The sequence below is a fragment of the Protopterus annectens genome, chromosome 8.part0 (assembly GCF_019279795.1).
Source record: "Protopterus annectens isolate FY-2018-M chromosome 8.part0, PAN1.0, whole genome shotgun sequence".
NCBI lineage: Eukaryota > Metazoa > Chordata > Ceratodontiformes > Protopteridae > Protopterus > Protopterus annectens.
The window spans coordinates 339,377,007-339,521,185 of NC_056741.1; the positions used below are offsets into that span (position 1 = coordinate 339,377,007).

At 40.2% G+C, this 144,179-nt stretch overlaps 1 protein-coding gene across 1 annotated transcript; it reads right to left on the bottom strand.

The window, feature by feature from the left end:
* Window positions 1–29,808: 29,808 nt before the first annotated feature.
* On the bottom strand, window positions 29,809–107,147 carry LOC122808229 (vomeronasal type-2 receptor 26-like). Its single transcript, XM_044079192.1, has 4 exons — window positions 107,121–107,147; window positions 69,470–69,691; window positions 46,499–46,622; window positions 29,809–30,731 (listed from the first exon to the last, which is right to left on the bottom strand). The coding sequence occupies exons 1-4, from the start codon at window positions 107,145–107,147 to the stop codon at window positions 29,809–29,811; spliced, it is 1,296 nt and encodes a 431-aa protein (XP_043935127.1).
* Between the last annotated feature and the right edge of the window lie 37,032 nt (window positions 107,148–144,179).

Sequence of the window (144,179 nt, forward strand, 5' to 3'; positions counted from 1 at the left end):
GTTGTGGTGTGGTGTAGACTGCGCCCTCCCTGCAGTGCTGGTGCTGGTACTGCCACTACAGGAGTGGCTCTGTGTTCTGGCACATCCAAGTCGACCTCCAGCTTTTGGTGTTGCTGGCCTACATCCAAGTGGCTGTCGCACCACTCCCATCATATACTTGAGCACAGACATTCCACGGTCGAGGATTCCCACCATCTCACCCAACCTTCTATCTATGACCCCTGAAAAATAATGGAGGGCACCTGCAAGATCACGAATGTTGTCAGAAACAGCTGAATGAGTAGCCCTCTGCAGCCTCAGACCCTGTCTGGTGTACTGTTCCATACATGCCTGCACCTCCATGATGGCCTGAAACATGTGTCTGGTGGCACCAGATGTGGCACATCTGCCAGGGGCACAATGACCAGTAGCCCTCCAGTGAGCACCCCCTGTACATCTGCCTATGTGGTACCCCGCTGGACATATGGCTATGGCTGCTGTGTCCAGACATATGTGCCATAGATACGACACTGTCCTGTCCCATGCCACCAACCACCAACTTTCCTTCAGCTATGGCCACTGGTGATGGGGTATGTATACTGTGACTGTGTGCAGGGATGGGGTGAATAGCAGTGTGATGTCAAATGATGGTGCAGCTTCAGCCCTGACATTCAGCATGTGTACTGACAGACATATTAGAAAAAACAACAACTGTATTCACAGCTGTGATGGCTTAGTGGTTAACTGTTGTAACTATAGTGTACAGGGTCCTGGGTTCAAGACCTGCAACAGCTTGTTATTTTATTGCTGGGCAGAACAAGGGCTATTGGATACAGAGTGGTTAAAGCAGTTTTGAGCAGCTTTAAATGGGTTTGTGTGGGTTTACATGATGATAAGTGCTGCTAACGTATGGTTAAACATACAGGCACTTACACAATGTAGTCTTCGCTTGCCAGTGTGCAAATCTGCTTAGCATTTATATTGCAGCAATAGGGAAACCTGCTAAGCATGGCTCAGCCCTGGTAACCAGTGCTCACATTCCAGTCTGATAAAATAGCAGTGTAATGACATCTTTAATATGTCTGTTTAATGCCATGTACATAACATGCATCTATGTGATGTCATTATAGTAGCAAGGGGTGTGAGTCTACTGGCTGGGACACTTGAGTATATATGGCTTCTACAACACTCTTTTCCATTTGAATGTGTTACATACATGGGTAGTATCCCAGGTTATATGCAGTCACATTGGCATGTAGTGTATCATTATGGTTGGGAGGGTGGCCTAATGGTTAAGGTGTTTGCCTTACAAACACAAGGTACAAGGTTTGAATCTCACAGGCGATAATTGGCTAGGCGTAAAATGGCTCATAAGGGCAGTTAGCCTAGTATAACCTATGAACCTACTGTTGACAGTGCTTTCCCATGTAAGAGTAGATTGCAGAATGTAGTACTGGAACCAAACACCCCTGCATGCAAAAATGGACTCTGAGTCCTCAGTGTCATGTTCCCTGGGGTGTGAGCTATCTCTCATTAAATATTTCCTACTGTATATTGATCTGACTTGTGGAAAATAACTGTAAACTACTGTGTGCATAGCACATATTGGTGAGGGCTGCTGTCATATAGTAATGTCATACCTGACAGTGTCAGACATCTATCTGTCAACACATTCATCCTAATGCATAGCTAGTTGGATAGCTGATGTCTGTCTGTCCTCTGTACAGATGTGCAGATGTCAGGTATCCATCTTGGGTACTTACAGGCAATCTATGCTTGACTGACATTGACATGTCCACCCAGCTGTGTTATGAATGCCACAGTTAGGAATCTACACCCTGTACGCACCACACACCATGGATACCTCAACTACACTACCACAGTCAACAGAACATGCTTGGGTACAGGTCTCCAAAACAGACACTGACCATGTTATGTAATACATGTTGCATGCATGTCAACTGGAGCACCTCACTGTCCCTCTGCAAGAGGCAACCAGATGATTGTCTGTTGCATGTAACTCTCACCGTGAGGATCACCCCTGTGGTATCTGTTGATGGATGGCCTGCTAGCACATGGCAGGTGGCATGATACCACTGTACACACATCCCCTACACTTTCTGTCTCTCCATGGACAATAGCCTGGTACACACCTATGAACACCTGCACCAATGGACCCCAGTACTGACAAATATGTACATGTGCATTACTGAGAATATCAGTGTCTGTGTGTTTATAGATCTGTAGGTGAGAATACCCCGAGGCCCTTCACACCCCTATTCCCAAAGTTAGATGTTGCTGCTGCTGTACCGGACATTATATGTACCTTGTTACATTCTTCACCCTAAAGGCTACCTGGGGCTTGCAGTACCAGCACTACACTGCTGTACAAATGGGTTGATAGGCATGGGATACCCAGTGAGTTTTAGCAAGTGTATGTATGTGTGCATGTGCATATATTTGTAGGGTACAGCATTCTGAGGCCACATTCACCTAACACAATACGCCTTGCCACACAGTATTGGAGATAGTGATGTTGCTTACCATAGGAGAGCCATGACAATGCATCACCCTAATATTCCTGTGGCATGTGCATTAGATGCATATCCCTGTAGTAGCACTCTTGGGATAGACAAAGGGTTGTATTGCAGTCCTGGTCAATGTGTGATGGAGGGTATGTCAGAGTGTTATCATGGGTGTCAGTGCATACAATATCCATTGTGGGGTATGCTAACATTTCACAGGTATCATCTTGTGGAAATACATTCCATCACAACTAGTGGTAGATGGGTAAATGCCCTCTTCCCCACTGTATAGGTGCACAGCGATACTGTGGTTGGTATATATAGCTGGGTGTGTCTCTTGTGGACACAGCCACCATCATTGCAGTTACTGTTGAGTGTATCCCCCCACTTAGCTGGCTGTAATACTGTACAATTCATGTTAACAGGTTAAGTAATTGTCTATCACACTACCTGCAGTTCTACAGCACCTCTCATCCTCTAAAGGGTAGGGCTGTACCACCCAGACCAGCACACCTATGTTTACTGAGTTGAGGATTGTACTACATTGGGGACGGGGACATATACCCTGCCAGTACCATCATCAATGACATTAAACTAGTGGACTGCTTATTTGCCAATGTGTTATTGTGCCTATTCTGGCTTGGTGGAATTACATAGGCTACAATGGGTTCCTTGCACAGGTACATACAACCATGTGTACAGTATTCTCTGTGTATTGCATCAACACCAAAGCCTCTGTGTGTGTTATACACAAACATGTGTTGTGTACCCCCCAGTGCACTTACCATTGTCCACTGTAGAAGGGCTGGTGACATCAGTCACCATGCACTGACCTGTATACACCACCCCCCAGACCTAGCAGCCATGTGGCACATGCAGTAACTGTTATAAGACCTGAGACATGTGTTAACCTGTACCCAGGATATGGCACAGCTAAGGTGTCAGAATAGTGCCATACCCCTTGTAGGATACAACAGCAAACTATCCTCCTGCTGACACATAGACACCTACAACACAAACAGAATACATTATGGAGACCACAATCACTCAGTGTTAATAACAGCTATAATGCATCATAGCTGGACAGCTACACTTCCTGACATGTAAGCATTAAACTTTACTGCTGACAACATGTTGCACATCATTACATTGGTACACCTTAGTGCAGTCACCCTGTGCATCAGAGCCATATTAGCCTGTCCCTGAATTGATGTTATGGATGACAGGGATGGGGCACAGGTATCATCATATGCACAGAGCATGTTATTGGTTTGCCAGTGATCTAGACTGAGCCATACATTTGATACCATGTCTGTGAGTGAAGGGGTTTAATTATTAATTTGGCCGTGTTGATGTGGTGTGTGTAGGTATGGGGTTGTCCTAGCTGTGTTTGTATTGTGTGTGAGTATGCATGCACACAGTACTGCCATGTGGCTGCCCTATACAGGTGTTTGTTGGACAGCTGCAGACCGTACCTGACAGTTTGTGCAGTTCACCATCTCTGACCAGGGGCACAAGAACTGTGTCTGCCAGGGGTTCCACGGGCACCACCAGGTACAAGCCATGATATGGTACTCTCCCCTGATGATGACATATGTCCACTGGATCTAGGTCCCTCCTGGGACTAGCCAGGGCCACATGCACATGACCTGTTGTGGTGTGGTGTAGACTGCGCCTTCCCTGCAGTGCTGGGGCTGGTACTGCCACTACTGAAGTGGCTCTGTGTTCTGGCACATCCACGTCGACCTCCAGCTGTTGGTGTTGCTGGCCTACATCCACGTGGCTGTCGCACCACTCCCACCATATACTTGAGCACGGACATTCCACAGTAGAGGATTCCCACCATCTCACCCAACCTTCTATCTATGACCCCTGAAAAATAATGGAGGGCACCTGCAAGATCACGGATGTTGTCAGAAACAGTTGAATGAGTAGCCCTCTGCAGCCTCAGACCCTGTCTGGTGTACTGTTCCATACATGCCTGGACCTCCATGATGGCCTGAAACATGTGTCTGGTGGCACCAGATGTGGCACATCTACCAGGGGCACAAGGACCAGTAGCCCTCCAGTGAGCACCCCCTGTACATGTGCTTATGTGGTACCCTGCTGGACATCTGGCTATGGCTGCTGTGTCCAGACACACATGCCATAGATACCACACTGTCCTGTCCCATGCCACCAACCACCAACTGTCCCTCAGCTATGGCCACTGGTGATGGGGTATGTATAAGCATTGTGACTGTGTGCAGGGATGGGGTGAATAGCAGTGTGATGTCAAATGATGGTGCAGCTTCAGCCCCTGACAACCTTACCTGTGCCTCAACACACCTATCATAATTTTCAGTGTCTGTATGGACACCATCAGATTACCTGCAGGAGGAACACTGACCCACCTCACCACCTGTGAGGGGAAAACAAGAAACACACTTTAAGACCTGTGCATCATTGCTTAACAGTACACACACACACACACACACACACACACACACACACACACACACACACACACACACACACACACACACACACACACACACACACACATGTCCTGACATTCCACCATACTACTTACCTGTCCCTGAGTTTACAGAATGTCCCTAGTTTTTTCTCTTAAGTTCCCCATCCTGGATCAGTCTTGAATAATTACAGTCAATAATACCAATCATTAACGTATTATTCTTCTAATTGCTTAGACAAGTGATCACAAAACATGACCTATTACTCCATTACCTCTTTAACTTGATTGGAGTTGTTTTTTCAAAGACTCCCTGATGTCATCTACTGTTCACCCTGGTTTTGTCCAGATTTATTGAGCATGGCCCCTATATGTTATGGGCTACTACAGTCACTCAATAAGGTCATGCACTGGAGTGTCATAGGTAAGTATTGTTCAGTAGATGCAAGATCTGTTGCTCTATTAACTTTTTATGTGGACTACAGTAATATTTGGAAACACTCTCTGGTGTTGTCTAGTAATTCCCCAATGCATCTTTAGTGCTGCATACGTGGGTATTCCTTCACTTTTCTGATGATTGCAATTAAAACAGTATCCCTGGTGTCTAGTTTCCCTCCCAATGCATGTTTCATGCTGCAGACTTTATTATACTATCAGCTGTCCTGAGATTACATGTCAGAAATGTATTCCTGGTGTCTCATGTGTCTGTCCATGTACTGCACAATTTCAAAGGGAAGTTCAGAGATATGAACAACCCCCCACTCACACATGTGCATACATGGACACACACACAAACGCACACACACATGCACACACACATTCTACATACTTCAACCCCCCTCCACTCCACCAGATACCACTTACAGACAAATTACTGTCCCCACACACACACACACACACACACACACACTTACAGGTGAGGTTGCACAAAGATATTACGCACAGACCTCTCATTACCCATCTGTCAACATGCATGACATATGCCACTTAGCGTGCAGTGCAGCTATAGTCAATCCCTGCTAGCAACATTATACATCTCTGTGATGCATGGGTTGTGTTATTAGGTGATGCCCCTTCCCCTGGAACACACTGCACCCATATACACAGTATTGCTGTGCACCTGTTCAGCACCATGGCATGCACTGTGCACCATAAGTCACAGGTATACACACCATTGCTGAATGTGTATATGTGTGTCAATTATGTTTGCACTGCTGCTCACAGTCCCTATGTGTTTGTTTGACACATACCTGGGATGATATGTGGACAGATGTCATTTATGAATGCCTGATGTCTGATTTACAGATCTCGTCATCAGCTGTGCATATATGGCCAATAAAATACAATTACACTGAAAACCTTCAACCTGTACCATGGCTATGGGAAGTGTACCCACCTTTATTGATATGGCACCCTCTTCCTTGATATGCCATGGGGCCACATTACTGCATATGTTAACATTACACAAACCTGATATGTGACATATGACCTGTGCAATCAAATGCAGTGTCAAACAAATGTGTTAGCTGTGCAGATGCTTATTGAGATGCATACAATTTGTGGGTGCTATGTGTGCATACCCTTATCATGATGGTTTGTTACACCTACTGTTATATGTACTACAGCAGTCACTATTCCTGGCAGGGGTATAATAGCATGGGTCATCTGTATTTGCCAGTATTTGGTCACTCTGCCCTACAAATGTCCCCCAACTCTGCATGATTGGAAGGTCAACTCAAGTGCACATCCCTTGGAGGTCACACAATGCTGTCACTATTGCTGTGGTGTCAGGGTTATGTCTGCCACAGTTCCTGACCTTGACTGTGTGCAGATACAGCCATTTGTAGCATCCTTTGGATCTCTACTTCAGTGAATTGTTGTTTCATGATGACACCTCCTCTCCACCCACAGCCTTTTTGCAGATGCTTGACAACTATGGCCTACACATGTGTGTCATTTTGCAGTGTCCCAAACACTGAAAACCTGCTAATGAATGGCAAACATACAGGTATACACTGGCACTGGCAAGGTACAGATGTGGATGGTGGGTCTGAGGTAGGGTGAGGCATTGGTTGTGTAGCACATGTATCTGAATTGATACTGTCTGTAGGTTTCCAATGTGCTTCTGGTACAACAGTACACATTGCAATGCATGCCTTTTTGGGACCTTTGCTGTTATGCATACACTACACTGTAGAGACACCTGGCTGATGTTTCCTGTAGTACAACTGTCCCATCTGATTACCCTAACCCATGGGCCACACTTATGCAGATTCCAGGCAATTGTCAACACGGGTACTGTACAGCCAGTACTTGCGAGACATTTCTGCAACTCCTTCAGTGTTGTGGCATGTTACTAGGCAGCCTGCATGACCAGACTGCAACATATGTTGTCATCTGTCTTGGATGGCCATCTGTTTATTTTCTACATTAATCCTGTCCTATACATCCTTGCCACATACATGACTGTCTGCACTGTTTGCCATAGTATATGCAATGGTGAGGTAAGGCTACATGTCCAACTCCTGGGTGTTACCTGTTGGGTATGGGATCCATTCCATGGCTTGTAAGATGTGTGCAAGCCATGGCTGCCTCTGTTGCAGGTAAGTGGGCACATTTGATGGCCAAACATCTTGGACAGCAGACCATTTATTGGTGTGACACGGAGGACCTGTACTTGCTGGAAGGTCCATACTCATGAAGAGTGCATGCTGTCAGTACCTCAAAAGCTGCTTCCACAATATGTTATCTGGAGTGTATGCACACATATGCTTCCAGTGTTTGTGAAGGTATGTATTCCCCATACTTGCTGTCCTAACATAGGATTCCATAGTACACATTTATTGCTCATGTTAGGACCACATTGCAGGTTGCAAGGGTTGTGGAATGCAGTATTGTGATATGCTGTAGTGTAGATCTGTAACAGTTGCCATTGTAATAGTGGTATATACACTGTTGTAGCATTGTATAAGGGTGATGTTTCAGACATGTTCTTACTGTAGATCATCTGTCCCACCGTTATGCTCATCTCTGTGCACACATCTTGCAATGACAGTTTGTTAGTTATATTGCAGAAGTCTTATATAAATATAAAAATATAAAAGTCTTATATATAGAAGTCTTCAGATACACCACCATGGTGACCACTGTGATGCAGTGCAGTTAACAGCAACAATATGTGAAGATGTACAGCATGCATTTTGGGTAGGTGTATTAAATGTGTGCCTGGAATATACCGTGGCCATAACATGACAGGTGCATTGGCAAACCTGAACAAACACCATACTCACCAGCTACAGGCTGCTGCCCCAGACATATACTAGAGGGACCTACATAATTGTGTGAGAGATGTGATGTCAGTAGCCACACCTGTGGCATTGGTACAGGGTGGGTGTAGCATTACAGTACATCAATAGTACAAACCCACAATACTACAGACTATGCAAATCTGTTTATTATTACAATGCAGCAACAGACTATATATACTTTGTCTCACATATGCATGTTGTAAGGCTACAGATGTGGATGGATACACAGCAGTGGTCTACTGATGTGTCTTGTGGCCTTACCTGCATGCTCCTCTGCAGTCTGTGGGTGGCACCCACCTCCACTATGCTCCCCACTGGGTGTTGTATTTGTGGGTGTGCAGGTGCCCTGAGGCTGGCGATGAGCTCCTCAAAATGTGTCGGGGGCTGGATGGCATGACCCCCCATTGCAAGCTGGCCCCCCTAACTGCAGCAGCACACCGATGGGCATGGCCGAGTAGATCAGTGCATTGATGTCAGACCTGCTCATAACTGCGGCTATGCAGGCCAACATTGTTTACCCTGTAGACAAGTTCGTTCCACAGGGTGGTCCTCTCCTGAAGATCATGGGCTGTACCCCCGACCAGGGTGTTGTTGTGCTGCACCAGGTATGTGATGATGACATCATTCTCCTCCACTCTGTACATAGGCAGTCTCTCCCTGGACATATTGCCTGAAAAACATAAAGAGGGAAACAGGTCGGAGGACCTCATATTGCAAGGATATCATACTTGTTAATACACATCTCTGTCTCCCCCCACCATATCTGCAACAACAATCTGATCACACAACTCAATGGGTATGTCTACAGAAGACCTACCATTGGGACATATATCTGATTGTACAACAATTTGTGCTATGTGTTTGTAGTCATGTTCCATGTTGAAACATTATCATTGGTGGCCTGTTAAGAACAATGTCACCTGCATGCCATTGTAAGGGCCACTATGGTTCCATATATGCATGTGTTCTGTTTGCTATGTGACTGCTGCACAGCTGTTGTTTTGTGTTAATGGGGATATCCATGCATGCTGTTAGACATAATCCTGGAATGTGTGGACTATTACTACCCACATATGTTCTATAATAGTGGCACAATAGCATGTTTGGGAAACAGTTGCCAGCAGAACCACCTCTCACACCTCATCTGGCCATATTACCAGGCCACATCACATCTGAGACCCACCCTGGGACCTCCTCATTGACTGGTCCTGCACTACCTTCAGGTGAAACCACTAAAGGGGATGGTGTTCACCCCCTCCCCGGGAGCACACACAGACAGGATCCTGTCACCCGAAGTCAGGTCCAAGGTCTGGTGCTTAGGGAGCTCCACAGAGATGTGGGGGGTGTGTGCTACAGCACCTTGAGGCCCTCAGTACACAATCACAGGGTCCACATGCTCCTCCTGCTCAGCCCCCAGCCCAGGAACCTTCAGGGTCGTGAAGATGGTGTTGTGACTGCCCATTGCTGGGGACCTTGGTCCCATTGTTTCCATATGGGGGATCATGGGCTTCCACATCCCAGACAATACTCCCCATCCAAAGTATATACCACCACATGTGTCATATACCACCTCTGTATGCTATCTTGTCTGTCTTCCAACCCAACCTACCTTACCAAATATACCTACTATCCTTCCCCAAATTACCAATCCCACCTTCACAAACAAGGGCAATGTGTTCCCAACATGGGGTTCACACCTGACCTAACTGTCCATTTTGCACCCACTTACTGCTGTATGTATATTTATATATATATATATATATATATATATATATATATATATATATATATATATATATATATATTGATATGTGTGATGTTCCCTCACACATATCGTGCAGCACTGTCATTCAACAGTTGGGGATATGTATTTATATAAATATTTGTGTGTGTGTGTGTGTGTGTGTGTGTGTGTGTGTGTGTGTGTGTGTGTGTGTGTGCTTGTATATTTGTATACATATATATATGTGTGTGTGTGTGTGTAGATATATATTATGTGTATATATATATATATATATATATATATATATATATATATATATATATATATATGTGTGTGTGTGTGTGTGTGTGTGTGTGTGTCTGTATATCTGTAGACATATATATATATATATATATATATATATATATATATATATATATATATATATATATATATCTAGGGTGCATTCAAACATCAGGTCCACACTCTCTAACTCTCCTTCCTGCACAGCTGCACTGTTCTGCCTTGCTACAACACAGACATGTGTCACATGTGGTCACAGCCTAACATTGGGGGGGTATATATAGGGACAGATTGCAGGTAAGCTTATTACATACCTATGGCATTTGTGCATGCTACATTATACGTTAACATGACTGTCCTGCAAGTGGTGGGTGAAACTCATGTGTCCATCATAACGGCATTATTTCCACCACCGGCTATTGGCCACACTAATATATGTCTTGCAGTACACAGCAGACACTATGGTGGCTTACATCTTGTTAGTCAGTGCTGATATGCACGGTTGACAGGTATGGCCCACTGCCCACAGAGACACTATTGTCCATAGCAGTTGTTCAGCTGGACTTCATTACAACAACACCTGATGGCACATATAAATCATTCCACATCATCTATCCCATTATTATGGACCAAGTACTTTATTCAATTAAATTGATATATGCTTCACATACCTATTGTGGGAATATCGTCTCTTCTGGATACAGTTTGCTGTGTCCCCTTGGTCAACCCAGGATGTCTGTAGGTTCAGTTTCTGAACTACTTTATATTTCCTGGATTCATGGATGTGTGTTTGTTTATTTGTTTGTTTTCTCTCTCTCTCTCTCTGTCTCTCCCCACTACATGGATTGAGCTGCTTTGAATAGATTGCAGCATGGATTTTGTAGGTGATGCACATGATCACATGATGGCCTCTGCACCAGTGTCCACCACTTGCTACCTGCATGCAGCATGCTGTGTAGTACTTACAATTACCACTGTCATGGCAACCCACTGCTATAAATTCCTAAATCATGTGGGCTTGGTCCCTTTACCTTTACTGTATGGTGGACATCCTTCATGTGTGTGGCCATCAGTGTTACAGACAGGAGGTAGCAATACCTCTTAAAAGTGAATTTGCAGACACAGGCCATCTTCATATTTGTATAAGGTTCCAGACCTACAGACAGTGTGTGTAGTGTTGTTATATGCATTGTATACCACTAGTGTTACAGGGTTTGTGTGTACATACTAGTTTAGCATGGAATGCAGTCTGTCTGCATAGCTCTCAACTGTGGGTCTATCCACATGATGGCCAGAGGATTGGATGTTATGTCTTGTCTGTCCACCACACAGGTCCTGTCTCAGATATATCACTGGTGTTCTGTCTGTTGAGTGCTATCTGTACATGGTTACATCCATTTGTGTTTCTGACTTCATATTCCTGACTAAGGGTATGATGCAACCAGTCCTGTAATGCCAGCAACTTTCTCAGTATATAACAACAATATTGTAAATATGGCCCTGTGTTCTGGCCTCTGTCCTCCACCTATATACCAGGCTTTGTCCATATGTCATGCAGTAAGAGGTTGTTATGTAGTGGCCTATGATTATGTCATGCTGCCATTCCTGCCATTATTCCATTGATGTTGTGGCCCCCACACATATTGTGGGGTAGGGTCCATATATATGTGGGCTACAGCTGGAAAAAATGTGTGTGCCCTTTTGCAGTCCAGAGGTCAGTGTATGTAACACTGTTATATGCCCCTGTAAGCCATTCTATGAGGGAGGGGTATGCACCATATATAACCTAGGCTGTTACAACATGTGAGGGATATCAGCAGTAAGACACATTAAGGTATATGGCTGTACATTTTCATACATTTTACCTTGGGAACATTGGTGGGCTAGTGCTTACTGTCATACAGACTGTTCTGTTTGTCAGTGTGATAGTGATGTTTTAAGTTAAGCATTGTTATGTAACAGATACATCTTCATTATGACAGCTTAATTCTTCCCCCTAGGAGTTGAGTACAGAGTGTAATTGGAGGCTGCTGAACTACATTTGTATTACTTACTGTTGATTGATTGTTATCTTCTAGCCCAGTGTTTCTTTACTGTTGTACTACTTGAAGGCCTTGGCCTGGACAGCAACATATGTTATGCTTTCGGATTACTGTATAAAATGATTTGCTTGAGAGTTGCATTACTCAGCTATATGACATGGCATATACAACTGTAATAGTACACAAATAAACATTTCTTATGTATGCAAGCCTGTGTGTGGTGTCATATCCTTTGACTTCTCTGTGGGTATATGTTTAATACGATAATTGTCTTTTGTATTATAGAATCATACACTGTCCATTTTAAAAGGTGGCAACTGTAGGAATACTGGCTGTTCAATATGCTGTGCACCCTCTAAATATGTATCTTCCTATACATATCTATAATTAGTAATAAAAGTATATGTGTGTATATGTCTATATATATATATATATATATATATATATATATATATATATATATATATATATATATACATGTGTGTGTGTGTGTGTGTGTGTGTGTGTATATCTGCATATATGTATGTGTGTATATGTATCATTGGAATGTTTACTGCTTCCACATTGTACATTCTCTATGGTACCCAGACTGTACTGCATGATATGTTATTGATTCAGTCCTGACATTGCACAGGTGGGATGAATTACTTTTAACTTCTTGTGGCTATGTTGTGTAGGGTCCTGGGTATGGGACTTGCAAGTGTTGGTATTGTGTTGCAAGGCAGATCTGTTTGGCTGTAGGGGGAGGGATGATATCAAAAATTACAAGAGGTACTTAGATTGGGACCCCTCACCCCCATTAACGGTGCCTTTGGTCATATATGTATTTGTTGTGTTCTCTTATATATCTAGGGACCTAAACCTTGTCACCACAATAAACAGAACATGCTGGAGGGATAGATTCCTATCTCAGAGACTTCCCATACTCTGGAACAAACTACCTATCTATATCAAAACAAAGCTCCTCATTAGCACTCTTCAAGAAAAATCTTGATGATTGGATGGGAGATAGGGAATTCACCCCGGGGATCACTTCTGTGGCTCTGCTTGACAGGGGCAGAGGAAAATTATTTTCTTGGGGTGCAAAAGCCAGGGTACCATTTGGCTAGGCATATATAGGCTCTAGGGCCAATAGCCTAGTACCTACCTATGAACCTATGAACATATATATATATATATATATATATATATATATATATATATATATATATATATCTGTTTACATATATATATATATATATATATATATATATAGACATATATATCTACAGATGTGTGTGTGTGTATATATATATATATATATATATATATATATATATTATATATATATCTACATATAAAAATAAATTTCTTGTACTGTTGAATGACTGTGCTGCATGATATGTTTGTGAAAACATCAGAGTTGTGTACATCTGACATGGCTTAGTGGTAAATCACTATGGCTATGGTGCACAGGGTCCTGGGTTTAAGACAGCAAAGGCTGTTTATTTTGTTGCTGGGCAGAACAAGGGCTGTTGGATTCAGAGTGATTAAGGCACTTTTAAGGAGTTGTAAGCAGGTTTGAGTGGGTTTCGCGATGGTAAGCGATGCTAACTTCAATTTAAATATTTTTACAATCAGTTAGCCTCTAAATTGCTTATCCTGTGTAGGCATTGCTTACACCCATGCAAACAGGATGAAACTCGCTTACTGCTGCTTAAAAGTGATTACTCCCACTTAGCTCCATGCTAATTTCTTTAAAAGAAAAGAAAAAGGCTTGATAGGAAAGTGGTGAAAAAGGGGCACAAAGACGGAAAGACAGTAGGGAAAATATCTAGGGATGTGCAGAACAGGTGTAGGGAAGGTCCATAGCTGTCCATTTCTTCTACAGCAACAGCTGTCTGTATACACTTATTTGGAGATAGATTTGGACAATCATTCCCCTGAGAGAGGGGTGAGGACAATAATAATATGTTGTGAAGCCAATTAGACCAGATTACATGTGTTCAGTGGACACTTGTGCAAAATGGACAGCTATGTATGGGGCGAGATTTTTTTTGTGAACAGATATCCCTTTTTTTTTTAAGGTGAGAGTGGGATGTTGGGGAGGGATAGTAGGTATATTTGGGGAGGTTGGGTTGTATGACAGGTAAGACAGACAAGACAGCATACAGGGGCAGTATATGACCCATGGGCGGAAAACACCTTGGATGGGGAGGGGTGTTTGGAAGTCGGAAGCCCATAAGCCCCCAAATGGAAACAGTGGGATTGAGGTCCCCACCAGTGGGCAGTCACCACTGCACTTTCACGGCCCCAAAGGTGGCTATGTTGCGGTCTGGGTAGGAGGGGCAGACTGACCCTCTAGATGTGCCACATGGCCCTCAACCTGGCGTAGCTGATCTCTGAACTCCCTGCAGATGTCGCTATGTACCAGATCTTGGACCAGACAATGGATGACAGTTTCCTGTCCGCACCCACTCCCAAGGGGAGTGAGCCCCATCCCTCGAGGTGATTCCACCCAAAGATGGTGTAGGACCAGTGGACGAGGAGGTCCCAGGGTGTGCCCCAGACATGCTGGTGCCTGGTGCCACGGCCAGATGAGGTGGGAGAGGTGGGTCTGCTGGGACCTGCCTTCCCAAACTTGCTATGGTGTTTCAATTTTAAAACATATCTGGGTTAGTAATAGTCAGCACATTCCAGGATTAGGTATAACAGTATGCATAGATATTCCCATTAACCCAAAACACCAGATATGGAACAGTTGCATAGCAAACAGAACACATGCATATAAGGAACCACAGTGGCCATTAAAACAGCATGCAGGTACATTGATGGCAGCATGCCACTGATGTGGGAGTATTTCAACATGGCACATGCAAAGAAACAAATTTCAATATTTATCAAACAATAGGACATATGTCCCAACAGTAGAGTTAATTGTACACTCCCATTGAGTTGTGTATTTAGATTATTGTTGCAGATATGGTGGGGAGGGGAATGTCAATTAACAACTTGTATATCCCTCTAGTTCTCAATACTTTCTTTGTCACTGTAATCTGTAACTTAAAGGTATTATTACACTACCCTATGGCCTTAGTTTGGACAGTGGTATGTTTGTAGACAACTATATACATGGACTGTTTTACCTGCAGTATACACCTCTTACCTGGTATATCTGTGGAGGTACTACCAGACTGTTTCTATGCATATTCCCAGATTTCAGGTTGATGTTATGCACATACCTCTCAATCTCTTATTGCACACACTCTCGGCGAGTGTTGACAACATGCAGGTGAAACTGGGACATATTTTGACAATTGCTCGCATAAATCTTTGGTGAGTTGCTACAATGACATGTTTGCTTTCATATACATTTTCTGAATATTTACAGGTCAGTTGTATGTCATTAAATGCTGCCTAAATGTCAGAGACCATCACACTGATTTGCCAGGGGGACAAGGTAACAGGTTATGGATATGGGCCAATTATCTGGACATTCTGGACAAATCTGAACAGTTGAGGGGTATGATTCTGCATACCGCTTACTACCACTCCCAGGATTCGTACCATGGCTGTGTCTGCTAAAAATAAAACATGCTCATCACAGTTGAGTGTGCTATTTAGATATTGCTTTGCATCTCTTCTCTGATTTCTGTCTATAAGTCTCCAGTGGTTTTACAATCTGACCTTGTAATTACAACACTCTTATACAGGGATTCCTAGACAGTTTTATTATGTAGCACAGTGTGGATGACAGTGCTGAGTAATACATTATTATTCAGAGAAACTGCAACACTAGCAATGCCATACAATACCAGACTAAACAGTACCAGTCCAGGATTTCAATCTTTTATTTCCAGGCACAGTTTTCTTATCTGATAGAGGGAATGTTTGTTAACACCACCTGAATGTTGCCACACATATTACCAGATTTGATGTTAATATTATGCACATACATCTCGGTTACTGCACACACTTTGGTCATAGCTTCATAACATGGGGGTAGAGATGGTTCATACTTTGCATATTACTCTCATAACATTTTGGTGAGTTGCTAGAGTAACAGGTTTGTTCTTATAGATATATTTCTGATGGTTGTGATGTCTGACAATCAGTTGTATGTCATTATTTGCTTCCTAAACTTCTGGGATAATCCCACTGATTTGCCAGGGGGACAGGGTGACAAGCAGCAAAATTAAGCCAATTATCTGAACTTTCTGACAATATCTGTACAGTTGAGGAGTATGATTCTGCATACAGCTTACTACCACTCCCAGGATTCAAACCATGGCTGTGTGTGCTAAAATACAACAGTTTACATCTCAGTTGAGTATTCTGTTTGGATTATGCTGTACATCTTTTCACGTTTTTCTGTCTAAGTCTCTCTCAGTTGTACAATATGACCTTGTGATTACAACAGTCGTATACAGACATTCCTACACATTTTATTTATGTAGCACAGTGTGGGTGACAGTGCTTAATACAACAGTATTATTAAGAGAATGCAACACTACATTACCATATAATACCAAAGTAAACACAAGCAGTCCATGAGTTAGACCTTTATTGCCAGGCTGTTGCCCTTTTATTTACATACAACCTATATGACACTCTTCCTGCCATAATTTTTGGTTTATTCAGTACATCTCATACACAATACAGGTTTCATACTGGCAATTAACTTTCTGCTACTTTTAGATTTATTTCTTATGACAGTACATGCAAGATTATTACTAACCTGCCTCGCGACGCAGCCTCTGCAGCCTACACGCATGGGCTTCCTGATTCACAGCCAGCTCTGCTGCTGCTGTCAAAGACATAAGAGGAATATTTAGCCATACCTATCCATAATATACATGAACTGGCAATTATTAAACAGGTAGTAGAATGAGTATTTATACACTGCTGGGACATCACCCCTCTGCCTAGCTTCTTGGATCCACTGATCCAAGAGCTCCCTCTTCCTCCGTTTCAGGTCGGCATAGTGATGCCTGACCTGCTCACCAGTTCAAGGGATGCCAGTGGCACTGGTGAGGTCATGGGCGAGATTGTCCCAGGCTTCGGCTTTATATTGGGAACCCTGGTACTGGCCCTGCAGCAGTCTCTCTTCATGGTCTTTTGCGAGGAGTTCTACCATGACATTGGACTCCTGGATGCCCCAGCTCTGCACTTGGAAGCACGATCCTTCTCCGACACCAGTCATAGTGCCTACAGGAGGAGGCTGCAACCAGTTATGAGATGCACTCCCACCTTTGGGGTTTAAATAGGACCAATTTCCCACACTTTGCCATGATTGGACGGTTTTGAAAATGCTAAGCTATGGGCAAACCTGCTTACCCAAGGCTGGCATTGCTTAAAGAGGTATACCAATGGGCACATTGATTTAGCTGGGCTAAGCATTGCTTACACCTAGTAAGCAGAGGTGTGCAATGCTTAGCATTTCTTATTTTTAAATGTGCACACTATTTGCTGTTTAGCATTGATTTATCACTCATTACATGTTATATATTTGTTTGGTATCCGTGATTCATGTGTACGTACACTGTATGGGGTACTTGTGTTTATTGGGGATTTCACCTCTTTATTACAATGACACTTCACATCTGGGCTTAATGCAGTACTCCAGTTCACATATATATGTTATGTAGTAGGTTATACATCATAAAACTGTTTACAGATTCCTTTCACATGTAAATTGTGATTTTGCTATAGTGAGGATCTGTTTGGGTATACCTCAGTTTTATGCACAGCTGTGATGGCTTACTCGTTAACTGCTGTGACTATAGTGTCTAGGGTCCTGGGTTCAAGACCTGCAGTGCCTGTTTATTTTCTTGCTGGGCAGAACAGGGGCAGTTGGATACAGAGTGATTAAGGCACTTTTAAGCAGTTGTAAGCAGGTTTGCACAATGGTAAGCAATGCTAACTTCCAGTTAAATATGCTTACAGAGAGTTAGCTTCAAAATTGCTTAACCTGTGTGTGCATTGCTTACCTCCATGCAAACAGGCTTAAACCCACTTACTACTGCTTAAAAGTGCTTACTCCTGCTTACCCCTGCACTAATGTAGAAAGAAATGAAACATGGGTCTTGAAAAAGTGGTAGATTTGGACACTTTATCATTCTTTACACATTATAACTTTGTTTAGTGTCCCTGGTTCATGTATACATATACTGTATGAGACACTTGTGTTTATCTGTGGATTTTACCACATTATTACAATGACACCTCACATCTGCACTTAATGCAGTACTCCAGTTCACAAATATATGTTATTTAGTAGATTATGCAGCAAAAAAGTTCATATATTGCTTTCACATGTAAAATGGAATATACTACAATGAGGATTGAACTGGGAATGACTGTTTGCAAAGTGACTGCTCTGACCACTGCACTATTGCAATACTGCTGTAACTTAATGTATCTTGCTGTTTATCTTCTTGTGCTATTTAAGCTACAGTATGCGTAGCTAAGCAATGGACAAACCCACGCACCTACGGTTAAATTTAATCTGTTTGATAAAATAAAAATGTCTCTACTGTTATTTTCTCTAGGAAGGGACAGATTACACTTATTGCAGTGGACTCCTGTGTGCATCTGCACATTTGGCAGACATCCTAGCAACCCCCCATACCTCTCAACCTCTTCATGCAACATATCTGGACAAAGCTTGACAAAATGAGGTACAACTAGTGACATATTTTAAATATTGCTTTTATAAACTTAGGTAAGTTGCTAAAGTAACAGAATTTGTTTTAATATAACATTTCTGATGGATTTGGTGTCTGAAACTCAGATGTATGCCATTATTTAACGACTTCAATCCTGACATCATCCCAGTGTTTCCTGGGACAAATGGTGTATAGGCCAACTGTATGGGAAAAAATCTGGATATTCTGTGAAGATCTGTAGAGTCGGGAGGTATGCAACCCCCTATGAGCATTCTTACTCATTGTCATTGCCGAACGGCAATTCTTGAGTGCAGGGGTGTGTATTGTGAGAGCTCGGCTCTCAGACACACCCCCTACACTCGTCCATGCTCCGTGTCCATTTAGGAGCAGAGGCAGCGTGCCTTCATTACTATGCATGGTGCACTGTCATGCTGCTCTTAAACGGTTGTTTCCATGCAGGAATAAGCTATTCCTGCATGGAACCTTACTGAATCCTGGGGGAAGTCTATATCCATTTTAAATGTTAAGAAGATAACACTAGAAGTAAGTACTGTAGTTGATGCTCAACTGAAATAAAATTAAAACAATCCAGATTTAATATGAAAAGTCCAAGTATGTATCCTCATAATAGGTTTATAAGTATATACTAGAACCCACAGCCTTCTACACCAAAGAAACTGTACTACCTGTAAAACTGGTAAGACTATAATGTATTTCCACTACCTTTTCTGAATGTCAGTTGGCTTATCCATTATACCTGCAAATTATTCATTTCAGTTTTCTGCATACACATGTGTGTTTTATGGAGTCCAGTGCAATCAAATAAAAAATAATTATCATATGACCCGATGATGTTAATAAGCTCACCTCAGATCTTCTGGTAAACTAAAGAAAAGAGATCCAGCTTCTCTTGCATTTTTCAAAGTAAGACCTGTCATATTTCTGAGCCTCCAAGTTACAGATTTGATTAGTCACTTAATTTGTAATTTTTGAGATGAGACAAATATGAACTACTGTACTTGAGACTGTTGATGAAAGAATTTAAGATTACCCTGGGGCAGTCTGAAAAAAATAAATCATAAGATGTAATCAGTAGTTTTATATCCACTTTTGCAATTTTCTTCAACATGAGAAAAGAACATACTACCATTATTACTAAGAAAGCAAAGCCTTTAATTCTTTAACTTCCTCAAAACACTGTTGATAATCAGGAACATAGCAATGTTGATTTCCTGAACTATGAGTTTTTAGGGTTTTTAATATTAATAGATAAATTGTTATAAAAGGCCTAGAGTTTTGAAAGTTAAAAGGGCTTCTCAGGTCTGTGCCTCTGTTGTTTATTTGTTTAAAATTTGAATCAATATAATCAGTGTAGCTGGTGTAATAAATTAAATCAGTTATTGAAAAATCCATTATGTACAAAATGTTTACATAAGGGTCACATATAGCTCTTTGTGCAGCACCATATCTTGAAGGTTTTACTTTCAGTTGATTAAAGTACGATCCATCAAACGGAACAACCACAAAGTCACTGCAATGAGCGCTCACTTGCTCAGAAACTGAAAATGCTGAAAGCTGAATTAGTGAAATACACTTGAACATTGAATACATAGGGCATACCGCTTTAAATTTAAGAAGGAAGTGTTAGTAGCTGTACAAATGTACCGTCATGTACAGTGTTGGATTGGTACAGAATTGCTCCCGGGGTCCTGGGTGAAATGTATTTTACAGGTGAATGACAACAAAGAGGTTAGACCTTAATTTTGACAAGTTATGTGTATTATTTAGAAACTTATTGGAGACTGCAGTACAGTGGAGCTAAGGGGATTTTCCATTTCCCCCACTGTAGTGTGATCTCGGAGTTGGTATATATTAGTAGCGGGGGTCTGAAGGTGCAGGGGGGCTTGTACCCCTGCATAATGTAGTGTAATGTATTTGTTTTTTTTTTATTGTTTTGTAGATTGTAGTTAGTTTAAAGTGGGTTTTGGTTACTGAGCTTTCAATGTTATTAGTTTCCATGCAAGTGAGCTTTCAGTTCCATTTGGTGGATCGTACTTTCGTCAATTGAATGTAAATTCATATTGGATAACTGCACTGTATTCAAGAATTTCTGCCTGCTACAGATTATAAAATGACATGAAACACGCATGCTCTGAAGATTATTAATCTGTTATGGGTGGCAGACAGTGTAAAAGTACAATAAAATTCAATACAAATGATGTTGAACTTCAAATCTCAGTTTAGAGTAGTTATAACACTGTTATAATTCACTACAGGTGCAAATATACCTATTTACCCCATATTCATGTTGTTTAATTATGATTTTAAAGAGCTTTGCTTCGGTTAATAACACATTCAGCGCACCATTTTTAATCAGTTTTCTGTATTGATTGGCTGGCCTTGATCTCTGTTCTCTAAGTTTGCAGGACCCGAGGACTGGGAGGCACAAGAGGCATGCAGATCTTTGGACTGATGCCTAAAGTTGATTAGCAATATGCTCGTTATCAATTAGAGATCTCCTATAAGAAGACAACCTTCCTATCTATGGAGATCTCTTCAATCTAGTGAGAACTCTATAATAGCTAACTAATCACAATCTTTTCAGCCATGGACAGGATGTGCAGCAAGTTGTATCTTAACACCCACAGAGGCTTTAAATAAAATTAGTGTGAAATTGATACTCAAGATTGTCAGTACTAGTTCAGCTTTGTCTTATTTTGACCCCATTGGTACTGCATCAGTACAGGGCCTAACTTGAAAATTTTGAATTATGTTCACAAAGAGTAAGATCATTTCTTTTATGACATTCATTGCTTTACTGTAACTTCTAAAATGTTTACTCCATGTTTGCTTTCTCCCAGCATCCCTTATTTACCTAAAATGTTTATTTATGTCGCCCACTTGATTCATTTTGACCTCTGTTTTCTGATATACGTCCATTGACTTTTCTAAACTATTGGGGAATGAGTCCATATCTACTTTTTATAGTCTTAGCTTTTTTTTTGACAGTTGACTTCAAGTTGTAGTATAGCTTAATTTTTAGATTTTGATTACTTTTACAGATTATAAAATATACATGCTTTTAGAAGGCTAATTTTGCATTTCCTCACAAAGAATCTATTGTATGTGTAGGATTTTCAATTTATAGTTTCCCAGGTGTCATATATTGAGTCATTTTCGAACTCAGACTTTCAGTCCCAAGATGACAAACCCTCTTTAGTCATTTGTACAGCAACACATATTTTCTATGCAACTCAGAATTATTATTTTTAGTGATGTCCATTTATAATGGGGGCAGCTACAGACATAATGATAACTGAATGGTCACTCTTTGTCAAGATATTATGTAATATGCTGAAATGTTTACAATAAAAGCTACTGATGCAGATATTGCCCAAAACATTTAATTCTCAGGTATATCTATAATAGTCTGCCTTAGATTTCGATCCACTAAGAATCATCACATAGATTCTCTCTCTCTGTCATTCAGAAAAATCAGCAACATTCCCATTTGTTTTGAGTGTATTTTATGTCTCCTAAACATGTTTTATGTTCATTATACTCACATAATCACTCTGCTTATTTCTGTAGTTCAGATATTGGATTGTCAGTTGGACTACATATTGCCATAAGTGCAGTATTCAGTCGATTAGTCTACAATATCAACAGAATACAGGTAGATGTCTTTTTGCTATAAGAACTACTAATATCAATAATTTTAATAGTTTTACTAACAAACAGTGAAACAAAATGCCAACATTTTAATGTTTTGTTACATTAAATATTGTGTTATTATGGCCTTTCATTATCCTGTCTCTTGTCTTACTTCAAGTCTCTGTACTCATTTCTGTGTCACAGTTGCTCAATGCCATGTAATCATATAGTGGTTATCTACTATGTTTCAGTCTTCTGGAATAATATATTCATGAAATTGTTGCCAGGTGGAACTCTACAAATGCCACACCCTGGTCAAAGGTTAAAACTCTTTTTCAGATATGACATATAAGTGCTAGCAAAGTGGTTAATAAATATAATCCATATGACATAAACAATCTTTTTCTATAGCCGAATATTATCAATATATGCTAGAATGAGGAAAGCACAAATCCTTTTGACATGCATTCATTTTATAAAGTCTGTTACATACTTGCACATATGATCTTAAGATCAGAAATGGAATCTTAATATCTAAATGTACAGAAAAAATAATCTTGTCAACATTTAATACCTTATGAGGCTGTGGATAAGCAGCTCTGATCAAAATGGCAAAATATATAAAATATATTTTAACAGTGCTAATATTTAAAAATAGATAATTAAGTTTTGGTAAAAATAAAAGCAGAGTTTATAAGATCATGAATACAAGAATCCAAGAGGTTAAGCATTACAAGATTCCTAGTGTCATAGTTTTCACAATTTTTTTTGAAATATTATCAGACATATTTAGTGATTCAAATGAAATGTAAGAATATATTCAGTGCTTTATATGCAAAATAGTACCCTAATTGTTTGCTGGTTTTTTTTGAATTGCTAGTTAACTAGCTGCTCCAATATGTTTTTAAATATAGCAAAATAAAATAAAACAAACTGACTACGGCTAACCAGCTGTGGTCAGTTTGTTTTATTTTATTTTTGCTACTGCTTTGAGGTGTAAACCAAGCGTTTATCCAGTCTTTGGACTTTTCTTTTTCTATGTTTTAAAATATGACTGCCACATAAGGCCATATTAGTAAATAGACTGGGAAGGTATGGATACAAATCATAAACACTGAAAAGTACATTAGGGCAGGCATATAAAGTAAATGGGGTCGTTCACACATTAAACTACAGAAGAGTGAGGGGAATCATGACATTAGCTTAAAGGAAACTCTCTAAATGCAAACAATTCATAGTTTAGTATTAGACTAACTGCCCTTCTGGGCCATTTCAAGCCTAGCCAATTACCCCATGGAAGAATCAAACCCTGCACCTTGTGTCTGTCAGGTAAACATCTTAACCATTATGCCAACCTCTTTCATAGCAATTTCACTGACAGCCACTTGCAGCAAACACTAAAACAAGTGCTTTTATAGGGTGCAGAACCCCTGCACTTTTCAGGTGGGAGCCCCCTGCCCCACACACCTAACTTTATATATATATATATATATATATATATATATATATATATATATATATATATATATATATATATATATATATATATATATATATATGTGTGTGTGTGTATGTGTGTGTATAATTACACTTTACAATTTTGAAATACTGAAATTTCAAATTTCAGTATCTCAAGACTATAAAGTGGAATTTTTAAAATAGCAAAAGTGCATAATCGTGAATTTGAATATCTCAAATTCGCAGTTATGGCTTTACGCTTCGTTATGTCTGGTGTTTTCTTTGTATAGTGCATGGTGTCGTGTTTGGATGTAGGTGCGATTTAAGGTAAGTAAGTGTTTTGTAAGGATTTTGGGTGGGAGTTTGAATGTATGTGAGTGTGTTTGTAAGTTGTACACGTGGGTTAGGGTGGGTAGGTGAAAGTATGATTGTGCAAGTATTGGATGTGTTGGTGTTTGTATATGTGTGATGTGTGTGTTTGTGTGCGAGAGTCTGTGGAAAGTCTGGGAGTGAGTTTGCTGTCTTTTCCTGTTTGTGCAATCTCAGAGTTAGTATATATAAGTAGGGGGTGTGGGGGTGCAGGAGGGCTTGCCCCCCCTGCTTATCTGTAGTGTAGGTTTGTTTGATTGTGTTTTTGTGTTTGTGTATGTTTTGTTTGTTGTGGTGTGGATTGGATGATGTTTGTGTTGTGTGTTGTATGGTGTGTTTATGTGCATGATTTCGTGTTTCGCAGGTTTTGGGGTTTCGGGATTTGGAACGTTCGACTTTATGGTCTGGAAATACTGAAATTCAAGATGTGATATACTCACATGTGTGTGCAAACAGCACAGTTGTACAACAGTGGGGAAAAGTGCATATCCAAAGTTTTCTGAAAATTTCTTTCAGTGACATGTACTTGATGTAATGTAATTTGGATAAACTGCCTTTGAATAGCCATCTTGAGTGAGGGGAGTTTTAACAATGAGACATATGGCCTTCAATGTTTTTTTTCTTTATGTTAATGCTTATGCTTGATGAGTCTGCCATGCTAAAAATATTCTGAAGCTAGCATGAAATGAACAGAAATAAGATTGCTACAGGATTATCTTGGTATGTTGGTATAATGTAGGACTTGTTCAAATTTTGCTAAATTCTGAATATTAATTAACCATAAAAACTGTATATTAAATTTTGAGCACATGAAATTATGAGGTATTATAAGGCTGGTAGACAAACTTTGAATACTGTTTAACCATTGACTATTTATATGAGTAGTACATGTAACACTTTAACTACTCACAACAAGTGATAGTGGCAGGACATCAGAGAATGCAGTGTGTCTTCCCTTTTAATTACATCTCCCAGTCGCTATAGTCTCTGCTTCACTGCCTCAAACTTTCTTTGCAAAATAATTGTTCAACAGGCACAATCAGGAGTGGGCTATTTTTTCCAGTTAAGTGCGGATTACATTGGATTGGCCTATTCTTTCCAAGATCAGTGCCAGAGATATCCTGTCAAAAGGAGCCCTCTACTTTCCTCCTTCAAACCCTATCAAACTCCTCAGAAGCATCATGTTGTTTCTCCTAATTAAAATCCACAATTTTTCATTTTATTCTTCTCATTTGCATCATTTTCATCTAGAACTAATTTCTGTTGAGCATCCCCTTTATGACTCTTTCATTCTTAATTTCTTGCTTGCTTAGTTTTGGCCTTACCGACTCAATCATTTTACATCTACAGCACCAACTCAATCCTGCCTAATCTAATCTTTTTCTTTCTGCAATGCATCAAACTCACTGGGTCAGTTCCTATACCTTTGTTCTGATCCCATATTTGATTCACTTGCTCACTTTCCATGAAAAAGTACCACTGCCCTTTACACACAAAGTATGCAGTCTGAGCACTCTCTGTTATTATTACCCATAGGCATTCAGCATACAGCAGTACTGGTTTCCATTTTTTCTATAATCTTACTGAGAATTATTTATTTATTTTATTTATTTAACATTTGTTTACTGGGAAATTCTGACTTGGAACAAAGTGAATTTTCAGCGGAGGCCTGGAGAGAAATGCTCCAGATGCATGTCTTTGTAACAACAAAAGATTTCAGTGATGTCTGGGGCTGTCACTAGGTAATTCTTCAGATGATTAGAATGATACCCCCACTTCTCAAACCAGTATATTCCACAACGTTTGTGTCTGTACACAGTGATGTAATGTTTGTTAGAGAATGGGCTTACTGTACATCAGTACCCTGATTGGAGAATGAGCATTTTCCAGCAGGGTATTAATGTATAAGTAATGTCCAATGAAAAACAAGTCTGCTGCTTCATGACAGCATATGAAGCTGACATGGAGCTCAGCCTGAGAAAGCAGAATGACCACCATTATTTTACACTCAGTAAGCAGTGCTTCTGCTGTTTAGCACTGTAAAATATATTAAAAAGAAAAGAAAACTGAAATCTGAAAGTGTGTGTGTTTATGCCTGTGCATCTGCATTTATGCATGCATGCCAGTGAAAGTGAGAGCGAGCTGTTATTTTACACTTGCTATGTAGTGCTTCTGCTGTTTACCGAGTACAAAACAAAAAAAAGGAAAAAAAATAAAATAAAGTGTATGAGAGTAAGAGAGAGAGAGAGAGCGATTGCTTCAGCAAAACACAAAAGTGTGTGCATGTGTGTTTATGTTTATTTTATGTTTCTCTTTGCATGTGTGAGTGAATGCATGCATAAAAGCAGAGGGAAACTGTGTGTGTGTGTGTGTATGTGTGTGTGAGAGAGAGATAGAGAGAAAGTGTGAATGAAATGTGAAAGCAATTGAATGATCCCTGGTAGAGAGTATGAGAGAGAGTGAGAGAGAGAGAGAGAGAGAGAGAGAGAGAGAGAGAATGATCTCTGGCAGTGACAACAGTTTTACCTATCTCTTCACCTCTTAGACTGCCATACCTGTCAACTTCTTAGCACAAGAAATATGGACAAAGCCTGACATGATGGGGGGGTGATAAGAAATAGGAACACATTTTAAATATTGAGCTTATAAACTTTGAAAGTTGCTAGAAGAACAGGATGTGTGTTGTTAGCATGTGTTTTCTGAAGGATATGAAATCTGAAAGTCAAATGTAGCTCATTATTTAGTAACTCTCCAATGATTGGCAATAAACCAAACCCTTTGAAATAAGGGACCAAAAATATAAAGAATAAACCTGGATTTCTTTAAAGTGTTAAATTTTGGATGTAAAATGCGTCCTCCAACACCATTAACATATATTAATAGCAAGTATGAAATATTAGGCGGAGGAACTATTTTACATCAAAAATATATTCAAAAAATAAAATAGTACTTAAAAAATGTATAAGTATGTAAAACACAACAATTGTACAGAGAGATCATTCTCTAAGTGCAACAATGCCCTCCAGGGTGTTTGTTAATGTATAATTAATGCCCTTCCAGGGGTGTAGAAGCCTTCCTCCTGTGGCATCGGGCCTCACAACACCCCTGGACGGACAGTAATTACACATTAACACCCTGTCTGGCATTATTGCTTTCTTAGATTACCTGCCCAGCTACCACTTTTCTTACATTCTAGATTAGCTACATATTCTCCTACACAAACCAGCTTATTTCTTCTTTTTTCTTCTAATCATATAGCAATTGCCTAATTGCAGCCTCACACATTCTTGAAATATGTTATTGTTTTAATGCTCAGAAAGACTGCCTTGATTATCCAGCGACCTTCCTAAGAGAGATATGTCATCACTGGTCCCTTAAACATTTCATTTTATACCTTCAAGAGATGTCTTGTACTCAGATGTCTACTTTATGAAAATGACACCTGCTCAAATGGTTTCTCTCATATGTTTCCTCAGGACCTTAAATGTTAAGCTCTTGTAATAATTCTTTATATTTCTTTGGTGAAATGCTGTGACTGCTTTTGTTGTTTTTCTTTGTACTGCCTGTCTTAACTATGGCTCCCCTACAGTCTCGAGGACTGCAGTGTGTTCCAGATGTCTATACAGAAAAAGTATGCATTGTTTGTTAGTGATGAGGTTGTACCTCTGCTATCTCCCTCCTGCTATGTAACTCTAGATGACTATCTCTGTTTGGGGTATTCTGTTGTATTACTACTGTTGTGAAATGGGACTGTACTTCATTGAACACAGAATATACACACCCAACTAAATGGATAGACTTTCACTGTGAACACATTTCTAATGCGTCTTTCGGCTTTTCCCGGTTAGGGGTCACCACAGTGGAACTCCGGTCCGCTAATGATTGGTAATGGATTTTTACATACCGGGTTACCAGCCCTGATGCACAACCTTCAATGAAGGCACGCCCCATTCACGTATGCCTCCACACAGAAGACGCTCTAGCTGAGAATCGGACGGGACAACGTCTTGCTATGAGGCGACAGTGCTACCACAGCACCACCACCGATTTCTAATAAGTCCTAAAATTTGAATGGAACATTTCAAAAATATTATACCTCAACAAAGACAAATCCAGAATTAAATCTGAGGAAAAATATTGTTTGCTTAGGTTTCTCACATCTCCACGTCATTAGTTTAAAAGTGTATTTCAGTGAAATCTGCTTCATAGTTATAACACTTTTTCAAATCTCCAAACTGAAAGACAGAAATATATGCAACCTATTGCAATATCAGACTTTTTATTTTTACATACTTTTATTGAATTTTTCACATACAACTTTGCAAGAACAACAGGAAAAAGTTCAAGTTAGTCATAGAAGTGAACTATAATTTTTATGTAACTGAAAAATACATTATGGTCTTTATTTGCAATATCAGACTTTTTATTTTTACATACTTTTATTGAATTTTTCACATACAACTTTGCAAGAACAACGGGAAAAAGTTCAAGTTAGTCATAGAAGTGAACTATAATTTTTATGTAACTCTGAAAAATACATTATGGTCTTTATTGGTAGTCATACAATATTTCTGCAGTGATCACAACTTCTTTTGTTCTTGATATTTATGTCAAAAGATTTATATTTCCAATTATTTTAAAGAAATGAACATTGTGACATTACACAGTGATAGCTGTTGTCCCAAATATTCTACAATCTTCATTTATTTTCGCTGCTTGTTTCTTAAGATCCCAATGTTCATCACATTGTATCTCCTGACATAGTATCAGTACAAATCTTCTTAGACATGTTTAAGCTCATCAAGGCTGTTTTAGCTTTTTGTTAAATTACTGCATTAGTGTCTACAGTTCTTGAGTTTCAGTTTTAGGTGCCAAACAGCTCATGTTTGAATAATGTTGGAGTTGAATCTTAGATCAGTCTAAATGTATTGCTTTATTACAGTTGCATTAAACAATAACAGGTAAAGCAAATCTGAATATGCAATCAAACATTTTAATACATTTTTGAAAACTTCAGCCTCTCCTGATATCTATCCATTGGAAGACTGCTCACCATTCTTTTGTCTTTTCTTTCTCAAAATGGGGTGAAAACAATGTGGTACGCTCTAGTGGCCATTAAAATGTCAGTATGAACTTTTGCGTTATGGTCTGCAGTCTGTTTATTGTACTGATTCGCAGCAAGTGCAGGCTAATGTTAACATAGGAAGTGTGTAGACTTCCTGTTAATTTCCTCTCAATGAAGTGCTAATAGCACTGCCAATCAAACAGCTGACAGATTTCAAGCCTTCTACTCAATCCCAGAAACTGGCATCATACAAAAGGCCTCTCGCTATATTACCAAACAAGTGCCCACGTGTTAGGAAAGCCTACTGTAATTTTCTAGTATACATAGCATTTCTGCCTAACAGAAAGTCACGGGTATTCATATGAGACTGAATTAAAATAATATAACACTTTGGTAGAAATATACAAATGGTTAGTCCTGCACTAGATGACAAAATTGCAAATATTTCAACAACAACCATATACTTTCCATGTGTGCTAAGGTAAGCGGGAATGAATGAAAGCCAAACACTAATAAAAATAAGCATACTAAATGTGATGAATTTTGCCTCATTAAAGGTGTCTGGCAATTTTCTGGACAAGAAGGCTACAGCAAAGCTAATGCATGACAGAGCACCCATATATCCCAGAACACACCAAAATGCTACAGGAGAGCCTTCATTGCACCCAACGACCACAGTCCCAGAAAGACTTGCCATATTGTCCTCTGGGAAAGGTGGAAAAGTTCCCAACCATATTGTGCACACTAATACCTGAATAAAAGTACATCCACATACTATAGCATTTGGTAGTTTGGAGCCAATATATTTTTTTAAGCTGCTGTTTGGCTTAGTTGAATTGAAGGCAATTACCACTAGGACTGTTTTTGCCAAGACACATGATACACACAGAACAAATATAATCCCAAATGCAGCTTGACGTAACATGCATGTCGGTGTTCTGGGATTTCCAATAAACATCAGACAGGAAAGGGAGGAAAGCATAAGACCCGAAAGCAGGATATAACTTATATTCCGATTGTTGGCTTTAACTACTGGAGTGTTACAGTACTTGATAAATATTATAAAGATAATAAAAACAGTCAAAAAGCAAAACAGAGCAAGAGTTGTTAAAGTCAATCCCAATGGCTCAGCATAGGAAAGGAAATCTTTCTTCTTAGGGAGGCATTTATCTCTACCTTCATTTGGCCACTGATCAATTGGACATCTCAGACATTCAGCAGAATCTATAACAGAAAGTGGAATGACAGCTATAATTAAAGCAAGTGATGTATGTAGCATGCACATGTCCAAATAATAATAGTAAGAACAGAACAGGACAGTCCTGAAAACTAAAAGTAAGACATACTGCATGTTTATTACTTAAGATAGCACATTATACTTTACAAAAGCTTCTCCAGTACCTTGCTATTCAGCCTTCCTATTTCCTAAAGTATTCCAAATAATTATGGAATAATAGAAATTGTTACTGTTTACTTCTAGGTGACTCAGTCAACTGTTCTTGATCTGCATGACATTCTAAAAAAGTTATAGTATGAAAACAGGATCACCGGGCAGTCAGGTGATTACTACTTTCTTCTATTTAATAATCCCAGACTTCTTTGGAGACAAGTAAAAACACAGTATGCAGAGTCTGTAAATGAACAAAAGGTGTCATATAACAGTTTGATTAACCAGTATCATTCATCATTTGAGCAGACTGTTATACAAGATGTAGCATTATTAAAATAATAATAATAATAACAATAATAATAATAATAATAATAATAATGTGGCATAAAATATTCATGTCCATATTCATATTACCATAAATCAATAAATACTGTAATTCATCTGTTTCAATGGTTTTGACTTTAGCAAGTATTTTATACTTATTTATTCATTTAATCCAGATATTTATGTGTGTTCATTCTTATCTCCTATTCTAATTCTCTTTGCTTGAACAAAATGTCAGTTACCCTTTCTGTCATCACTACCCGCACTCTCAGTCACATGAAATGTACACTTTTTAAAATGACTGCATTCAAGTAAAGGTCTAAAAAATGCTTTAGTATCACATCTATTTTTCTTAGCTGTAGATTTTCAGAAAACATTTTGTTACAATGTCCTTTTAGTTTTCCCTGTGTAATATGCAGTGCTGAAGACATACGTAGCAATGCATACAACCCCATTGGAGTTACATCTGTAACATCCTGTAGGTCTAAAGCTTTTCTCAATGGAGGGTATAAAATCATTTGGTCTCTTACTATATTACTTATGAATAATATTTATGCAAGCCACAAGAAAGTGGTCCATTGTTTCCAGTATTGCTGTCAAACCAGTGACGATTTTTTCTTCATGCTCTTATTCTTTAATCAACAAAAACTGGAAACTTCTAATTCCTGGTGGAAAGTCCAGGTTCCCATCAATTATTCTCCATTTCTTTTTTAATTAGCCTTTTAATTTTACCAGGATCAATAGAATAACTGTCATGGCAAGCCAGCTTATAAATCTTCCCAGTTACAGGTTCTTTTTAATTTATTTCAACAGCTTTTCTTTTGTTTTAAAACAAATACACTGTTTGTACATCTTCTGTGCTGCATGTTTTAAAATCCCACCCACAAGCTGCTTCTTGTAATATTTTTGTATAAATGTATTACTTTCTTTGACAACTAATAAACAATCCAAAAGCACTGAGTAGAGGAAGAGTCAAGCTGAGATAAGATGACCAAATTTATTGTAAATAACAATTTGTGTAGTATAAATTTGTTATTTACAATAAATTTGGTCATCTTATCTCAGCTGCCCGGTGCTTGACTCTTCCTCTTCTCAGTGCTTTTGGATTATTTATTAGTTGACGTTTTTGCACTGATCTTCCATTTCTTTTGGTTACTTTGTTTGACAAACTACATTTCAAAAATGTTGTCCAAAGTAGTGAGTTTTGACAATATTATGGTTTGCAGTTTAATAAAACACATTTTAATATAATGGGGATCACCAGTATGACTGTGTAAATGTGAATAAAAAAGAAAGGTTTCCTATGTATCTTACATTGCAAAACATTCTCTGCAACATATATCTCTATATCTGAAAGCACATTTTTCAGATTTAGACCAATATTCTGAAAAAAATCTTAGGAAAGTTATGCTAATGTTAAATGTCCTAAATACTTCATAGGTAAGTAGATAAATAGGCTATCTGCCCTTGCAGATCATTTAAGCCTAGCCAATCTCCCTTTTTGAAATAACGTATCCCATTTGACTATAGCTTGGCCTTGCCCATCCTATAGTTGATAGTTATTGCTGTTACTGTATTCAGCTCTTGTTCTTTGCAGTAGCTGCTGATGAAGAATTTGATAGCAGGTGTCAAAAATTGTAATCATCTTTACCTCAGCTGTGAAGGTTAGTACCTATAGCCATCTTTAAAAACAAAGTCATGCACCAACATAGTTTGAATTACCTTATATTAGCAAATATCAGCTTGGTCTTTATTTGTGCTACTCATAGTCACTCAAGAAGATCATTTTGCATTGTGTCCAAGCATGCTTATTTTTATTTTGGCCATATATGCAACTGTTGTGGACAAGAATTTGAGTTATTATGCCTGCTTTTGCTCTGTTTTCACAGAAACATGCAAAGTTGGCTGTTCTATATACTAACAGTCTTGCTGTGAGAGCCATGCTTAATGCATTCCTGATAATTGCAGGCTTAATGTGTTATCTTTGGCCAGCTACTGGTTCTTGGTTTATGGGTTCATGGGATGATACTAGGCTATTGGCCCAGGGGCCCTTATAAGCCTATAAAGATTTTTGCCCATGTTCCTTCAAAGTCAGCACCTATTTCCCCCATCCAGCAGGGACACAGGTGGGATCCCAGGAGTATATTTTCTGTTTCCCATGCAGTCATCCAGGTTCCTCTTAAAGAAGGCTAGAGAGGTACTCTGCTTGACATGGGTTTGTGCAAGTGAGGTTTGTCTTATGGATATGCAGCAACTTCATCAAGGCTGGGTCAGAAATGGCCTTGTATGGCAGACACAGGTCACCTATTATCAGTCTGTATGAAACTGAGTAGAGGGACAGGGCTTTTAGCCTATCTATATAGGATAGGTGTTTGAGACCCTGGATTTTCCTGGTCAGGAACCTCTGTGGTCTCTGCAACTGCTGCATGTGCTTGGCAAGGTACATGCCAAAGAAGGCATTGTACTCGATAATAGGTCTGATAATGGAGGAGTACAGGGATTTTATGACTTCCTTGTTCCTGGATGACATGCCCTTATTTATGAGGTGGGTCATGTAGAAAGCTTCCATACAATGGAGGCAACACAGTGGTCAACTGTTGTTATCAACCTGGGTACCCAAGTCCCTTACGACTGATTGCATGCTTAGTACATTGTTATTACTCTTATAATTAGTATGTATGACATTTACCCCAAAGGGGATAATGATGCATTTCTTGGCATTCAGTTTGAGGCAATGCTTCTGGCACCAGTCATTAATTTGGGTAAGGGCCTCTTGGAGGATGTTCACATCACTAGGGGAATTTAAGACAGCACCCAGCTTGCAGTCATCTGCAAACTTAGTCAGCTACAGACTACTGGTTTTGGCTTGCACCTCAGAAAAGTATATCCCAAACAGTAGATCTCCCAAGACTGATCCTTGGGGTACACTGCTCATTAGAGATCTACTACTAGAGGTGTCTTTCCCTGCTTTGTCTGAGTGGGTCTTATCAGTGAGCCATTTAGTTACCCATCTGGTCACATATGGGTTGATGCCTAGCTAGGAAGGTTTATGTATTATGGCCGAGTGGGGAATAGTGTCAAAGGCTTTAGCTAGGTCAAGATAGGCAGTGTGCACCATCTTCCCCTCATCCATGGATTTGGTGACTGCCTTTATTTTCTTTTCTTTTCTTTTTCCTTGCTTTCAACTCTTCTGTCAAATATAAGTTTGACCTACTTCTACTACTCCCTGCCTAAACCAGTAAAAGTTTCTCCTCTGCTTTTATAGGCCCTTAGGACATAAAGGCTGTTTGCATTCCTAAACTCTTGAACATAATACGTTAGCCTCATGCTTTAACCTCCTTCTTTCACTCTTGCAGGTATTAGCCTTGAGTTTATATCACCTGATATGTTGCTGCCCTGCCTTATACAGTTTAACACCTTCTAGATACTGTGTCCACTTCAATTTACCCCATTTCTGACCATTTCCCGCCATATACCTCTATTATCATGAAATAACTTTCCATTATGTTTTTCTGACATTGCCCAATATCACCACTTTAATCATGCACATTATTATGTTTGTCATTATGGTGTCTCTAAATCTGTTCTCTCTTTGGCTTTCTGCAAATGCCGTCTATGATCTATCAATCCATTATCATCATCATCTTCTACAAAATGACCATCATGCACTTTTATACTACCCATTCAGATATATGCTACCTCATTAATGGTCACCCCCCAGTGATGCATTACCATTCCTCCAATGAAACTTGAGTTTGTGGTCTTTTATTTTTCCTTGCTTTAAACACATATGAAAGGAATACTCCTTCCTTGACATTCTATTTTCCTAGCAATGAGTCCCATAAACCTTGTTTATGACACTGAGCAGATCTTGGCTTGATATTTGTTATGCCTACCTCTCTATTGCAAATTTCTTCCTCTTCTACCTCTTACCTTCTTTCTCTTTTTTTAAAATTCTGTCTAAACTGAAGAGGAATTAATTATATTTGATATTTTCCTAGGTTTTCAAAATCCACATATAATCTCATTATCTAAATCTTGTTTTTTCCTTCTGGCTTTCCATTTGTGTTCCACCAAAGTTCTGCTTCTGAAGTTGTAACATATCAGGAAAGGAATTTAAGGTTGTGCTGCACTGCTTATAGATGTTCACAGCAATCCAAACTGCTGGCTCCATGTTTGTCCAGTGATTAAACAGCGCAGAGGATTAAGGCTCTGCACTATTAACAAGCATCTTGTTGCAATCCAGAGTTTGATTTCTTCAGTCTCCATTTGTCTACTGTGTGACCCTGAACAAGTCACTTAATCCAGAAGCATTCGTTGATGATTAGGAAATTGGGCTATGCTCCGCAAAGGTCTCCTGAACTGCATGCCTAGCAACTACTGAACCTATAGGTGCACCCCAAACTGATATCTCTCATAACTTTTGGAGACATATCACAATGTATGTTGTTTTATTCAACATGATATTCAACATTTTACATATGTACTAGGTTATACAAATGTCCATGGGATTTTTTCAAAATATGAACTAGGTCATGTGCATTACAGTTGTTTAGCCAGTTTGTGATCAGATCTTTATAGTTAACTGTAGGCAGGACTTTTGCATTATGAATAATATACAACCAGTGCCCTCTAGGCTATTTCCAGTAATTCATGGTTGCTATAATAATAATCCCGAACCTCTGCCTCACTGACAAGAAGGAAATATAGTATTTCTCCAGGGAAAACTAGCATTTGATATGTTATCTGTCCTGAAGTATCCTATATGGCAATTTTCAGTACTGTGCTATAATATATTCACTTTTGCACATTAGACTGCTCCAAAAGGAATCTTTAATAAATATGATTTTTCACCGAAAAACACTCTGAATATGCCAGATGAGATTTCCAGTGTCTCTAACAGAACATTTGTGGTAGAAAGAGAATAACAGAGAAGTACTTCAAAAACAGATTTGTGTATGGATGAGCGCTCTATGATTTTTGACCCTTTTAGTTATCTCTTGAAAATATATTATTACTGCACACATGCCTATGCTAACTACAGTCTCTGTTATACTGTTCACAGCAGCTATTGTCTTGTTTAACAAATTGTTATTAAATGTGTCATTGAAATATCTGCATGTATCTGTTTGCTAATTAAAAAGATTTATAGAACTTTAAGATACAATTGTTCACTTCATTTTTGAATAACTGCCATTTTCAGATCCATGTCCTGGTCCCATTAGTTGTTTCACCAGCCTGACCAGTATGTTATCTGTGGCTACATTTTCTTCTGTTTAATTAGAGTTCTACCAGTTAGTCAGATGATTAGTGCATCAGTCAGTTAAAGTGATGCTGTACCAAATATTACTATAACAAGCCTGTTGTCTGGATGCAGTATATCCTAGGTCAGAGGCTGAAGGTCATAGCATCATAGGAGTTATAAGGTCATAGGATCACAGGAGTTATAAGGCAATTGTAGCCACAAGGCCAACTCCACCTTGCCAGGACTCTCTCTTAGGCCCAATCTCTCTTTACAACTAGGACCATCAAGCAGTCATCCCAAGAATGGATTTATGAACTGCTATCTAGTTGTCCATCTCCTTTTTAAACACAGACAGTGAGTTACATTAATTAACTAGGAGAGGGAGTTTATTCCAAAGAAAGAATAGGTGATGTGTGAGAACTCTGTCTTCCTTGTTTTATTTATTTGTTGGAGTAGATTTAGACAACTTTGGCCCTAGTGTTAGCTGGAGTGTTTGTTTTACTGAGTATAAGCATGCTTGAACTACTGGATGTAATCTGGCCTGAAGTATTCTATATAGCAATTTCTAGTAGACTGCTACAAAAGGAATCTTTATAATTTGTATTTATAATTAGAATTTATCACTGAAAAGCACTCTGAGTATGCCAGGTGGCATTGCTTGTGTCTCTACTACAACATAGGTGGTAGGAAGGAAATTACAGAGAAGTACTTCATAAAAAGATTTGTGTATGCATGCATGGAGACAACACTACATTAGATAGACATCTCCAATGATTTTTTTTTAAGTACATGAGTAATGTTTTTTAAGTATAATCATATAAACTACTTTAAAATATTTAAACAATACTGATGTATTTGAGGATTCTACTACTGAGTCATCAGACATCAAGGGACCACATGCTGAACACAAATGGCCAAAGTCCAAAATCAAAAAAAAAAAAAAAACTCAAAATGCAAGCACGTAGATGGTGCTTAACCCCACACCCCGTGAGCTTATAGATACTAACTCCACTACTGCACAACCATAAAGCAGGGAGAAATATCACAAAATAAAGAAATAACAGCCAGCGCCTGCAGAAAAATTACACTGGTGGAGTCATCATTTTTTTCACCTCTGCATCTTGTAACATGGTGATGCCTTTTCATATGGCTCTATCTTACAGTATGGAGTTCTCATGTCCTTCTTCTTAAAATGAGTCAGTTCTGATGATATATGGAAGATGCACAGTCCTGGGTCCTTTATGCAAAATCATAAGGGTGTTAATATTACAAGAGCCTTTCTTTTGTTCAGTCTTGTGTTTTTCTCACATGTCCAAATTTATCAACACACTCAATGATTTATAAAGCTCTATGACAGGTCTGCATGTGTTTTAGTTGGAGACTCAATAGCCACTCATCACCATGCTGGTCTAAAAAGTATCCCCTGACTGTAATACATAAATCATCTGAAGTTCATCCATTTGCCCTTCAGGTAAATAATTCTCCATAGCAAATCTGTCCTGACCCAGCAGGTGTCCGACTTGTTATACAATAGCTAAGAGCTTGCACTCTGTCAATGTATAATTCTGTGCCTCAGCAAATCTTCCAGTAAGTCTGGAAATGTCATGTGATGTATCCTTCTGTCTAAATATTGGGGAAAAACTGCATTATAAGCCCAGAGTCACATGTATAGAAGGTGCCTTAAAATCTGTCCTTAGAAAGCACCTAGTAACTATGCAGTAGCATGCCCTTTTTTCCAGTGCTGTATCTTGCTATTCCCTAGCATTGTTATCTCTGAGTTCTAGCTCCTTATCCCTCCTCCATGATATCAAGTACTTCTCTGAATCACTATACTATTCACCTCATACATCAATCAACACTTACTCTTAACTGTCATTCTGCCCACAGCTGCCTTTTTTCACCTTTCTCCTATCTCAGCAATGTGACTCAGCATTTTTGTACTTAACATATTCTTTTACCTCCCCCTAGGTACTTTATTCCCCCCCTTTTCATACCTCATTTTCATGTCCCTATCTTTACTCTCCTCCACACTCCTTCCATCCCTTGTATTTTAACTCTTGTATTTAATATTTCTTCTTCCTCTCTATGTACTTGGACTAGACATTCATGTTGCTTTTAGCTCTTATCTATTTTCTATTAATCTCTTTCATTTCTTATACACTATTCGTAATTCCTCATTTTTGTTTCCATGCTCTACCTCTTTTAGTTCATAGCTGTACTTTTGCTAAATGTTATACTCTATTAATTTCCACTAAAGCATAACTGTTTTATTCCCATTTATTTTCAAATTAATTTTACTTGTAATATAACTTTGTTATTGTTATTTTATCATTTGTTTTGGAGCTTTTTTCCTCAGGTCTCCACTGAAAATGGGCCCCTAGCCCAGTGGACTAACATGGTTAACAAAACACAAATAAATAATAAATATAAATCAGCACATATTTTCAAAAATCTATTTTTTTTTCTTTAGTACTAAAACTCATGGCTGTAAACTTGGCAATTGTATTTAACATTGTGCCAGCTTATTTAGATGGGAGTAATGAATGTTTATGAGTATTGGGGAGGCATAAGTGATACTTATCAAGCGGTAGGACAATGCTGTAGTTTCTTTGAATGTTGGGAAATATAGTTTGACACTTAGTTGAGGAAACCTAATTATAATATGTCCTTTTCTCACCCTTCATATGAGTATGTAAAATTTTAGGAGATTGTCAATGACTGTGCTTGATGTGGGAGATAACTTTGAGGTTCGAGTTTTGAAAGGTGAAAGTGTAATGTTTTCTTTGCAGTGTAAGTAGGTGTGATTTTGGAGTGAAGATTTTTATTGTTTATCTTCTAATGATCCCTGTTTTGTTCTAAGAGGTTTACTTAGCTGTACTACCTACAGATCAACCAACATGAGCTGATCCTGCTGTCATTTCGATATTTTATGACAAACTTCTTTTGTGGAGACACTTTCAAATAAAAGGATGAGGTTTCTCCTCTTGAAATGCCAACTTCAACTGCTCCATGAGCAAGCCTGAGGTTTTTTGGGTCCATTTTGTACTTTTTTTTTTTTTTTTTTTTTTTTTTTTTTTTTTTTTTACAAAACAGTCTTAATCATGCTATAAAAAAGTTAAGCCATTAGTTACCTTGCGTAGGAGATTCACTTTGCCTCCATCTTGGCTGGATCTGGCTACCAAAATAACATTCACTTTAATACAAATATCTTTACTGCTAATCCTCAGACAGAATTTATCCTTTGCATATTAGTACATAAACTAGACACATTTTTTATTTTAAACAAATAACTTTATGGGCATTTCTCCAACAAAACGTATGCTCTTTTATAGTAGATAAACTAGGCACTGTTTTGTATCTCTCACCCATTATGTATTATTGCTTCTGCTACCCAACATTAACAATTTACCAACTTATAGGACTCATACTGATAACAAAGAATAAGTAATCCTAGTTATTTTCTATATCCCTTATTTGGATGTAGTGAATAAAGAATAAGGAAAAGTTACTTTCCCACATCTTCACTAACTTGGATGATACTTCAGTACTCAAAACACAATGCTGCCTTCTTTTTAAATAAATAATTTATTCTGGCATATGCCGAATCCCTATATTTGATAGTATACTCTTTAGTAAACATATTTGAACCTTATCTATCAGTATTTAGGCATTAATGGATTTCTATATTTATTTTTTTAGCATGCTAAGGTATTGTATCTATCCATGTATACTGTTATTTTCTCTGATATACACATGGTATTGCCTGTATTGATGTGTATATGTATCATTATATCTATAACTATATCTACATCTATATATCTGTATCTATAGCTATATCTGTATATAAGGTTACAGCTAAAAATATCAAAAACACATTTGACTGAAACATTTTTGGGGTGAAAATCACTGAAAATACAAATTATTAAAAGCACATTTGACTCAAATGAATGAATGCTCATTTCTGTAGTGTTTATAAGTAAAAGCGTGAAGGAAAAAGACTGTTTGAAAGTATGTGTTAGTATTCGTGGGTTAGGGTTAAGGTAAGGGTTAGGTAAAAGGGTAGATATACTTATTTATACTTATTTATATACTGTGTGTTTGTATTCTGGGACTTTTTATCTTGTGTAATTGTACTGTTAGGGAAAGGATTTTTAGTAAAGTAGTTTGTAGGGTTAAGAGCAGGGTTAGATTTAGGGTTAGGGTTAGCACCCCTACACCACCTTCCTTACCCTTTTTCTAACAGTACTACTACAATGATGACATTTGATCTTGATTTTGTAGTTGAAGTATTTGATATAAGATATTTTTAGTTGGATATAATGATTAGATATTTTGTGATTCAATATTATGAATTTGGATACTTCATGACATAATGGTATATATATATGTCTATATATCATATATATGTATATATATATATATATATATATATATATATATATATAATCATATTTCCATAACTTCCATGGTTTCTGTGGAGGTTGTAGTACAGTGGGGATTGGGTAATTCAATTTCAGGATTGGTATATATGATTAGCAGGGGTGTGAGGGGTGCAGGGGGCTTGCCCAATACAAAAACACACATTTTGGTGGGTTTTTTTTGTTGTTTTCAAAGTTCCAGGACTTCAATCATATGGACAATATGCAGTTCAAAGTTCCATAACATCAATGTAATAATATATGTGCATGTGTGTATGTGTGTGTGTGTGTGTGTGTGTGTGTGTGTGTGTGTGTGTGTGTGTGTGTGTGTGTGTGTGTGTGTGTGTGTGTGTGTGTGTGTGTGTGTGTGCATACATGCTCATGTGTGTGTGTGCGTACATGCTCATGCAAAAGGTCCCTCCAAAAAAAGAATGGCAACTTAGTGAGCATGCTCCATTTCACAACCTTTGACCATGCAAAATAAAACTACTGCCATTTGTATGGCTCAAGCCCTCCTGCACATCCACTGCTGATTATATATACTAACTGTGAGATTGCACAATCTCTGGGAATGGGCATATTCTCCAAACCTAGGGATTGTCTCACATCTATTGATCAAAGATAAACAGATGTCAATATTTGGGAGTTTTGACTAATGAAAGAGCTCACACACACATATATATATATATATATATATATATATATATAATGTGCATATATATATATATATATATATATATATATATATATATATATATGTATATATATGATAGATAAATACAGATATAAAATGTAGATATAAGGGGGACTACATTTGGTCAAATCTACTTTTAGTTGATATCTGATTAATCAACACAATTTGCTCAAATAAGCAGATGGCTGACAGGTATGCAAGACTGCACAATTCTCTAGTTAGGGAATATGCCCTTTCCCCAATATTGTGTTATCTTAGAGGAAGTATATATAATTAGTAGGGGTGTGTGATGAGATGAGGATGATAAAATCAATGTTGCTCTTCTTTTTGTTTTTGGTATTTTAATTTTATCTGTACCAAAGTTATTGCTTGGATCATACATACACATGTTCGTGTTTGCACTGTCAATGCTTTGTGTTCAATGTTACATCTTTCCATATGACATTGTACAGTCAGAGGGTATGAATGGAGAGATAATAGGGGTCCAAATGGACGGTTGATTTGGAGTCTGAATGGAGACATGATAAAATCAGCTAGCAAAGAAGAGTAGCATTGTTTGAATTTAATTTATCCTCAAGTCAACAGTGTTGACTCCTCAAAATATGGAAACATTCCTACAATAGAGTTAACTCAGTCTCAGTGGGAGGATGTCCCCCCCCCATTGTAGAAGGAAGTAGTAGTCCACAAAAATCCCAAAAAATGACAGGCCAAAAAAGAGCCATAAAGATGATAGAGTGGACTATTGAGGATAAAAAAAGAAATTATGTATTGTTACTATTGTACAAGATGCCCTTAATTTCCAGAAGAAGGAAGCCAAATTAATTAATATAAAAAAGCAGCTCCAAAGATATCCAAAGAGAAATGCAGGCAAAGGCATCCAAATATGGAAAATTTAACAATGCAAAAAATAAGATCACAAAGAGGGATCACAGAACAGAAGATTAATAAAGCAGAAGTAAAAAACATAGAAAAATAGAATTCCTGTGAAGTGAAAAATTTAGTGTAGAAAGTCTAACGCTGGTTATGCCATAGCATGATAGAACAATGAGCTCCCCAAGTGAGGAGAACAATGAGGAGCGGGAGACATCTGAAGAAGAAATATGGACATGGGAAAGAAAAATAGATTTAATATGGTGCAATATTTATGGAAAGGTGAAAGCAAAATAAATACATACAAAAGAAGCAGCACCAAAGGTATTTGAAGAGAAATACAGGCAAATGCATTCAGATATGGAGCATTTTATAGTACAAAAAAAAAAAAAACAAAGGGGGATGTAGAAAAGAGGATTAGTAGTGGAGAAGTTAAAGAAATAGAAACTGAAGTTATGGATTACCTGCAAAGTGAAGGATTTAGTGTAGAAAATCTAACTTGTTATAACATTACAGCATGACAGAATAATGAATCCCTAAATTTAGGAGAAACCAGTGGAGCAGGAAGCATCTGGTCAGTTGCCATATGAGGATACTTTGGAGCGTTCAGTAGTCAACCAGTACAAAAGTTCAATTGCAGTTGCTCAGCATGGGAAGGAACAAGAAACTGTGGCAACTGTGATGCAGTCAATGTTGTGAAATGATAGACCAGTGAGTTCTCATATGAAACAGCAATGGATATGGCACAGGAAGATTTCCTGGAACTTTCTGTAGAATGCCCGCAGGAAATGTAGAACAAAGAAATGTGCCCTTAGTTTTGAAGAAAATGATCTAAGGAAAGAATTGTTTGATTTAATAGAGATGGATAGCCACATTAAGAGCAATGAGAAAAATAAAATACAGAAAGTAAATAAGATCCAAAATGTTAGAAGTCTGATAAAATAAATGAACACAGTAATCAATACTCTTCATAAAAATTCAGGCGATATCACAGAAGTGAACAGGATATATTACTGTGCAGCTAAATTAATATGAGATAAAAGTCTTACCACAAAAGGACAGGTCAGTAAAGGAAATGAAGGTGAGACATCAAATGCCATCATGGAAGTATTGAACAGAGAAAACTATAAACAATTAAGACAAGAAGTGCTGCTGTCAGAAGTGTACAGAAGAGGGAACAGATCAACAAATATATTTATCAAAATAGAAGTAATAAAAGCAACGTGCAGTATCAGAACAGGCCAGGATCTATTGTACACTATTGCAAATAATAAACTAAAGACATCAGTACAGCCTGACAAACCTAGAAGATATGCAGATAAATATAAAGGAAAAATACAAAATAAGCAAATTATTGATGCCCCAAAATGTTTTATACAGAATTAGGAAACAAGGCAAAAGGAATAGAAACACCACCAGAATAAGAAGAAATAGACACATTTTGGAGAAATATGTTTGAAGATTCTGTGGAACATAACAAAGATGCTGAATGGATAAAAGAAGTAAAAAGAAAGAATAAGAAGTTCAAATGTACAGGATATGAAATGGGATGAAGTAACAGACAGAGAGATTGAAACAAAGTTATGAATAGCCTCTAAATGGAAAACCCCAGGTCCAGATGCAGTAACTAACTTCTGTCTCAAAGTATTAGCATCTTTACATGAAGGTTAGCCATGAATAAGAACTATGTATATGCACACCCTGAACAGACGCCAAGCTAATTAACAACCTGCAAAATATATTAAAAACTATAGACCTATAACTTGCCTTCCAGCAATGTATAAACTAAACACTGAAATTGATGCTGACTTGAGTTATAGTCATTTAGAAGAAAACTCAATCATGGCAATAGAACAAAATGGTAATAAAAGAAAGTCATATGGAACACAGGATCATTTGTTGTTAAATAAAGTCATAATGGAGAACTGTAAAAAGGGGAAGAATCTAAGTATGGCATGGATAGATAAAAGAGTGGTTACAAATATATAAGATCCACCCTACACCGACTGATTACATAACAGTGACTTTGAAACAGTGGCAAACCACTTTCAAGCTAAGCCATGATAAAGGACAAATTATTATCCCAGGGATAAAAGTTCATAGAAGGATATTCCAGAGTGACTGTCACTGCTGCTCTTTGGTCTTGCTCTTAAATCACTAAGCTGTCTACTTAAATTAGGTCATGGCTACAGTCTGGCTCCCAGAAAACAATAAAGTGTAAAGACTTCTCATTTTCACTTGGTGGATGATTTAAAACTCCATAGTTCATCTTATGAGGAACTGAAAGCACAGCTGTAAGTAGTTAAAACTTGTTCAGATGATATAAGAATATCATTTGCTCTTGATAAATGTGCAAAAGCAACCTTTAAATCAGGAAAGCTGCAGCACCAAGAAAATATCAGTCTGGGACAGGAATGTGATATTAAAGAACTTGAGCAAGAGGGAGTGTATAAATATTTGGGAAATGATGAAGGATCAGCAATAAAACATGAACAAATGCAAATAAAACTTGGGAATATTTTAGAAACCTAAAAGTAATACTGAAAACAGTTCTGACATCTAGGAACAAAGTCCATGCTATAAACCATTTTGCTCTTTCTGTTCTAAGTTATGATTTGGGGGTAATTATCCCCAAAATGAATTGAATCAGTTGGACAGGAAAGCAAGAAGACTGCTTCATGTTTATCAAATGATTTATAAAAATCAAAACCTGAAAGAAGAAGAAGAAGAAATGTATATCAAGATTATATATCCCCTGTTCTGAAGGAAGCATGGACCTCCTTGAAACTGATTACATATATAGATCTGCAATTATGGGATTGCATACATATTTGCCAACCTCACAAGATCCAAACATAGAGAAAGTTTTAAAACCTGAGAAGAATAAGTCTGAGATGACTTCCCTGCACAGTTTAACCAAAACATAATGGTGTCAAGTGGGAATGGAAATCAGACCAGAAGTAGATAAAAATCAGGCAGCAACTGAATGTGCCAAAAAACAAAATAAAGAACATAAGTTGAAAGATCAGATGAGAAAGCTAGAATTGGGAATATGCATAAATATACTTTCAAGTACAGAAAACTTCTGGAACAACCTCATGTTGGTCAGGATTTAATGAATGAATGTTTAAGGAGAGGTGAACATAAACCAAAAGTTGAAAAGTTAATATTGGTGGCCCAGGACAGTGGACTAGGTAAACATTGTTTTACAAAATCCATTGAACATGTTGGAGAAACAGAAAAATGCAGTTTTTGTAAAACAGAAATGGAAACAGTCACTCATCTTGTTGCTGGGTGTGATATACTAGTGAAGACCTGTATACTGAAAGGCATAATAACGCGGCAAGACTGTTGCATTGGTGGTTGTGCAAACAGCATAATAATGAAGTAGGTGAGAAGCATTGGAAACATAAGCCACAAACATTATAGAAAATGATGAATTGTATATCACATAGGATCACCCATTATCAACAGTTCAAAACAATAGATACAAGAAAACTAGATATACTAGTCCAAGAAAAGAAGACAAAAGTAACATTGATCATTGAAATTGCTACACCAAGAGATTACAGTGTCTTATGTACAGAGAGACAAATTGATAAAATATCAGGATTTTCAGGCAGAAACAAGGGTAATGTAGAGGATGAATACCCAAGCAGTTCCAATAGTAGTAGGAGCAACGGATGTCATACAAAAGAATTTACAGTTGTGTTTAGATATGTTACTGATGCATGTAACTCTGTACGAATTGCAGCAGGAGGGAATTCTTGGCACATTGCAGGTGCTGCGAAGAGCACTTTTGGCTAACACCAAAGACTGAAACAATACTAATTTCATGAACTTTAATCATACTTTGACTTAGGAGTGGGGTCCATTCTGGTCATTGTATTAGAAACCCAAAAGTCTTGGAGAAATTAAAAAGAGAGTATAAAATTAATTATAACTTAGGATATGTAAGTAGCTAGAAGACAAATATAAATATTTATAAAATATTAAATATGTGAAGGTAAAAGCTATGGTAAAGTAACACAGATTATTTTGTCCACTTACCACTTTGGTTTGCAATTTCACCCAGAGAGCAGGGAACACAGTCAAAGCAGCACACTGGTTGGCCAGGCTGGACAATCTTTCTGAAGCCCCGCTGGCAAATAGTGCTACATACCGATTGAGGTACCTAGAGTAAAAAGTAAACAAGCATATAAGAAAGGAGTTTGACTGTAAGTAAACTGTGAGCATAAAAAAGTCTGGATAAAGAAACATTTGAAGTGATTTCTTTAGTATCAACTCCCATTTGTAACTCATATGCATTATTTACACATGGTTGAATTTAACTGGCTTGTTTAATTGCCAACTGTCATCCTATCTTATTATAAGGAGCCTAGGATGTTGTTTGTTGATCATTTTGTCTCTGATGGTGATAATCATTGTGATGATGATTAGCAATTCACAGCAGCAGAGCCCATTTGCTTTTGTAGACAGCAGTGAAACTTTAGTGTTATATTTCTTCCCTCATGTTTAGTTTGCTAACTCCATGTACTGTGTGACCATTGACTCCTATTTTTCTACAGAGCATTCATGCCTCACTTCTTCGTACATCAGAACATCGTAGGATGGAGAGGTGAGATTCAGGGAATGCACTTATCATGCAATTGGATAAGAAGATTTTCCCAATCTGCTATCAAACTTACCAAGTTGATAGACATGTGATGCAGTGTCTGCTACACTATAAACTCCTACAACGAGTACTGAACTCTGCACACCCCAAATACTTAGCAGCAAGAGTGCAATCACTCTTTACTGGTCTCACAGTTCTGAGTCCCTCTTTATTTCTAGACTTGTCTAAAGCCTTCAACTCAGTTTGTCACAGCACACTTCTGCTTCAGATGTCCTCACTAGGTCTATCTCAGTCCTTCTATGGTTCAAAAGCTATATGTTCATTAGGTATCACTCAAAAAAATGGCACTCCACCCTCTCTCCATATCCCTCAGTTGATACTGGTGTACCACAAGGCTTTATCCTTGGTCTCCTCCTCTTTAACATTCTCACTAACACCCTCCATACATCCACACAACACATCCCACAATACAATACATAGATGACTTCACACTCGTATGCACATCTGATGACCTTACACATCTCCAAAAAATTACTCTGGAAGTATTAACAGCCACTGAGACGTGGCTTTTTAATTCATAACTCATGCTCACCCCCCCCAAAAAAAATGTCTTTTTACACAAAATCACTCTGTCATGAATAAATAAAATATAAAATCTTCTCTCTTAATAATATGACCATTGAAGTCACTACTCAAAGAAAATTATTAGTGAAGATAATTTAAAATTTTACCTGCATATACAAGACTGCATAAAAAAAATCACCAGCACCTTGGGATGCTTTGCAGAGCAAGAAACTTTCTCACCAATGCAATTAAAGCTACACTTGCCACTGTTTACCTCCTGCTCCCACTACTTTATGGCATTCCCATCCTAACCAACCACCAGGCATCACAAAAATCAAAACTTGAAAATGCTATAATGTTGTTGCTGTTTGTCTTTCGGCTTTTCCTGGTAAGGGGTCGCCACAGTGGAACTCCAGTCTGCTAATGATTGGCAGTAGATTTTTACGAAAAGCCGAGGTGCCAGCTCGATGCCCAACCTTCAACAAAGGCACGCCCATTTACGCATGCATGTCTTTCGAATGCTACCCAACCATGGGGAGGACATGCAGACTCCACACAGAAGGCACTCCCAAGCCCAGTCGAGAATCGAACGGGAAAACCTCTTGCTGTGAGGTAACAACGCTACCGCTGTAACATGAAAATGCTATAATAAAGTGGCTAAATTTGTAGCAATTACACTTTTCAGAACTTACCACTGTATAGCACTAGAAAGCCTGAGTAGGTTAGAACTGCCCCATCAACTAAAATATATGCAGCTTCTCACCACCTATAGAATTATCCAGCATCCATCTGCTTCTATGGCACTAAATACCTTTCTGCACAACTATGTTCCCAGTGAGTCATTACGACCCAATGGCCAAAAACTCCTCTCTGTCCACAAACGTATCAAATCTGCAGGGCATGATCTGTACTCATACTATGTTACTAAGGCCTGTAACTCCTTACCTGTATCCATCAGGTCAATACCCTCCCTACAGTCCTTTAAAACCATTCTGAAATACTTCATAGCTAAAATCTGTCTCTCTTCTTGCTTAAGCCCAGGAAAAACTATATTCCTAAATATGAACAGGTACCTATTCATACTTATACCACCTACTTTCCCTTCTTCACTCACTTCCTTACTTCACTCAGTTTATTTTCTTGACCCTCTTTCTGAATATTCTATAACCCTATTTTTTCTCTCACTTCATAGGTTCATAGGAGATTACTAGGCTAACGAGTCATGAGCCTATTCAAGCCTAACCATTATTACTTGAATTTTACCCAATTTTCCATTCCTGAGGGCTATAAGATGGCTTACATTATGGCCTATTGCTTTGAGTATTTTACAGACTCCTCCTGTCTATAAGGGACATGGGGGGCACCCCATGCTCCTTATGGGCAGGGGCAATCTGTAAAATTTATTTTATTCATTTAACATTTGTTTACCAGGAAAGTCTGACTTGGAACAAAGCCAATTTTCAGTAGAAGCCTGTTTAAAGACTGGATAAAGAACAGCATTCCCTCAACTGATTACAGTAGACATGTCTCTGATCAAGGATATAATTGATAAATAATTATGGGCAATCATGAACTTGCAAAAATTGTAGGTGAAAGACCAGTACACATGTACAAAAGGTCCTTTCACAATTTACTGAGCTCTAGATGCATGTCTTTATACCATGGGAAGAAACTGGAGCACCTGAAGGAAACCCACACAAACACAGGGAGGACATGCAGACTCCGCACAGAAGGCACCCAGCCAAGAATCGAACTGGATAACCTTTTGCTGTAAGGTAGCAATGATACTGCTGCACCACTGCACCATTCAAATATTAAAAGGTATAAAAACCTTCTCTCCAACACAATTATTCATATTGCGGTTCCTGTTTGTATTATACTAACTTATCTTTAATTTCTATATAAACTGGCTAAAATGTTTCTAAATATTAAATTGTTGTCATATAAGTTGTATCTGTACTTAACCAACACTTTCTCTATTTTGCTAATCTACATTTTAAAAGGTTCTTGATACACTGCCAGACTGTTTTTTGTTTTTTTTTTTGTTAAGATCGGCACTTTCTTTAATTTCATCCGTTATTGTAAAATGTGATATTTAATTTACTAAGGAAAGCTATTCTACATATACCAGTAAAAAGGAGAGAGAACTTGGATGCAATACTAATTCAATCGGGTGCTTTTGTTCTTTTTAATACAATAGAACTTCTTCATAACTTAAAATCCAAGTAAATCTTTCAGTTTAAAAATGGTGCTCAAAAATCACTTGACAATATTTAGGCAATCAATACATTCTTTCAGTTTTTTGACTCCTCAAAACCAGTGCTCAAATTTAAAAACACAGTGTCAAAACAAAAAAAAAAATGTCAAATCTATAGCAGAAATAAATTATAATTTTTGTGCAGACATAAATCATTTGATAATACTTCTCAGCTGTTAATTTGATCTGCCAGTACGACTCATGGCACTCTAGCCAAACTTTATAATTCCTCCCAAAAAATCACATATACTGTTAGCTTCTAAAACACTAAAACTGAATTTCTTAAAGCATGTGAAGCGAATTTCCTCAATAAATTGGACACTAAACCGAGGGTACATAATTTAACCAAAGACAAGAGGAAAGAACTAATGGAATTGTCTAATAATGAAGAAGTACAGATCAAGCAAGCAGATAAAGGTAGTACTGTGGTAGTGATGAACAGCAGTGATTATGTGCAAGCCATTCACAATTTAGTCAGCAATGAAAAATGCTACAAAGAGACTACAAAGGCAAGAATTGCCAAAGTTTTATAACAATAGCTAGTGCACTTTTTCACTTATTTAGTCATGATGAAGTTGATGAAGAAACTTATTCCTTTTTACAAGTGGAACTTCTGAAAATGGCTAGACTTTTCAGAATTCCAAAAGTGCACAAAAACATAGAAAACCCTCCATTCAGACCAGTGGTCATGGCAGAACAATATGAGACAGAGCCGATATCTTTCTTTCTAGACTATTTTCTAAATCCCACTGTGTGGTCTACAGAATATTATCTAAGAGGTTCCCGGCAGTTACTGGAATTACTCAGAGATGATCAATTACCAGACAAGGGGGTGCATTTTTGTAACATTGCATATTGTATCACTATACACTACCATTGAACAAGATGTAGGGATAGAATTTGTAAGAAACTGCTTAATCAAACACAATGCCTTCCAAAATGTTTGATCAACACAATCTGCACCCTGATCCTATTGGTGCTAGATAATTTTTTCACATTCACTGGCAGACTGTACAAACAGAAGATGGGTGTAGTCATGGGGGCCTGGGTAGCCCCAGTCTTCTCAAATTTCATCATGGCCTGGTGAGAGCAAGAACATTTGAAAACCCACCATTGTTTTTCTAAAGTCATCTTTTACAGGAGATATATAGATGACTTGATCTTTATATAGAATAGCAATGCAGAATAATTTCATGTTTTTCATTCTTTTCTCAACAACAGCACTACTTTCTTAAAGTTTACTATGGGTGGATTTGGAACTACAATCAATTACTTGGACATCAACTTATTTTTAGATGTGGTAGTACACTCTATTGACAGTAAAATATTTAGAAAATAAACTTTTATCAACAGGTATTTGCACAGAAGGAGTCTGCATCCACAACATATGAAAAACAATGTTGTTAAGGGACAATTTATTAGACTGAGCAGACTCACAAGTAATGATGGTATTTTCTGACAAGAATCAGCATTCCTGACCGTATTCTTCCTGGAACAAGCACATAACTTTGATTGGTTGTCTAATATTGAACAAGAGGTTTCTTTTCTCAGAATCAACAAAGCCAAGCCAATCTTACCTAAGATTCAGATGGAAGACACAGTGGTGGAATCGCACACACCTACAGAAAAAACATCTTTAGAGACTGGATACAGAAGAGCATTCCATCAACCAATCACAGCAGACATGTCTCTGATCAAGGATATTTTGCAAGTTAATTGATAAATAATTCTGGGCAATTATGAACTTGCAAAAATTGTAGGTGAAAGACCTATACACACATATAAAAGGTTCCTCAACATTAAATTGATCTTAGAAAGAAAAGAACAACATAGATATAGTGAACATTTGACTCCTGTTTCTTTCAAATGCAGCAAATGTAAACAATTTAACACTTCTCTTATCTACATTAAAGCCCTTGATTTTTCCTTGGGGTCCTATGGAAGATTTGACTGCAGTTCTCAAGGGGTGGTGTTTTGTGCACAATGTGAAGCCTGCCCATGTTGTTATGTGGGAAAACTATTAGAAAATTTACCTACAGGATCTATGAACATAATTTAGTGATCAAAAACAGAGATCCAAATAATGCACTGGCAAGACATTCTATAGTATCCCCATGCTTTAAGAAATTCAGTTTTAGTGTTTTAGAAGCTGTCCGTATATATGATTTTTCAGAGAACTGTATAGTTCAGCTAGAGTGCCATGAGTCATACTGGTAGATCAAATAAAAAGCTGACACGTATCCAGACTTAATGATAACATTACTATCAAATGCTTTTTGTCAGCACAGAAATTATAATTTATTTCTGCCATAGATTTGGCATTTTTTTGTCTTGACACTGTGTTTTTAAATTTGAGTACTGGTTTTAAGGAGTTAGAAAATTGAACGAATGACCTGATCGTCTGAATATTGTCACATAATTTTTGAGCACCACTTTTAAACTGAAAGATTTACTTGGATTTAAGTTCTGAAGAAGTTGTATTGTATTAAAAAGAATGAAAGTGTTTAACTGAATTATTGCATTGAAGTTCTCTCCGTATTAGTGGTATATGTAGAATAGCTTGCCTTACTTTTTTGTTGTTTGCATTCTATGACGTTTGGTGATTTTTTTTTGTGATATTTAATTTGTCACACATGTAAGCAAGCATTTGTGTGTGCTGTGTGTGTGTGTGTGTGTGTGTGTGTGTGTGTGTGTGTGTGTGTGTGTGTGTGTGTGTGTGTGTGTGTATGTATGTATATATATATATATATATATATATATATATATATATATATATATATAGATACATACACACACACACACACAGATATATATATATATATATATATATATATATATATATATACACACACACACATGTGTGTGTGTGTGTATAATGCATATATAAAATGTTAGAATATTGAGCCTGGATAACCAACAACACTGAAAGTTAGATAGTATGGGCCATCCTTGTACAGGACCACAATACAGTACAAATTGGGGTTTTGCCCCTTTCCCCAATGTAGTGTAAGCTTGGAATTGGTACATATAATTACTAGAGTGTGTGTGCATATGTGTGTGTGTGTGTGTGTGTGTGTGTGTGTGTGTGTGTGTGTGTGTGTGAGAACACGCATGCGTGGGGACGGGGTACAAGGGAGCTTGCCGCTCTGAAAAAAATGCAGATTTTGTGTTTCCGCTGTACCATTTGAGCTCAGTGTTGTAACTCTCTCCCTTTTGAGGATTCGCTCTTTTATCAGGGACCCAAACCTCCAAGGCTTCCTAAAATTATCTCTCCGTGATCCAGCACACACTCGAAAAAGACAGCACCTCACACAACACATAAGTCTGAAAATCATAGTAGCCACACTTTAAAGCTCATAAGGTAATACACTTCACAGCCAAATGTTCTATTTATTGAGGATTCCATACTGATGTCCTACTTACCAGGCTAAACAAGGAGAAGATCACAGTGCTGTCTGCCTGAAGCCAGGATCATCCAGATCACACATGCACTTAGGTCTTTAAACCACCAGTATCAGTATGATACAGACATGGTCCATGTGGGTGTAAATGACCTAAGATGTATCTCACTGGACTACATGAAGAGAGATGTGATGGGCTGTTTGAATATGTGTCCCAGGCAGGTATGAATCTAGCCTTGAGTAGCATCCTACCTTCATCAATGATGATGTCACAGTCTCAGCAAAACATAATTGACTTCAACAATTGGCTTAGTTTCTGGTGTCACAACAAGGGGATCCAATATCTGTCAGCCCAGAGAATCATGATCGACAAACCACGATGCTTTGCAGAGATGCTTTGCATTTGTCACCATTTGGCATCAGGATGCTGGCAAAAACTTTATCTATCCTTATAGTGCCTTTTTAGGCTGTGCCAAGTTGTTAAACACTTCAACATAGCAAAAATCACTCACAACTACCTGAAAGTACTGCTACTCAATGCTAAGAATTTAAATAAAAAAATGCACTTCTTGGAAGCACTCCTCAACCTGAAGAATGCAGACAAATGTGCAGTCACAGAAAAATGGTTCAGAACCACAGAAAGCACCCCGGCTATCAAAGTCTACAGTGCCTGTCATACATTTTGATCCCTCTCAGCTCAGGATAAAGCAAAGGGAGAAGGTGTCTCAGTGTTCATAAAGGACAAGTATACTGCTAGACTGGTCCAACAACATGACTCGCTTCAGCTGCTCCATGCCCAGCTAATTATAAGGGTGACTCCCTATCATATCCTTACAGATATGCTACAGATCCCCTAACCTGAGTCATTTAGAAAACCACACCTCCTATCTAAACCTACTGGAACTTCTTAGCATTCAACATAACCCCATAGTTATTGGTGACTTCAACTACCCCTCAATAAACTAGGAGACTTATACGACACATAATTCACCTGCTCAGATATTTTTGTACTTTGTCAGTGCAAATGCCCTGGAGCAACTAGTTAGCTCTCCAAAAAGAGTTCATAGGTTCATAGGTTCATAGGTTCATACTAGGCTATCTGCCCTAGGGCATTTATAAGCCTAGCCAGAATGTACCCATTTTAAATTTATTTTTAGTATACTGTGCCTCTATCTAACAGTGACACAGAAGTGATACCATCTCCCATCCACTCATCAAGATTCCTCTTGAAGAGAGTCAATGAGGGACTCTGCCTAACCTGGACTGGGATTTTATTCCAGAGTGAAGGTTATGAATCTGTCCCTCCAGCATGTCCTATTTATTTCAGTGCTGATGTTCAAGTCTCATTTTCTGAGGTGCAGCATGTCCATTAATTCGGGTTGGACATGGCTCTGAACAGGCGGTATGCCACTGAGTAGAGCTGGAGTTTCTTTAACCGGCAGCATATGGCATCTGTTTGAGCCCTTTGATCATCTTGGTGAGGTACTTTTGGGGTCTTTCCAGTTGCTGCAGGTGTCTGGTAAGGTACATCCCAAAAGGGCATTGTACTCAATTATGGGCCTGATGAGGGATGAGTAAAGAGGCACGATGACCTCCCTGATCTAGATGTGAATCCCTTCATGATTAGGTGGGCTATATAAAATGTTTTTCTAACCACTTTGGCCACATGGTTGTCAAATGAGAGATTGCTATCAACTTGGGTCCCCAGGTCCCTAATTACTTTTTCTGTACTTAATGGATTTCCACCTATGTGGTAATTTGTGGGCACTTTGTTTTTGCCAAAGGGGATGACTATACACTTTTTGGCATTTAGCTTGAGGCCATGGCTCTGGCACCAGTTGTCTGTTTTTATGAGGCCCTTTTGGAGGATGCTTGTATCGGCTGGAGAGTCGATTATGGCACCCAGTTTGTAGTCATCTGCGAACTTGGTCAGCCACAGTCCTTCCATGTTGGCCTGTACCTCCGAGAAATATACCAAACAAGAGAGGTCCCAGGACTGAGCCTTGTGGGACACCACTTGTAACTGGTTTGGAGTCTGACATGGCTCCAGCAATTCTAACCATGTGGGTTCTGTCCTTGAGCCAGTTTGCAATCCATCTAGTGACATAGGGGTTTATATTTAAGCTGGTGAGCTTATCTATAATGCGAGGTCCAGGTAGGCTGTGTGGACCACCTTCCCCTCGTTAATGGCCTTGGTGACTGTTTCAAAGAACTCAACCAGGTTTAAGAGGCAGGATCTGCCCTTAAGAAAGCCGAACTTGGTAGGATCCAGTGTTTGTAGGTCCCCAATATCTTTATTTATGAGGTCCATGATGATCCTTTCCATAGCTTTGCAGACCAAGCTAGTCAGGCTTATGAGGCACCACCTTTATGGAGAGGGACCACTGTTGCCTCTTTGGGCACATATCCTGTAGTAAGGCTGAGATTGAACAGTAGTTTTATGTTTGGGTTTAGCTCTTCTTTGAGTTCATGACACCATCTGGTCCCATTGATGCTGTGTTTTACCTGAGCATCTGAGATGTCAGGGGCAGCACTCTGCCTGGATAGATATTTGCCCTTTGGTGGTGAACCTGTCAGCTAGGATGTTGGCAATGTCTGTGGCATATCTGGAAATTACCACCCAGGTTCCTAACATAACTAAAGATTATCCTTAGTGTCCTGTGCAATTTTTCTCAAGCTGGCCTTGGACAATTTTGATCAGTGATGGCTTCCCTTTTGGGATTTTGCTTTATCATTTAGTAGCTTCCTCCTTCTATTGTATAGTTTGTTTATGGCTGGGGTCCACCAGACAGGGAGGATTGGGTCTTGGTTTTATTTGGTGAAGGTGTTCATAGAATAGTTTTCACTGTGGTTTGATGTGAATATCCAGTGAGATTAGTTTATGGTCTGATCTTACCAGTGAGGGATACACTTCTGGTCTGGAGCAGTTACATATATCTTAGAACTAGTACATGAACATGGGAGGATGCTGTTCTCTCCCATGCATTAATTCCTTTCTGGTAAGATCCAACCACAAAATGATCTCCTTTAGTATTAAAACTAACCTAGAACCCTCATCAAACTCCAAACCTTTTAAGAGGCCAATTACCTCAAATTAAGTGACAGTTTATTAAACTTCCAAACCCCTCTGATCCCAGATGACACTGAGGCCTATTCTGAGATGTACATGAAAACACTGTACAGCCACATTCAAAGCTGCATAGAGGTATCAGTACCTGTCTGAGTCAAACCTATGATTACTGGCAAAAAGAAACCACACTCATGGACCCCTATCATAAATAGGCTAGTCAACAAAAGGAAAGAGAGCGGTTGTCCGTTCTCTTACACCTGCCCTTTCCCCTGACTGTAATGCGGTCTCGGAGTTAGAATATTTAGTTGGGGGGGGTACACCCCCCATGTTGGGGGGTATGGGGGTGAAGCCCCCTACTTAAATATATTTATTTTTGTGTGGGGTTGGTGTTTGTCCAACCGATTTCTTTCCGTTGGAAGGAACTCCGTGATTTGGCCATTCGGTAATCTTGTAGTTCGACATTTTGGTGTTGAATAAATCAGAGTTGACATTTTCACTTGTCGACATTATAATATAAACCCCACAGTGATCACAGTCAGTCTGGGGCTGGTTTCTTCCTTTCTCTCCAGATCCTCAATAATTCCCCACTGGCCCAGCTATAGGGTCTAGATCTCATCCTAGTGGTCAAACCAAAACCTACAGCACCCTCTCTGTCCAACCAGTGCTTCGTGCCCCTGCCCAAGTAGCATTGTCAGTGGGGAGTCTTATTGGGGATCTGGAGAAAAAGGGAGAAACCAGCCCCAGACTGACTGTGATCTCTGTGTGCTCTTAAGGGAAATTGTACTTTACTGTGTGTGTACTTGTTATCTGCCCAATGTGCACGCTCTTCACTGGTGCTAGTGGTGAGGATTGAGGCTTCTTGATTACTGGGGCAGTGCACGGCCATCATGTATTATTGGTTGGCAGTGGTGGGATATCCACATCACATATTAATTGTCTGGCAGTGATGGGATATCCACATCAAATATGAATTGGATGATAGTAGTGAGTTAGCCACATCACATATTAATTGGCTTGGAGTGGTGTGGATAGTGAATTTGTGTAGCTTGTGTACAGTGATCACTGAAGGTGTTTTTGTACTTTAAATCAGCCACACAGGGAATATTCAGAGTTCAGATCACAATTGTTTTATTTCCTTTGTTAGCTTAGTTAGTTAGGGAGAGCAGGCAAGCATGTCAGCAGAGGGGTACAGTAAGCTGACAAGGAGCCAGTTGGCTGAGATGTGCCAGGCTAAAGGACTGGTGCATGGACTAAAGCAGACATGATTGCAGCTTTGGTCACAGCTGCATCAGAGAAGAGCAACCAGGAGGATGATCAGACTGGCCGTGGAGATGTACAACACTCAGAGAATGGACAGCTCAACTTTTCTGCAGAGGACTTAAAAATCCATCTGGAGGTAAAGAGACTTGAGGCGGAGACAAGGCATTTGGAAACAAAAGCAGCAGAGAGACTGAGATGTCTACAGGCTAAGGAGAATGAGAAACTGCTATTCCTGCAAGCTGAGGAGAAGGAGGGGCAGAGGCAGCACAAAAAGAAGATGCTGACTCTTCACCAGAGTCATGGAGGTAATGGGGAAGGGAGTAACTGGACCCCAGAACCACAAAAGATCAGTAAATTTCTTCCGCAGTTTACAGAGAGGGATAATTTTGATAGTTTCATTCATATGTTTGAGAGGGTATGTAAACAGTATGATGTTGACCAAAGGCTCTGGGTACGATTCCTGACCCCATTACTCAATGGTAAAGCTGTAACTGTGCTGTCTAAATTATCTGAGCATGAATTTTTTGATTATACTGCTGTTAAGAATTGTTTGCTAGAATATTTTAAGCTAACACCTGAAACTTATAGGAACAAGTTTAGTGAGCATAAATGCAAAGCAGATGAAAGTGTGTGTGAATATGTTGCTGAACTAAGCACTTATTTTCATAGGTGGGTGAGTGGATGTCAGGTCACCAGTTTTGAACAGCTGACAGACCTGTTGGTGAGGGAACAAGCCCTTATCACTTTGCCTGAGGACATGAGGATCTGGTTAGCTGATAGACACTGTGCTACTTAAGATGAGTTGGGGAAGAAGGGAGACCTATACCTAGCAAGCAGAGAATTACTGCACAGGCAAGGGAAACCCAGTGCTGTTCATGGGTCATGGTGGGCAGCCCCGATTTCCCCAGTCTGTCAGTAGCAGGGGAAGCCACTAGTCCAGATACATGTCCAAGACCTAGGGTTAAATGTTTTAAATGCAACCAGTGGGGCCATGTAGCATATAGATGTCCACAGAGGCAAGGTGGGGAACAAAACTTGAGAGAGCCAGTAAGTGGGGAAACAGAAAATGCCAATAGTAGGTTGTCTTCAGACAACACCACAAGAGGTTATATCCTTTCATAGTGAATGGCATAGAGGCCATTGCTAAAAGAGACACAGCCTTTGACAAAACCATTGTGAAGCCTGCAATGGTTACAGAGGAGCACTACTTGCCTGGGCAGTCTACTCCAGTCAGAGCTTTAGGAGGGACCCCATTCCAAATACCTGCGGATAGGGTTCACCTTGACTGGGAGGGTAGAAAAGGAAGCCAGCAAGTAGGTGTATTTGAGGATATCCCTGCAGATGTCCTGATAGGGAATGTTTTTGATAATGCAGTACCATGTGCTCATGCAGTTACACGCAGTCAAGCTTGGAGACAAGCATGTGGGTCTGGTATCCTGGGGGAGACCCAGACAGACCGCACACTTACAGCCAGGACTGGTAAGGTGGTTACTTCAGGAAGGGAGATACTCTGTAGCAGTGAGGCTGAAGGTGATCCACAGCTGCTTGTGGGTACTGATGTTCCCTTGAACAGAGTGACTGCAAAGGCAGAGGTGAGCAGTAGTACCCAGGCTGATAGTGAGGCACCACTGTCAGAGTATACCAGATGTCCTGTGGAAGGGGAGCTGGGAAGGGTTGCAAAGAGAGAACTGAGACAGGCTCAGCTCTCAGACCCTACATTACAAGGCCTGAGGGAGGTTACTAGTGAGGCACCTGATTCTCAAGGGAAGGGGGAATCTGTTTACTGGGACAAAGGGTTACTGTATAGAGAGTGGACCACATAGGGTGCCTGAGAGAGTCAAACAGACTCTGAGGGAGGAGTTACAGGAAATGTGGGAGCTAGGAGTAATTCAGGAGTCCAACAGTCCCTGGGCTTCCCAGTGGTGCTGGTGCCAAAGAAGGATGGCAACAGCAGGTTCTGTGTGGACTACAGGAAATTAAATAGTCACACAGAGTCAGATGCTTACCCCATGCCTAGAAAAGATGAAGCCCTAGAGCAGCTAGGTGGGGCTAAGTATCTTATCACCATTGATCTTACCAAGGGTTACTGGCAGGTGCCCTTGACTCCCAGTGCTAGAGAGAGGTCAGCCTTTGTAACGCCATTTGCCTTGTATGAGTTCACAAAGATGCCCTTTGGGTTGAAAAATGCCACAGTACAATTTCCCTTAAGAGCACACAGAGATCACAGTCAGTCTGGGGCTGGTTTCTCCCTCTCTGTCCAGAATCCCAATAAGACTCCCCACTGGCACAGCTAGTGGAGTCCTTAGCCAGGGTTCCAAGCCAAGTCCTCCCAGCACTCCCTCTTTCCAACCAATGCTTTGTGTCCCTGCCCAGGTAGCGGACACACACACACACACACACACACACACACACACACACACACACACACACACACACACACACACACACACACACACACACACACACACACACTTTGAGATATGATTTATATACATACACTCCTGGGGATGGCTGGCACAGGCTCACTAGCCATGCCCCTTCTGCCCAGGCTATATATAAGGTCATAATCCACTGCCACCAAAACCCCTACTTATCAGCTACTATAAGGCCCTTCCCAAAGGGTGACCAATTCCACTGTGTAATATTACTGTTATCCAAATAGTGTTACTGAGCAGCAAGACTATTGGATTGGCTTTGATGGTATCACCAAATACTAACAAGTACTCTAGAGCTTAAATTATCTCTACACAAAACAGCCACAGTTGAAAGGTTTAAAATATTTAATAATAAATAATAAAAGTACAAAATAAATCTCATCAATTCAACAAAGTGCTAATCAAGAGTTCAGAAATCACAGGAACTTTAAAACAATATTGTAGGATAGTCTGACATAAATATAGAAACAGCTAGACTAGTCTGTCTAAATTCTTTCCTAACTCTATAAGAAATCACTGTTCTAAATACCACTTACATACAGAGCAAGCAAGTGCTGGTGAATTGTTGTCAGCTTCAGCCAAAATCCAAAATCCTCTGAAAAAGTATTAAATTGATAAGACCCACTACTGCTGAGTCATTTCACATTGCATCATTTTTATCACTTCTCCTTTAGTTCCCAGGCTAACAGAAAATCAAAATTTACATTTCTTTGTAAGCTGCACCTGGCCAGGAAGCCACAGCAATACAAGACACTTTTACATGTAAAATCTAGCAATTATCTCTGTCTTAATAACAACAGAAAGGATTTGCTAGCCCGGGCATCCTGTCTCCAAGCTTGAGATCAAACACAGTTGTAATTCTTTACTTAACAGCTTTCTTCCAGCAGGGTGCACTGTGGTTACATTTTTGAAGTTCAGGATATAACACGGTTTTCTTACATTTAGGTTTATTTACATTTGTAACACAAGCCTGTTGAGTATATTAATATTTAAAATGACATAAAAGTATATACAAAATTATATCTAGCTAGGCTGGCAGCTTTCACACCTTTATAGCATAAGTTGAGTCAAGTCAGTTGGCTTAGAAATAAAGTTACATAAAATGCAGATAGGTACACGACAAATCATTTAGTAGCGATAGTTGGTAACACAAAAATCATTCACTGTCTCATACGTTTTGATGAAAAGATGCTTTCATGGCTTATGGCCAGGTAATGTAGAAAACAGTCATACAGAGACACAAACACACACAAACACACACACTTGCACTGGTTACCTACATAGGTTTGAAACATGCTTGATTGATTCACTGGTTTCCAAGAAATGAATATTGAAGCTGTGGTATCAAAAACACTAATTTTTTTTTCAAGAGTAAGTCCATGTGAAAGATCCTCCAAAATTATATATATATATATATATATATATATATATATATATATATATATATACCAACTCAGTGTCACACCGTAGAGGAGATGAGGGAAATCCCTGAAAAGCACTCTGCTGGCTCACACTGTAGAACTCATTGCACTAAAACTCAACTTGATATTAAATTTTGAAACTAAAGTCACATGTCCACCAATGTATCAACACCTGTTTGTGTTTGTATGTGGTATGTATGTGTGTTTGTATGTCTGTTTTTTGTTTATATAAAAATGGGTGCAATTTGGATGATCAAAAATTGTTAAATGGAGCTCTGAACTCTCAGTCACATTTCATCAAATTCTGATATATTGCATGCAGGTAGTTCAGAGAGATGAAACTGCAGTACCCACAAAACACAAATTAGCACTTTTTTGTCATTTTCTGTGATGTTCCAATGATGTATTCCAAATATGTTGTGATCCAACATACTACAGCTCGATATAACATCTTTCTCCCTTTGCAAGATATTTTTTCTGTTTATATGACCATAGAGTCAGTATGTATAAATATACCTGCACACACGCTTACACACAGACACACACACACACACACACACACACACACAACTACCTGAGTACCTCAGGGTTCAGTCCTCGGACCGCTCTTGTTTGGCATCTACTTCTCTGAAGTACAGGCCAACACTAAGGGACTCTGGCTAACAAAGTTGGAAGATGACTGGATGACTGCAAACTGGGAGCCATTATTGAATCCCCAAATGATGTGGATATTCTACAAAAGGGCCTTACAGAAACAGATCCTTGGTGCCAGAGCCATGGGCTCAAGCTCAATGCCAAGAAATGTATAGTTATCCCCTTTGGGAAAAAACATGTACCCGTGAATTACCACATAATTGGCAGTACACTAAACACTGAAAGTGTGATAAGAGACTTAGGGACACAGGTGGACAGTGGTCTCACCTTCGATAACCACATCACCACAAAAGTCAGGAAATCCTTCTATGTGGCACACCTTATCACTAAGGGCTTTTCATCCAGAAAAAAAGAGGTCATTGTCCCACTGTACTCATCCCTCATTAGACCCATTATAGAATACAACACCACGTTTGGTATGTACCTCTCAAGACATCTGCAACAACTGGAAAGGTTACAGAAATACCTCACTAAAAGAATCACAGGCCTAAAGCAGATGGCCTATGTTGACTGTCCAAAAAAGCTCCACCTATACTCTGTCACATATCGTCTACTCAGAGGCGATCTCTGCTTAACATACAAAGCCATGTGAAACCCAGGGCTGTTGGACATGCTGCACTTAAAGAAATCCCTCAGAGGCACACGCTCCAGGGATCTAAACCTAGTCATCACAATGAACAAAACGTGCTGGAGGGATAGGTTCCTGACCCAGAGACTCCCCAGACTCTGGAATAGACTGCCCATACATGTCAAGCAGAGCGCCTCTTTGGTCCTCTTCAAAAGGAACCTTGATGATTGGATGGGAGATAGGAAATTCACCCTGGGGATCATGTCTGTCACTCTGCTAGACAGGGGTCCAGGGAAGTAAATACTGTGGGAAGAAATAGCCTGGGAATTGTTATGTCTAGGCTTGTATAGGCCCTAGGGCCGATAGCCTAGTACCAACCTATGAACATATGAACTTATATATATGAGACCATGCTGTTTAGTTGACTTTTCATTTAACTGAAATATGTATTGGGTGTGTAAATTGAGCAAATGCCTGTTTATGTGAGTATGAACAAAAGATAATTGACATTAATAATTGGCTTAGTTTTTGGTGTCATTCTAGGGGGATGCAATGTTTGTCAGTGTGGAAGTACATGGTTAACAAACCACAATGCTTTGCCAAGGATGGTCTGTACCTGCTCCCTGTAGGCTTTTGAATATTGACTAAAACATTGCCTTCTTTAGGCAATGTCAAAGTGATAAACCTTCAAATATAGCAAAATCTATCAAAAAAAACAAAGAAACACAAAGCCTAACTAAGTACCAAGAACTGCACAACTGTGCAAAAAAAATGCATTAGGCTGGACAAATAATCTTACTACATGACATTACAAACTAAATACCAACACAACCCCAAAAAATTTGGGAAAAATGTAATCCAGCTACTAAAACCCATGCAAAAGGCTACCCCAAACCAACCACCCCTGACACTAAAGTTCCCATCGAAACACAATTCAACTACCACTTTGTGAACTCAGTTCTATCCTTAATATCACAGGACAGTTCCAACCTCACTATTCCCCCAACACAAATAACACTAATGCAAGCTTTACCCTCAAAACAGTTCCCAACACTTCAATCAAAAGCATGCTCTCCAAACTAAAAACCTCATCAACAGCAGCTGACCTACTCCCCAGCTATTTCTTGAAACTCACAGCAGATGCTATTGCTATCCCAATCTCCACTCACATAAATAGATCATTTGTTGAAAACTATGTGCCCAAATTCTGAAAAATATCCTATGTTGCATCCATACATAAAGGCAGGACCTCCACTGAACTTAATAACTACAGACCGATTGCTATACTTTCCCTCCCTGGCTAAAATCCTAGAAAAATGCATTAATACCTAGGGGCTAAAATATCTCCTAGACAGCAACATCCTGTCACCTACTCAACATGGTTTCAGACCTGCCCATAGTACCACTACAGCCCTCCTCTGCTTCACAGACACAGTAAACAGTCTCAAAAACGAAGGCCTGCAGGTGTCAACTCTTTTTTTGGATATGTCCAAAGCATTTGACACAGTCTCACACTAAATCCTGCTAAACAAACTAAACCAATATCACCTATCAAATTCCACTCTTACCTGCTTCCAAAGCTACTTAACTAACAGGTACCAAGCTGTGAAATGGGAAAATTCTCTCTCTCCTCAGCTGCCCATAACTATAGGAGTCCCACAGGGTTCTATCTTAGGACCACTACTATTCACAATCTTCATAAATGACCTCCATACCTCCACACAGCATGCATCTATCATTCAGTATGCAGATGATACTACCTTAATATGTGCTGCACAAAACATTCCCACCCTCCTGCAAACAATTCAATTAGCATTCTCTGACGTTGAAAACTACCTTACCAAAGCCCAACTTATCCTCAATCCAAAGAAAACTCAACTTATGATTATAACCAGTTCTAACAAAAACACTGATAACAGTCAATTCAATATCTACTCTACAAATGCTACTGCAATCGCTCCAGTGGCACAGACTAAGCTATTGGGAATAACCATAGACTCCCACCTAAAATTTGATAGTCATCTCAACTTAACTATTAAAAAAGTACATGCCAAACTGGGATCACTCTGCCGTATCAAACCATTTCTTACCAACAACACAAGATCAGCCATTGCTCGCTGCCAACTTTTATCCACCCTACTCTATGCATCTTCCATTCTGACTAATCTCAACAAAACTGAACTAAGCAAAATGGAAGCCTGCTATAACAGAATTGCCCACTTTGCTGCAAATTGCTCATATAGAACTCATCACGGTACTGCTTTGAGACAGCTCCACTGGCTTGAACTGCCCAACCTCCTAACCTACAATCAGCTCTGCCTCTGTCATTCTATCTATTACCTCCCCAGTAAGTGTCCTGCCCTCAAAAACCTAGTACAACATCACTCAGCCAAAAGGCCTCTTAGCTCATCAAGCAAACTACTACTAGAAGCCACCAACAGCTACAATAGCTTTGGAGACACACTATATAGTAGTTCAATGGCTAAAAGTTGGAACTCTCTCTCTACTGGCATACAAAAACACATTGTCCAAAGCCTCCTTTAAAAACCTCATTAGGCAACATCTCAGGCAAAGTTGGCAGGTCAAATGATTGCTCCCCAGGCTATTGAAAGTGGATAAGGTACACATACTAAACCTAGAGTACTTGATAATAGTTTTCACTCTTACGCACAAACACTGGCTAATGTACAATGTATGTACTGTACCTGTGTACTATGTATGTATTCTACCTATGTTCCAAATTTCAGCTGTATACCACAAATCTGTTAATTACCTTTATTTTTAAATTAATATTTTTTGTTCTCTCCACTGTAACTGTTGATGTGCTGCATACCACTGTAAAAACATGTCTATTGTAATTTGTGTGTATACTGATCATGTGTAAATATCTAAATGTATCTGTAATTTTTCAATGTGGAGCTATTCTCCCTGGGCCTGTGCTGAAAAGGGGCCTTTTCGATTCAGTCAGACACCCCGGTAATGTAAAATAAAATAAAATAAAAAAATCTACCCTTGAAAATCTAAAAGTGTTGCTTCTCAATGTCAGGAGTCTAAAAAGAAGCCCCATTTCCTCCAAGTTACAGACAACATCCCATACCTTATTCTAGTAAGCTACAAGTCACTCTCTATTTTCCATCCATTGCTCATGCTTAGATCTATTGGAGACATTCAACATTCAACCAAATGCCATATTCATGAGGATTTTAATTATACATCTATAAACTGGGAGTTTGACATGACCCAAAATTTGTAGGCTCAGAAATTCCTTTGTAAACACAATCTGGGCTAGTTAGTGCATATGCCTACTAGAGTTACAAGCACATTGGACATGGTACTCACAAATATGGTACAATGCGGCAACCCCCTTCCCTCGAAATCCTTTCTACTCTCAGGTAAGGTCAGACCATAAAGCAGTCTCCTTCAAAATAAGAATCAATTCTGTGACTCTAGCAAACCCTATAACAGTTAGAAACTAATCCAGGACAAACTACCTTTTATTAAGTGATAACCAGTAAAAATGTCAAGCCCCTCCAAACCCAGTTAGCACAGCAGCCTAGGCAAACTTATTCACAGAAGCTCTGTACAACCTCAGTAATTATTGCATAGAGGCAGCTATGCTTGCCAGAAGTATACCAAAACTAACTCAAAAAACCAACTACCCTGGGGGAATCCAAAATTAAACTGGTTGTACAACAAAAGAAAAAAAAGTCATAGCTAAAATTAGGAAGCATAACACCAAAAAAGCTAAAAACTGCCTCATCAAACTGAATAAACAACTAAGAGGACGATTGTCCAACAAAACAAATTATGAGGTAACAGTAGTGTCTCAGGGCAAGAACAACCATACGGCCTTCTTTAGTTATGCCCATAAACTCAAAGGCAACACACAACAGTGTACCAAACTGTTGGTAAATGGAGAGACATTCATAGAACCAGGAGATATAGCAAATCTTCTGGCTGACAAATTCAGCTTCAAGCAACTTTACCTCCCTCTTACCCTCAGCCACCCCCCAGGAAATACCTTCTAACATAATTCCTCCATCTAATGGAGATCTAATAGAAATAGAGGTAGTACTTGGCTAGGCTTGTAGGGGCCCTAGGGCAGTGATGGCGAACGTATGACATGTGTCAAAGGCGACAGATGCCACAACGTTTTGGGTGACATGCCAGTGATCACCAACACCTGAATTACCAAAGACACTGCTTTTGCATTCATTGCTCATGTGAAGTGCACTGAATTATTTTGTGACAGGAGCTTGTGACACACCAAACCCAAAAGATTCACCATCACTGCCCTAGTGCCATTAGCCTAGCAGTGTCCTATGATCCTATGATCTATCAGTAGGGATCAGATCTTAGATGTGCTCTCTAAAGCCAATAATGCAGCTTCAGTGGGCCCCAATAATATTCTAGGATGCCTCCTTAGTAGCATGAAATATGACCTATTGGGACCACTGATGTCACTATTCAGCCATAGCCTCTGGATAAACTTCATGCCATGTGAATAGAAGACTGCAAAGGTCATCCGTCTGCACAACAATGGACCATCAATGGATCCTGTGAATTAGAGACCCCATAGTCTGACTAGTCTCATCTGCAAAGCCATGCAAAGATTTATCATGAAAATAATTAGCAATGGCACAGAAAACCTTCAGACACTGAACTTAACCCAGCTTGGTTTCATCAAAGGCAGGTCATGCCGACTGAACCTATGGACTTCTATTAGAAGGTCACTAAGGCAATGGATGAGGGCAAAAGAGAACATAATGCCTATCTTGGCCTAGCTAAGGAATTCCTTGACCTTGCTAAGGAATTTGATACAATATCCCGCTTGGGCATTGTAAACAAACTCATGGAATTAGGCATAAACCCCTGTGTAAGTTGCTGGATAGCCAGCTGGCTCACAGACGGGACCGAGGAAGTTAGGATTGCAGAGACCACCTCCAAAAAGAAGCTGGTCACCAGAGTTCCCCATGGCTATATGTGGGGTCAGCTCCTCTTTGGCATCTATTTTTCAGAAGTTAAAGACATTGTTAAGGACCTCTGGCTTACTAAATTTGCAGATGATTGAAAGCTTGGACCAATCCTAGAAACCCTACAAGATACTAACGTTTTACAGCAGTGTATAACAGAGACAAATGACTGGTGCTAAAGCCACAGCTTAAAACTCAATGCAAAGAAATGCATAATAGTACCTTTTGGTAATTCACCCACCTGGGGAAAATACCTCATTGATAAAACACACCTAAAAGTAGACGCAGTAGTAAGGGATTTGGGGACTCATGTAGGTGGCAGCCAAGCTTTCAAACAACATGTTTCTAAGGCTGTATGTGACTCAACCTGTAAGTAAGGGCATGGCATCTAGGACAAGAGAAGTCATCGTGACACTGTATTCAGCCATCACCAAACCAATCAGTGAGTATAATGCCCACTTATGTATGTACCTGACTACATGCATACAATGACTGGAACTTCCACAGAGGTTTCTTACAAAAAGAATACAAGGCACAAACACAATGCCATGTGCAGTTTGCCTCAAAGCCTTGTTTCTATACTCTGTTTCCTGCAGATTGCTGAGAAGTTATTTATGCCTGGCATACTCTTGGATCCTGGTCTGAAAGACCTTTTGCATATCCACAAAATGAACAACATCAGAACAGCTAGATGTAAGGATTTAAACTTTGCTTGTGACTTAAATAGAACATGCTGGAGGGACAGGTATGTATGTAAGAGAATCCCCATTCTATGAAATTGGCTTCCCATCTATGTGAAGCACAGCCCTCCTTAACCCTATTCAAGTGCAGCCTAGCCCAGTGGATCGGAAATCAGAAATTTATCACTGCTCTAATAGCTATGTTTCTGATGGACAGATGCAGCCATTAAATCATGCCCTAACTAACATACATACATACACCCCTTAAAATAACTTCTATAGCACAATAACTCATGGGATACTTTTGGGCTGCATTGTTAGACTTATAAAGGACCCAGTGGTTGTTAGCCTAGTACACCTATGAACGTATAAACCTATGTATTTGCAACAGCAAGGTGGTTGAATGTTTTGGTTGCATGCTTGTCCAGACAGGTTGGATGAGGTAGGTGCTATGAGCATATATTTTGTGTGTGGATAGTGTTTGCAAGTATTTTACATTTTGCTGGTATTCGGTTACTTCTGTCATTACCAGTATTTATTTCTTTTTGAATGCCAGTAATGTATGCACATTTTTTGAGTGGTGTCAGTTGAATAAATATAATGCTTGAGGGAGAGGTTTTTATGCATTTAATATATCTGTGCAGTAGATGGATTAATGTGGTGTTTTGTTTTTGTGAAGAATGCACTATATTTGCTGTGTCTTCACCATGTGATCCAAGATCACCATAATGAATGTGTTGGTAAATCAGAGATACTGAGTCAAGTTAAAATGACGACTTTAGATTACTGCACTTGATTATGAGATGAAAAGATGTTTCCTGAATGTCATCATCTGTTCTAGTTTTCTTTGGTTTTAAATGTGTAATGTGAAATTGGGAGGTGTGGTTAATGAGCATTTTTTAGGTGAAGCTGGAAGTGAGCATGAACGCAACAATCGTCATAGACTTTGTAGTGCTTTTCTTGGTAACAAACTCACTGTGTTAGCTGCATGTGAATAAAAAGTAAAGCTGACAAGTAGTGTGCTTATTTTTAAACCATTCATGCAAATGAGATAAATGTTTTTTCACATATTCATTTTCTTAACATTTAATAGACATTCCATCCCATAGTTACTGTTCCTTACCTTATCACCATCCCATAAAATGCTGCTGTCATTTATAAAAAGAGCTTTTTTGGCTGTTGCACTGGAATTAAATTGTCCGACTCTTGCATAACTGGAAAGGCCAGCAGGTGAAAGCTGCCATTGCAAAATGTCATATACTGCAGGAGGGTTACCATTTGCATCAAAGAACACCTGCTCACCGACTTTATTTCTAAAGTACACATTTTTCACATAGTGAAGAATCTAGGTATAGAAAACAACATAAATATTAAAATATTAAAAGTTCTACTATTTATACTTCTAACAAGTTGATTATTTTTATCACACACCTCTTAAAGAAGACAATTACTGTTTGAAGGCAAGATTATTTAAATTTTTATTGAATCAGGAAATCAATATTATACATTATTTGTAAGTTGTTATGTGATACCTTCATACCAACTTTGAAAAGTAACCACTAATATGATTCAGAGCAGAGAATAAATGACTATTCCCATTCTCAGCATGAAATATATTTTTCTTACTATGTTTCCACATTTAAATACATTCCAACATGATTATAAAATAAAAAAAATATATCTTAATGTTCAGTGTATACAAAATAATCAACATTAAGATATTCTGTTAATCCACAATAAAGTGATCTAGTGTGTAAAATATTACGCCTGCTATTTAACCTTGGGTGAGTTCAGTGATACTAGATTTTTTTCAGGCTCTGCTTGAATACTACATGACTTTTAATGTGTTGTCATCTAATTGTCTCAGTGCTTCTAGTTCACATTGAAAAAGTGGCACTACACCAGAACATAACATTTATTCTATGCTTCTCATCCAAAGCACTAAAATGGAAACAATGAAACCATTTTTACTGGGTAGGGGGGATTGTTATTCCATATGCAAAACATAGCCATATATGGCCTCACTTGCACTAAATTTAGAATAATCCCTTCCCAAGCACAAACAATATAGGTGCAAAACATCTGATTGCACTGGGTATAACTTTTTCACATTACTTTTTTCTTTAATATTTATATTTTCAGTTTTAAGATTTTTGCCCCTTTACTATATTAGTTTTGTCATTATTTCCTTCACCGAACATAGTAAAACCACCCAAGACACTTTGAATTTGTTCTGTTAAGAAATACTTCAGACAGTAATTTCAAAACTTCAGTGTAAAATGAGAGAACGCATTTATGAGAGCTACAGCAGTTTTAACAATAGTTTAATTGTGAATTTGTTGAGTCAATGAAAAATGATCATTTGAATCATGTTTATAATGAGACCAAAAATGTAAAATTATCCTGAAACCTGGATTAGGTACATACTTGGGAACACATAGGGAGTGGGTACAATGAATCTGTGTTATTCTGACAATGCACTCACTATTTTGGTCTTAAAGCAGTCTGTGTCATTTATACCTCTATAATGTCAGACAAATATTTATTCTAATCATATAAAACAGAAGAAATTTGAGAATATGATTTGGATATCATAGTGGCTATGATTCAAAAGGCTTAAATGGTGCATCAGCTAGAAGCAGCCTATGAGCCCATGAACCTATGAACGCGTACAACCAAATGCAGTTAGATGTGTCATGTACAGAGTTCTTCAAACCCTGCTGTTGCATATTCTATTGGGTTACTCTGACTGGGTTGGGTAACTTATTTGGGTGTGGTGAGCAGATTAAGATATCTGAGGAGCACTGAGTGTTTTTTGTTGCTAGGATACTTGCACCATAAACCAGCAGACAAGTGAGTATCTAACAGCAACAAAAGCACCAACTCCAAAGCACCACTCGAATAAAACAACAGCAGACTTGGATTCACCAAACACGATTTAATAAGAGTATCTGTCTCTGACGTCTCGGCCTTAGCCTTCAAGGAGTACAGAATAAGTATAAAGCACATAATTTATATACAAACTAAATCCATTGATTAAAAACAATTAAACAATTAATTAATTAAAAAAATCAATTAAACTAGCAGCATTTTCCAATTAAAATCCTCGTTTAGTCCCTTTGGACATAAGGTTTTAAATTTTAATATATAAACAGATTCTTTATATAACAACATTTGTTTAATTTTTGACGGTTCATATTTATAGTCAGGTAATTGTTCTAAAATTGTCGCTTGTAACAACTTGTCATTGTTGTAATGGTTTTCAAAAAAATGTCTAGCAACAGGGCTTTCAGTTTTGTTATTAATGATATCCCTGACATGTTCCAAAAGACGAACCTTAAAGGGTCTCTTGGTTTCCCCTATACTCCCCCAAGTGAGTATCCTCTTGTGCACTTATTTTTGGAAAGTAGTTTGCAGAATCTTTCCCTGTCACCCACCAAGGTAAAATAAGGCAGTGTTTCATTTCTCACCTTCTCCCAAAAGTGCTGCACTAGTCATCACCTTAATTATTCCCTTTAACTGACTCTCTGACTTCCATATCACTTGCTGAGCATGGGTCAGCAACATTGCAAGTCACTATGTCCATTTCCCAGCACACCTGCCTGCATTACTTAAGTAATGGAATATTGGGTAAGATTACTGGCATCACAGATGGCTTCATTCACCAACCCATGTCACAGAGGTAGCACAAATGTTACACATGGAACAATTGCACGGACAGACAGAATGACAGACAAATATACAGACCCACAAACTCACACAGTCTCTGTCTCTCTCTCACACACACACACACACACACACACACACACACACACACACACACACACACACACACACACACCGCACCTCTCAGTTGTGCTTGATTGTGCAGAATATCCCTGATTTTTCTTCACATTTTTGCCTTGTCCTCATAATTTTTTTTGTAAATCACTGATGGTTATAGTCAGGCAGTCATACCAGGCATTGCAGCTTCATACTTCTTATTGTTCAGAAAATTCAATGCCAAACCTATTGACCTTTTGAGTGAATTAAATTGTCCCTGAATATTGTTGTCTTCCATTCATATAAGTATTAAACTGCAGAAGTTCTTTTTTGTGCTGGAAGTATAGCTGGCCATGCAGCATTTTACATTTCTTTCAGATGATCTTAAACTACCACAGCACTTCATTTCTCTGCTTAGGATTGAACATACAATGGTCTACCTTGCCTGTAGTTTTCAGAGTTAGCAGGGATAATCTTCCCATAAGCTGGTCTTAGTTTGTGTATTTGTGTATGTGTTTGTTACATACACACCAACACTGTCTTAGTATCATACCTGACTTTGCATGTATGCCATTCCCTTGCTAGCAGGCTAATGATTAACAGAGCCTTATCTGCACTTTGTTGCCGAGATATATAATGCAATTTGGCAGTGTGCTTTTGATGGGTTTTTGCCCTTTTTGCCACTGTCGTGTGACTTGCAGATGGTATATATAATTAAGACTGGAGTGGAGGTAGGAGTCCCTCATACTGGGATGCAGCAGGGCTTGCATCCTGGAAAAAAAAAGCAAGCAGTAGTCAGAGAAGTGTACAAGGACAACTCAGACTAGACTGAAGACCTGGAAGTTGACTTTTGAAAAAATGCAGGTTCAAGGAAATGCTCATGCTCTAGCACCTCATGACGAAGTGGTAATAGGTGGAGTTGTAGAAGAATGGCAGTGCCTGAAAACAGCATACATGCGAGGACTATAGAATAGATATGTGTCTGAGCCAGGTAGGGAAATAAGCTACATATGGAAAGCTGGTAATGGAATGCAGAAGTCCGGGAAGTCATCAAAAGAAAGAAGTGCAGCAAAAAGTGAGAGATAGAAAATATGGGCAAGACAAAGAAGGAAAACAGGCTGACTAACAAAGAGGCTAAGACATCAATTGCAATAGCAAAAAACAAGGCATCAGAGACACTATACCACCTTCTAGGTAGAGACTTTAGATGACACAAAGAAACACTATTAGGTTTCAAGGCAGGACAGAAAGATAAAGAAGACAGTCATCAGACACCCTTCATAAGGGATTCCAGCAACCAACTGTTCACCAGTCTGCAGAACATCATAGGTAGATGCAGGAGTACTTCTAGCAGCTTCGGCATGAAAAACCCCCCCCCTGAGAAGCTATATAGTCCCATACATAGCCTATAATGAAAGAAGAAGAGGAAACCACTCTAAAAGAATTACGAACAAGACGCTGTCCGGTTTGATTCTCAGATAGAGCGTCTTCTGCGTGGAGACATGCATGAATGGGCGTACCTTCGCTGAAGGTTGTGCATCAGGGCTGGTAACTCGGCATGTAAAAATCAACTACCAATCATTAGCGGACCGGAGTTCTGCTGTGGCGACCCCTAACCGGGACAAGCCGAAAGACACAACAACTAAGGAAAATGAAGTCAAGGAAAGCACATGGCTTAAATGAGGTCACTGCAGAATTAGGGGAGGAATGTCTTCTGAAGGTACTCATAGCAGTATGGAAAGAAAGGAATCTCCCAGATGACTGGAGAACACGCATAATATTTCCAGTGTACAAGATCAGAGGGGACATTCACAACTGTGGGCAGCATACCTCTCAACTATCCAGATTTTTGCAGAATGTCCAGATTTTTCCCTAATATTTTTGGTGTGTTCCTCATACAATGTGTGGTTTTCTGGCAAGTCATTCAGGATCGAAGTCAATAAATAATACTAAATAAAATCAGACATTTAAGTTTCATACTTCGTATTCTTCAGAAAATGCATAATAATGCAAAATCTGTTATTCTAGCAACTTTCTAGATTTATAGGAAATTTAAGATCTGTCCCTATTTTGGACCTTTGTCTCCCCACATACCTCTCAACCTGGAAACATCAAAAATATGGACAAAGACCCATGAAAAGTAGGTACAACTGGCCAAAAATCTGGATACTAATTAACACAAAATGTGTGTATATAATCATATAACCCCTCCCACTCCAGTGGAATGATGGGATACCAACATGAACTTGAAGTCACTAAATAATAATAAATAATGGCAAACATTTAAATTTCAGACTTCATATACCTCAGAAATACTTAATAATACAAAAGCTACTATTCAACAACTATCTGAGTTCACAGGAGCAATATTTAAAATATGTCCCTATTTTTGGGCCTTTGTCCCACCGTTATTTTTGGATTTGTCCAGATTTCTTGCTCTGCGAGATTGAGAGGTATGGTCTGTATGCCAGGGTGACCCAGTTCAAACAAAGCATGCTATCAGACTTTGCATGCGGCAAATGATTAGCCATGTCAACTGGGTAATTAAGACATGTGACACACCGCAATCACATAATATACTGCAACAATTAAAAAAAGATGTTACTTCATAACCTGGTCCATTTTAGTGCAGTGATTTAACCATGGCAGTGCAGTGATTTAACCATGGCAAAACACTACAGAGATGCTTGTCTGAATATTGACTCTACTTAACTAAAGCTCTATCAATTTTGCAACATAAGTCAATAGATTATGTCTCCTCCAGTATATTACATAATGAGCACAGTAGGAGAAAAGGGACAAAACAAATAAAATGCTCACATGTTAATTGTGGTACGTTTTAATAGCTAAGACAAAAAAATTCACAAAGGCCTATTATATACCCACTCCAATGTGCACTACCAACCTATGTAGCAAAATTAAACTGCAGGGGTTAAAAACCATGTCAATATTTGAAAAATAAAAAAAACAATGTTGAGAAAAAAAAACATGTCAATGACAGAATACCACAAATGTTTTCGTTGTAATTTTTAATAGAGGAAAACACTACCAAAGGTCATGTGCAAATGCCAGAATGTAATACACATATGAACATCAATCCTTCTCAGTCTCTATATTTGAAGCAATCTATAATATCAGCACTGTCAGTTTCTTTCATAACTTTAAAAATTGGCAGCCCGGAGACACCGAGGGACTGTAAGCAGATCAACAGAGGAAACTCAGCAGTAAAGGGCACACACCCACTCAGGCAGTCAGCAACAGACCGGTGGACTAAAGAGATGTATGGACTAACTGTAAACAGGACTACTAGCACATTTTAGAGTGATATAGTCAGCGTGGGTGACCCTGCGGTATTGCAAGGACTAGGTTTAGATGATTTACTCTTTATGACTGGAACCTGCAGAAAAGAGGAATATTATCGAGAAGAAAACATCAATATCTAATAACATAATAACGGCAAGAGTTTTCTTACCACAACTAAAAGATGTCAAAGCATCTTAGTCAAATATGTGCAGTGAAATCAGCCAAAATGTAAACCACGTAACTCATACTGGGCTCACTAAACTGACAGAGACAAGTTTTCTCTGTCTTTCAACTAGGAAATAAGTCTCCTGCTACAGTGCATATGCTAGAGCATCTGCGTTTGGGTGCACCTCTTTTCTAGCCTGTACTCTGTAGCAATGACCCCGGGTGTGAGCCTTCACTGATCCAGGTTCTGTAGCAATGTCTCTGGCATTTGTGCCCTCTCTTTTGAATTTGTCATGTCCTTCGTACTGTAAGGCATGCTGTTGTTGGTTTGTATTTGCCTTCTCAGCTACTGGGGAGAGGGAATTATTTTTTGGTATGACGTGTTAAAGGTGCAGGTCATTCGGTTAATACGCAGTGTTTAACTCTAAAAGTCGGTTTATAATCCGAAGCACTTGCCCAATGTTATGTACACTTTGGTTTTACAGACGTATGTTAAGGGAATAATGAGCAGAACCTTCACTTTTTCAAATTTAGTTTTAACTTAAAAATAACAGATTCAAGGATAATAGCAACAAATCACCCAGAAGACGAATTCAGCCACTGATATAAGGATAATTCCAACTTTATTCAGCCAAAAAAATAAAAAACATAAACGCTCTCTTTATACAGTACATTTTCATTAAAACCTTCATCAGATGTGGACTGCATGCAACCAAAATCCTTTTATACCTCTAGTTCCCATCATTTCAATTAACTAAGGCACAATTAAACTTTAAAGGTACAGTGAAAATTGAATATTCAAGTCTACTTATCTAAAATAACATACTGGTACAACTGAATTGAATTTTGAAGGCAGATTGGATAGGCTTAAAATGGCCTGCAAGGGGGCATCTAGCCTAGTACATACACATGAACCTCTGAAAGACAAAAAAATCCATATTCTTGGAACTCTGTCAGTAAAATTACATGATAAAAACATCTATAAAGGGTTCGTACCTCTCAAGTGTCCAGATTTTTGCAGAATATCCAGATTTTGTCCTCATGTTTTTGGTTTGTTTTTCATATAATATGTGTTTTCCAGACAAATCACTGGGGACTGAAGTCACTAAATAGGTAAAGATATTTAAGTTTCAGACTTTATATCCTCCAGAAAATGCATGCTAATTCAGAACCTGTTATTCTGGAATATTTAAAATATGTCCCTATTTTGGTGCCTTTGCCCCTCCACCCACCATTATTTTAGGCCTTGCACAGATTTCTTTTGTTAAGAAGTAAAGAGGTATAAAAATTGACCTTCAGCCATTTTAAAGGCCACTATCCATCTTGGGTCACTTCCAGTTTCATGTAGTAGTGTGGGAACAAACCAGCAAGAAAGCAGTATTGGAACTCTTATCCCCATCAGTTAAATAACATAAAATTATACCTCAGTTCACACAAATTAACTTTCCTTCATCTCTCCACACTTAATAGTGCCCTGTACCCCTATATCCCATTTCATCTTCCTCCTCACTTCTTCCAGGTCTCTCTGTGCTGCTATCATCATAGCCCATGAGGTACAGGAGAGAATACAGGCCTATGAGGCACACAAGTGCATGCCCTTAATGGGACAGCTAAAGAAGTCTTTCTTCCCATCCTGAGCCTCATCCTTGCTTACGTTAGCCAATCCTGTGGTACTGCTTATCTTTTTGTGAGGTTCAGTCCAACTCTTTGTGCAATGAGTGCATTAGTGGGCCACCATCCTTGCCATAGATTACTCCTCTTTGATACCTCCAGCTCTTCTCAGCACCATCTCCTCTTATGTTTCCCTTAGGAATTAGTGGTTTACAGATTATACCTTCCTGCACTTCCTCATCTCACAAGTACTTCCCTGCTTTCCAGGTTTCAGTGGGGAATGATCTCATGCCTGTTGCCTATGGATCTCCAATGACCCCTTTCTGGCATTTTTCCAAAATGCACTTTTTCCTTCTAGGGGCTTTGCAGATGGTTCTTTGTCCTCTCAGTCCTTATCTTCTTCTCTTTTTTGGATGCTTCAGTCCTTTCCTTTAACTCTACTATCTCCACTCTTCATGAGTTGGAGGCCTTAATCACACATGCTTTTGTGTGTGTGTGTGTGTGTGTGTGTGTGTGTGTGTGTGTGTGTGTGGTTAGTGTAGATCAGTCTTGCATTTCTAACGACAGGCTGCACTGTTTTAACATGTGCTCCCTCCCTTCTCATAATTCAAACAACAGGCTGAATATGCAGTATGTTTTAACACACAGTTGCTGAAGTGTTCCACTGTTTTCATCCTCATTCCTTATATCAAGAGACCTTTGTGTAGGGCCACCTGCATGGTTGCCCACTCCTTGAATTTATAGCAGTGATATTACATAATAACTTTTCACAGTCTCTCCATTCCACCACCTTCCTTCACCTCACACTGTGTGTTCGATCAGCTTAACATGGAAGTCACTTCATTAGCTGACACAGCCACTGCTCTACAAAGAAAAGTATGGGCCGGATTCACGAAACCTCCATGTAAGAGTTAATATGTCTTACACGGAGGCTGCAGTCTAACGGTATGACGTCAGCATGCCATGCATATTCATGAGGGCATGCTGAATCATACCCTAGGCTAACACAGTCTGTGTAGGAAAGTAGGGGGTGTGTCCGAATGCCGAGTTCTGCAAAGGGACATGACCCCAGAAGAGTCAGAGTCCTGAAAGTAAACACCCATGTGAGAGTCCGCGGAAATGTCAAGGAACACAACACCACATGCCCTCACAGACTATAAACCCAACTGAAATGTAAAACGTAAAAATAGCAGTTTAATTTTTTTTTTATAATTTCCAAAATGTTTGCCCGCAGTTGCGTTCGTTTGCGTGGGTATGCCCTCCGCTCAGCCACAGTTAGCAGACATTGAAAAGCCTATAAGATCTAAATATGCAAATTAAGCCAAGTAGCAATAGCGTAGCGGTAGAGACGTTAGCCAAAGAGGAGGTAGTCACGGTTCGAGCCCCCACAACATCATTTTCCATGTTTATTTAAATAAGCATGAAACAATCCCCTGACATATATATATATATATATATATATATATATATATATATATATATATATATATATATATATTTATATATATATAATACTATAATTTAAGTAAAATGTAATGAAATGGGCCATGTATTTTTGAAGAAATCCGACATAATAAAATATAAAAAAAGGATCAGAATTGCCCATAGCTTAGCAAGGCTTTAGCAAGCTGAATATGGGTGCCCAAAGGTGAGCAGCGCTTTAACAAGCTTAATATGAGTGCCCGCACGTGAGCAGCAGTTTAACAGGTTTAATATGAGTGCCCAGAGTTGAGCAGCACTTTACCACGCTTAAAATGAGTGCCCGGAGTTCAGCAGTGCTTCACCCAGCATAATATGAGTGCTCATAGCTAAATAACGTGTTACCCAGCGTAAGCCGTTTGCGTGGAGCTGCGCAGCGTGCCAACCAGCTTACTGACGGGCAACATTGGGCAAGCTGTATCAAAGCCGCCTTTACACAGACACACCTCCTAGCCTGTCTAGACAGTAGTAAAATAAAAAAAGCAATGCCCAGGGTCGAACCTGGGATACTGTGCACCATAGTCAAAGTACTGAGTCACTAAGCCATGACAGTTGTACTGAGAAATGCAGTATTAGCATATATATAGGAATGAATGGAAATAGAAGCAAGACAAAGCAGTTTTTTTAAGCTGATAAATATCCAAAACGGCCAATCACAGATAAGTGTTGGAAAACTGGCATATATAAGCCCCATAGGCGGGAATACACAGCATAACTGATTGTGGAACCCATTTGCAGTCAGGATGGCAGGTGCAGGAGAGGGAAGTCACTTTAGAGCACAAAGGTGGGGTGTTGAGGAGTCAAAATATATGGTTTGGCTCCTAGTCCATGATCATGAAGCACAACTCATGCAGGGCCAGGTTCACTGGGGTGTGTACAAGGCAGAGAGGTGGAACCGGTTGGCACATGATCTCACCAGTGCCACAGGCATTCCGAGGACTGGTGAACAGGTCCGTCACCACCAGGCGGACCTGAAGCGACGGAAGGAGGACCAACTAAACCGTTGGATCCAGGAGGCCTGCCAAATGCCCAACACCCCACTACTGAGTAAGTATCCATGTAATTAAGTATGTAAGAAATGCTATCCTAGCCTATAGTATGGAGACATATGTTCCAATAGTACTTCCTTTATATTACAGCTGCAGGTGTTCGTTCTGCGAATCAGCGAGCCTATGCTGATAGGCTGCTGAGGTTGTGCCACCAGGCAGGTTAGTAATTATTTAGCTGGCATTGTCATAGAATATAAGTGAGACAGATTGTAAAATAGTTCAGTGTTGTAACCCACTAATAAAGGTCAAATAAGCCTAGAAGAAAGATTCTGCTAGTATTGTAAGATTAGGTAAGTGATGCAGCCTGGAAAATAGTGTAATGCAATCCAGTAATAAAGATTAAACAAGTCTCAAATAGAAGTTTCCACCTGTATTGTAATATCAAATAACTGCTGCAGCCAGAAAATGAGTGGTAATCAATCAACAAAGAATAGACAAGTGTCAAATACATCCCTGTAAATTCTGCCATATGAAATAAGTGAGTCAGCTGGAAAGGGTTGTTGTAAACCAGTAATAAATGTTAATAAAGCCTAGAATTAAGTACCAGTCTAAAATGTAAATATAAAATAATTGAGCGAGTGTGAGAAAGACAGTTTGAAGCTACCAAGAAAGCTGTAATAAGTCTGGAATAAAGGTATACTGCAGTCACTACATTATGAAATGAATGAGACAGCCACAACCAAAGAGTGTAATGTGTTAAATAAAATACAGAACATGGACTGTGTCCGTCCCACAAATTGGATATGTTGCTGTACCCTTGCATTATGGAAATAGTATGGTTGTATGAAATGCTGAACATCCACAGTTGTCTAGACCCATATAAATCAAATGTAGCAGGATGCTGTACCTGAACACAGCCAGGTATGAACATATATGAATAAAAATGGAATGTATATTAATGTAGCAGTAACATCCCCATCACCAACATTCCTAAGGTTACATACAGGAGACTGTACTAATACATGTAGGGGATATATATCTGCATCTACTAGGAATGTACAGTATATGTATAGGTAGTGTTAGTTGTTAATGTAAAATTTCTCCACCTTACCCTATTTTCACAAATGATGCCATTCCACACCAAACCGGGTATGTGTATTCACAATTAATTCCCATGGACATTTGTCCTGTTGGTTCATACATATCTGCATGTACGTTGATGCATGTGCCCCGTTCACATATCCAAACCTGATGGCCTGTTGCTACCAATCAACCCTGCATACTGTTGGAATGTGCACTGTTGTGCTAAATATGCATGTGTTATGCTTGCTGCTCAATGTTCAGAATTCATGGGTGTTTGGTTAATGGGAATACTGATGCATGCTGTTACAACTAATTTTGAATGGTGTTGTTTGTTACTAACCCAAAATGCCATAAAATACTGCTAAACATAGGACAACAGGAAAGGCAGGTTCCAGCGGACCCACCTCTCCCACCTCAGCTGGCGAGTGCACCTGGCACCAGTGCCCAGACCAGGACCGCCTCCTCCGGTGACCTTGTGCCACCTTCGGGTGGAAGCGCTGCAGGGGATGGGGCTCGTCCCCCCTCTGCAAGCGTGGCCGGAGGAGAGCCTCCACTCACCCTCCATAGGGTCCGGTCTGTGGTGCGTAGTGAGATCAGGCGTTCTGTGACTGATCCCCTATGCCAGTTTGAGGCGAGGGTGGTGCAACTCACGGGTGTGCCTGCCTGTCCTATCCAGCCCCCAGCACAGCCCCAGCCTGGGCTGTGAAGGCGCAGTGGTAACTGCCTATGGATGGGGATTTCAGTTCCACTGTTGCCATCTGTGGGCTCATGGGCTTGCGATATCCAAACATCCATCCCCGTCATTTGTGTTTACCCCCCACATGTGTCATACTCCGCCCCTGTATGCATCTTGTTTGTCTTGTCTGTTAACCTCCCCAACCTACCTCCCCAAATATACCTACTTCCTGTACCTCACATTCTACTCTCACCTGAAAAAAAAAAAAAAGGGCACTCTGTTTCCACAAAAAAATTACGCCCCATAAATAGCTGCCCAATTCTCCCACATGTCCACTGGACATGTAAACTGATAATTCTAATTGGCAGTACAACATATTTTGTTGTCCTCACCCATCTCTCAGGGGTGGAAGGTTTCAAATTTCACACCAAATTTCACACATATGCACAGCTGTTGCTGATAAAGAAATGAGCAGCTATGGGCCTTCCCTACATCCTTCCTGCACATCCCGAGCTTGTTTTCCTACTCTCCTACCCTCTTTGTGCCCCCTTTTTCAGCACTTTCATATCTTCCCATTTTCTTTTCTTTAAAAGAAATTAGCGCGGGTGTTAGCGGGAGTAAGCACTTTTAAGCAGTAGTCAGCAGGTGTGCGCTTGTGTGCGCTTAGCTAAGCGAGTGTGCGCTCAGCTAAGCGAGTGTGCACATGTGTAAGCATCGCGCAAACCAGCGCAAACCTGCTTACAACTGCTTAAAAGTGCCTTAGTCACTCTGTATGACAAGGCCTGTAGTCTGCTCATCAGCAAAATAAAATACCCTTGTCAGTCTCGAACCCCGGACCTTGGAAACACTAGTCTGCATGAATTACCACTGAGCCACGGCAGATATACAAGAACTTGGTGCTGAAAGAAATATATCATGAAATACAAGGAGTGAATGTAAAGGGAATATAGGAAGGCCATTACACAAAGCTTGTTCCCTGAATCCTTACTGGCAATTCTTGTGGAATTGCATTACATTAGTGTGATAAGAGAAACAGCCATGCTAGGAGGTAATAATGTTACAGTAGCACCTTACAAACCCCACACAGTATCAGAGCAGGATAAACACCGCCATATTTGAATAGGTATGAGGCCAGACTTCCCAACTGTGACTGATTTACAGGGATGTCCCTGATTTGCAAATAAATGTTACCTGTGCCCCACTGACTCCCTGTGAAATGTACTAACAGTAGGCAGAAAGGTGGGGTATCCCACATAATGGTGACTGTCAATAAGTTAAAGTAGACACTACTTGCATATCAGAAATGGTGTAGTAATACATATGCTCAAAATACCCCACAGTCACAACTGCAGAATATCTGAAATATATCACGGTTGTATCCCACTGATATGTACCTTTCCCTGAGGCTGGTCAAATATATACCTGAGAGTATCTGAGGCCTGCAAGTGTCAGAAATACACAGGCATATCAGCCTGTCTGCTGTTACACACTCTGCGAATAGCTGTAGAATTACTCCCACAAGCACACCCTCATGTAGGAGTACAACACAGAAATATCAAAGGATGTAGCCATCTAACAAACTAATGACAGTATAGCAGTTTATAAGCACTGCATGTGCCTGATATTCATAATTGTTAGTACAAAATACAAGGCCCTAGTACTGCTCAGCATCAAAATAAAATACCCTTGTAAGTGTCAAACCCCAGACCTTGGGCTCACCAGACTGCATGCAGTGCCACCAAACCACAGCAAACATATAAGAACTTACTGCTGAAAGAAATATATCATGCATTACAAGGAGTGAATGTAAATGGAAACTAGGAAAGCCATAGCAACACATTCCAGTAAAGACAAATATCAGGCCTTCAAGGAGTGAATGTAAAGGGAAAATAGTGAAGCCATAGCAACACATTGCAAGAACTACTGTTGTATACCAGTCAATCCAAAACTCCCACAGGAAAGTACATACTCCCATGTAAACAGTGTTAGCATTAGCAGGTGTGAGTTAACATACACACTGAGAAGAGTGAACTGGAAAAAGCAACAGTCAGGTTTCAGTACAACATGCATTTCAGTGGCTACAACACAGCCTTAGATATGAAAGACATACCAACCTTCTGCCTGACACAACAGTGTCCACAGCAAACCAGCATGGTCCCCACCTTGCAAAACTGAAAGGCCTATGCCTACCTAACCTAACATTTTATAGCAGTGTCCTGAAATCACAGTGAGAACTGCAGTTACCACACAGCAGGCCGCATGCAATTAGTAAATGCTGGCCACCAATTGGTGCAGAGGCCATCACATGCACATGTGCAGATACTTACAAAAGCAGCCTGTACTGCCAGTCCACACATGCAATAATATCATTGCAGCAACTGGAGGGGGAGAGAGAGAGAGAGAGAGAGAGAGAGAGAGACAGAGAGACAGACCAAAATAAAACAAAAAAAAAAAAAACAAGCCAGCCAGCCATCCAGCCAGCCATCCAGGCATCCAGGCAGCCATCCATCCAGCCACCCAGGCAGCCATCCAGCCATCCAGGCAGCCATCTAGCCAGCCAGCCAGGTAGCCAGCCAGCCATCCAGGCAGCCAGCCATCCAGCCACACAGGCAGCCAGCCAGCCATCCAGGCAGCCATCCAGCCAGCCATCCAGGCAGCCATCCAGCCAGCCATCCAGGCAGCCAGCCAGCCATCCAGCCAGCCATCCAGGCAGCCAGCCATCCAGGCAGCCATCCAGCCAGCCATCCAGGCATCCAGGCAGCCAGCCTTCCAGCCACCCAGGCAGCCAGCCAGCCATCCAGGCAGCCATCCAGCCAGCCATCCAGGCAGCCAGCCAGCCAGCCAGCCATCCAGCCAACCAGCCAGCCAGCCAGCAAGCTAGCAAGCCAGCAATCCAAAAAAAAAGATGTCAGAGACAAAGGTAATGTAAACTACATAATCTAATAATCTACATACTGTGAACCCTCCATATGTGTTAGCAGTCGGTATCTATATGTATCTGCATTCAAAGAATTAACAATCTGCATTCAAACTGGAACCTTAGTTTGAGAGATAGCCTTACAGAACTATCTGCAAATATATAGAGCTGAGTATATTTTTCTGTATTATTCTGTATTATAGAGCTAAATTGTGTGCTTAGATATCTGTTGTCTTACTGCTCTGCAAATATATAGAGAACAGTACATATTTTTTGGCTTTATAATTTGCACATTCCTCACATCTGTGTTGAAACTGTTTTTCCCCACCCCCCTCATTTCCTGCCTTGTTTTCAGCTGATATAATTGAGCTAGTGTTGTGTGTCCTGTTAATTAACAATCTGCATTCAAACTGGAACCTTAGTTTGAGAGACATCCTTACAGAACTATCTGCAAATATATAGAGCTGAGTATATTATTCTGTATTATAGAGCTAAATTGTTTGCTTAGATATATGTTGTCTTACTGCTCTGCAAATATATGGAGAACAGTATATATTTTTTGGCTTTATAATTTGCACATTCCTCACATCTGTGTTGAAACTGTTTTTCCCACCCCCCCTCATTTCCTGCCTTGTTTTCAGCTGATATAATTGAGCTAGTGTTGTGTGTCCTGTTAATTAACAATTTGCATTCAAACTGGAACCTTAGTTTGAGAGACAGCCTTACAGAACTATCTGCAAATATATAGAGCTGAGTATATTTTTCTGTATTATTCTGTATTATAGAGCTAAATTGTTTGCTTAGATATCTGTTGTCTTACTGCTCTGCAAATATATAGAGAACAGTATATATTTTTTGGCTTTATAATTTGCACATTCCTCACATCTGTGTTGAAACTGTTTTTCCCCACCCCCTCATTTCCTGTCTTGTTTTCAGCTGATATAATTGAGCTAATGTTGTGTGTCCTGTTAATTAATAATCTGCATTCAAACTGGAACCTTAGTTTGAGAGACAGCCTTACAGAACTATTTGCAAATATATAGAGCTGAGTATATTTTTCTGTATTATTCTGTATTATAGAGCTAAATTGCTTATATATCTGTTGTCTTACTGCTCTGCAAATATATAGAGAACAGTATATAATTTTTGGCTTTATAATTTGCACATTCCTCACATCTGTGTTGAAACTGTTTTTCCCCACCCCCCTCATTTCCTGCCTTGTTTTCAGCTGATATAATTGAGCTAGTCTTGTGTGTCCTGTTAATTAACAATCTGCATTCAAACTGGAACCTTAGTTTGAGAGACAGCCTTACAGAACTATCTGCAAATATATAGAACTGAGTATATTTTTCTGTATTATTCTGTATTATAGAGCTAAATTGTTTGCTTAGATATCTGTTGTCTTACTGCTCTGCAAATATATTGAGAACAGTATATATTTTTTGGCTTTATAATTTGCACATTCCTCACATTTGTGTTGAAACTGTTTTTCCCCACCCCCTCATTTCCTGCCTTGTTTTCAGCTGATATAATTGAGCTAGTGTTGTGTGTCCTGTTAATTAACAATCTGCATTCAAACTGGAACCTTAGTTTGAGAGACAACCTTACAGAACTATCTGCAAATATATAGAGCTGAGTATATTTTTCTGTATTATTCTGTATTATAGAGCTAAATTGTTTGCTTAGATATCTGTTGTCTTACTGCTCTGCAAATATATAGAGAACAGTATATATTTTATGGCTTTATAATTTGCACATTCCTCATATCTGTGTTGAAATTGTTTTCCCCACCCCCCTGATTACCTGCCTTGTTTTCAGCTGATATAATTGAGCTAGTGTTGTGTGTCCTGTTAATTAACAATCTGCATTCAAACTGGAACCTTAGTTTGAGAGACAGCCTTACAGAACTATCTGCAAATATATAGAGCTGAGTATATTTTTCTGTATTATTCTGTATTATAGAGCTAAATTGTTTGCTTAGATATCTGTTGTCTTACTGCTCTGCAAATATATAGAGAACAGTATATATTTTTTGGCTTTATAATTTGCACATTCCTCACATCTGTGTTGAAACTGTTTTTCCCCAACCACCCTCCCTGTTCTTGGTCGTAGATTAAATTTGGTGGCTTTTGCAGTGCCTGCCCCACTGTAGATTTGATCTAAGCCACTCCCCCAGGCCCATCTCTTTACCGCATTCTACCTAATAAACCCTTTCTGCACTTGCTTTTAGTCCTTTTTAATTTAATTACATTTTTTCAAACTGTGTGTGGACTAATATTGCTACATATTCAAGTGTGCCAGTTTGCACTGCATGAGAATTGTATTTACTACTGCTTTTGCTACTTTTCTGAAAAAAACAATTCATCTCCTTTTACTGTACTTGTGTTTCTTCCTACTTTATTTTGCTTTTAAAAGTACTCAATTGTATTTATAACTGCTTGGTGTAACTCATTCTAAGCCTTTTAGTTTAAACACATGGGCTTCAGACCAGTTGTTTTACATTAAGAGGGTTTGTGGTCTGCACTGTAATGGCAGAACAGGTAGCTTACATCCTTCTAAGTTGGGAACTGCTGATTGAGGGCTCAGTGTCTGTTATTCTAAAAGTGTATTAATTCTGGTTTAAGCACTTGGGCTTTCAGGCCAGTTATTTTACATTAAGAGGGTTCGTGGTCTGCACTCTTGTGGGAGGAAAGGCTGGACTCTGTCCTTCTGAGCTGGGAATTTCTGGTTAAAGGCTTATAGTGCATGCATATCTGAACTGCTTCTTACTGAAATTGTTACACTTTGTTTGCTGTAGCATAGACTAGATCCAGGCCTGCTGAATCTAGCTTTGTTTGTATAACTTGAGCAATAATCCAGGCATTCTTTAAAGTATTCAATTGTATTTATTACTGCTTGGTAGTAACTTGAATAAAGTGTAGCTATCATTCTAAGTCTTTTGGATTAAGCACTTGGGCTTCAGACCAGTTGTTTTACATTAGGAAGGTTTGTGGCATGCACTGTGGTGGCAGGACAGGTAGCTTTCATCCTTCTAAGTTGGGAACTGATGATTGAGAGCTCAGTGTCTGTTATTCTTAAAGTGTATTAGTTCTGGTTTAAGCACTTGGGCTTCAGGCCAGTTATTTTACATTAAGAAGGTTCGTAGTCTGCACTCTTGTGGGAGGAGAGGCTGGACTCTGCCCTTCTGAGCTGGGAATTTCGGGTTAAAGGTTTATAGTGCCTGCATATTTGAACTGTTTCTTACTGAAATTGGTACACCTTGTTTGCTGTAGCATAGACTAGATCCAGGCCTGCTGAATCTAGCTTTGTTTGTATGCTTGTTGTTTGTTTACTTGTTATTTCCCTGGAACGCTAATTCCACCTAAAACACGGCTTCTCAGCACTTCTGTGGATCCCTAGTGATATCTGCATTGCTTACTGTACTTACTTCCTTGTTTCACTTGAAAGAAAGTTATTGTTTGTCGTTTTTGCATTTAAGTTACCTGTAACACATTGCACTTACGTTACCTGGCACTTGCTCACTAAAGCAATTATATAAGTCAGCACTAAAAATTAAAAGCACTACACCCTCACTCCCCATTGGCCCTTGTTTTCAATTATAAAGGAATTCCCAATATTATTCTAGCATGTCCAAAGTTCATTTGTCAATCTCCTCTCTGGTCCAGCTGGTGAATCTGGGAATCTTGAGGCAATGTTACAACTGCCTCATGTACACAGACAACCCTCTCTTCCTCCCAACAAATTCCAACACATGTGAGAGATGCAACCATATAGCCAAACTGGAGGCTAAGCTCTCTCAACTCAGTACTGGCATAACCAGTCACTACAATTCCAGTCTCACATAGACCTACCACGACAGCAAACCAAACACATAATTACACAAAAACATACTCGGAGGCTCTAAATAAAGATCTGCCTAAGCAGCAGAAACCTCCAAAGCAGACACCCAAGCAACCGCTACCCCAAAACAAAACACGTGCAACACATATCTCACAAAGCCAGTGTGCCGAACAGTCACAGCCCTTAAGGCTAAATAACACACCTGATACACTTGTAATAGGTGACTCTATCGTCAGGCACACTGACGTCCCGCTCACCAGGCTGAACAAGGAGAAGGTTACGGTGAGCAGCCTGTCAGGCGCTAGGATCTGCCACATAACACAAGCACTCAGGTCACTCCAAGGCAAGTACAAATATGACTCAGTCATTGTCCATGCTGGTGTGAATGACCTGAGACGTACCTCCCTGGACTACATGAAAAGAGACATAGAGGAGCTCTCTGAGCATGTAGCCCAGGCCGGTATGACCCTAACCTTGAGTAGCATCTTACCCTCACCAAGAATGATGCCACAATATGAAGACAAGATGATCAATTTCAACAATTGGCTTAAGTACTGGTGTCATTCAAAGGGGATCCAATGCCTGTCAGCCTGCTATGATATGCTCGACAAGCCACGATGCTTCGCTAGGGACGGCTTGCACCTGTCACCCCTGGGCTTTCGGATATTGGCAAAGGCTCTTGCTACCCCCATAGTGCCTTTTTTAGGCAAGGCTCAAAAGACAAACCCACCTCCATAGGTATCACAAGGGATAAGAAACTAAGAGTAATGCTACTCAATGCCAGAAGTCTAAACCTCAAGATGCATGCACTCAAAACTCTCCTTAGCATGGAGAACATCGATATCTGTGCAGTAACAGAAACCTGGTTCAGGGCTCCTGAGAGCACCCCAGCACTACCAGGTTATACCTCATACCATGCTTTTCGGCCCCAAAACTTGGACTGAACCACAAAAGGAAAGGGAGTATCGATATTCATCAAAGATACCCACACCTCCAGGTTGGTGGCAAAGCACAAAGCATCAGAGACTATCCATGTGCAACTAACAGTGGGTAAAACTGCCTTCCAGTTTATAGCCTGCTACAGACCACCCTCCCAAACCCAGGAACCCCACTCAGCCTTCCTGAGAACACTGGAAAATATGAAGGTCTCTCCAGACACCATTATATTGGGCGACTTCAACTACCCAAACATAGACTGGGAGCATTACTCTAGCTCCAACACCCTAGCCCAAAGGTTCCTAGAATTCATAAACTCAAATGCTATGGAACAACTTCTTACCACTCCCACAAGAGGGGAAAACATACTGGACCTGATCATCATCAACATGGGGACTCTATGCTCCAGACCAGAAGTGTATCCCTCACTGGTAAGATCAGACCATAAACTGATCTCACTGGATATTCACATCCCGACCCCACCCCCTGCCCAGAAAACCACAGTGAAAAACTTCTCTAAAGCAAATTTCACACTCCTCAAAACCGATGTGGAATCCTTCAAAGTCCCCGGGCCTGTGGAAAATATGGCCCAGACCGCAGAATCCTTTATGAATGCATTCTATGAACACCTTCAGGAATGCATGGATCATGCAAACCCAAATAAAACCAAGACCCAATCCTCCAAAGGCAGACGTCCTGTCTGGTGGACCCCAGCCATAAACAAACTATACAATAGAAGGAGGAAGCTACTACATGATAGAGCAAAATCCCAAAAAGGGAAGGCATCTCTGATCAGTATTAGCAAAAAACTAAGGGCACTCATAAAATCTTCTAAGGCCAGCTTCGAGAGAAAAATTGCACAGGACACTAGGGATAATCACAAGGCTTTCTTTAGTTATGTTAGTAACCTGGGTGGGACTTCCCAGATATGCTCAGAATTAGCCCAAAATGACAAAAAATACACCGAACCCACAGACATTGCCAACATCCTAGCTGACAGGTTCAGCGCAAACTTCTCCCCCCTCCCCACCAAAAGGGCAAATATCTATCCCAGCAGAGTGCTGCCCCCCCCGACATCTCAGATGCTCAGGTAAGAGCCGCCCTCTCCAAAGCAATCAATGGGACCAGACGGTGTCCCGGGCTGCGTCCTACAATGAACTCCAAGAAGAGCTAAACCCAAACATAAAACTACTGTTCAATCTCAGCCTTACTACAGGATATGTACCCAAAGAGTGGCGTACAGCAACAGTGGTCCCTCTCCACAAAGGTGGTGCCTCAACAGATCCTGGAAACTATCACCCCATAAACCTGAATAGCTTGATCTGCAAAGCTATGGAAAGGATCATCATGGACCTCATAAATAAAGATATTGGGGACCTACAGACACTGGATCCTACCCAGTTTGGCTTTGTTAAGGGCAGATCCTGCCTCTTAAACCTGGTTGACTTCTTTGAAACAGTCACCAAGGCCATTGACGAAGGGAAGGTGGTCCACACAGCCTACCTGGACCTTGCAAAAGCCTTCGATACAATACCCCACTCGGGCATTATAGATAAGCTCACCAGCTTAAATATAAACCCCTATGTCACTAGATGGGTTGCAAACTGGCTCAAGGACAGAAGCCACATGGTTAGAATTGCTGGAGCCATGTCAGACTCCAAACCAGTTACAAGTGGCATCCCACAAGGCTCAGTCCTGGGACCTCTCTTATTCGGTATATATTTCTCGGAGGTACAGGCCAACACAGAAGGACTGTGGCTGACCAAGTTCGCAGATGACTGCAAACTGGGCACCATAATCGACTCTCCAGCCAACACAAGCATCCTCCAAAAGGGCCTCATATAAACAGACAACTGGTGCCAGAGCCATGGCCTCAAGCTAAATGCCAAAAAATGTATAGTCATCCCCTTTGGCAAAAGCAAAGTGCCCACAAATTACCACATAGGTGGTAATCCATTAAGTACAGAAGAAACAATTAGGGACCTGGGGACCCAAGTTGATAGCAAACTCTCATTTGACAACCACGTGGCCAAAGTGGTTAGAAAAACATTTTATATAGCCCACCTAATCATGAAGGGATTCACATCTAGATTAGGGGAGGTCAGCGTGCCTCTTTACTCATCCCTCATCAGGCCCTTAATCGAATACAATGCCCCTTTTGGGATGTACCTTACCAAACACCTGTAGCAACTGGAAAGACCCCAAAAGTACCTCACCAAGAGGATCAAAGGGCTCAAACAGATGCCATATGCTGCCCGGTTAAAGAAACTCCAGCTCTACTCATTGGCATATCGCCTGCTCAGAGTCGACCTGTGCCTGACGTATAAAGCCATGTCCAACCTGGAATTAAGGGACATGCTGCCCCTCAAAAAATCCAAATCCCATCGAGCTACACGCTCGAGAGACTTGAACCTCAACACTGAAATAAATAGGTCATGCTGGAGGGACAGATTCATAACCCAGAGGCTCCATTCACTCTGGAATAAAATCCCAGTCCAGGTTAGGCAGAGTCCCTCATTGACTCTCTTCAAGAGGAATCTTGATGAGTGGATGGGAGATCATAGGTTTACCCCGGGTATCACTTCTGTGTCACTGTTAGAGGCACAGTACACTAACCTCGAAAAAGGGCATAGCAAAATTAATTTAAAATGGGTGGCGAAAGCCAAACATACTCTGGCTAGGCTTATAAATGCCCTAGGGCAAATAGCTTAGTATGAACCTATGAACCTATGAACCTATGAAGATGTGCATAGGGCAAGGGACATACTGCAACTGTTAGTGAAGGCTGGACATACATATGTAGTTGAAGGTTGCTATGTGCACATATCAATGTAGGTTGTAGTGTGTGGCATTGAAAACAACATGCAGTGCAGGTATATGTCATGTGATGGTGAACTTCTGTGGGACTGAGCCAGTGAGGCCTGCTATAGCTATATGGCTTGAGGACAGCATAATGCATTGTGCACAACAGTGTGCAATATCATTACAGAATGGTATGTATCACAACTGTTGCAGAAGTGATATTCCCACCATGAAAGGTGGGCAGTCCATGTACCTACATGTGCATGTATATGTACAGCAATGGATGTTAAAAAGTGTGTGTATATATATATATATATATATATATATATATATATATATATATATATATATATATATATATATATATACATGTATATATACATATATCTATATATCAATATACATATATATATATATGTATATATATATATATATATATATATATATATATATATATCTACATATATATATATATATATATATATATATATATATATATATATATATATATATATATGTACATAGACAGAGAGGTCTGTATAGATACATAGAGATATATGGATAGATAGAGAATATGTATATACATATAGATATAATAGACAAATACATATATAGATATAAATTTAGATACATACATGTTTACAGATAGATATGAATGTCTATAGATATGCATATATATATATATATATATATATATATATATATATATATATATATATATATATATATATATATATATATATATATATGGTTATATATAGCGGTGTGTATATAGATATATATACATATATGTAGATATGTATATATATTTACATATATATGTATATAGATATATATATAGTTATGTATATATTGATATATATATTTCTATGTATATATATATATATATATATATACATAGAAATATATATATATATATATACATAGAAATATATATATATATATATATATATATATATCTAAATATATATATAGATATAAAGAGAGAGTGAGAGAGGGGGACATGGGGGCAGATGTACTGCAACAGGTGCCTGGTGACCAAGGCATGGACAGACCACCAGTGTTGATACTGGAGTACCATACCCCATTCCAAAACATGTTACCCACTAACTACCACATAGTTAGTTGCCTGCCTACCACTGGAGGTGTCAGAAGGGAACATGGGACACAGGTGTACAATAGCCTCCCCTTTGATATCCACAGTGGCACACTAGTCTTGTAATCCCTGTACATGGTATGTGTCATCACAAAAGGTGTGTCAGCTAGGGAAATGTAAGTCAGTGTACCCCTGTACACCTCACAATGTCCTATGCAGTATGTACCTCCCATGAGAACTACAGCAAGTATAAAGGCCACAGACATACCTAACAAAGACTGATAATGGCCTCTAACACATTCCCTATGCAGACTGACTCACAAAACCACCGCTAGAGTGCCTTGCATACTGCCTACACAGAGGTTACCAGTGCTGGGCATACAGAGTTATGTCACACCCATACCAGTTGGCCAACCACCATGGCAACACCTCACAATCCGTCCAGCCTACAAGACCTAGGGCCCTAATCCCTGTCACCGCATTAAACAGCACATGCTGGAGGTACAGGTTTCTGTACACAAATATGCCATACCCTGGACTAAAAGACCCAGCATTAACAAACAAGGCTCCTCATTAGTAGATGTCATACATACCCCTGATGAATGTCATGGAGATAGGTAATATGCCCTGTGAGTCACCTGTGTGTAACCGTTTCACAGGAGCAAGTAAAATCACAGTACATGTGTACCAAAGGGCAGAGTAGCATATGGCTAGGCTGCCCTAGGCCCAGGGCCAATAGAATAGTACCTACCTATGACACAATGCACACACACATGTACTCAGTGCAATACCAGCTATGTGACATTGAATGAGTGTGACGCTGACTGTGTGCAAGGTCTGTAAATGTGTGATAGCTTAGCGTGAGTTTGTGTCTGTCATGGTAGTTAGTGTCCTTGGTGTGAGGCCAGAGAAAGATGTGTCAGTTATTGGGAGGCAAACATAGTAGATCGGCATATTTTGTGCCATAGTTCCCTGTGTACGACTGCGGTGTCCCATCATAGGCAGAAGCAATACATGTATGCTTAGTAAGTGGTACTGCTGTTGAATCCAACTCACATATGAACTGTTGTACTACCTGATGTCGTAGGCCTAAACACTACAGTATGGTGTATGTTCACATTCTGTGGTAACACTGTTTGGTGTGTTACCTGTAGTCTGCACAGATTACATACCTCATGCATAGGTATCTGTAAGTAGGGGCACACAGTACTATAAGGTACACAGTTAATGCTCATCTGTGTCGTCATACATTTCTGTGTTGTATGTATGTGTAATGTGTGTGTAATGACGCCTGTACCATGGCCGCAATCAAATGTGTGTTACAGGGTATGTGTGTGTACCTGGCAGCATGTATACTCTGTGACAGCAGTATGCTGGCTTTATTAACAACTGTGCATGTATGTCAGGTAGGGGTATGGCATCAAAGACTAGGGTGGATTACCATTGAAACTGTACATGTGTATTGCATTCATTGCATGGGACGACAATATTCTTCATCCATTAGCTTGATACATACCCCAGTGTGAGGTTGTGTATTGTATCCCAAAAAGTGTGCCGAGTGCTGGTGTATACTAGTTTGTTGTATGGAGTGTGGCAGGCACTGTCAGACAGTTGCGGGCTGAGCACTGATATGTGGTATCGAACATGTGTATCCCCTGATAGACAGACAGATGCTATATATGGCAGTGAAGTGATATCAGTACATTTGAATATTAAGTGTGCCACATGACTTGCTCACATATTTTTCTTTTCCTTCCTTCCAGGGTGATGATGCATCAGAGAAACCCACCTTATACAACAGCAGAGGATCAGGAGATCCACCAGAGCCTGGTGCAGAATTACTGTGTGCTGTTTTCCAGGACCAGTCAGAACCAGCATGAGAAGGCTGCACTGTGGCAAGAACTTGTCCGTCGGGTAAATGACATAGGCACGCATAACCGGACATATGAGCAGGCACGCCATCACTGCAGTGATCTAATTAGACATGTCCGGCAGCGTGTGTCTGATATCCACAGACAACAGCTTGCCACAGATGGTGGGGTACCTATCCACCCCCCCCACCAGTGTGGAGGAGCACCTCCTAAGTATTGTGGCTCTAGGACAACAACAAGAACATCCACAAACATGTGTCATCATGGAGGTCGGAGCCACCCAGCATGTTGAAATGGAGTGTGCAGGTAACATGCCATATCTGTAGTTGACTGTTCTCTGTACTGTTAGTCTATGCGTGTGTGAGATGTGTACTGTTTGTGTAGCTGTTAACCTGCCCATTCTTCTGCAAGATTGATATTCTGAGTATAATCTGTACACCTGTGAAAGCCACCTGTTGTACTACTGTACTTTATCATACTCACAGTATCAAAGGCACAGTTGTGGCCACTGGCAATCACTCTCATATGTTTGCAGGTCCCTCTGGAGTGACAGCAAGGCAGCCAATCCATGCTGGTGAGTGTAATATAACAATACTATTGCTAATGACATGTGCATGTCATATGGAGGTGTAGTGTGTGCACATGTAACACACCTACACATAATGCATGCTGTGCATGTTTGCTGTGAGACTATGCATATCCCATTATTCTCAGTAGCTGCCTCACACATGCAATACACAGAGCATGACACACATGTGTGGCAACACAGTACTGGACATTGTATAGGCATACCAGATACACATATACACAACACACACATGTTTGGCATACACACTACACCTTAGCCTACTACACATGTCCAATTATGACTTCTGCTGTATGGCCAGCCTTCAGCATCCCACTTATCTACGCAGCACACATAATATACCTGAGGGGTAGAGGCATATCATGTCTTTGTGCAACAGTCTGGAACAAATAATACATTCATGTTAGGCAATGCTCACTATTGGCCACCTTACACACCCATGTAACAAGTGACTGTGTAATTGTGGATGTAGTCATGTTACTGCACTTCGGGTACAGCATGCTAGCTGCCTGTCGGGCACACGTTATTACTGTTGACTGACCACAAGAAGCATGTTGATCATGGCTCACGTTACTACACCACATCCAGTTCCACTGACCACAAAAGTACACATAGCTGTTATTGCGTAGCACCGTCATGTGTTTTGTGTGTGTGTGTGTGTGTGTGTGTGTGTGTGTGTGTGTGTGTGTGTGTGTGTGTGTGTGTGTGTGTGTGCAAATCTATGCACCCACAGCTTGTAACACTTGCACAACATTGTTATGTCCTTGTACACATTGTGTCCCAGGGTGGAAACAATCACTGAACAACTACACACAAGCATCAAGTACATGTATACTGTTATTAACAAGGGTTGTCTACACTTGTACTGCATGTTCCTGTGCAACACATAACCTGCATGCTGACACATGTGCAGTGATATTTTTACTTGTGAAATGGTCACCCACCCTAAAACAGTATTGTGTATGTGCTGGATTGCAGGTGTGTCTGTGTTTGTATCTGCTGTACTGAGGAGTGTGGCTGTGTGCTTGTGCGCCTGTGTGCATGTGTGCATGTGCGCCTTTGTGCATGTGTGCATGTGCGCTTGTGTGCATGTGTGCATGTGTGCATGTGTGGATGTGTGCATGTGTGCCTGTGTGCATGTGTGCATGTGCGCCTGTGTGCATATGCGCATGTGTGCATGTGTGCATGTGCGCCTGTGTGCATGTGTGCATGTGTGCATGTGCGCCTGTGTGCATGTATGCATGTGTGCCTGTGTGCTAATATCATGTGCACATTTGTAAACTGTGTTTCCTATCTTCCTCTCACAGGTTCTGATGTTGCTCTGGTGGAGTGCAGCAGGGAACCTGAAGCCACTGCTGGGGATAGTTCTAATGATGATATATGTGTAATGGCACAGGGAGGTGTGACAGGGTCTGTCGTTGGTCATCCAATTGACATTACACAGCAGTCAACCCCATCAATGCGCACAGTCATCCTGCCGATACATCCATTGTCACCAATGTCCTTAGCTGAGGGACAGCATACAGTGGGCATTGACCAGGGTAGTGTGGTATCATTGGCACATGCATCCCCTCACAGCAGCCATGGCCAGGTTCCTGACATGGTACCACACAGGCAGATGTCCAGGGGTTCTCGTGGGAGCATCCGTGGTCGTACTGCCCCTGTCAGACGTGCCCACAGAGGTCTATCAACCTCAGCTATGTTCCGGGCTGTAATGCAGGCACAGGCACGTATGGAACGGTACACCAGACAGGGTCTGAGGGAGCTTAGAGCACATCGTGCCGCTATGAATGACACTATGCGTGACGTTGCATCTGCGAGGTCATTGATAGACGTTGGGGGGACACATTAGATCTGTTCCACAACTACATGTCCAGGAGCCAGGACAGTGCAGGACGGTTGAGGCGTCAACGTGGACATCTGCCAGCAACATTATCAGCTGCCAGTCATCGCTGAAGACAACAAACTCGCAGCCACTCCCATAGTGCCAGTACCAGCCCCAGCAATGCTGGGTCTGTGCTGTCATTAGACCGTCCTAGACGACCACATGCACGTGGCTCTGGACAGTCCCAGCAGGGACATGTGTCCAGTCAACAACCCACTGCTTCTGATGACATTACCCAGTCTGGCTTAGTACCTGATACTGTCCGTAGCACCCCTGCCAGGCACAGGTACCTTGTCCATGGCCAGAGACAGTGACCTGTATGAACTGGCAGCTACAGTCTGTGGCTGTCCACAAACACCCGTATATGGCAGCCACATGGTGGAACTGTGTGCATGCATACAGACACACATAATGCTAACACCTAGGGCTAACACATACACACACACATCGCAGCAACGCTGCCCCATCTTGTACTGTTGTCCCTCACTAACACACACACACACATACATGTCAATTTGATGTGTCAATGGCAGACTCTGGCAAACCAAGTACACACCCTGTGCATATGATGAAACTGTGCCACCTCCTGCCATCCGTAACATTGATGCTGGAACAGGATAGCATGGTACTGATGCACAGGGTGACTACATAGCACTGTAGTAATATTATCATGTTGTTAACAGTACAGTGTAATGATATTGTTGTGGGTATATTCGAGCATGCATGATGCATTAACTATGTTTACCATTGCAGTTTTGTATGCACCAGTGTTAATTCCCAAAGTGTACTGTCTGCATATGTGCCACATGGCTGTTGTGTGTACCTGTGCCTGCATGTGTTGGGGTGTGGACAGTACATGTGTGATGTTTGCATCACCGATTTGCAGGTGTACATTTGTGAACATGGTCAGCATGGAACATGACATGGTTTGACAGTATGCTGTGGGTGATATGGTTTCCACATGTCAATGGTCTGCATTCTGGTAGTATACACAGCTTACATAGCCTGACATTCAGTGGTCATTACATGGTGTCTCCTCAACTGATACACAGACGTAATGGTAATGGTGTGTACCTGTGGACAGGTGTTATCTTGTCTATCCTGTGATATTCACATTTCCAAAGGTATTCTGAAGTCCCTCTGTGTATCACCTAAGCAAGAAGGTGTCTGTATGCATATCGGCAACAGTTGCCATACACCTACACTGGATGGCCATCACTCACAGACTTTGCTGTGTTTTAACATGTCTGACATATACTGCAGACTTGAACCATCACCCACATTAATCTATCAAAGCTTTCATGGGTGTGTGTCACATAGTTGGTCTAGGACACAGATTACTGCAGTAGCTTACATTGTCATCAACATACATGTATGGCCTAAGGTCTGGTAAGCTGTGGCACATGGCAGCAAAGGTAACAACTGCATTCATATGGGGCAGGCTTCACACATAGGAACTATTAAAGGTCACAGGTACATATCTGTATGTGGCAAACACATACCTGATGTGTGCATGGCAATTACTGTTATAATAATATGTCATACAATAATGAAAGCAAAACACACAACACATTCACAAACTGTGTGACAAACACACACATGGCATTTGTAGGATTCAAACCCCTACTATGTTATGATAATTGAGACAGACACATTAGCACAGTGTGCTATCTGCATTACTGGATGATTTCCCTTCTCCTGCTGTATTAATAGGGTGCTGACATCATCAGTGTTTCCAAAGAAGAATGTACATCTTTTAGTGTGTTATCCAGAAGAATGTACATCTTTTAGTGTGTTATCCCAGTCTTCAAAATGGCCATTCCTTTCACAAAGAATTGCAGACATGCACACACCGCTGCCCCACCCCCCCACACACAGCATTTGCAGGATTCAAACCCCTACCTAACTATGTTATGATACTTGAGACAGACGCATTAGCACAGCACACTATTCGCATTACTGGAGGATTTCCCTTTTCCTGCTGTATTTATAGGGTGCTGACATCATCAGTGTTTCCAAAGAAGAATGTACATCTTTAACTATCCCTCAGTATGGGGGATAACAATATCTGTGCATTCACAGAAACCTAGTTAAGGGTCACATATGCACACTGGCACTGCCAGGTTATGTTCTATACCATGCTTCATGACCACAGGACTTGTGACACAGAACACAAGTAGGGGGTGTATCCATATACATCACAGATACACACACCTCTGGGTTGGTCCCGCTGCACTAAGCATGACAGGCCATACATATACACCTACCATTGTGCAAAACTGCCTTTTGGTTTGGTGTGTAGTTCAGATCACCCACCCACCCATACCAAGTAACCACACTTGGCTTTCCTTGGAACAGTGTCGGATATGAAGGTCTTCACATACACCATTATAGTGGTTGACTTCAGGTACACAAATATTGACTGGGGATACTACTCAAGCCCTCAACATCACCCTACAGCCACTACAATTTGTGAATCCATGTGCTATGGCACAACCAATCACCACACCCACTAGGGGGAATACATATTGGACCTGATCATCACCAACATGGGGGCTCTATGTTCCATACCAGACGCACACAGCCATTTCAAACCCAGAAGTAATGGACATGCTCCACCTCATAACATCCAAGACCCTTACAGCTACACACTCCAGGGACGTAAACCTCAGCACAAACATAAATAGGACATGCTGCAGGGACAGATTCATTACTCACAGGCTCCCCTCACTCTGGAATTGAATCCCAATTAAAGTTAGACATAGCCCCTCACCAACCCTCTTCCAGCAAAATACAGCCGCATGAATGGGAAATTGCAAATTCACCCCTGGGATCTCCACTGTGTCCCTGCTTGACAGAGGCACAGCAAAGTAGCCTTATAGGGTGCCTTCTGTGACCTACTTTACAGAGGCACAGTAGGCTACTCTACTGGGGAGGCAGACGCCAAATACACTCTGCCTAGGCTTATGAATTTCCCAAGGCAGACAGCCTAGTATTCACCTCTGCACGTATGTTTATGTTTGGGATGCACAATATTTGTTGCTGCTATTGTTTGCAGGTCTTTATTGCCATAGCTTTCACAGTTTCTGTGAACAACATGTATATCTGCGTAACATGTTTGATCATGACAGGGTTCCGGTATATTAATATATGTGTCTGTTGTCATTTAACTGTGTGCACAGGGTGGATTGCTGGATCGTGGGAGGTTCCTGGCTTAACACATACAACTGCCAGATATGTGTGACTGACTGCTATACTCAGACATGGCCTAAGTCTGTGAGCATGCCCAGTTCAGGCTTTCCATGGTTTGTTGCCTGACATGTGTCTCATTTATCCAAGTGTGTGAGCATGCCCAGTGTGACCTTTCCATATGTTGTGATCTGAAGTCCACTACATTTGTGGTTGTGTGTGAACATGACCAATATTGACATTAATACTGTGTGTGTTGGAAGTCATGTTGTGTTCTTACTGCCAGATTCCTTTGTGTCATAACTCAACAGGGATTATGCTGTGTTTGCAGGGTTTCCATGGGATAGTTTGCAAAGACTTGGCAACATTCTCTCATACTGGCTGAACACTGCAATACTGTCATGGTGTAGTGGTTCAGTACTTTCACTATGGTGCATAGTATCATGGGTTTGAGTCCCATTACTGCTGTAAATGCTCATACTGAGCAGACCAGACTAATTAAGGGCCAGTTGGGCAACTATGAGCATGTTGCATTTTGTTCAGCTATGGCCTACTTAAACCAGGCTTGTCCGACGTTGCTGTGTATTCACCAACTTGGGTGGACATTGGGAAACATTACTCCACAGTGACCACAGTTGTACTACTTGGTGTGTGTGATTCTGTTCATAGGTTCATACTAGGCTATCTGCCCTAGGGCATTTATAATCCTAGCCAGAGTGTGTTTGGCTTTCAACACACATTGTAAGTGGAGTTTGCCATTACATTTTTCATGGTTAGTATACTGTGCCTCTGGCTAACAGTGACATAGAAGTGATACCCAGGGCAAACCTACAATCTCCCATCCACTCATCAGGATTCCTCTTGAAGAGAGTCAATGAGGGACTCTGGCTAACCTGGAGTGGAAGTTTACTCAAGAGTGGGGGGAGCCTCTGAGTTATGGATCTGTCACTCTAGCATGTCCTATTTATTTCAGTCCTGAGGTTCAGGTCTCTTGAGCGGATAGCTTGATGGGATTCTGATTTTCCAAGGTGTGGCATGTCCATTGATTCCAGGTTGGACATGGCTTTATACATCTGGCACAGATCGCCTCTGGACAGGCAGTATGCCACTGAGTGGAGCTGCAGTTTCTTTAACCAGACAGTGAATGGCATGTGTTTGAGCCCTTTGATCCTCCTGGTGAGGTACTTTTGTGGTCTTTCCAGCTGCTGCAGGTGTCTGAAAAGGTACATCCCACAAGGGGCATTGTACTCAATTATGGGCCTGATGAGGGATGAGTTAAGAGGCACAATGACCTCCACTGATGTAGATGTGATTACCTTCATGTTTAGGTGGGCTATATGAAATGTTTCTCTGAACACTTTGGCCACATGGTTGTCGAATGCGAGATTGCTATCAACTTGGGTCCCCAGGTCCCTTATCACTTCTTCCATACTTAATGGGTTACCACATAATTTGTGGCCACTTAGTTTTTGACAAAGGGGAGGACTATACACTGTTTTGTGTTTAGCTTGAGGACATGGCTCTGGCACCAGTTGTCTGTTTCTATGAGGCCCTTTTGTAGGATGCTTGTGTCATCTGGAGGGTCGATTATGGCGCCCAGTTTGCAGTCATCTACTAACTTGTTCACCAACAGTCCTTCTGTGTTGGCCTGTACCTCTGAGAAATATATACCAAACAATGGAGGTCCCAGGACTGAGCCTTGTGGGATGCCACTTGTAGCTGGTTTGTGGTCTGACATGGCTTCAGCATTTCAGACCGTGTGGGTTCTGTCCTTGAGCCAGTTTGCAACCCATCTAGTGACATAGGAGTTTCTATTAAAGCTGGTGATCTTATCTATGATGACCAAGTGGGGTACTGTATGGAAGGCTTTTGCAAGGTCCGGGTAGGCTGTGTGGACCACCATCCCCTCGTCAATGGCCTTGGTGACTTTTTCAAATGACTCAACCATGTTTAAGAGGCAGATTCTTCCCTTAACAAAGCCAAAATGGGTAGGATCCAGTGTCTGTGTGTCCCCAGTATGTCTATTTCTGAGGTCCATGATGATCCTTTCCATAGCTTTGCAGACCAATCTAGTCAGGCTTCTGGGGGATTGTTTGCAGTATCCGTTGAGGCACCACCTTTGTGGAGAGGGTCCACTGTTGCTGTACACTGTTCTTTGGGTGCATATCGTGTGTTAAGGCTGACACTGAACAGTGGTTTTATGTGTGTGTTTAATTCTTCTTGGGGTTCATGTTGGACACAGCCTAGGACACCGTCTGGTCCCATCGATGCTGTGTGTTTTGCTTTGTAGAGGCTGGCTGTTACCTGAGCATCTGCGATGTCAGGGGGCCAGCACTCTGCTGGGATAGATATTTGCCCTTTTGGTGGGGAGGGGGGGGGGAGTTTGCACTGAACCTGTCAGCTTGGATGTTGGCAATGTCTGTGGGTTTGTTGTATTGTTTGTCATTTTGGACTAATTCTGAACATATCTGGGGATTCCCACACAGGTTCCTACAATAAGTAAAGAATGCCTTGTGATTATCCTTGGTGTCCTGTACGATTTTTATCTCACAGATGGCCTTGGACAATTTTATGTGTGGACGTTCTTTTTCAATAATACTGGTCAGAGATGGCTTCCCTTTTTGTGATTTGGATCTATCATATAGTAGCTTCCTCCTTGTATTGTATGGTTTGTTTATGGCTGGGGTCCAACAAACAGGATGCTTAACTTTGGAGGATTGGGACTTGGTTTTATTTGGGATTCCATGATCCCTGCATTCCTGACGGTGTTCATAGAATGGGTTTATAAAGGGTTATGAGGTCTGGGCCGTATTTTCCACAGACACAGAGGCTGTGAAGGATTCCACCTCAGTTTTGAGGTGTGTGACATATGCTTTAGTGAACATTTTTCACTGTGGTTTTCTGGCCATGGGCTGGGGTGGGGATGTGAATATCCAGTGAGATTACTATCAGGTGTGATCGTACCAGTGAGGGATACACTTCTGGTCTTGGGCATAGAGTCCCCATGTTGGTGATGATCAGGTCCAGTATGTTTTCCCCTCTTGTGGGAGTGGTAGCAAGTTGTTCCATAGCATTTTGGTTTATAAATTCTGGGAACCTTTGGCCTAGGGTGTTGGAGTGAGGGTAATGCTCCCAGTGTATGTTTGGGTAGTTGAAGCCGCCCAATATAATGGTGTTTGGGGAGATCTTCATATTTTCATGTGTTCTCCAGTCGGCCAAGTGTGGTTCCTGGGTTTAGGAGGGTGGTCTGTAGCAGGCTATGAACTGGAAGGTGGTTTTACCCACTGTTGGTTACACATGGGTAGTCTCTGATGCTTCATGCTGTGCCACCAACCTGGGGGTGTGGGTATCTTTGACAAATATTGATACTCACCCTCCTTTTGTAGTTTGTTCCATGTTTTGCAGCTGTAAAGCATGGTATGACGTGTACCTGTGAATGCTAGGGTGTTCTTGGGAGCCTTGAACCAGGTTTCTGTTACTGCACAGATATCAACATTCTCCATGCTGAGGAGTGTTTGGAGTGCGTGCATCTTGCAGTTTAGACTTCTGGCATTGAGTAGCATTACTTATACTTTCTTATCCCTTGTGATACCTATGGAGGTGGGTTTGTCTTTTGAGCCTTACCTAGAAAAGGCACTTTGGGGGTGACAAGAGCCTTTGGCAATATCCAATAGGCCACAGGTGATAGGTGACATCCATCCCTAGCAAAGCATCATGTCTTGTCGAGCATCTCATCCCAGGCTGACAGGCATTGAATCTCCTTTCACTGACACCAATACTTAAGCCAATTGTTGTAATTGATCATCTTGTCTTCATATTGTGGCCTCATGTTTGGTGAGGGTAGGATGCTACTGAAGGTCATCATGTTTGCATATATGACATGGTGGTAAATGCTGTTTAGCACTACCTTACATTGCTTAATACATGGCAATCATGCGTCAGGTGGTACTGCAGGGCTGCCTATGTCAGATGCGCATACTGCACTCCCTATACATGTTTGGAAACAGGTAGTATCAAGTTAGGCATCCCTTTTACTATATGTGCGAGTCAGAGAGAGGTATCATTTCCAGGGTTCCTACTGAGCCAGTGTATGTGCTATGCGTTGCCTCTTTGCCAAGGCCAAGGCATACTGGGCATGCCTCCTTCTGCCTACTGGGGCAGGCTCAGGTTATTCCTCCTCCGAGTCACGCTCTGCCTGTGATGGCCTTGGCACTGGTGGGGGGCTGTTTGGCCCAGGCCTATGCTGGTCCTGTTGCAGCTCTTTTTGCAGGATCATATTATGTAGCATAGCACATACCATGACAATTTGGGTACATGTAGTTGGTGAGTATTGCAAGGCTCCACCAGATGTGTCCAGGCACTGGAACAGTGACTTGAGCAACCCAAACACACGCTCGATTACATTTCGTGTTTGTGCGTGTGCCTCATTATGGCGTTCTTGTTCAGGTGTGTGTGCGTTTCTGATGGGTGTCATCAGCCACGGCTCCAGTGCATAGCCAGCATCCCCCACTGAGTGACCATGTGGGATGTCCCCATTTGCAAATGTCTGGTACAGCTGCATCAGATGCCAGATTTGGGAATCATGGTAGCTTCCAGGGCAGCCAGCACACACATTCATTATTATGCCCTGGGCATCACACATGACCTGGCAGTTGATGGAGGGGAAGCCCTTGCAGTTAATGTAGGCCCTACCCTGCTCACTGGCTGGTACTTTGATGCATATATGCGTGCAGTCTATTGCACCCACTACTTCAGGGTATTCTGCTATTTGTTGGAAGAGATGCAAATTGCTGGCCAATACTTCACGGGAATTGGGGAAATATACATGATCACCGACATGTGCTGACATGGCATCCAGGAACTGGTGCAGTACCCTGGATGCTGATGCCTGTGAGATCCCCATCATATCACCAGTTGGTCTCTGAAAGGTACCTGTTGCTAGTATTCTTAGGCCAACATATACCTTGGTTTCCACTGGGATGGGTTCCCCTCTGTTGGTTCTGTGTGTGAGGCATAGCCTGCACAGCTCAACTATTTGCTGCAGGAGGTCTCTGTCCACTCTATAGCGCTCCACTATCTCCAGCTCATGTAACCCCTGGTAGGTGACCCTGGGCCTGTACACTCTTCTCCGTCTCCTCGCTGTGGGTTGTCTGGCAGCATTTGCATTGTCACCACCCTCGGCATATTGCATATGTCGTCTTATAACAGCAATGACAGCCCCTAGCATTTTTTGTCTGAGTGAAGCTTTTTCAGTTTTCACTTCTAGTAGCATACTCCAGTGTTTCAGTGTCTCTTGTGAGAAACAAACTGCACTATTGTTTGCAGAGTTTTAAGTGCTGGGCTGGGCTGGGCTAGCCTAGTGTTCTGCCTGTGTTATTGCCTGATTCGGATTGTTTTCACCTTCTAGCTCTACTAGTATCACCTGGTAGCTTCCTGCTATTTGTTGTGCTTCCTTTTTCCTTATTGTTTCCTCAGGGGGAGCGATGCACATACCAGCACAAACACGCTCACAGCAGCTCACACACGCGCATACATGCTTAGACGGAGTAAAACTTGCTTATTCGGGTTAAAACGCGCGCACACCAGCGCAAACAGGTTTAGAGGTCTTGCAACAGCCTTATACATGCTTACTCCAGCTTAAACGCGCGCACTCATGCTTCCACGCGCGCACTCTGTCTTACTCAAGTTTACAGGCGCGCACACGCGTGCATACCCGCTCAGCAGGAAACTTTGGTGTTATCCACAGCATACACCTTCCATTTCTTGGCTTTCCCTGGCCTACCTGTTGACACACCTCTTTCCATTATGTCTAACTGACACCTAACAGATGCTACTGTCCTCCAATGAGCTGCACTACTTTCATACATACCCCCCTTGTGATGTCACCTATCTCCTACTCTGTTCCTCCCCATATCCTACTCCTACACTCCACTGACTGTGCTCATTTGCTATGTAAAAGTGCGATTCACTATCCTAACACTCATTTACCTAGGATTGCCTACTAATGCTTGGTTACATGTCTTAGACTGGGCTTCTCCTCTTAGCAACCCCTACTCGGTGGCCATGTTGTCTTCAGCCTGCTATTCCCTTACATTGCAATTTGACTATTTTCATAAATTCCATGTTTGTGGCTTTTATTGCCTTATTTTATAATTTTTATAGCGCACCACATTTGTGCGGCGCTGCGCTACGCTTAAACATTGGAAATTGGCGAAAAAAAAATTATTTTTATTTTAATTTTGCAACAGGGAAACTTTCCAATGGCTGTATATTTGGCCATTGGCATGCTTCCTCAACCATATGCAACCTTTATTTGGAGCTGACAAGGCTCCATTGTGCTATTTGCAGAATGGTACTCAGTTGTCAACTGAGTACATTTCTGCAGCTAACACATCTCCTACTCGGACAGGTTTCTGCTTCCTGGATTGCAAATTTACCTCATTTGCATGCCTTTCGGCTGCAAGTGAGGTAATTTGCATATCACAGCCCTCTCCGTGTAGGAGACATGTTAGGAGCTCTCTTACACGCCCCTACAGGTTGTTCGTGGATCGCTCGTCGGACATGATGGCTGCATGGGGTCTTACCCTACTCGCTGACTCCGTGCAAGCCATCGTGAATCCGGCCCTATGTCTTTTTCTTCACTGCTTCCTTCAGTCCTAGTACACAAGAAATATTGCTTAAAACAACCAGAGTGGTGGCTCAAAGAGCAGAAGTGTTTAGGCATGGTCTAAAAAAAAACGTGTGCAGGTTCCCATGGTTTAAAAACAGCCAGGGCCCAAGATACCCTTAATCTATCACTGGAAAGATGCGTTTTCAATGAATGTGAGTTTCAATGCATTTTGAATGAATGTGAATTCCAAGAAAAGAGAAGTTTACTATTTCTCACATGGAAAATAGACTCAGCAAAAGTCTATTTTGTTTTATTTAGCAATATCAGTGTTTGTGTCATTAAAACTTTGAATAAAACAGTTTTAAATTAAATCCAAGTCTCTGTTGTTGTTGTTGTTGGTCTTTTGGCTTTTCCCGGTTAGGGATCACCACAGCGGAACTCCGGTCCACTAATGATTGGCAGTAGATTTTCATGAACGCCGAGGTGCCAGCTCAACGTTCAACCTTCAACAAAGGCACACCCGTTTATGCATGTCTTTCGAACGCCCACCCAACCGCGGGGAGGACATGCAGACTCCACACAGAAGGCATTCCCTGCACTCCAGCCAAAAATTGAATGGGAGAACCTCTTGCTGTGAGGTAACAACACTACCACTGCACCACAGTGGATGTAAATCCAAGTCTCTGTAATCATTGTAAAAGTAAAGAATAAAATCGTATACTCACTGACAGGTTTGAACAGTGTTTCTGGTAAATGAGAAGGGAGAGACAGAAGTAATGGAACACTGGAATGGCTCTGAGAGGGGGTGGGCCCTGATCCATTACCCTGCCTAGGGCCTCATTCGACCAGGACCCAGCTTGGCTTCTTACATAAGAATGAATAAATGACTGTCATCTTTTGACAGCATTCACTTTTTCTAACAATGCTGAACTTTTAAGTGGAAACTGCTGGCATTTCTGGGGGACAGTACTAGGCTGATTAGCTTTTGCCTTTTGATGGTTTGCTGCATTATTGTGCTGCTCTGCCTGCAAGACTGCATTCCATGCTGAGGACCCCAGTAGTGGTGGGAAAACACAGTGGTAGGGTGGTCTAAGAACTCGAAAGCCTTACCATGAGTGGGAAAATGGCCATCTTAAGGCTTCCCCCTCATGGTAAGTTTCTCTAAATACTAATCAATATCACTATGGGATCAAAGAATATAATTTCAACCATTAATATCAAATACCCTTGCAGAACAGAAATTATGTCAATGACTGAGAACATAATGAAACAAGGCATGCAGAATGACTGAATATAATAAAACACAAAGTCATAAAAGGAAATGGACATCAGGAGAGGATGAGAGCAAGCAGTTTAACCAAATAAAGAGCATCACATTACAAATGAAAAGTATGTTCAAAGAGCACTGAGACATAAGCCATTTATCAGTTGCTTTAGAGGGTTGTGGTACAGGGTTTGATTCCCTCAGCCTTCCTTTACCTACTGAGTGACATTAAGCAAGTCACTTTCCCGACAGTGCTTAGGGACAACAGGGAATTTGGGTTAGGCTCCTCAAGGGTCCATAGAACTACAAACATAATAACTATCGTTGAACCTACATTGATGTTAAAACAGAAGGTAAAAATGCCTGATGATCACTGTAAAACCAAATGTCTTTGCTGAGCTGTTAGAAAATATTGATTTTGAGGGTATTTATGATTCTACATTCTTTTCTTGTTTTAGATTTTATTTTATTGCAGTGTTTTTTTTTTTACTTTACTTTAAACAGTTTTTTTTTTTTTTTTTTTTGGGGAGTTTTAAACATCATTGGGTTAGGGACAGAAAGCAAATGTGGCCAGGGATTCACAGGCTAGTTACATACTAAGCAGTATGCAGTTGAGTGAGGGACAGCTACTGGAAAACTAGTAGGGATTCATAGTACAGCTTTGCATTACAGTACTGTGAGCAGAGGTATGCTGCAGAGAATGCATAATAGCATTCAGATCAAGATAAGTATAAGGTAATGAGGCCATAATGACATGCAAATGTAGATATGGTGAACACAGTGATTTATAGATCCAAGTAGGTAAAATTATACAGCAATGTGTGCCAGACTATAGCCACTCTGAAAATATGGGAGTTGCATGTAGCAAAAATACTCAGAAACTTAACAGTAGACATATACCTACATCTAGTTTACTGCTGATATATGTAAGGGAGCATCCGGTGGCAGTGAAAATGTTATCAGCAATGACTGATTTCCAGTACTTCAGTGACAGTCAGGACATTATACATTGGTTAGCTGATGTGTATCACACACATATGGAATCTACAGGAATTCATGGCTTTCCTATCCCTGTGGAGGCAAAAGCATGCATAACATTTTCTATCCTAGCTATGGGACTCTTTCACAGACCCACGGTGGACAGATGCATTTCTCTGGCATTTGCCCTTAGAATACTGAGCACTTTTCCCAGCATAATGTGTCATTGTGTGGATGAGAACATCTGGTTTGCTGTTAAAACAGAAGAGACAGTCACCAATGCTTGGGGTCTTTATGATATCCCTGAGGCAGCGGATGCCATAGACAGTACATGCGGTGTTAAAGGCCTCATGTAGCCACATTCACAGAGATATGGGAACAGGAAAGGTTATCTTCCTGAGGACTGGCATGTAACTTGTGATGCATATGGTAAAATAATCAATGTATCAGCAAAGCAGCCAAGCAGTTTGCATGATTCACACATATGGAAGAAATCTGCACTCTATTGCTGCATCTTGCAAGGACATATATCCCAGGTCTACTAAGTTAAGTGCAGTACTGTGGTTAAAAGAATGGTATTATTGCAATAAAGGTTCATATATAATATGTTCTAATGTATTAACCCTCCCCATATGTTAGGAACATAAGAGCATGTGAACGATACTAGGAAAGCAATCAAAGTGTCAACACAAGTCCTAGCCATTGACACCTTTAAAGAGACACACTTAAAAGTTCTTGTCATCCTTTGTTATTACTTAATAGCCAAGTCAAGCAGGGGCATTTGTGATAACCCTGATGTAAATTTGACTACCAATTCAATCATCAAGATTAGTCTTAAAGGCAAAGTAGTGCTTTGCTTGACCTGTGGTACTAACGTATTCCAAAGGCTGGAAATATGATGAGCTAGGAACTTATCAGTGAGTTTTCTTTATTTTTTGGTGTAAATTTAGGCCCCTAGTACAGGTGTTTGTAGAGGCACTGGCTTTGCTAAGAAGTAGGAGGTCAAATAGGATTATGTTTTTCAAGGCTCAAAAGCAAGTCACAGGTCACTTTGGGCTATCAAATAGGCTTTTCATAGGTTCATACTTTCATAGGTTCATACTAGGCTATCTGCCCTAGGGCATTTATAAGCCTAGCCAGAATGTGTTTGGCTTTTGCCACCCATTTTAAATTAATTTTGCTATGCCCTTTTTCGAGGTTAGTATACTGTGCCTCTGTCTAACAGTGACACAGAAGTGATACCCGGGTTAAACCTACGATCTCCCATCCACTCATCAAGATTCCTCTTGAAGAGAGTCAATGAGGGACTCTGCCTAACCTGGACTGGGATTTTATTCCAGAGTGAAGGGAGCCTCTGGAGCTTCTGAGCATAAGGAGAATTGTACTAAACTATTGGGATAGCTGATGGATTTAAGACCTTTCTTTGTATTTATTTATTATTTATTTATTTTTCAAATATCAGTGAGGTCTTTCCATTTAAGTGATATGCTTAAATTTGTACATGTCACATGAGGCACTGTATTCAGTGATGGGGCTTATAATAGAAGATTACAGCAATAAGATAACTTCTTTAAATCTTGAGGATATTTGCTTGGAAATTAAGTCATCCAGATACAGAGATTTCATGACTATGGTGGAAGCATGATGAATGGATGAGACATGGTTATCTATGTAAGTACCCAGCTCTCTTTTAACCATATCACTTTAAAGAGAAGTACCACTTATAACAAATGTGACTGAATGCTACTGTGCTTTACTTTTTTGCATTTAGCTTCAGACCATTTTCAGTATACTGGGTATATTCATATTCTATCACTTTTTGGAGAAGTTTTATATCAATAGATGTGTGAATAACAGTGCTCAGCTTGCAGTTGTCAGTAAACTTGGTTAACCATACTTCAGATATCTTAGCTTGAATGTTGGCAGTGCAGCAGTTAGCATTGCCACCTCACAGCAAGAGGATCTCCACTTTGATTCTCGGCTGGAGTGACTTCTTTGCGAAGTCTGGATATCCTCCCTTTGTTCACATGGGTTTCCTGGTGGTGCTCTGGTTTCCTCCCACATTCCCAAGACATGCTCTAGGTGGATTGGACATTTTAAAATTGCCCCTAGGTGTGAGTGTGTGCCTTCTGAAGAAGGTTTGGTACCAGCCTGGCAACTTGACATCATAAAACTACTGCCACTCGTTCTGTATATAAGGCTGTTGAGACTTATGTCCATCAGGGACAAACCCTGTAGGTAGGCAGAGGTAGAATAATTTAGGTAGAGGTTTATCGAATGTGTACTTGGCACTAATGAGGATGCAACCTGTTCTAACCTTCAACAGGGATGCTAAGAGCTGTCACAAGGTGATTTCAGGAAAAAGTACATTTTCAAGGTAGTGGATGCAAGAACTTAAGTAGGGGCGGTAGAATTAGCACTGAATTTTCCTGCTAATATAGTGGCTAAATCCTTGGGAGTGTAATGTGGGATATTATTATGGATGAGTTTGATGCATTGTTGAAATTATCATTTAATTTCCTGACATAACTGACAAAAGATTTGTAGGTCTCTTTGACATCTGTAGTGACCTTAAGTTTGTAATTGACTTTAAATTTTCTAATAGTACTCTTATGTTCCTTGCTGGCATGTTTCAGTGTGGTCTTGAGGTAGGGGCATGGAGACTTCTTTCAGCTTTTTTATTTTCCTTCTTTTGTTATACAATTTATTTATACAGAAGTTCTGCCAGAGAAGCCTGAATTTACAATTATATGCTGGATAACCAATAACCCCTAACTAACAGTGCTCATGAGGTGGTGACAGAGCACTTCCAAACTGCAATACAACACAGAACATGCAGAGACTTGAGTGTATTTGGCCAGCTCACAGCCCGCATCTACTGTCTCAAGATATCTGTGAGGATACTGCATTATGTTCCTGGCACAGCCTGCAGTATTTTTCTAGCATGTTCTATGCCACATAATGTGATTGATCATGAAGAAGCAGCATGCCAACTCCATTGTATAGGTACATAGGTACAGCAGGACTACACACACACACACACACACACACACACACACACACACACACACACACACACACACACACACACACACACACCTGGTAAAAAAGGCTTAGCAATATTAACAGCCAATATACACTGAGTCAGAAAAGAAGCAAGCAGCAGCAGCTGCAATCCTCCCCCCTCCCCAGACAGAAATGTGCACAATATATGACAGCACAGTGAAATGCAGCATCTACTCTAAAACTATAGGCTATGACAAACACTCGACAATGTAGTATTACCTAAAATAAATTATACATGCAGTATTAATATCAGGCTATGCTGGTCAATACAGGGCTGGGCCATGATGTGCATCAGACATCTCAATATACACCATACAGCGGTTTGGTAGAGTAGGTAACAGTCATCATCATGAACATCTGTGCCAACGAATGCAATAGCATATGGTTGTCAGCACACACTGGTTGAGGAGGAGCATGTCAGAAAAGACAGAGTCAAGAGTCTTGAGGTAACAAGTACTCCATGTGAGGAACATATATATATATATATATATATATATATATATATATATATATATAGAGAGAGAGAGAGGTTTACCGACATAATGCTGAATTTCATAATGTGTAATAGTCATTTGGTTGAAAAATAACATCTCAACCCAAAACATTGAATTATCAAAATGTCTACAATCATGTTATTGAAAAAGCAGTGAGATCAAACATACTATTTTGCAGGGGGGCTACACCCCATGCACCCCCCCACACCCCATCTACTTAAATATATCAACCCCGAGATTGCACTACAGTGCAGAAATGGGCAAATTTGACACTTTCAACATTGTGTTTAGATTAATTTTATTTCAACATTTTGATCATTTAATATAGTGTGTTCAGCCAATTCAGTTTCAACCATTTAGCATTCAACATTATGCCGGTAAACTATGTATATATATATATATATATATATATAATATATATATATATATATATATATATATATATATATATATATATATATATATATATATATATATATATATATATATATATATATATATATATATATATATATATAGCGAGAGAGAGAGAGAAAGAGAGCAACAACTACTATGTGAGTGTAATTTCAGTAATGTGCAATAATATATTTAGCCACAAGATGGCAGTGTTTTCTGGTGGACACATGGTAATATGCTTGATGTAATTTCCTGTTCCTTGTGCAGTGTGTGTTTTATGACATTAAAAATAAATAAATAAATAAACATACCTCGGATTAGACTACACTCTGGCTGTAAGCATCTGTTTTCTGTGCCCAGAAGACATTTTTCTAACAGGTTATGGGCCTAGACACCCAGACTCCCTGGCACCTAGATACAACCAGCTACAGCAAATAAGTGCAAGGTACAGCGACAGATAGTGAGGAGAAAAATGGTAAAGATGGCTACCAACACTTCTTCAGCAAAGCTTTCAGTAGCAAATCTCACAAACCAGAACTACCAATCTTGGAAATTCAAGATGAGGATGCCTCTAATAATAGTAGGTACATGGAAATGTGAAAATGAAGTCAGACTGGCAGAAACTATGGATGAGTGGATAGAAAAGGATCAAAAAGCTCAGAGCACACTTTCCCTTTAAATAGATGATGATCAAATTATACATATTTGTAACTGTGAAACTGCTAAAGAAATGTAGTAGGAATTGCAAAAGGTGCATGAAACAGCTAATCTAATCTTAAACTCTGATTAGAAAAACATATCAGGCCAACCTGATGACAGAGCAGTATATGTAGGATTATGTATGGGATACCTTAGAAATGGTTTAAAGGCTGAGAGGTATTCAGGATGCTGTAAAAGACTTTCACTTTGCAGCACTTTTACTTAGTGGTCTGCCTGAAAGTTATGAGACACTTGTTACAGCACTTGATGCACGTCCAGATGATGAACTGACATTAGAAGATGTTAAAGGCAGGCTTGTGGATGTATACAAGCACATGACAGAAAGCATAAACAGTGAAAGTTTGTCCAGTATAGATGAAAAACAGAAATAAAAATAGTAATATGCACTAGAAACGTAAATGCTTTGAATGCAAATAAGCAGGCCACTTAAAGGCAGATTGCTGAATCTGGAAAGCTAGAATGCAAAGACAAGCTAAATCACAACAAGCTAAAAATGTCAAGGAAGAAGCAGTTGTCACTTCAGACATTGAGTATGCATTTAAGCCCAGATGTGACACCTCATCTGTGCAGACATGGTGTGTTGACTCAGGAGCTACAAGTCACATGACCAATGACAGAAATTTCTTCACTCAACTCAATCAAAGCAAAACAGAAAAAAATCACCACAGCTAATAAGCAGGCAATAAAGTCAGAAGAAATCAGAGATGATTTTATTTACTGTCCTATCTGTCAGAATATCACCAGAAAGATATACGTGAGAAATGTTTTGTATGTGCCTGATCTTGAAAGTAACCTATTGTCAGTGAAGAAGCTTACAAACCAAGGCAATATAGTCACTTTCCAAGCTGAGAGTTGTGTCATCACAAAAGGAATTGATTACTCACAAGACAAAAATCACAGATGAATTATATCAGCTGAACTGCAGTGAAATTGTTAATACAGCCAAAGAGGAAAGAATTTCAAACTGCATTCACAGTTGGCAGATATGTCTTGGACACAGACATCATGACACAATAAAGAAAATAGTTGAGGTTAAGTATGCAAGTGGTGTAAAAATGAACCAGTGAGATCAAATAATGAAATGTACCAGCTGCATTAAAGGCAAAATGATGACAGAGCCTTTTCCAAAACAGAGCAATAGCAGAGCTCAAAAACGTCTGGAGTTAATTCATTCATATCTTTGCTGTCCAATGAAAAACATGACTCCAGGAAAGAAGAGGTATTTTTTTAGTTTCATTGATGATTACTCCAGATACACAGCATTGTACCTGCTGCACAATAAGGCTTAAGCGCCAGCAATGTTAGTATAATATGTAGCTCAAATAAGTAATCAATTTGGCAGAATACCCAGAGTGCTACGTATAGACAATGGGTTTGAATATAAAAGTGGGACAACACAAGCCATTCTTAGGAAAATATGGAATTATGCTCCAGACCACTGTGCCATATAACCCAGAACAAAATGGAGTTGCAGAGAGAATAAATTGCACTCTCTGTGAGAGTGGAAGGAACATGCTTTTCAATGCTACTATGCCAACCACATACTGGGGAGAGGCTATCATGACTGCATACTATCTCCAAAAATCACTTACCAGGAAAAACAAGAGAGAAAACTCCATATGAACTGTGGAACAGAAAGAAACCAGATTTAAGACAGCAGATTTTTTGGAAGTAAGACCCATGTGCACATTCCAAAGGAAAAACATACAAAATGGGAACCATTTACAAAGAAAGGTGTACTTGTGGGTTACAATGAGTCTCAAAATGGATACAGAATTCTACATCCAGACACAAACACGGTAACAGTCAGCAGAAGTGTGATTGTTGATGAAAGTTCTGTGTGTTCAAAGTTTCAGCAACTGACCCAAACTGTTCAGTCTGAGGAAAAATCCACATCCATGTTACAAGAAAAAACAAGAACAAAGCCACACAGAAATAGGAATTAGTGCAGACAATTCAAAAACTGATAAAGAAGATGCTGAACCACAAGTGACTTTAGTCAGAAAATCAGCAAATAGCAACAAAGGTACTCCACCTAAACATTTGTCTTATATGGCTGCCACAGCAGTTCAGGCTGATCTGGGTTAATGGGAAGAGATGCAAAAAACTAACAGAAGGAAATGTGGATTAGCTCTGCTGATGAAGAGATGACATCACTCAATGAACTCCGTACACAGACACTTTCAGAGCTACCTGAAGGTAAATGTAATCGGGTGCTAATTGAGTTTTAAAGCCAACTGTGACTCTGAAGGGAAAGTCTGTAGGTACAAGGTAAGGTTAGTTGCAAAAACTCACAAATATTTGGTGAAGACAATAATGCTACTTTTGCTATAGTTGCCAAACAAAGTACTTTCAGAACACGGATTACAGTGACGACTTTACAGAAAATGATTGTGAAACATCATGATATCAAGACAGCTTTTCTTTATGGAGACATAAAAGAGGAAATATACATATCACAGCCATAAGGATATGTAAAAAATGAAGAAGAGCATCTTGTCTGCAAACTGCAAAAATCCCTGTATGGTCTTAAAAAGCAGTGGAACTCAAAAGTAAACAAAGTTCTGTTAGATGAAGAATTCATGTGAAGCCAAGCTGATCCATGCCTATATTCTAAATGTACATATGCTAAATGAATGTATCTGTTAGTCTATGTGGATGAGTTGATTATTGCTTACAAAAAGAATGGCAAAATTGCAAAGATAATAGCAGTACTCAATCAGCACTTTGAGACTAAAGATCTTGGTGAGGTGACATACTACCTAGGAATTAACATACAGCACAAGGAGGAGGGCAGTATTCTGTTGACCCAAAGTGCAAAAATTGATGCAGTTCTTCAACAGCTCAACATGGCTGAGCAGTGAGCATGCCCAAGGAGAGGATGATCTTCTACCATCTAATAAGCAGTACAGACAGGCAGTGGGGGCAGTTCTGTACATTACAGCTACTACACATCCAGACTTTGCAGCAGCCATGTCACTTCTCTGCAGGCATGTACGTAAACCACTTCAAAGAGTCTGTAATTCAATACAAAAAGGTTATGAGGTATCTCAAAGACAAACAAGGCTTGAGTTTAAAGTTGTCAGCAATTGCCTCACAGGATATGTGGAATCTGATTGGGTGGGTGACCACAACACATGCAAATCTACAAATGGTTACTTATTCAGATTGGGAAACAGTCCTATATCCTGGTCCAGCAAGAAATAGATCTTTGTGGTGTTGTCTTCTATAGCGTCAGAATATATTTCTGCTGCTTATGCCAATCAAGAAGCCATTTGTTTGCAGTGGTTACTTGAAGATCTTGGAGAACCAGTGTCCCAGCCTACAGACTTATATAAGGACAATCAGGGATGCATTAAGCTTGCTACCCATGAGAAAACTGATGCAAGAACCTAGCATATTGATGTCATGACTTGTTTGAACAAAAGGTGATTGCACTTTCAAATTGTGAAACTGATCAAATAATTGTTAATGCTATGACAAAACCACTCACAGTAAACAAGTTTGTATATTTTAGATCACAAATGGGGTTAACTTAAGTAGTAGTTGTTGAGTGGAGGTGTTAGACACACACAAACACACACACACACACACACACACACACATATATATATATATATATATATATATATATATATATATATATATATATATATATATATATTATATTTATAGCAACAGCTACTATGTGTGTGTATATTTCAGTTATGTGTAATAATATGTTTAGCCACAAGATAGCAGTGTTTTCTGGTGGGCACTTATGGTAATATCCTTGATACAATTTCCTGTTCCTTGTGCAGTGTGTGTTTCATGACATTAAAAAATAATAAATTTACCTGCAATCAGGCTGCAAGCATCTATTTGCTGTGCCCATAAGACGTTTTTCTAACAGCAGAAACTTCCTCCTAAAATGTGTTTGGGGACCACTATGTGTGTCTGACCTGGGACAACACCAGTGATCTATTGTAGCAGGACTTGGGGCTTCACATAGCAGAGATGTCATGTGATTGTGAGAGTGTGATCTAGATGGAGTCCTCTAATGAGGTATTCAGCCAGTGGAAGCTGAGTGCCACCCACACCCATGATAAGAGATGGCAGAGTATTGTACACTTCCTGACACAGGTGAGAAGTGTATACTATGTGATGTCCCCCACGACATGATCATCCGTGTTGTATACTATACCTCCCACTTAAGATAATACTTTTAGTCTGAATTGTGATGGTGAGTCTGACAATGCATCATATGGATACTCAAAGCTTTACTTAAATTGCACCTAAAAACATGCTGGCTATGCCCTTGTAACTCTCCCCTCTAGCTTCTCCCGCTCCATCTACCATCTACCCCTCTTCCACCCCACAAACTACCTTTGATTACAGCAAGCTCTGATACTTCCATGCCTATCTACTTATTATATGGCAGTAACTTCTTATTGTAACAATTGTTAATATCTGCTATGACTTCGTGGATAGAACGGATGCTAGTTATCTACTGAATGTACTATATTCTTCATCTGCAACTATGTTTGTAATATTTTAATTGCTAGGATTCTTCATCTGTAACTATGTAATGTTTTAATTTGTGGAGCTTTTCTCCCCGGGCCTCTGCTGAAAATGGACCTGTGTCCAGTCGGACATTCCTGGTCAACAAATCTAAATAAATAAATAAATATGGAAGCAGTGTTTGCCAGCATAGATCTCAAAAGTCGAATTATTATGGTGTTTCATGTCCTCACAGAGTTGGTGGTACTATTAGGCAACATACTTATGAATGTCACTCAATGCAAGAATCAGCTCCATGCTGAACTAGTAACTGCAGACTGTGACTTGCTGATAGTTCAACACATCTGCTAATTGACTCTCAGTACTGTATGCATGATAGGTGTTACCTGTGGCACGTGATGGTATTGATCACATCTGTGGAGGGATTCTTTAGTCAGAATACCTACAGCAGATGCAGTGCTGTAAACTCATGCTGCAACCAAAAAGGGAGCATAGCTGATACTCACAACCATAAGGGCTCCCCTCCCTCAGGGAGAGCAGTAAATATCAGACTGTACAGCTTCAGGTTCATCTGTTGGCAAGATCACACATTTACCCTGTAATGTATGTGGATGCCCACTCAGGGTGGAGACAGATGGTGCCACTGTATCATCTGGCTGTGTTCTACTCTCATCTCTGCAGGCATCAGTAAAGCAGTGGTCAGCCCTGTGAATATACAGAAAGACACACCGGAGTAAAAATGATTACTCATGCTATAACTGATGCATACAGAATATGGGTGCCATTGAATGACATAAATACATTCTAAACATCTCAACTGCCATCCTGATGTGTCTGGATACCTGAAGTTCCTAAGAGAAGACACAGGCAGTGTATGTCAGCCTACAGTCTTCATGTGCAGTGGTGCTGTAAAGAACTATGCTGTGAGTGTTATTATTCAGGTGCATTAATTAACAAGATATGTAGGGGATAAGAATATCCATGAATGTCTTTTCGTCACTGTCAAGCACCAGTGACATAAAGCATAGCTTACTGCTCAGTTATGCCTCTGATGTCCCATGATAACTTACTCATGCAGAAGGCTTGCACAAGTACACTGTCCAGTTACATGCTATGCTTCCCATAATTCAGAAATCAGAGCACACGAGTGGTTCACAGCTACCGTATGTCAGCATTTTCTGAGGATAGCTATATAAGAAGGGATACCGCTACAATGTCCAGTGAAAAGAGCCTGCATGGTACATGAAGGACAGCAAGAGTATGCCCTATCTCCTTCATGGCCAATATAGGATGCAGCTACTTGGCCCATATGCTAGTTCATTTCATAAAATTGGTGAGAAGTGATGATCACAGCCACAGTATTATCAAGTAAGAGGAACAGTGAATGCATTGTTATAATGGCTTGCAATGACAACGTCCTGATGACCTCTCTATAGGAAAGGAGTATGTTAGGTACCGACACCTTGAATGGCTTTACAAGTGAACTGCATTGTATATTTTTTGCATATCTGGGCTGCTGTTCTTAGATTCATACGTTCACAGGTGTTTACTAGGCTAACGACCACAAGGGCCTTTTTAAGCCTAGCCATGTATCTCAAATCTCTGACAAGTTTTGATACCCTTAATAAGTGTAAGCATGGGCCAGGGAGATGAACCATTTACAGGTTACCTGTTTGCATTAGAGACACAGGTGCCAAACCAGGGATGAATTTCCGGTTTCCCATCCAATTGTCCAAGTTGCAGTTGAATTGCATTAGGGAGGAACTCTGCTTCACATGGATGGGAAGCCTGTTCTATAGACAGGGTAGTCTCTGGGATATATACCTATCTCTCCAGCAGGTCCTATTCATATCACAGGCAAGGTTTAAGTCTTTAGAACCAGTTATTCTGGTACTGTTTGTTTTGTGGATATGCAGGAGGTCCATCAGAGTAGGGTCTGACAATGTCCTGAATGCCAGGCATAGATCTCCCCTCAAAAGTCTGTAGGAGACAGAATACAGGGATAGGGCCTTGAGACAGTCTGCATAGGACATATTACTTACACCTGTATTCTTTTAATGAGGAACCTCTATGGAAATTCCAGTTGTTGGATATGCCTGGTTAGGTACATACCAAAGGGGGCATTGTACTCAATGATAGGCCTGATGAATGCCGAATACAGTGGAACAATGACTTCCTTGGACTTAGATGCCAAACCTTTGTTTATAAGTTATGCAATATAGAATGATTTCCTCACCACTGTAGACACATGACGGTCAAAGGCTAGATTACTATCTGTGCCCCTAAGTCCCTGACTACTGGGTCAACTCTAAGGGGTGTGTTGTCAATATGATAGTTACCAGGGATGGACTGCTATTGTCAGGTCTTTTTCTCAAACAACATAACAAATGTGTGTGGGTTACTCTATGGTACTTACCTGTCAGGCAGAGGTGGAAGTGGCATGTAGTGTAAATATACCAACTACATTTACTGTAAGGTCCTATAGGGAGCTCTTAGGCACTGGGGTTATGTCAAGCCATTTCAGTGTGTATGCGCACTGCAGGGTGTGTTCTCATAAGTACCATGGTCATTTGTTAACACATGCATATTAGTTGGATTGCAGCAACTAGGACATATGTATGGGACCATAAGCTGTAAATGTTGTTCTGGCATCTTATTTTGCTGTTGTCATAGTTCTCTGATATGACTCTTTCTCTTTATATATGAGCAGAATGAGATATGAAACATGTCACCTACCAGAGGAGATAAGAGACTTTGATGGCCAGGCAGGGTTAGTTCTACTGAGAAGTGCTTACCTCTGTTATATGTAGGTATTTCATGGGTAGGATAGGTTCACTTATGGCAAGCTTTCCATTGTGTCTCCTCCATACTGATTGGGATGATAGATATGCTTAGCAGGCAGCTTAACTCCAGCATACCCCTGCTGAAGTTGTAGCTCCATAAGGTGATGAGGGTGGGAATGTCTTGAAAGAGAGGGATCTCAACCCCTCACTGGCAGGTAACATAGCCTCCTTCCTGATGTGGCTCAGCCATGACTTGAACAGGTAATGGAGACTGTAGTCAAGGAAGCAGTGTGCAAGAACTCCGTGACAAAGGGGAGACTCTTGAAGTGAATTGCAGATTTGTTTATTTAGTCACCCTGAGCAAGTTCTGTTGATGGTCCAGAGTTATAGCCTTCTGAGCCAGTATAGCAGATGTCACACTGTTGCTCATATTTCACCCAAGCACAGTCTTGTGCACTCCCTTTCTCTTGTGTCTTGCACCATATCTTTTGCAGTGTCCCACCCACCATCATCACTTTTTTTACTCTGTTTGTCTCTGCATCACGTCTCTGTAGTCAACTGTATGCACGTCTGCTGTATTGTTAGTGCTGCTCAATGTCTGTGTGCGTGTGTGTGTGTGTGTGTGTGTGTGTGTGTGTGTGTGTGTGTGTGTGTGTGTGTGTGTGTGTGCATGCCTGCTTATCTGTCTATGTCTATCCATCTGCCCCTACACAATGAACTACCACCCTTTTGTTACCTTCTTTTCCTTTCTCCCTTCTTCCTATTTTTTCTCTCCACAAAAAGAAAATGAGAAACCGAGATCTTATCCACACTTCTTTTTCTTTCAGCTGTTCCCATTAGGGGTCACCAGAGCGGATCATCTGTTTCCATTTCTTTCTGTAGTCTGCATCTTGCTTTGTCACACTGACCACCTGCATGTCCTCTCTCACCTTATCCATAAACCTTATTTTAGGCCTTCCTCTTTTCCTCTTACCTGGCAACTTCATCGTTAGCATCCTTTTCCCAATATACTGAGCATCCCTCCTCAGCACATGTCAAAACCAATGCAATCTCGCCTCTCTGACTTTGTCACCAAACCGTCCAACTTTGGCTGACCGTCTAATATACTTATTCCTAATCCTGTCTACCCTCGTCACACCCAGTGCAAATCTTAACATCTTTAACTCTGCCACATCCAGCTCTGACTCCTGCCTTTTTGTCAATGCCACTGTCTCCAACCCATATAACAAAATTAAATTCCTGCCTCCAACAGACCTGCATCCTCCTACATGCTGTCCATTTGCTTGCTGACTTTCCCATTTTTGTACTTTCCTATAAACCTCATTTCTTTTTAATACATTTGACAGGTGTATGTGGATGCCAAAGAACAAGACCTGTAAATTACATATGGCTGTGTAGTCTTATGCAATACTTTATGCCATCCTATCAAGGGGTACACTAGGATGCACAGAATAGCCTGCATATATGCTGCTTTATTCTAAGATGCATGCATCTATGAAGGAACATTTTCTGCTTTCACAAAATTAATGTAGTGTGGAATTCAGCCACTCTGTGATGTGTGTCTTGCACTGCATGCATGAATCTTCTTATGCATTTGCTGTGCTGCTCACCTGTGTAGCTCAGAGTACAGCTACCTGCATGAAAACACTGCCAGTATATACTTAACATATGAATTGCCATGCAATTCTGCAAAACTTGCACTAGGCTTGCATAGATGTGCAGTGCATCTCTGGGAATGCCACTTATTTTGTTGTTGATTTCTGTGTGTCCAAAGGAATTAATCATTTCTGAACTGTTGAAAGGGTTGTGAAATAGATTTTAATAGATTTTCTATTTAAAGTAATGAAAATTAGTGATATTTTTTATGGACATGCTAGACTGCTTATTTGAGTATTTTTAATTTGGTAGGCTTAGGTTCATATATTAGTATGATGCTAACTGCCCTTGCAAGCCATTTTAAGCCTAGCCAATTAACCTTTGTGATACTCAAACCCTGCACCTTGGGTTTATAAGGAAAGCGCCTTAACCATTAGGCCACCCTCCCTTAAAATTTACATGCTTGCATTGTTTTATTGTTTTATGACTCTGTTTTACTATAGTGTTATTTTCTTGGAGTTTTGGAAGTTTAAGGTTTGGGCAGAAAATTATTTTAACATCTGCAGAGCAAATTGTAATGGAAGCTGAAAAATAGCTTTTCTCTTTAGAGTAAAGAAAACAGGTCACATTTTCTTTGCGAAGTTGCTAGGTCATATTACTCCTGTGAGTATTCCTGAGTTTTATCCATGTAGCCCACACTATGTTGTATTCTTAAGTTCAGTTTTGGAAAAGGCTTTGCTCTTGAGGTACATTTTTTTGCATCCATGGCTCGAATATATAATAAGGCGGTTATGACCAGAGACCTATTCATAACCCTCTGTATTATCCTCTTGTCTTCTTCCTGTCTGTCCCAAATCATCTTCACCAGATTGTCTTCTTCTTTCCTGCATATGTGCCCAAACCACTGCAATCTGTTCTCTTTGACCTTTTCTGCAATTGGAGCTACTTTGGCTTCTGCTGTTATGTCCTCATTCCTTCATCTGTCCCACGGGGTGCATCCTACCACCCATCTCAGGCACTTCATCTCCATCACCTCTAGTTTCCCTCAACTGCTCTGCCTTTACTGCCCAGGGTTCTGTTACATACAGTAGTAATAGTTGGACCACTGTTTTGTATCCCCTACGTTTAAACTTCTTTGGCATTCTTCTGTCATATATTACCCCTGACACACTGTCCCAGTTGGCTGCAGCCCCTCTGATTCTAGCCTCATTTAGACTTCTTTTCTCCTCAACTACAAGTACTTGAAGCTGTAAACCTGTTCCATTATTTCCCTTCTATAATAATTCTCAACTTCTTCTGATTTTCCCATTTGCTGCCATTACAGCTGTCTTATCTGTCCTCAGTTTCATCCCACGTAACTTCAGTTTTGCATTCTATTCCCCTACCCTTTGCTGAAGTTCTTGCTCTGAGTCTACCTTCCTAGCCTGGTCTGTCTTTTCCATGCATACAACTTTGTTGATCTGCCCCCCCCCCCCCGGATCTGTTTGCTAATGTAATCCATCACTAGTATGAAGAGCAGTGGGCTCAGATCTGAACTCTGATGCACACCCACTACCAGTAGGAACTCCTCTGTGAGACCAAACACTGTTTGTACTTGAGTCATTGAGTTCATGTACATAGCTTGCAGTATTTATACCAATGATTCTGTGACTTCAAACCACTGCAGGACTGCCCAAATCAACTTTCTTGGGACCTTGTCATATGCCTTCTCCAAGTCTGGGAATTTCCGGTTGGACTCTTTCCTCATTTCTTGCTTCTTCTCAAGTATCTGTCTCACTGCAAACATAAAGTTGGCTGTGCTGCATTCTGGTCTGAATCCAAACTGTTCATTTTCCATCTTACTTTCTAATACTCTGCATATTCATTTATCAGTCACCCTCTACAGAATTTGTATGCAGTGTGATAGTGTGATGCAAGTTTGATATCTCCATACTGCCTTAACTGTAACTGCATTAACTGCATTAACTCTCTGCTAACTCTCTGCCCACAGTTGTGAATGTCCTCTTTGTTCTTGAACACTGGCCTAGGTGTGCTGATTCTCCCAGCTATATGAGATATGCCTTTCTCTCCATACAGCTATGAGTAACCTTAGGAGTCATTTCTCACCCATCTCACCCAATATCTTTAGCATATCTGCTGTTGTTAGCCTGCCAGTATTCCTTCCTAGCCTGGTCTGTCTTTTCCATGTCCCAATTTTTCTTTCTTCTGATGACTTCCTGCACTTCTGCATTCCACCTCCAGCTTTCCTTATGCACCTGATTATCATACCTGGCTTGACCCCCAATCTGTTATGTAGCCCTTATACATGCTGTTATGAGGTGCTGACATTTTTATTCAACTCCACCTTTTTTCTCTTCTTTTTGAGGTGCTAGAGGCCTGACAAATTCCTTGAACTCTGACGGTTACTCAAAAAGTCAACTTCTAGATCTTCAACCTGGTCGCTGTTGATCTTAGCTTGCAGCTGATTGTGGCAACCAGTGGTTTATGCTGTGGGTTGACTGTTTGACCGGGAATGACTTTACAATTGCTGATTCTACCTCAGTGTCCTTTCCTTATTAGGAATAAGTCTACCTGAGTTGCATGCTGGCTACTTTTGTATGTAATATTGTGACTGTTTCTTTCTAAACCATGGGTTTGCTACCATCAAGTCATTTTCCAGACAGAAGTCTAGAATGGTCTCTTCTTCTTTATTCCTGTTGCCCCACCCATGTGGTCCCTGGCAGTTCTCATATCCTGCTCTGTCTGTCTGTCCTGATATGTGCATTCAGGTCAACCACTATCAACACCGATTCCTGTTGTCCTACTTTATATAGTAGGTTGTGCAAATGCTGTATGAATGGACTTTTTTCCTCACTATCACAACCCTGCTGTGGGCCATAGGCTGTGATTATGAATATTGCTCTGTTGTTACAATGGAGTCTGATTGCCATACGTCTGTCACTAATACTGATGGGATCCCTTACTGTTTTCTGAAGCCTCTCCCTCACCACAATTCCCATACCATTTCTAGCCTCCTGAGTAGTAGGTGTTCAGAGACTTTCACTGTGTTGCTTTTATAATCACCACACCATTGCTAAACTGCTGAGGCAGAGAGGCAGTTCTGAACAATGAAGAGAATTAAAACATTTCTTTGTAGTGCAATGGGACAGGAAAAACTGAATACATTGGCTGTGATTTCCATAGTTAAAGAGTTGACAAGGAATATAACAAACTTTACCCAAAGAGTTACTAACTTTTTTGCACAAAATAAAAAGAGACACGTGGAATTTGTCTATAAGTTAGAAAACAGAGAAACCCCAGGAAGAAAAGAATCACTTATTTGGTACTACAGCAGAAGCACTTATTTGGAACCAGAGTACTGAAAATCCTATATTTATTTGGAAAATTTGAATTGTCTCTGTGTTCCCATAGAAAAGAATGAACAAACTAAACCAGTATGAAATGTTGTCTTCTAGATCACAGCTTCTCTTCATGTGCAGTAACAGAATAGGAAATATTTTTTGTAACAGACTGTATAGATAATTCTTCAAACTAACATGTACATCCTTGTAGCAATGTACTTTGTCTCCCAGCTGTAGTAATTTTAATAGCAAACTGTGCTGAATCTGAGATCTCACTATGCCACACAACAGTGACTCATTAGTTGATTACTTTCTGAGAGTTGGAGTGAGCTTGAATTGAGATTAATACATTAAGATGGTACAGAGGGATTTCCTCAGTTCTTTACCTTTCATTTGTCACCATTATGCAAAATGCAGTGTCATTGTGGACTTAGAGAAAGCATATGATAGGATGCCTAGAGAGGACTTGTGGTATTGTATGAGGAAGTCGGGAGTGTCAGAGAAGTATGTAAGAGTGGTACAGGATATGTACGAGGGTAGTGTGACAGCTGTGAGGTCTGTGGTGGTAGTGACGGATGTGTTTAAGGTGGAGGTGGGATTACATCAAGGATCAGCTCTGAGCCCTTTCTTATTTGCAATGGTGATGGACAGGTTGACAGATGAGATTAGACAGGAGTCCCTGTGGACTATGATGTTTGCAGATGACATTGTGATCTGTAGTGAGAGTAGGGAACAGGTGGAGGAGACCCTGGAGAGGTGGAGATATGCTCTAGAGAGAAGAGGAATGAAGGTCAGCAGGACTAAGACAGAATATATGTGTGTGAATTAGAGAGAGGATAGAGGAATGGTGAGGATGCAAGGAGTAGAGGTGGCAAAGGTGGATGAGTTTAAATACTTGGGATCAATAGTTCAGAGGTTCAGAGTAATGGTGAGTGTGGAAGAGAGGTGAAGAAGAGAGTACAGGCAGGATGGAGTGGGTGGAGAAGAGTGTCAGGAGTGATTTGTGACAGACGAGTACCAGTAAGAGTGAAAGAGAAGGTCTACAAGAGGGTAGTGAGACCAGCTATGTTATATGGGTTGGAGACAGTGGCACTGACAAAAAGGTAGGAGTCAGAGCTTGACGTAGCAGAGTTGAAGATGTTAAGATTTGCACTGGGTGTGATGAGGATGGACACAATTAGGAATAAGTATATTAGAGGGTCAGCCCAGGTTGGAAGGTTTGGAGACAAAGCCAGAGAAGCAAGATTACATTGGTTTGGACATGTGCTGAGGAGGGATGCAGAGTATATTGGGAAAAATATGCTAAGGATGAAGCTGCCAGGTAACAGGAAAATAGGAAGGCATAAGATAAGGTTTATGGATGTGGTGAGAGAGGACATGTAGGTGGTTGGAGTGATAGAGCAAGGTGCAGAGGACAGGAAGAATTGGAAACAGATGATCCGCTGTGGCAACCCCTAATGGGAGCAGCCGAGAGAAGAAGAAGAGATGCAAAATGAAGTTCATCTTATAGTATAGTATGTAGTATAGTATTTCTTATAGTATGTGTTTAATCACATCTTCTCATAAGTAGCTTCATGCGATCAAGAGCAGCTATTTTTTATGTTTAAAGGTGTTGAGTTTTTGTGGTTTTATAGAAAAACTTATTCAACCTTCTCACTAGCCTAAAATTAGTGAGGAAAACTAGTGTTGGGTATTCTTTTTAGCATGTGCAATAGTGTATCACCAGTTATATATAAAATGGTAAGCATGGTCGGTGTTGATTCTGCTGTAATATAACCCAGCCACATTGCAGTTAGACTGTTAGACTCCCCACAGGTGGCTGCTTCCTGCAGCACTACCCCCAAGTTTGAATTCTCCAGCAGCCGTTGAGACCTACACAATATGGAAGATAAATAAAATATGCAAGGCCACAGAGATTCTGACAAATCCAGCTCAACAACTTCAGACTGTCTTGGTTTGGTACAATATGGAAGATATTCAAAAGTTAAAACAAAGGGGTCACAGACAACTAAACATCCCAAGCAGTAAAAATCTGAATAGTCTGTAAGACATGAACTGTGAGAGCAACCTTAGATGTAGGAATGGAGACACACCGACACTGGGAGGATGTGCCATGTCACATAGTGAAACCTCCACAGGGAAGAAGACAAGACCAGGAAGTACAGAGAAGCCACATGCCAGTAAAAGAGATGAGCAGAAAGTAAACAAATTACAACATCAACCACAAGGAGAAAAAGAAACATGGAGGGGAAACAAGTGAGAGGGTTATATCAAAAGGGCAGAAGAACGAGAAGCACAAAAACAGAAAAAGAAACCGTTAGGTCAACTGGTGCCAGCCAACAAGCCAACCGTAACCCCCCCCATCCTGGTCTACCAAATAAATATGTAAATGCCTTGCTACATGGGGCGCGCCTAGGCGGCCGCCTAGTTGGCCTATGCCTAAGGCCGGTAGCAGAGACAGAAAAGGGAGAACTCTAAGGGGATGCAAGAATGGATCAATTGATTCACAAGTGAACTGATGGGCAAATAAGGGACTAAGTAAGCTGGTTAGAAGCATGTAAGATGGACAGCAGAATCAAAGAGGTGGAAGTCATGACTACCGAAGGACTGAAATTGACTCCAGGAAGAGAGAAGCACTAAATACATTTTATAGGTTTATAGTTTATTAAATGTATAGTAGGCTAACATCTACAAGGTCCTTTTTAAGCCTGGTCATGCATCCCAAATGTATTTGACAGCTTTTGTAGCCCTAACGTTATTTTGAGGAGAATACATAGGTTAGTGTTTGGGTGGTCAAACATTTACAGGCTTCACCTGTCCATTAGAGACAGATGCCAGACAAGGCATGAATTTCCAATTCCTCATCTACATTAAATTTACATTAGGTTAGGAAAGAACTGTGCCTTACATGAGTGGGAAGCTTGTATCAGAGAAGAGGTAGTCTCTGAGATCCTGTCCCACCTACATGTCCTGCTTATCTAGCAAGCCAAGTTTAAGTCCCTAGATTGGGTAGTACTGATGCTGTTTGTTTTGTGGGTATGCAGAAGGTCCATCAGAGTGGGACCCAAACAGGAATTGCATGCCAGGCATAGATTGCTCCTCAACAGTCTGTAGGAGATAGAGTTCAGGGATAGAGCTTTGAGGGTATCCACGTAATGCATGTTGTTTATGCCCTGTATCCTTTTTGTGAGAAACCTCTGTGCACGGTCCACTTGTTGCATGTGCATAGTCAGGTACCTACCAAAGGGGTCAGTGTATTCAGTGACTGTTCTGATGACAGTCAAATATAGTGGAACAATGACGTCCTTGGACCTAGATGCCATACCCTTGCTTTTAAGTTGCTCAACACAGAATGATTTCCTTACTACCATAGACAGATGATGGTGGAAGCCCAAGTTACTGTCTACATGCATTCCCAAGTTTCTGGCTACTGGGTGTTCTCTAGGGGGTGTATTATCAATGTGGTAGTTTACAGAGTTAGCCCCAAAGAATACCATTATACATTTCTTGGAACTGAGTTTAAGCCATGGCTCTTTTACCAGTTATTTGACTTTCTTGGAGGGTATTTGTGTCTTTGGGGGAGTGGCTACAGCCAACTTGCAGTCATATGCAAACTTGGTCAGCCAGAGGTCTTTGACTTTACCCTTGATTTCTGAGAAATAGATGCCAAAAAGGAGCAGACCTAGCACAGGATATTGATGGACTCCACTAGTGGCTGGTGTATTTGTGAAGGTAGACTCCCCTATCCCCTATGCTAACTTTTTGGGTTTTACTTGTGATCCAGCTGGCTATCCAGAAGATGACATATGGATTTATATCTAATTTCATGAGTTTGTCTATAATTCCTGAGTGGGGTATTGTGTCAAATGTGTGGGCCAGGTCAAGGTAGGCAGGATGCATCATTTCGCCCAATTTATTGCTTTGATGACAGTCTTAAACAAGGCCACCAGGTTGAGTAGGTATGATCTGCTCTTGAGAAAAACCCAACTGGATATGGAAGGAATCTGAAAGGCAAGTGAGTATGGACAGTGCATGAAGTATGCATTAAATAAAACAGATCCTTACTTTGTGAAGCATGACTGAGAGAACACAACATCAAAACTTTGCAAACAATGGTATAAACTGAATCAATTCCCAGGGCAATAATGGGTAATATAATCAAGAGGGTTATAAGACCAATCCTTCAATATAAGCAATATATTTTAATAACTATTTATTGATGTATAAAAACTGCAGTAAGCATAAGTTTAATGTCTATGTCTTAAGAAAAATATCTAATAATTGCTGATGTAATAACATGGATATAGCATGAAAAGGAATGTATGGAGGGAAAACAATGGAAAAGTAAGGTAAAGAACAGCCCACAGACAAATGTGAAATAAAGGAAAACTGTTGAGGATGTAACATGGTCAAGAGTTATAAAACTGAAAAATAAATGTTGGACTATCACACAAATGAAGCTGGACCAGACCAATGAGGAACAGTGGGGATGGGAGACTAATGAATGGGGAATGGTGTAATATAAAAATATTGTGATAGCAGTAGTGGGCTGGCATGCACTGTAATAGTGTGAAAGACACTGGAAGAGAATAATGGAATGTCGTAAAAGATCCCTTTCCACGGCATACCCATGCACATGCAAAAACCAAAAGGCAGGGATCCAGAGGACCGCAACAGGGAAGAGTGGTCTAAGCATAGCCAGCTGACAAAGAATCCAATGTGCAACTCGGAGATAGGTCTAGAGCAAGTATAACACTGGATGGCAGCAACTGGGACAGCAGGGAGGGAAGCTGCCAAAGAATACAATGTGCACCTTGGGGATAGGTCCAGAGCAAGTATAATGCTGGATTGTAGCAACTGGGACAGCAGGGAGGGGTGAGCAAAAACAACAAGGGAATACAGTTGATTACATGGAAAACTGCCAGTTTATCAAATCCTATCAGAAGAAGCAGAATACAGGAAAAATTAAAGAGGATGCAGGCGACATTGTTCTATTATAAGAAACAAAGCCGAAAATCAGACATGGGAAGAAGATTCTAGGTTTTGACTAATCAAAGGGAGAAATGGTCAGTAAAGCATGGAGAGGAAAGATGGGAATAGCAATTATATTTCATAGAGGGTTTCAGATAACCTCATATAATACAATAAAAAGTGGAATAGGTAGATAGAGCATCTGTCATTGAAGGGTGGATGGGGCATGCTGGATAATAAGAAATGTATACACACCAAACAGGGATGAAAAAAGATTCTATAAGATCCTTTTTGCTAACTGAGTACAGACAAGAAGAGATATAACAAAAAAGATGAGACAAGAACAAGCCCAAGGAATGAAAGGGGAAGTTTGGCTCGACATATACAGTGAAAGGTATTCAACTAAGAGGGAATATATCTTCACAAGAAACATTCTGGTGAAAGCAAGTAGGTTAGACAGATTCTTAAGGAATACTCTAGTGAAATAATGGAAGCAATGTGAGATGCATATTAGAGAATGGAGTTCCAAGATTTAAGACAAGTGTGCAGGAATGGAAAGGAATAAGGAGTGGAGCTATAAATGGAAGGAGACAGAGGACAAGGAAACACTGCATGGGTTAAAAAAGGAGTCAGTACAGCATGATATTTAAAACAGGGATGACCTGGAATAATAGCGGTATGATGGGATCATGGTTACTGTCATAGGAAAACTGAGGAGTACAGAAGTAAAGAAGAGAAAAAAAGAAGTAAAGATAATTGAGATAGTGAGAGAGAGGTGGAGCTAAAGGAATCTAAAAGAAATGTATGTAAGAAGGGAAGCACTAAAGATCAGAGAAAAGCAATAGGAACAGGTTCCCTGTGGTGGTGCAACGGTAGCATTGCTGCCTCACAGCAAGAGGTTCTCCCATTCAATTCTCGGCTGGAGTGCGGGGAGTGCCTTCTGTTTGGAGTCTGCATGCCCTCCCCGTGGTTGGATGGGTATTCGAAAGACATGCCTAAATGGGCGTGCGTTCGTTAAAAGGTTGGATGTCGAGCTGGCACCTCGGCGTTCGTTAAAATCTACTGCCAATCATTAGCTGACCGGAGTTCTGCTGTGGCGACCAATAACTGGGAAAAGCCAAAAGGCAACAACATTATGGAGTAAGAAATTCAGCAATGGTACTGGATGGACCACTGCTGGTTAATGGTGGAGGGATAAGAGGAACAGCTAGCCAAGAAATAGAAGAAGAGTCTGGCAGAGAAGTACAGACGATAAGAGGAGGAGATGAAGAATATTTTAAAGAGGATGAGCTAATCAGGGAAACATTCAAGGAACACTACAAGGAGATTTGCAAGCAGCAAGAAGGGATAGGATTCTCAAATTTGAACTGGGAAAAGAATATAGTAGAGAATGCACAAAGACAGAAACTGAATCCATAGGTGACTTCCCTCTCACCTAACTCTCTTTCTCTCCTCCATCTCTACTTTTAAGAGGTACACTGAATTTAGTCCCATCTAATGTCAAGCTTTATATATTCTGCCTATGTAACTTAATACTTACTCTGTGAACTGTCCTTGCAGAATACTGATGCTAGAATGTATTTACTCTCTGTATTTGTTAATTTTGTATTCATATTATGTCATGCATTTTTTATAATTTACTGTATCTTAGTTTTGTTTTCTACATTCATTCTTTAACTGTGGAGCTTTTCTCCCCAGGCCTCTGCTGAAAAAAGGCTTTGGCTCTGTCAGACTAACCCAGCCAACAAATGTAAAAAAATAAATAAATCAAATGATATACACATTTAAGGAGTGGAACCAAAACCCAACACAGCCTTGTAATAACACTAGTAAAACAATGAAAATGCTGAATCAGATGTTAAAACAATCCTTTACATCCATTTTATTGAAGTTTAAGCGCTTTTGTTCCATTTGGTGGGACTTCATCAGAAACATGGAACTCATCTTGTTTTAGGGTTAAATAGCCTTAAAGCCGCCAAAACTCTGCAGCATTTAAAGGTAAACACCATAAAAAACTTAAAAAATTGTCAGAGTTAATAAAAAGTGTCATAATAAAACCCTAGCATTAAAAACAATTATCAAAACAGTTAATAACTTTCAGAATAATGTTAAAACTATAAAAACACTTTAGAAAATGGATTAATAAATCAAATAAGCACCATGAGATGAAATAGTTATATTCTATCAACTTTGATTCTTAACATAGGTTTAACAGAAATGACATCATTGATGCCTGATGGATTACAGGAACTGAGTAACAATTGCCAAAACATTTCCCTTTGTTCAAGGAGAATTATGAAATGTATATGCACTCCCTTCCTCAAACAAATAGGACTGGGTATGACTTTTGTAAACAAATGTGTGATACTGAAAGAAATATGTATTTTTAGGTACTCAGTAATGGTTTTCATGATGGACTCTGTTGTAAAGATTCCTGTTTTGGGTTGATAAAGTGGATATAACAATAATAAATATTAAAAAATGAGGCAGATAACCCCATACATCACAAGATGGGTTGCAAACTGGCTGAGTGACAGAACCCACAGGGTCAGAGTTGCTGGCGCCATGTCAGACTCAAAGCCTGTCACAAGTGGTGTCCCACAGGGCTCAGTCCTGGGCCCACTCTTGTTTGGCATCTACTTTTCTGAAGTACAGGCAAACGCAGGAGGGTTATGGCTGACAAAGTTTGCAGATGACTGCAAACAGTCGAAAACACATCTGACACAGATATCCTTCAGAAGGGTCTCACAGAAACGGATAACTGGTGCCAGAGCCATGACCTAAAGCTAAATGCCAAGAAATGCATAGTCATACCCTTCAGGAAAAACAAGGTTACCCCTAGCTACCATATAGGTGGCAATCCACTGATCACAGAAGAAGTTATCAGGGACCTGGGGACCCAGGTTGACACTAGACTTTCATTCGACACTCATATTGCTAAAGTAGTTAGGAAGACCTTCTACATTGCCCACCTGATCATGAAGGGATTCACATCTAGATCAAGGGAGGTCATAGTCTCCCTATACTCATCACTCATCAGACCAATGATTGAGTACAATGCCCAATTCGGAATGTATCTGACCCGACACTTGCAGCAGCTGGAGAGGCCACAAAAGTTCCTCACCAAAAGGATAAAGGGTCTCAAAAATCTGTCTTATGCTGCCCGACTGAAAGAACTCCAGCTCTATTCAGTCGCCACGCTTGCTCAGAGGTGACCTGTGCCTGACATACAAGGCCATGTCAAACCCAGATTTGATGAACATGCTTCACCTCAAAAAATCTAGATCCCTCAGAGCCACAAGGGCGGGAGACTTAAACCTCGACACGGTTATTAATAGGACGTGCTGGAGGGATAGATTCATCACCCAAAGACTCCCTATGCTGTGGAACAAAATCCCGGTATATGTGAGGCAGAGCACCTCGCTGGCCTTGTTCAAGAGGAATCTTGACCAATGGATGGGAGATCGCAGATTTACCCCAGGGATTACCTCAGTGTCACTGCTCGACAGAGGCACAGCAAAATAATGGGCATAGTTTCTCCAAACTAAAGGGGTGGCGTAAGCCACAAAACTATGGGCTAGGCTTGTAAATGCCCTCGGGCAGATAGCCTAGTATAAACCTATGAACCTATGAACCTATAAGCAATATAAGATTATTATGGCTTTATTACACAAAAGATTTGTCAAAGTAATTAAAAATTGTTTATAAAGAGAAGGTAAAGTACCTTTCGTATTTCCTTAAGCAGATGTTTTAACTATTATGGTTAAGTATAACTTCGGAGTTTTGTGCAATCTACTTGTGTTAGTCTGCCAACACGGGGATTGCCATTTCATTGACTGGACTATATATGCACTCTTGTGTATGCATACCATGTATCTGTCATGCTTATGTGTTATTGTCATGTGACATTTACTTTGGTTTCAATGTGTGCATGATACACGTTAGCACATTACACTTTCCATACACATTTGACTCTCACTGCATTGTGCAGTTAACTTGCAGGTAGTGTGGGAAGAAGTAGCCAGTAAACATGTGTGTTCCTGGGGCAACCAACAGACAACGTATGTTGTCCATATGCCAGCACTAACTGTGTCATATGCCTTGGATTTCTGTTTTGTCATATCAGGTATTTTTGGATGACAGTTGTCATGATAGATAGATTTATATAGCTAGCTAGACAGATAGATATAGATATAGATACATACACACACGGGTCTTTGTCAGATTATCGATTTTTCAGAAACATGAAAACAATATCGAAGAGAACATAAGATTGACTTTCTGAAAACTCGAACATCAAAAACCCCCCACACAAAATACCTTTTTTACGTTTGTGCATGGGGGCAAAACCCCCTGTGCCCCCCACATCTCCTGAAAATTATATATACCAGCTCCAAGATCACACTACAGTGAGGAAAATGATAAACTTCCCTATCCTCACTGTACTATGATCTCCATTCAAAAGCTGTGTTTTCAAAAACTCAGTCAGATGGTCTTGTCCATAAGGAGTTCGAGTTTCTGAAAACTCAATCAACTGATAGGGACCCTCCCCCTCACATACACACACATGCACACATATATACATACAGATAGACACATCTATATAAATATACCTCAAGGAATTTATGTTCTAAGTATGCATCTTTAAGCCATGGTGGTACAGCGGTTGTGTTGTTGCCTCACAGCAAGAGGTTCTCCTGTTTGATTCACGGCTGGAGTGCTTTCTGTGTGGAGTCTGCATGTCTCCCCGCGGTCAAGTGGCCTCCGAAAGAAATGCATGAATGGGTGTGCCTTCGCTGAAGGTTGGGCGTCAGGCTAGCAACTCAGCACCATAAAAAATCTACTGCTAATTATTAGTGTACCAGAGTTCTGCTGGGGTGACCCCTAACCAGGAAAAGCTGAAAAGACAAACAATCATATCAAAATAATTTAATTTTCTTAAATAGAATGGATAAAATACAGTTTCTTAGCATAAGATAATGCATATGTTTCCAGATGTTATCAACATTCCACAATTGTTTGAACAATTGTTTCAGACATAAACTAAGAGTTTTACTCTGTCCAAAAAGTATGCTTAACAGCTTAATTACCTACATTGCAAAGTGTGCATTAGCTCCAAATACCTAACCTTTTCATAAGAAATTTGTAAACCAACTTTTCAAACAAACCATCTAACCTGTCTAATGTTATTTTAACTTAGAAGTTTCTTAAATATAGTTCTATAGTTGTAGTTCATAGTGTGTTGTCATGCTTTGTTTGTTAGTAGTTAAAAATAAAAATAAAAATAAAACCTTTTAACTAAGAATGAGATTCCACAGGCTGCTGAGCTGGTAAACCCTCACAGGTCTTTCAGGAATATTCAAATAAGGGACTAACCTTTAAGCTTTGGGAATGGCTCCTTGTTTTTCCATCTCCAGGATTTTCCTCCAATCAGCTCCCATGGAACCTCCCACTTTTGTCTGTAACTGCCTTTAAAGAACTGACCTGTTGAATGTACTGTATTAGAACAAGAATACTCAGCCATTTAACTGCTTAACTGAATAAACTACTGGAAACTTCAACAAGGTATCTTTATTCCTCCCACAGGGAGGGTATCAGAGAGAGCCTCCCAGATCTGCTAGCTAAAGTAATTTTATCTGGGCTAATGCTTTATACTCTGTTTCTTTGTGGTGGGATTGAAGCTGGAGTTGTAGGATGGACATTTATTTATTTATTTTACATTTGTTTACCAGGATTATTCACTGGGCTGAGAATAATTATCCCCTTTTCAGTGGTGGCCCGATTAGGAAAACTCCAGCAATTAACATGACAAACAATACAAATATCAAAAAATAAAACAATATAGAATAGGTATACATAACCTTAGCCTAAAAACTTACTAGTAATAGAGTATAATAATATACACAAAATGTTTTAAGATGTACTCAATCACAGTAAGGAAAAAGAAGAAAAACAATAGATAGCCATGAATAAATACAACAGGTATATAATTACATTTGAAACATATCAAAATAACAAATTATTGCAAGAGTTAATATCTTGAATAACTATAGATAATATTTTCAGATAAGTAGGTAAAACAGTTCAGGACTAGATTTGGAGTGAAAAAAACATAAGACAGCCAATTATGGTCTAGCAAGTGGTGAATAAGGTAAATGTTAGTTAACAGCAGTTGTATTACTGATAGTAGATGTGACATGTGAATTGTGCTGCTGGAAAAGGAAGATTTTAAGACTGAGACAGAGTGGATGATGTGAGCTTGGTGAGGTACAGCAGAGGAGTAAAATTAATAGGTCGGAGTTAGCAAACTGAAAAAGTATTGGGTGAAAGTAATACTGTGGAAGCATTGTTGGGAAATAGAGAGCCTAGAGCAATTATCAGAGCAGATTGGTTATAGACTGACAGAAATACTAAAGAGCGAATTAAGTAAAAACTGAGGGTAATTTGAAAGTAGAGAGGGTGAGAGGAGAGGGGACTGAAAGGTAGGTTTCAGTGAGGGGATAAAAAGAGAAAGCGAGTGGGGGAAATTTTGGAGAAGGAATTAGAGAGAATGTTTAAGAAACAGGGTGAAAAATGGGAGTAGTAGAGAAGGCACTGTTCATCCAAGGTTGGTGCAAGAGCATAACCATTTATTTGTAAGGTGTTCTTTCACAAGTGTTTTAAACTTTAATGCATTGTAGTGTTGACAATTGTTTGGGGTATAGATTTCCAGATTTTGGATCTCTTGTTTGATATGAGGGAGTAACCATGGTACTTGTTGGATTTAGTTACTTCTAGAAGTATTTTTTTGGTTGTTCTTAGGGATCTCTTGATGCTATAGGGGTGAATCAGGTCTTTTAGGGTGATGCAGTCGCTAGGGTGGAGATCAGTGAAGTTTAGTTGGTTGAATGTTAATAGGTTTGGAAGTTCCAGACATTTTAGTTGGTGTAGTGCATTGCAATAGTGTGACCTGTAGGGGTGTCTAGTGGCAAATTTTGCTATTTTGTTGTAGCAAGATTCCATCTTATTTAGGTCTCTTTTCCTAAGATTAACGAGTATAGGTGAGGTATACAGCAGGGAGGAGAGTAAGTGTGTGTTGGCTATGGATTTTTTGGTGGCATTAGTGAGGAAAGGTTTGACCCTATAGAGTGACCCTAGTTTAATGTGTACCTTTTTGATGGTAGTACCTTTGTGTTTATCAAATCTGAGATTGTTATTGATAGTAACACCAAGGAGTTTGGTGTGCTCAACAGGTTTAATTTTGGTGTTGTTCGTGGAGTGGATGATGAAGGTAGGATGTAGAGAGAGACATCCTTTGTCAGTGAAGAGCATGAGTTTAATTTTATTGGGGTTCAGGATAAGTTGGCAGTCAGGGATGTGCATTGAGACAATCACTGCATATTGCTGTAGCATGCATATTCATGTATTACTGTTTTTGATTTACAGCAGGAGAGATGAGCCATGAACACACTTCTACACAGAGTGAGGATGATGAATGTAAGTCTAATTACATGTATTTGTACAACTGACTTACAGACAGAGCAATCCAAACAACATTTGTAATGCTGTTTGCATTAATATTCACAGGTTCATCTTTGGGCCTACAGCAGGGATTGGCAGGTGAATGTCTCTGCATTGTTACTGTGAACATCACCTTGTTAGTGCCTCCACCTCATTTCATTCACTGCTCTTTACTGTCACATTGTTGTTTCCCTACCATTGTACACTACAGGTACATCCAGTGGAGGGGCAAGCCATGCATTTTCAAGTGCATACAGAACAGGTATGTTACAGCAAAATTCTCATAACTTTCAGTAATATGAAACACATGTGGTACCTGACATTTTTGTCAATATTTGTCAATACAGGCCCATCTGGTGTGCAGTTGCAATGTCCATCATGTGAACATTTGCAGCCCTTGTTACTGTGTTGCATATATGATGCTGCCAGCATTCTTTTTGCTAAGTACATGCCTGTGTTGCCTTTCTCTTTACTTTCTCATAGCAGGATCCACAGTATAACCCACAATTTCTACATAGCAGGAATCTGTCAGTAATATGATATTACATATGTTTCATACCTGTCCTTAATGTTAATCCTGTAGTTGACCTCCATTAATACTAGGTTCTTCTTACCAATCCTAGGCAGGTCTGCATCAGTGTCCTGAAGTGCAAGTATGAGTTTTATGTGTATGTCACACAGTCTGTATGTTTTAATGGTGCTCACCAGGTTAATGGTGTAAATGATGTGATCAGTAATGATGTTTTTTCCTTCACTAGTTGACTTCATCCCAGTTTGACACCACCACCATCTTCTCATGAGTTTTGCTGTGTGTGTTTTTTTTTATGAAAAACATAGGTCATGTATGTTGGCCATGTATTTTATTTTATGTACATTCCATGAAACATGCATACAGTAGACTGCAAGTGAAGTAATTATTGGTAACATTACATTGTACTGTATATGCCATATGTCTTTGATGATATCCATCTTGTTATGTAAAGAGATTGTCTTCATATGTGTCTTTGTATCTTGTAGCACATCAACTATCTGCATCATCCAGCATCCCATCTAGCAATCATGATGTTGTTCATGATGTATCTCAGCATGGTATTATGAACCCTGTCACAGAGAACCTTGAATTGTTAGGACAGTCCATCCATGAGGCTGACAGTGATGTTGGCAGCAGATGTATCTTTAGATGTGGAGAGTCACTTGACTAGCCTTTCAGAGGATTCTACCACAGTGGTGTGGCCATAGACACACCATAGTTGACAACAATGCTGCTAGCAGTTCCACACAACCAGGAAGAGGGCATCACGGTAGCTGTAGGTGAGCAGATGGTGTGTGTGGGCAGGTGTCAGAGTGCATCCGCCTCCTGCTGCAGGAAAATGAATGGTCAGAGCAATGGCATTGTTCAGACATCCATGCACTTTCACTTGCCCATGCCACAGATTGTGTGGCACACCAGCTAAGTTCACAAGCTAAAAAGGCAACAAAACCACAAAGTGCTGTATAATAGATAGGACTATTAAACATTTCTTGAATAAAAATAGTTTAAACTAAGATAAGCACTTTTGTTTTGTTTCACCATGAAACTTCATTAGATCTGATTTTTAAATTTTTATTAAAGACATTTTTAATGGTCTTATCTATTATATAGCATTATTTAGATATTTGCATCTTGTTGTTCTGAACAGAGCAGGGTTTGTAAAGCCATTAAGCTTTTGTGGCTTCTATTTCACACTAGCTAAGTGGCATGCATGAACAACAAGAGCACAGACAGAGTGAGATTATGGCTTGTATTGGCAGCTCTGAATGAGAGTCTGCTAGATGTGGCACAGACGGTGAGAACCCTGACCTCTATGGTACTGCAACAGTGTCATACTACCAGCAGAATTATGCAGTCCTTTACAAGGCTCAGCAGATTGGCCACTTGCCCATAGTACCAGCATTGGTCATTGAGAATCACTGTCTGTGGTCCAGTCTGCACAGAGTTCAGCTGCTGGCCCATCTGCTGAAGTTCTGCTAGTCACAATACCTTCATCTTGCAGTCATGCTCCCCCATTAATATGGTGTTGTAGCCCCATCTATTTCCTTTGTGTAACAACCAGGCAGGATGTGTTTGTACATGGTCAGGGCAGAGGGGGGCCATGGTGTGAGGCATCAGCAAGGTCACCTGAGACTGTGATATAGTGTGTCCAACAGTGTAGTACACATAGCTGGCTTATATTATTGAAATACCACTGTAGAGTGATATGTGTTTTCTGAAATGAAAATTTCTGTATTGTGTCCTGCATGACGTTTCTTTTTTCATGTTATATTCTAAAGATATGTATATATAGCACTGGTGTGTGTCCCTTATTGTTTACTATACAGTGATACAACAATCTGACTGTGTATGCATACCTGTGTGAGTTGTGCCTTGAGTTCATGATCTGTGTTCTGACACATTTTCATATGTTCACTTTAGAATACGTTATGATTATGTTATACGTGATGCTTAGTGTGTATATCTGGTGGATAGTTGCCATTAGATGCAATCTGTGTTGCTGTGATGGGGAATCACCTGAATATGAATGTTCAATTAGTGCACACATGTACATGTGACCTGTCATGACTCAAATATTTGGGTCAGATGTTCTTGTTTTGCCTGGGCCTGCACTCGTGGTTTCGCCCAACATTGCCTATGCCTGCGACTTCTGTCCCCCATGTCATCCTGCTCCTAATCTGAATCTTGTGAGATATCCTTTTCAGACATTTGGTGTTCTTAAGGTAGTTTACTCACTCCTGCAGCTGGAAGATTGCCATGTGCTCTGGTTAGCATGTTGTGCAGCATCATACACACTGTCATCATCTTTGCTGCCTTTTCAGGTATGTATTGCAGCACACCCCCAGATGTGTCCAGACATCTGAATCTAGCTTTCAGTATACCAAACACACACTGTATGGTGTCTCTGGTTGTTGCATGTGCCCTATTGCAGACCTTCTGTGCAGAATTTGATGGTTCATGGTATGGGGCCATTAGCCATAGATTAAGTGGATAACCACCATAACCAAATGTCAGTCAGCTGTCATGGGGAGTAAAAAGACCTTTGATCATAATGGATATTGTTGAGAGGGGTATCCTTAAATTACATCCTAGCTGTGTTCCTCCACTTAACCAGTAGCAGTCCCTGAGGTATTTCACCTTACTGGAATGTAGCCCTCAAGCCACTTTCCCTCCAAATGGCAACATCATGGACACTTCCAAGGTGTGTTTCCTTGAAGGTGGTTATGCTGCCATCTGCTGCACAGAGAACTTGGCAGTTGATTGATGGCCATCCCTTCCTGTTTATATATTGGTCTGCTTCTTGATGTACTGGTGTCTTGGTAGGTATGTGTGTGCAATCTATTGCACCAAGTACATGTGGGAAGTTTGCTATATTATAGAACTAGTACATTACAGCTCTCCAGTCCATGGTTATGGATGGAAAGTGTATGTTGTCTACCTTGCTGCACATCGCTTCCATGAATTTTGCCATGACATGACTGTCAGCGGTCCGTGATACTTCCACAGCATTCCCAAACTGTCTCTGGAATGTTCCAAATGCAAGTACACCCAGGCTGAGACACACTTTGGTTTTAATTGGGATGGGATTTCCTCACAGGGTATGCACAAACATGTGGGATACACATGTTGAAGACAGCCTGCTCCAGTTGTCTGTCTAGATGGTATCTGTCAATTATTTACTGGTCTGACAACTGGTTCAGCTGCAGCCTTATTCTGACTCTAGCTGGCACCTTCTAGGATGCACAGCCACAAACTTATTTATATTTATGGCTTGCATCACTGCAGCCTGTTGCAGTATATTAATAGCAGATTGCCTTTTTATATATATTTTTTCAGTTTTGCTATGGATTTTGCCATATCTGTAGTATTTGCTTGAATTCCTTAGTGTCCAGAAAGTATGAGCAGAGAAGTTTAGAAACAGTATCGGCATGGCTGTTTGTCACATTTCAGTTGTGTTGTGTGTGCACAATGTGTTTTGGAATCAGACTGGCATGTGCAGAATCCCTAATTATCCTATGCTGAATACTTAAAAACTCCGTATATCTTCAGCGTGACTTCTGGAATCTTGTCCACAGCAGGTAAACGGAAATCTTCCTTCAGCATGCTGCACTGTCTGTAAATAGCTTCACAGACTTTATGGAGTCCAATCCTAGATGTGCTGAATTTCTGTTTAAAAAGATAAGCTATACAAAATTTGTAAAAATGCAAGATGTTAAATGCTGACTGTACATTAAAGGATGGAATGGAAAATCTTTTTTTTTTTTTTGTTTCTGATGTAAACCTTTTCATTTTGGGGTTTTATGTTTAAGTTGTCAAACTGGGTATTGGGACAGTGTGTGTATGTGAGTTAGGCTTAACGCTGAGGATGAGTGATAAATGGGTTTTGTATCTGTGTGCAAGTTTGTGTATTTTAGGGTAAGGGTGAGGGTTAGGTTAAGGGATAGATGTTATGTTGCTTATGTGTTTTTGTGAGTGTTTGTGTGTCTTGTTTATGATGTTAAGGTGTAGGGTTAAGTTTGGAGGAAGGATCAGTGTTAGGGTAAGGGTTAACACCAAATACTAAGGTGGGGCAGGGGGTGAAACCATTGCATAACACTGCCACTATTCAGACAAATTTGAGGCTAGTATTACAGGGTTTTAGTTTTAATATCAGGAGAGGAAATAATTGCCCTGTCTCATTGTTATTGGTTTTGGTTTTGTTTGTATTTGCTATTGTGTATGATCAAGCTTATTTTGTCAGTGTTTTACATTTGACATTTGGGCTGTTTGGTCATACACAAAAGACACATATACATACATACATACATACACACACACACAGACACACACACACACACACACACACACACACACACACACACACACACACACACACATATAGAAACACTTTATAATCTCGAAATACTGAAATGTTGAATTTCAGTATCTCGAGACTATAAAGTTGAAGTTTTGAAATAGCAAAAGTGCATAATCGCAAATTTGAATATCTCGAATTTGTGGTTATGGCTTTACTCTACGTAATGTCCAGGGTTGTATGTGGATAGTGTGCAGTGCCATGTGTGAATTTAGGTGTAATGTCAGGTAAGTGAGTGTTTTGTAAGGGTTTTGGGTGGGAGTTTGAGTGTATGTGAGTGTGCTGATATGTGGTGTGATTTGTGTGTGTGTGTGTGTGTGTGTGTGTGTGTGTGTGTGTGTGTGTGTGTGTGTGTGTGTGTGTGTGTGTGTGAGGGACTGTAGAATGTGTGTGTGAGTTTGGTTTTGTTTGCTGTTTGTGCATTCTCGGAGTTAGTATATATAATTAGGGGGGGTTATTTGTGATGCATGTCTGTGGATGTATGTTGTTTTGTTTGTTTATTTGAAGTGTGGGTGTTGTGGTATATGTACGGTCTGGT

What these genes read in the sequence shown, in the direction of transcription:
- LOC122808229 (XM_044079192.1), bottom strand. Translation starts at nt 107,147, where the DNA reads ATGGCTTGCACGGAGTCAGCGAGTAGG. An exon ending in GCACGGAGTCAGCGAGTAGG is followed by an intron (nt 69,692 to 107,120) that starts GTAAGACCCCAT and finishes TTCTATACCTAG; the next exon opens with ATTCTTCACTATGTGAAAAA. An exon ending in TTTTATGGGATGGTGATAAG is followed by an intron (nt 46,623 to 69,469) that starts GTAAGGAACAGT and finishes TTTTTACTCTAG; the next exon opens with GTACCTCAATCGGTATGTAG.